The following is a 141,723-nucleotide window of genomic DNA, read 5'->3' as shown; positions in this document are numbered from 1 at the left end:
ACAGGCACACCACCCTTCCCTTCCTCCTTTTATCGATTGGGGGGGGGGGGGGGAACCCACAACATAGCGGAACCGGAGATTAATTAATTCACTCAAGAGGAGGGGAAAGCAATCAGGGTGAAATCAGATCGAATGTGGGACTCAGGGGTGAGCAGGAGGATGTGCTGAGTGACACGTAAATAAATGAGAGGTGCCCCAGCCCAGGTTGGGTCTGGAGGGACACAGCAAATGGGAGCACTTTCAGCAGACAGGAGGTAGGCGTGAAGGTGAGAAGAGCGGTGTAGCATGTTGTAGGTCCAAGCCAGACCCCTTATGTCGCATCATTCGCTTTGCCACCCTCAGAGAACGGCACAATATTTAACACATCATTTTCTCCCCTGTTTTGAGGAAAGGGCAGAGCGAGCTCAGCCCCTGAGCCAGATGCTGCTCTCCAGTCCCCAGCCTGGCTCCGGGGGATGCTCAGGGGCAGTGAACGACGGAGGATTGCCACAGCATCCCTGCCCTGCTCACTGCTGGCACGACTGGCATCTCCCGTGATGGGCTGAGGAGGGAACAGAGGGGAGGGTGGAATGAAGCTGGGCAGGTGGAGAGAAGGAAGGCAGGACCGTCCCTGGTTCTTGCCTGACAGCCAAGCCTCAGGCTGAGGGATGGATGTCACTGGAGTCATGGTGCAAAACCAAGAGTCCTCCTGCTTGCCTCCTGCATCCCTGGCCCGGTTAGAGGCAATGCATACCTTGGCAAGGCTAGCAAGGGGGAATGTGTCTGACTCTGCTTGAAACCCACCTCCAAGAGCCAGTCTAAACCCAGCTGAGACCAGTGAAGCTCCCTGAGCCGGACCAGCTCCTCCCCGGGCAGCCTGCACTGCTTTCTCTGCCCGCAGCATCCGTTTCAGCACACTGCTCTGAGCCTGTGGAAGCAGGGCTGCCTTCCACCCCAGGCTCAGGACAGGAATAGCAATGAGCTGTCCCCGGCACCCGCAGCGCAGCCCCTGCCTGCAAGAGCTGCCAGCACAGTGGGGTGCAGGCAGGGCTGAGCAGCAGCTTCCCAGCTCCCATCAGGAGCGAGCGCTGCCCATCCAAGCAGCCCAGATGCTCTCTTCTCAGGGTTCAGTTCCCTGGGGGCTTGGCACGGGAGCCTTGGCCCTGCTCGGAAGGAGGAGGATGTGTGCCTCGTTTATTATTGATGGTCAGGAGTGGGGAGCACCCGGCACGACATGGAGGGCACACACAGCCTCTCCCAGGGCTTCTGCAGCGCTGCTGCCTTGTGATAAAAGTTTAATAAATAGAAAGACAGTTTCCATTTCATTGGTAATTAACTTCTGTTGCTGTGTTCCCTCCTAATTGTCTCTATTACTCCAGATAAAACCGAGATCAATAGAAACCAAAGTCTGGAGGCTGGGAAAGTCACAATTAATTAATTATCTCTCTCTTGCGTGCATCCTCCATCTGCCGGTAACCAAAGGAGACTGGCTGGTCCTCACCCAGGTCCTGGGCTCTCCGCGGGTGCTGGTGTGCTATGGGGATTTTGCAGTGGGCTGAGCAGTGCATCTGGGAGCAGAGGAGGGGAAGGGACAGCCCTTATTGCACCACTGCCTCCCTCCCAGGTGCTTTGCTTCTCCAGAATGGTCCAGGATGGATTCCGTGATGGACCACTTCTCCCCGAGTGGTGACTGCATGTCCATCCCTTCGGCTCGGCAGTTTGTGTTGGGACACAAGCACAAGGAAACACCTGGGAGGCAAAAATGCTGACGTGTCTCCTGTCAAGACCCATCACTGCCCCTTGGCTGTGGCTGTGAACAAGGCTGAGAAGAGCCAGAAAGTCTGCATGCAGCTTCTGTGAGCCTCCGTTGGTCTCCAGCATGCTCCATCACACACGGACTAAACCCCAACGTCCCATCTGTATTCCCCTTGCAGAGCTGCTCTCTTGGGGTTGATATCATTTGCTAGGATGTGGGTGCTGCTAAATTGAGAATTTACAAAGAAACACTCAGGTGTGCTGTGCTGAATTTCAACACATCCTTCCCCTTCCATCGGGTGCCAAGGACGTGCCTCAGCCCCCGCTCAGGCATTCTCCATCAGAGGCCTTAGCAGGATGTGGCTGGCACAAAGCTGCCCTATGGGACCCTTCCCAGCCCAGCAGCTCCGTGCCTGACCATACCCATGTGTGAGGAGAAAGGTAATCCCTGGCTTCCAGCAGTCTTCATGGACACAGTCTGTGGCCTTGTCCCATGTTTGATGAAGATGCTTTTAGACAAAGCAAGTCTTTGGGTCACCCCAACAATACCTTTTTCCCTTGGCAAGGCTTCCCCAGCAGTATCAAGGTGATCTTTTGTGCCTGTTTTGGTGTCGTGAAGATGTGGGACTGGACCACATGAGTCAAGGCCATCTCTCCACGCTCATGGTAATCACAGATGTTTGCTCCAAAACCGCATACGCTGCACATTCCCAAGACTTGTGAAAGATTAAGGCAAAGGCAGGATGCTTTTTGCAATGCTAGACAGGTATCAAAGAAGAGAACTGACAGCAGGCAATCTCGCTGCGAAGATTCCAGTTAATCCTAAGAGAAAGCTCACAAAACCTACAGTGGGGGGAAAATAACAGCATCTCCACCTGTCTGGCTGGGGGAGCTTCCTTTCTGACCTCGGTTATGGTGACAGATGTGTCAGGCTGGTCTTATCCTGTACATTATTCCAGCTGTTTCAGTGCTCCAGCAGGGAAGAGAACCAAGAGGCTGAGTTATGGAGAAAGAAAAAATGACTAAGGAGCAAAATGTTTTCTGGCCCTGCAGGTGGTCAGCAGGACCTGACAAAGAGATGCTCGCAGGCAACGATGGACCATCCTTTTCAGCCTCGCTGGGGGATGCTGTTATTCTTGCTGCAGGAATACTCCTGGTGCAGACCAGGCTCACTCCTCCCTTGACCCTTTTGCTCCAGTATTAATCCCAAGCCTCTTTTTTGTCCCCTTTCTCCCTGCTTGGGAAATCCTTCCCCTTTGTGTGTTTATGAATCTCTTGATTTTCCGCGTCAGCGTGGTCACAGGCAGTTTATGCAGATTTTATGTGCTAACAGAATTGTCACTGAAATCGCATAATCCCTTTCCATATTTAAAAGACCACGATCCCCTTTCTTGACCCCAGTTGCGTCAGGCCAAGGTCTCTATGCTCCTCTGCTCCCCAGATCCTCCCAGCACTGCTGGCAGCAGCCGTAGCTGTAGATAATACCGTAAGTAAGATCTTAACACCGCCTTGTACGTTCCTGTCTCTGCTGCAAATGCTCTGTCTGGTGCATTGTGTGCCCGCATTAGCCACAGACTGTTGGGAATCAAATTAGATTAGAGGGAAAAAGAGATATCAACTACCCTTGATCTCTGAGGTTTGAGACCAATTGTTTGCGACTCAGATCTTCACTAAGCTTGAATTGAGAGGCACATATAATTTGCCTGGAGTGAAACAAATTAATGGAAAAGCCTCTCAAATGAGGTAAATCCATTTTGGGGTCTTGGTCATGCTTGTTAGTCCATAACTGCCTCTCCTATCTTCCAGTGTGATAAGCCATACTTTTAGGGCAGTACTAGACCCACTGTGCAGAAACCTAAAACTGTAAGTAAGTAGTGTTTAAAAATAAGTAAAGCTTCTGCATTGCCATCAGCTGTGTATTGAGCTGGAGAAATGCTCTCTTAAGAACTGGGCAACAACACTGTTAGTGTTTAAAAGCTTACTACGGTTAAACTGATCCAGCTCCTTAGAAACAAAAATAGAGCAGTGTCCAAATACAGGAAACAGAAATGCGCCCAGATTTGGTGAATGAAGAGCCAAACCATAAAGGTTAAATAGTTTTAAGCACTACTTGCTAGCAGTTTAAAAGCAAAGAGTGCAGCTTTTTGCCACTGAATCATCAGGAGGCTGTCACCTCTCATAGACTGGAGCGGGACAGGAGGAGCACACAGCTCCACGGTTAAAACAGAGCTAAACCTTTGCAGTGGCATTTTGCACGTGTAAAATCAAGAAGGTTGCCACAGCAGAAGGGCTTTTCCAGGGGATAAATAACCCTGAGGAACTGCCTCAAAGAGAGCTGTCAGAGGAGGCGATGGAGCAAAGTGAGTGCCTGAAGAGTCGCAGCCAGGCTCCACTGTGGGTAATGTTGGGGGTTCCTTGGCATCTCACCCTGGACCGGCAAGTGATTGGAGCTGCCAATGGTCTGTACAAACCTGCCCTCATCCTGTCCCTGGCTCTGGCGCAGCCACGTGGAGGGCAGCTCCAGCTAAGAAATAGCAATCACACATTTAAAACACAGTGGCTTATTTTCTTTCCTAACTTGAAAGCTTCTAGCTTTTGTCCTCCTCATTTCCATCACTTCTACCAACTGGACCACATCATCACTGCCTTTCTGCCCTCCCAAATATGACACAGGTGATATTATGTATGCTTGTGTCCATGTCCTTGGTTTACATTATCCAGCACCCTATATCACCCTTCTCCATCCTTCTCCACCTTCTCCAAGGAAGACAGTCACAGCCATTTGCAAGCCTTCCATACCTTCTATACCTTTGCTCATGCTTTAGCTCTTCTGTCCCTGCATTTGCACTGAACCCCTCCTGCCCGTCTGCTACCAGACTGAATTCCTCCTTGTTCTCCATCTCCTCTACCCCTATGATGCTCCCATCCTTTAGCCTCACACCTGCATCATGACACCCTAATTGCTCCCACTGTGCTCCTGGCCTCTGATGTCTCTGTCAACCCCCCTACCCATGTCTTCTCTTTCTTCCTAACACTTTTCCCCTCACTTCTCATATCTTTTCTCCCCAGTGCCCCTGAAGAATATTCCCTTCAGACCCTGCAGGTTTTGAAGGCTTTGCTTGGCCTTGACTCTGCCATCCTCCCCAGCTCCTGGCTGTGTGCATCTCTTTGGGGCCATCCTCCCGCCCAGCTGCCCCATCAGTAATGGGGCTGTTGCTCATTAAAGATGCAGAGACACAGCCCTGTCAAGAAATACCATGTAAAGAACAGGCCAAACTCTAGGCAATTGATCTGCTGGCAAATGCACAGTGGATTTTGGAAACAGCAAAGTCCTTTGTTTCATTTCTATGCCATAAATTGATTCCAGACAGGAACCTCCTGCACTGTTCCCACTTCTCCACCACCCAGCCAGCATCTCCCACAGTGCTTGTGGCACTGGTACATGGAGTCCTGTAGCATAACGTGGCCACTGATGTGCAAGGGGAATGCCGCATCCCCCCATGAGGACCCTACGCCACAGGGCTTGGTGCTAGCTTAAAATGAAGTGATTCATTTTCACAGCTGAAAACCCTCCACATTTCATCTCATTTTGCAGGAAAACGCTGATGAAGCCACAAATCCATAAGGAAAAGGGTTATCTTGACAGTCAGCCTCATTCCCTCCCCTCCCAAGCAAACCCTGCAGGTCTCTGGCAGGGCAGAGCTGCATCTCCCCTGGCACAGACATTCCCAGCCCAGAAGATGCTGGGGATGCTTCCATGGGAAGTGGGTGCCTGGTCCCGCTGTACCCTGACAATGGGGTGACCCCAGTGCTGGGCAAGGCTGGAGCCCTGCGACTGCACCCTCCTGTGCTGGCAGGGAAAAGGAAAACCTCTGCAGCAGGAGCGGGGTTGTTTGTTCACAAATATCCTCTTTTGCAAAGGAGCTGAGAGGAGGGTGGGGGTGGGAGTACTTGAAAAGCAAATGAACTTGTGTTTTATGCTTTTTAAGATGTCTAACAGAGTACAAAAGTTCATCTTTAATAGGAGGGCAGCACAGAGCGCTTAGAGCTGCGGTTTGACACAGATACAGAGCTCAAATGCCTTTGAAGTTATCTTCTGATTCCCCATTCTGCCTGAAGTAACTTCAGATTTATGCAGCAGATGGGAAATAGTCCCTCGTTACGTGGCTCTACTTCAGCGCTGACTCCAAGATAAGGCAGCCTCATTGCATCTGCACTGCTTAGAAGAGCTCTTAGCGCTTCAGTCTTCAGGGGCCTGAGCCTGTAGTTTGCATATTTTCCCCCGTTTTCCTCTAAAATTACTCTTGATAAGTCCAGCGTGTTGCGAGCATCTTCAAAGGAGAGCGAGGGGGAGAGAAGTTTGTCTGTGGAGTAGAGGTGCTTCGTTTCCATGCGTTTGAAAACAGCTTCATGTGTTTGTGGAGGGAGGGAGGGAGGGAAAGGGGGGGAAGAACTCATGGAGAAGCGACAGGGAACGGCCTCGTGCTGACCCCAGCCTCAAAAGCGATGGTGGCTTTGAAGAAGCTGCTGAAAAAGCTTCATTGAGGCTGCAATCCCCACCCTGAGCTGCAGCGGGGTCCCTCCGAGGGGGAACGCTCCCCGAGGGGGCTGCAGGGAGAGGCCAGCATGTGCTGCACGTGATGGGGATGGAGATGGGTCGGGCAAGCGGAGGAGATGATGTTTGCAGCTTCCATCAGCTGCACGCTCAGCTGCCGGCAGGCAGAGCCACGCTGCCTGCACGCAGGGGCTGCTGGCACGGAGCTGTGAGCACCGCAGGGCCAAAATCATCGTCCCTCTCCTCTGCAAGGGCAGGTGAGGAGAAGCTGATATTGAGTCATAGAATCCCAGCCTGGTTTGGGCTGGAAGGGACCTTAAGATGATCCAGCTCCAACCCCTGCCACGGGCAGGGACCCCTTCCACTAGAGCAGCTTGCTCCAAGCCCCTGTGTCCAACCTGGCCTTGAACACTGCCAGGGATGGGGCAGCCACAGCTTCTCTGGGCACCCTGGGCCAGTGCCTCAGCACCCTCACAGGGAAGAGCTTCTGCCTTATCTCCAACCTGAACTTCTCCTGTTTAAGCATAAACCCCTTTCCCCTGGTCCTATCTCTACAGTCCCTGATGAAGAGCCCCTCTCCAGCATCCTTGTAGGCCCCCTTCAGATACTGGAAGGCTGCTCTGAGGTCTCCGAGTGCTTACCAGCCTTTCCTCTGTGGACTTCCACTCTCCCAGCTCCACATCTCTTCCTTGCAAGGTGAGATCATAGAATCATAGAATCGTTTGGGTTGAAGGGACCTTCAAAGCTCATTTAGTCCTACCCACTGCAACGGGCAGGGACATCTTCAATGAGAACATGTTGCTCAGAACCACATACAACCTGGCCTTGAACACCTCCAGGGATGGAGCATCCATCACTTCTCTGTGCAACCTGTGCCGGTGTTTTACCACCCTCACGGTAAAAATTCTTCCTCAGACCCAGCCTGAATTTCCCTGTTTCAGTTTAAAACCATCACCCGTCGTCTGGATGTGTTTCTGAGCAATCTCATCTAAAAGGATGACAAAAGATGAAGCCTTGAATCCCCATGGCACACTGCACATGCTTGTCCCAGCAAAGCACAAGCTCCCAGGGATGGTCTGAGCCACCCCTGGGCTTGGATCGGATCATGGCTGATGGGTGCTGGATGGGGCAGAGCGACGGTGCCATGGCAGTTGTCACCAGGAGACGTTGTACGTTATATCACAAGTCAACTGACGTGATTGAGGTAGTGCAAACACAATTTATCCTAGCAGGATCCACAGCTGTGACTGAACTGGCTTTGGTTTCAGCTTTGAAGTTTTCCCCGCTGACCAGATGCTAAGGGTTGTGTTGTTCACCCTCCTGCAGGAAGGCATCGTTTTGCAGACAGCTTAGCATTCCTTTTCCTTGCAAGCTCCTCTGGAATATGCCATGCTGAGCATCACCCTCCTCAGGTCCTGCCCCAGCCTCCTCTAGGCCCCTTACCCTTGTAGGCTCACATCCATCCAGGTACATAAGTCCTGCTCCTGGGATGGTGCTGATGAAGCAACTCAGCCTTGTCAGACAAAGGTGTCTCACCTTTAGGCTGCTATCACTGCAGAAGGCAACTGGTGATGTCTGGGAGGTACCACTGCTCTGGGGCATCCACTGGGGCATCTGCCTTGCAAAAGCTCCCCTATATTTGACATGACATGATATAGCATTCATTGAGCATTCGTTGCTGCCCTGTTGGTGCCTTCTTGCTATGGAGCTGCTCAGACCACAGGTATCCCACAGGCATCCCTGAAATTACTTCTGTGGGGAGGAAAGGATAGGGGCTCACATAATTGAAACAATCCTCCCCTCAATCCATCCATCTTCTGTGCTGTTTGTGCCTTGTGCTTTATCTCTGATGTTCAGAGCAAGCCGATAGCCACAGTATTTACAAGTTGCTTGTACCATAACTGCTGCTTAAGATAAATGATTCATAAAGTCCTACCGCAGCCTTGGAAATGCTGCAAACAGGGAAAGCAGCTGGAGGACAGCAGTGGGATGCTAATGAGGGACCACCCTAGGGGAGTAAGTGTATGAAGACTGGGGAGGAGGGGGATTAATCCAGCCCTTGAGGCTGGGAAGCATCCTGCTTCCAGTGCTCACCTGCAGCCCAGGCACAGACCTGTCCAGCCAAGCAGAGCATCAGTCCTGAAACAGGCAGTCTCGAGAGTCACTATAAATCATGAGGGGCAGGAAGAACACGAATACTAGAGCCAGGAGACAGCATGAGCAGCTCTGAAATCTCAGGGTAAGGAAGGAGACAGAGGGGACAGGGTTGGACATCCAGGTCCCTGGTGAGTGGCAGCTCTAACGCAGATGGCACTCCATAGAAAGGCAATGGGCTGCTTCTGCTCACTGCTCTCCAGGTGCTGTAAGGTCCCCTCCGACCCAAACCAGCCTGTGATGCTGTGATTCTGTGATTCCATGACAATAAGTGGCAGCAGCCCTCACCACTGCCAGCATCCCTGTGGAAAAACCAGGCATCCCAGCCCCATCCAGACTAAGGTAAATGTGGGTGCCTGTGGAGAGGGGATTTGATGCTGGGGGAGGCACTGTTGGCACTGGTGCAGCTTCGTGTCCCTGTGCCTAGTGCAGGGTCTCCTTTGAAGGACTGGACCTAGAGGAGCATCCATTATCCTGGAGCAGTACTGGCCTTGTGCAAGCCTGGGATCTAACTGAGCCTAGGGGACCTGGAAAGCCAAGTGCCCAGCCAGCCATGGGGATTTGGGCTGAGGAGAAGGGACTGAGCACTGTGCCCAGCGCTGGCTCTGCTGCACCCCAGGAGCCTTGGCACAAATGAAGAAAATGAGAGACTAGAGGGAAATTAATAGAGCAGAAAATCTGAAATGATGTGGAAATAATTCCCGTAGCTTAAGGAGAGCTCCTTGTATGCTTAATTTCAGAACACAACTGGGTTTGGGTTGCTAAATTACAGTATCAAAACGAAGGGCTCGGACTGGAGCTTATGGGACATGGGGACGTTTCCATGCATGCAATGAGCTGTCCCATCTGGAGCAAGGCAAGGGCTGGTGTGACATTAATTTGCCACAGGGTTGGTGGTGGCTTGGAGAACCAAAGTGTTGCTTGTTCCCTTCATGAACATTTGGCCCTAAAGGGCTTTCATCCCTAATTGGGGCCTGCCATAAGCAGCTGGGGGAAAGACAAAGGGATGGAGGGGGATCTGTGAGGTGTCTTCTGGCCCCTCAACTCTTCTCCCCCTTTCTCATGGGGGCTTCTGTCCTTTCTGCTGTGCCAAGCAAAGAAGCTGAGGCACAATGAGGCTTGGGAAATGGGTGATCCTGGAGGGAGGAAAGGAGCAGCCACAATGGGAAGGCCTTTAAGGGACACTCCCATTTCATGGGAACCTCCTGCATCCAAGCACTGCGCAGGACCTGGCCCCAGCTGCAGGGATGCCACTGGTGTCCTGACTTGGTCCTCAGCCCTGACATTTCCTCTGCTGACAGCAAGGGCTGAGCTGACCCTGCAGGGTGTCCCATTGTTGCAGCCAAAGAATTATGGAACCATGGAATGGTCTGGCTTGGAAGGGATCTTGAGGCTCATCCAGCTCCAAGCCCCTTCCATTAGAGCAGGTTTTGGGGCTTCTCTTCTCCAGGCTGCCCCAGCCCAGCTCTCCCACCCTGACTCCAGAGCAGAGCTGCTCCAGCCCTCGCAGCATCTCCATGGCCTCCTCTGGACTGGCTCCAACAGCTGTAGGGAGTGAGCACTGGAGACACAACTCTGTCCCTGTGCCAGGATGTGTAGGACTGGAATAGAATATCTCTCCTCCTGCACGTTCTTCCTCATGGGGTTTGAGCCTCTTGGGCAGATGCCCCAGAGGGCAGAGACTGCAGTGAGCCTGGGGAGAAACATGCAGCTATGAAATGGGGCCCCTGCATCCCATCTCATTCCAGGATCCCCTGCTCTGGGCTCATTTGCAGCCTGTGGGCATGCTGTGCCGATGGGTGTCAGAGAAGTAGGCAAAGGGAGGATGCTCTCTCAGATGCTGGAAATCTGTTGGGAAGCCCCCAAGGAGTTGCGGGGACAGAGAAATTATCTTCTTTCCTGACAAAAGACGTTTTCAAGGTGTCCTTTAGGCTTCACAGCGCACAGTGAGATTGATCTGTGCTCAGCCCCCCCGAGGACATCACCAGTCTGTGTTCTCTCTTTCCTCACACATAAATGGACAGGAGCTGCCCACATGTCCCTGCCCACAGAGCCAGGAGCAGGCACCCCGGGGAGGGGAGGCAGCAGGGCCAGCATGGGTCCCATCCATGGAGCTGCCTCCAGCCCTTCCCTGAAATGAGGGCTTGGTTTCCCTCTCTCTATAGCAAAAAGCCTGGCTGCTGACTGCTGATGTGCAGGGTGTGAGGGGAGAGGCACAGCCTGGGTTGTGGGAGGGTTGTCCCGTTGGAGACATGGCCCCAGACTGCTCCAGGAGAGAGCAAGGAAGAAGGAAAGCAGCTTTTTGCTTCTAGAGCACTGCAGACCTGTCCCGTGCAGGCTGCACTGCTCCCATGCAGACCTGCATCCCTGATGGGACAGTCCCAGTTAGGAATCTGGGCCGGCAGCTCCTCTGCTCCACAGCACTGGGCATAGGAACAGAAACCTCCATGTACCACAGGGATGCTGCCAGAGCCCTGACTCACGTGAGCAGTGCTGGGGTGGCTTCTGTCCTCTTTCTGCTGAGCTAGACTGCTCCTGGTGCTTTTGTTAATGAAGCTGAAAGGAGGTTTCAGCCTTCCTGGGAAATAACCGGGCTTCCCAAGGCTGCATCCACAGCCCGGTTCATCCCTGCCTGTCCTAGTTTCCTGCTCGCTGCTGAGCACCGACAGTGCTGCAAGCAGGGGAAATTCCACTTTTGTTACAGCAGATGGAGTCCGAAGCCTGACGTCCAGGAGAAGAGGAGCACAAGAACCATTCTCTGCAGCCACAGCCTGCACGGGGCTTGCCATCCACCCCACCGGCTCACACCAGCACACAGAGCACCTCTGGGCAGGGACTGTCCTTCTGTGTGCATCCAGGGTCAGCATCTCTGCTCTGATAAGCTTGACCCAGAGGTCTGCCCTAATCGTCCAGCTTTGGTACCCAAATCTCACAGCACAGAATAGCCCTTCCTGTTTGGTTAGGAACATTCCCACTTCTAGAAACTCTGAATTTCCCACATGAACTAGACCCTATGGGGCATCTCCTGTGCTTGGTGGCCACCGATGGCATTGCCTCAGCAATGTGTCTACCGTCCTTCCCTTCCAGTGCTTGTAGTGATGGTCTGCTAGCAGAGTCATTTGCTTTGCCCCCACGGCCCCCACCCCTCTTTCCTGGAGCTTTTCCATGAGCACCAGATTAAGCTTCTTGGGGTGACCTGGCTGAGTGGGATGCAAGGCCGAAGCAACAGCAGATTAACTGCACCACAGGCAGATGCATGGAGAAAAACACATACCGAACCCTCTGTGCATGTAAATGGCTCCAAACTGAAGTGCAAGAAATGGAGAAATGGCCCAGGATTTAGGCACGTCTGGAGGTGTTATCACCCCGTGGTAGACACAGAGTCTTGTCACCCCTCTGAACATGTGTGGGATGGAGAGGAGCAGAGACCTTCCAGGGCAGGACCACTGTAACCAGCACGGGTTTGAACCACTAAGTTTGGTCAACCAGTGTCAGGTGGAGCTGGGAGAAAACTCAGACTGTGAAACCCATCTGAAAGAGGCAAGAATGACAAATTCAAATTGAAATATAATCTATCAACCATACTGAATTGCAGGGGTGGCTAATTGCTTGCTATGGCTGGCGTGGCTATCTCCCACCATGACTCCAGTTGGGTGGATGCAGCAGGGAGAAAGCCATCTCCATCCCCATCAAAGCTTCACGGATGGCCTGGGGCAGCCAGGCAGTGAGGAGTGGAGGGGCAGAGGAAGGCAGAGCAAAGGGAGCGGAGGCAGAATAACGAGCCCGTGTTTCCCCCGGGCTCTGATGAGCAGAGACCGCTCCCGCTGGCCAAGCAGCACCCGGTGGCTTTGGTGTGATGGCTGAGAGCAAGGCGAGCCCGGGAGGCTGCGGAGGGGAGCGTGTGTGTCAGAGGCACCGCTGGCCGCTCGCTGTTGTGCCAGCAATAGCGTGTAAAGCGCTGTCTGTGAGAGAGGAATCGCGTGTCAAGTGCTCCCCAGGGCTGCGGGATCGCTGCCTGCCTCCATCCCTGCCCTCCCCGTGCGGGAGCCAAGGGCAGAGCAGCGGGAAGCGTCTGGAAGCGGCATCCCAGCAGGCAGCTCCCCCGCCGGGCAGGGAGGCAGCGCAGGCTGCATCCCTCGGCACAACCCAGGCTCTCCTCAACTGGGGATGTGCTTCCCAAACCAGCCACCCCAGGAGAGGTGGGACTGGGGGCAAGAACTGGGTCAGTCCTTTGGAGGGTGAAAAGCCGCAGTCAGTGCGTTTAGGATGCTTTACAGCATCTCAGCTCAGGGCTTTGAGCAAGCTGGTGTAGCGGAAGATGGTTGGAAGTGGATGAGCTTTAAGGTCCCTTCCAACCCAAACCAGTCTGGGATTCTATAACTTCTTTCAGCAGACTGACTTACAGCTGGAGTCTCTGCTCCATCACTTTGCCTCCCCTCGGAACACAGGCAGGAGAGCATGAAAACCCCTGTGCCTTGGCTAAGGGGCAGCACAGGGGAGGCACAGGGAGCTGTGTGCCATCCACCCGCATTAACGGTGCCTCTACCAGCTCTCAAACTGCACCCATGAAGTCACACCACATGTGGGCAGCCAGAAAAATGAGCTCTGGATCTCATTGCACCGTCTCCTGCACTGCTCCTGTTGAAGGTCAGTGAGTCTCTGCCTGGGAGATTTTATGCATGGCCGTGATTAACAGCACAGGTACAATTCAGGGATGCAGAAAGGCAAAGGGAAAGTTTCTTTACCCGGCCCTTTTCAGACACTAAAGCATTCAGTTCTGTGCAAAGTTCCGGTGCCTTTGATGCCTCCTGCAGCTGGTTGTGTGGGAAAGAGACAACCAAGATCCTGCCGGGCATAAGCCACGTGCTCGTGTGTGCGGATGGAGCCGGGGAGGAATGGCTTTTCTTGAACAAAGAAAGATGAGGCAAGTTGGGATGCACAAAGTCTTAAAGCCGATATCAGCTTCAAGGTTACCTTACAAAAGCACAGGGACAGAGGGAGAGGTAGGTGCACCACGATCTTTGCCGTGTCCCCTTCTCCCTGCCCCACGGAGCAGCTCTGGGGAAGCCCGTTAGCGCTCACGTTGTCCCAGATAACTGAAGAATTTGAACAGCAGGAACGTCCTTGCTAGGTACAATTAGCTGCCTGAAATAACTCAGCTGAATTCTCAGGAGCCAAGCTATTTTGCAGGTCTGGTCATCAGGAAAATCATCAGGATCTTGCTGAAGAGTGAGCGTTTATCAGCCTCTTCAGGAGCCCACCCTGTGCAGAAGCAGGAGCTGTGTCCTTCTTGCAGGAGGTACCCGGTCACACACCTTGAACTGTAGCTTCCACACCGAGCAGGTCTGACCACGTCTTCCCTTAGCAGCGCTGCTCCATGTCCGGCTGTACCCAGCCCCATCACATCATGAAAACAGCCCCGTGTTTGCCATAGGAAAGACCCATCCTTCCATGTGCTCTCCAGACAACGTCCATAGAAAGGATCCCAACACAAGAGGGACAACGGACCTGCTGGAGTGAGTCCAGAGCAGGCCATGGAGATGCTGCGAGGGCTGGAGCAGCTCTGCTCTGGAGCCAGGCTGAGAGAGCTGGGCTGGGGCAGCCTGGACAAGAGAAGGCTCCTGAAGGGGAGACCTGAGAGCAGCTCCAGTGCCTGAAGGGGCTGCAGGAAAGCTGGAGAGGGGCTTGGGACAAGGGATGTAGGGACAGGCCAAGGGGAATGGCTTTAACCTGCCAGAGGGGAGACTGAGATGAGCTCTTAGGCAGAAGCTCTTCCCTGTGAGGGTGCTGAGGCGCTGGCACAGGGTGCCCAGAGAAGCTGTGGCTGCCCCATCCCTGGCAGTGTTCAAGGCCAGGTTGGACACAGGGGCTTGGAGCAAGCTGCTCTAGTGGAAGGGGTCCCTGCCCGTGGCAGGGGTTGGAGCTGGATGAGCTTTAAGGTCCCTTCCAACAGAAACCAGGCTGGGATTCTGTGATTCTATGAATGCCAGCCGAGCAAGAGGGAGAAAGCCAGACGCTGGCAGCAGCATCAGCAAGAGCAGCCTTGCTCCAGAGCCGCAGGAGGTGGTAGGGGACAGCAGTGGACAGGCACGGGGACAGGAGGCAGGGAGTGGAGGGCCAGCAGGCAGGCAGGAGCAGCAGGCAGGAGCAGCGGCAGGCAGCGGGTGGTTAATCAGCCGTCTGCTTCCGTGACTGAGCTCGGCGTTCGGAGCGAGGAGCTCCGGAGAGGAGAAAGCCTCTCGCTCATGAAAGAAACATCAGTGCTAATCGAATCAGGGTCCGGCCCAGCAGCACGCGACAGGCCACGGCGCCTCATTCATATTTCATGCGTTGCTCTACTTGAGCAAGATAAAGGCCAGTGCGGAAGATGGGGGACCCCTGCCTGGCATGGGGAGGACCCTGGACCACAGAGGGAGGCCAGGAGGAGAGAAGGACCCAAGGGTTGAGATTGCACATGGGCTGGGGGTGGGTGGCACTTGCCAGTGAGTCAGTGATGTCCCAGGTAGCTCAAGTCAGTGCTTTCAGGTTGGGGCCTCTGGTCAGCAAAGGAAGTGGGGTGCATGGAGCTTTGCTCCATCTCTTCCATTGCTGCTCGAGGCTTTTCTTAAGCCCTGGCTGTGGGGCAGCTCTTCCTCAGTGCTGCTGGTGGTGGTGACACCCCAGAGAAGCCCAAGCTGGTCATGACCATCGGGACAGAACGTATGGCAGACAGTGACCAGGCTCTGGTTGCACCCCAAAAGCTGCCCTACCCCAGGAAGATGTGAGTGCAGGAGTGTGGCTAATCCAGGCTCTGGGGTAAACAAGCCATGCAGAAGAGGAGCAATGCCATCATGGATGAAGAGGGAATGAGGAGCAGGCTGCCTCATCCATGGGTATGTTCAAGGCCAGGTTGGACACAGAGGCTTGGAGCAAGCTGCTCTAGTGAAAGGGGTCCCTGCCCGTGGCAGGGGTTGGAACTGGGTGAGCTTTAAGGTCCCTTCCAACCTAAACCCTTCTGTGATTCCATGATTCTGTAGCAGGCTGCAAGGCTGGGATGTGATGCACATCCTGCACCTCTTAGGTGGTGGCTGGACCTGAGGACCACATCCCCGCACCTAGCTTACCACAGCAAGGGGCTCACTGAGGACAAACCCAGCCTCCAGGGCAGGATGTACCTGTCCTGTCCCTCAAAAGCAGCAGGTTTGCATCCCCACCTCTAATCCACAAGGGAAGAAGCTGAAACAGCAACAGAGAAAAGAAGGGCTTGGGGTACACAAGCAGAAACGCTATCCATTTCCTGCACAGCATCTCCAGATGGAGCCTGGCCTATCTCCTGTTTCCATCAAGCTCACAACATATCTGCCTGCATCTGCTCTCTTGTCCTACGCTCTAGCTCCAAACACCTACAGAGACTCAGTGGGGGACAGCTACCGGGCAGAAGCAAGAGCTATGGGCAGTCATCACAAGTGCCTCCCACAGAAGAAATGGGGAATCTCACCCCAGGTGTAATGGTGGCCCTTGAAAAGCAGTCCCAGTACCTCTAGCAGCATGTGCTGTTGAATCCCTTTTATTGGGTGCTCTTGAATTCCCCACTTGGGTTTTTAGAGAGGCTTGAAAAGTGAATGTGAATATAGGCATGATACAGGCTTGGAAAACCAAGTGAGAACAAGAGGGTGCAGAACATGGGAGAGAAGCAGCTGGCACCGACCCACTCAGCTTGAGAACGTTTCACCAGGCTGGTGGGGAGCTGGGGGTGGACCATGAGGCCCAGCTCATCCTTGAGCTGCTTCATTCATCAGCCCCAGCCCTTCTCCCACAGTTACAGGCTGTGAAAGTCAAGGTTTTGCCAGGCTGCACCGGAGCCCTGAGAGGGAGCAGGGGCAGCAGCCTGGGGATGCTCAACAAGAGCAGGGTGGGCAAGGAGGGCTGAGTTCCCCTGCCAAAGGAAGGGGTTTGGCTGCTGAAATGAGGATGTGTGAAAGCTGAGGGAGAGATTTTGTCCGTGGTGGGAGCAGTCCTAGGAGAGGATCAAACCGAAGGCGCTGCTTTGTGAGGGCAGAGAGTGACTGCGGCTGTCAGCGCGGATGCTGGAGGGCTTGTCAAAGCACGGGGAGCTCCCAGCAGCCCTCCGCGAGCATTGCTCAGCCCAGCCACGTCCATCTGTCCATCCTGCCCTCCCAGAGGTGGGCAGCTCTGACAGGCACTCCGCAGAGAGAAAACAAAAGCCCAGGCTCCCCCCAGCTCCGAGACCCCCCCCCCCGACTCCCAGGAATGTGTGTGCAGGGAATCTCAAAGAGGCTGCAACTCTGCTCTTAGAATCACAGAACCATGGAATCAGCCAGGTTAGAAAACACCTTTAAGCTCACCCAGTCCAACCATTCCCAGCACTGCCAAGGGCACCACTGCCCCATGGCACTGAGGGTGTGTGAACACTTGCAGGGACGGTGACTGCAGCCCTGCCCTGGGCAGCCTGTTCCAATGCCTGAGCACCCTCTGGGGCAGGAATTGTTCCTCAGCTCCATCTAAACCTGCCCTGGTGCAACTTGAGGCCGGTTCCTCTTGTCCCATCCCTTGTTCCTTGGGAGCAGAGCCCAGCCCCTCCTGGCTCCATCCTCCTCTCAGGCAGTTGTAGGGAGCCATCAGGTCCCCCCTGAGCCTTCTCTTCTCCAGACTGAACCCCCCAGGTCCCTCAGCCCTTCCCCATCACACTTGTGCTCCAGGCCCTGCTCCAGCTCCATTCCCTTCTCTGGCCCCACTCAGCACCTCAATGTCTCTCTTGTAGTGAGGGGCCCAGAGCTGAACACAGGATTTGAGGTGTGGAGCTCTCTTGCAGACAATGCACCATCCCCATTGCAGATGTCCCCCTCGGGCACTGCCCTGCTCAAAGGACAGGCAGGGAGGTGAAACCTGGGGTAATCCCTGGTTATGAGAACCACAAGACCACCAAGGATGCTTCACCCTGCCCTATTGCCCTCAGCAGGAGGAAGGAAACCTGTTAGAGTGCTCTTTGGGAGCAGCTGAAGACACTGTGAGGAGAGCAGAGGACAAGGGTAAAATGTGGAAACCCAGAGCTCCTGAGCTACAAGCAATCCTGAGAGCAGCTTCCTTAAAGACAATGTCTCAGGGCTCATTGCAAGCTTGAAGCAAAGCTTTACCTACAGGGAGCTCCCATAGGTCCCTCTTTCATGGACACTTGTAGGCAGAAACTGAGGCTGGCAGTGTCTTGTGTGCAGGGGCACTGCTGCATCACACACTCCTCTTGCTGCCATCTATTTCCATAAAGCCTGTACAAACATGAGCTCCTCTGTGCTGCTGACCTCTGCCACATTTGGCTGAAGCCCGCTGCTGCTCCAGGACAGGGAGAGAGATGCAGGACAGGGGGGATGCTGCCTATGACTGCAATGTCAAGCCTTTGGTAAAAAAAAGGTGAAAGCCTTGGAAATGTCTTGGGAAGTTGTATCATAGCATTTGGGAGCTTTATGTAGAGCACTTATTGATGAGGAGTGCTGCTTAGAGGTATTTCAGCACCTGGAAATTTCCCAGGACCCAGCAGGGCTGCTGAAAGGGACCTCTGGGTTCTCCTGTCCAGCATCATAGAATCACAGAATGGTTTGGGTTGGAAAGGACCTTAAGCTCATCCAGTTCCAAACCCCTGCCATGGGCAGGGACATCTCACACTAGATCAGGTTGTCCAAGGCTCTGTCCGGCCTGGCCTTGAACCCTGCCAGGGATGGAGCATTCACAGCTTCTTTGGGCAACCCATTCCAGTGCCACACCACCCTCACAGGGAAGAGCTTCTGCCTTATCTCCAACCTGAACTTCCCCTGTTTAAGTTTGAACCCGTTACCCCTTGTCCTGTCACTACAGTCCCTGTTGAAGGGTCCCTCCCCAGCAACCCTATAGCCCCCTTCAGACACTGGAAGCTGCTCTGAGGTCTCCATGCAGCTTCTCTTCTCCAGGCTGAACAGCCCCAACTTTCTCAGCCTGGCTCCATACAGGAGGTGCTCCAGCCCCTGAGCATCCTCGTGGCCTCCTCTGGGCTTGCTCCAACAGCTCCATGTCCTTTTTATGCTGAGCACACCAGAACTGCACACAGTGCTGCAAGAGGGCTCTTATGAGAGCAGAGCAGAGGGGCAGGAGAAGTGAACTCAAATCAAAGTGCCTGGAAAAGTGAGGACACAGGAAACAAGGTCAAATACCTATAGGGGTAAGGGATGGGGCTTTGTTTTTGCATGCTATATGGCCAAGAAGTGGTCATATACCAGCAAGTCCCATCCTGTTTTCATCTCTCTGAGCAGATGAGCCAAAGATTTTGTTAGAGCTTTTTTTCCTTTGCAAAGCTTATACTCAATAATCATTGCCTCTAGTTATGAAAACCCCTTGTTCACACCAGGCTTGCCCTGGCCTCTTATTTCAGCTCCTGCCCCACTCAGACTTACCTTGACTCCCCAGTGCTTTTCAGCTCATCCCAGTTCCTCCTCCCCTTTCCAAGCCTCTCAGCCACATCCTGGTTCACCCGACTCTGTCCTAGTGACCCTCCTTTTCCTACCACCCATCCCTCCATTCTCTCTTGAAGGGCCACATCACTTGCACAGGATGCTTTTGTACAATGCTAGAGCCTCTCAGCAGGGCTCAGCAACGGAAAAGCATCGATGGAGCCGTCAGGACTCCATGTGGAGCATCTGGAGTCAAGGAGGCTGTTGCTCCACTCCCGAGACCCTGCAGAGCCCAGGGATCTCCAGCTCCTCCCCGCACTCCAGCAGTCACATCAAAGAGCACAGCCTTTTGTTTCAGCCCTGTTTGAAGTTTGCTGCTCATTTTTGGTATGCATGCAGCGGTGCTTGGCTCGTGCTTGCTCCTGGACTAAAGGCTCGTTGCATTGCTCCTAAATGATTGGAGAATTCCAATTTTAATCTTTTATTCATCGTCTCCTTCCAGCTCAGACGCAGGAAGAAAATCCACGTAAACTCAAAACCTGTGAGAATTGAAAATTTCATAAGAACTGCTGACCCTTCGCTGGCAGCTCGGAATGTGAAAGCAATCAACAACTGTAATGAGGAGCCTCGTCTTCTGACAACAGGTTCAGAGCAGCCCAGCACCAAATGGGGTTTCATCCCTCCCTGCCTTGTGTCCATGCAGGATGGGGTCAGTCGCACCGTGCAGGGAGGCTCCTGCTGCTCCATCACCTCCTGTATCCCCGTCTCCTGCATCTCTGCACTGAGAGCTCTAAGCTCACCCGGTGCCTTTGGAGCATGCCCTGCAGCACCAAGGTCTTGCCCCATCGATCCACCAAAACACATCCACCCAAACTGCCTCTGTCACCCCACACTCCCTCAGCTCCAGGCACGAAGACCACTGCTCACCGTAGTCTGCGTCACGTACACTCACCTCTCCTTCTTGGTGCACCCAGGTTATTTGCACCCTTCTCTGTGTTTGGAAAGGACGCTGCATCTGCTGAACGCCACCCCACCGCTTCCTACAAGAGCCACTTTTCAGGACAACTTTGTGAGGGGGAAGATAAGCAGTCTTAAAAGGATGAGTGATAATCAATCTACATGAACGAAAGAGTCGGGGGTACAGAAAACATCAGCGAGTGCCTGGGAACAGCTTCACCTTTTTTCAGCATCATCAGAATGAAAATCTGTGGCTGGGAGTCTAGGTCAACAGGTTTCTATCTTACATCAGGTTATCCTGAGTAATTTCCTTGGACACAACGCTAAGTGACTGTGCTAAAAGCAGAGAGGGAAGGTGCCTTGCGAATACAGCCTTCTTGGCAGACTAAGCTGGTATGTGATCAGACAGGAGTCACATCAGTAAATAGGAAGCAGGGTTCACCATCTGTTAGCACCATCCACAGAGTGCATCTGAACCCTTGCAAACCTGCATCTCTTCGGCACGGGCGGAGCACGGGTGCAGAGCTAAGACGGGTGGCTCCACGCAGGGCTCTGCGGGTGCTCTGCAAGTCCAGACTGCCACCTCCAGGCGCACACAGCTCACGGAGCCAAGCTTGCTAACGGCACAGACAAATCTGGCCTGGGCAGCTGTAAACGGGATGCTTCGGAGATGACTTATTGATAGCTCGGGGTGATGCTGGGTGTGATTAGGGAAGAAAAGCTGCTTTACTCAGGGAAGTGCAATTAAAGTCTCTTGGGGGACATTCAAGAAGATGTGAAAATCCTGAGGGCTCTTTTGATGCATGAAGGGGTTTATTTGCTGTCATACGTAAGCCAGAGTTCCCATCGCCTCCCCTCGAATGGAAGAGTTTGCCTCTTGACCAGCTCCTTCCTTGGAGAGGTCCCTGAAATCCTCTCCACAAGGGGTTTGCTGCTGAGCTGGTTCCCCTTTCAGCCATCAGATCCCCTTGTGCCAGCCTCGTCCCCAGCCTGGCTGGACCGGATACCCACTGCTGGCAGTGCTTTGGGAACATGTAGCTCTGTGTCCTGGAGAGGAGCCCCCAGTGACTGGGCCTTGCCAGGAATGCAATTCCATGGCAGTTGCTTCCAGAAGGGGAAGAAATGACGTGTTAAAAATGACACAACAGTGCCTTGCATTCCTGAGGGTTGTGAGTGGGGTGATTCCCTGGGCATGGTCATCACCATCAAAGTGATGCTGGCGTGGTCCTCACCACCAAAGTGATGCTGTAATAGCTGAGTGTACCTATCCCTTCCCACACCTGAGGGGAGGAATCAGGCGCCAGCATCATCCATGGATCAAGTATTTGCTCTGGGTCTGAGAAATGTAAGAAAACTTTGTACACCTTGCACAATGTTGATACTGGCTTTATTCACAACTGAAATGTGGGTCCTTGGTGAGCACTGACCTGTCCCAGCATTCCCAGGGTGCCCCGTTGTGCCCAGTGCCAGCAGTGTGCTGTGAGCAAGGTGTGACACGGTGGCTGTCCCTGTCTGTGTGAGGGGTGAGGGTCTGAGCAGGACTTGCACAGCTTTGAGCACTGAACATGCACATGGACCAGTGGGATGAGGTGACCTTCAGAGGTCCCTGCAAGTGATGGAGCCGCTCTGTGCAGCACAGTGACAATAACAGGCAAGGGGATGGCCCATGGGAAGAAGGAATTTTATTGTTCAGGAGGAGGTGCACACTCTGAACACAAAAGGCAAACCCTGCCCCACCATCCCTGCAGCCCAGAGCAGCCCAACGACCCCAGGCTGCAGGATCTGACTCATGGACTACCTTGGAAAGGGGCATCCGGCAGCTCCCAACCTCAGATCCTGCAGCCACGTCACTGGGGTTGCCCAGCAAACCCCAAATTTACAGGCCTGTGGCACTGGCCTCCCCTCTGCTCTCCCCTGTTCACCCATGGTGGACTCACCCTCCGGGGAGTCCCAGATGTTGGGAAGAGAGGACATGGCCAGTACCTAGCATCTTGTGCCGCAGGACACGGACTACCCTCCGTCATGATGCTGACTGCAGGGTGGGTGTGAAGGTCTGAGTGCAGGACACAGGGTGCAATACAAATTAAACAACACATTGCATCTGTCCCCCATTACAAAAAGCTTCCATAGGAAGAAGTAAAGTGCCCGCCACAGTCAGAGAATCCATCAGGACGTAACCACCCTGGATGGAAAGCTAAATGAGCCCCAGAAAGGCCAGTTTAGCCAGGATTATTGCAGCTGAGAAATGGCTTTAACCCTCCCCCCCAAACCCCGTTGTGCCCAAACAGCACTGGGAGGAGCAGACCTCAGGCCACGTCCTACCAGTACCTGCATTCGAGTGGTGCTGGATTCACTGTGCCAGAGCTAAGGACACGATGCTGTGGGCCAGGCTGGCCCCTGGCAGTCACTGTCAGTCCCCTCCAGCACTCCCCCCCTCCCCAGCCATGCTCCCAGTAGGTATTTTTTGCAGTGAGTTCAGCCCCGGGACCGAGGCTTCTGTGCTTTGAGACCATTCTTGTGTACTTAACATCGTGTTTCAGTAAAACAGTTCCCAAACCCTTAGAAAATTGTATTTACACCCAAGAGAAACCTTCTCAGACCACAGCCTGCCCCCCATCTGCATCTGCAGCCGGCTCAGCCTCTTAGACCAGCTCTTTGGAGGCCACTGCTCCGCCAGAAGAGATGCTCCTGTGGAAGAGAGGAGAGCTGGGGAGGGAAGTCCAAGCTCCCAGCCACCAGGCTCACCAGCTGGGTCGTGCTGAAGACCCTCTTTTCCCAGACCTGCTGTCCTCAGCCACGTGGGGTTGCATCTGGAAGCATTGCTCAGAACCCTCCTTTGCAGCTGACATGGCAGGCAGGAGGTGGAGAGCCTCCCGCAGCATCCTGGAGCTTCTTGAAGGTCCAGATAGCAGACCCTGGCCCACGCTGGGGAAGTTTCCTCTGCTTTTCCTGGTGCTGCCACCAGGTTCCCCGTCCTCCTGGGCTCGGTAGAAGTGGACCATGAAGGCACCTGCAGGCTGGTGCAGTTCAGGAGGTCCAGGCTGGAGTGCGCTGGAACTGGGAGGTAGTGGGAGCAGGGTTGTCTCTGATGGGTGGCAGCCCGTGGAGCCCCCCTCAATTCAGAGAGCCAAGAAACTCCCCACTTGTCAGGTCCAAAGGAGCTGGGTGCCATGACAAGCATAGTCCCACTGCTCCTGGTATTGCTGTTGTGTCTGATACCCCTCCATCTGCTGGGGCCATTCTGCTGTGTTGAAAGGGTTACCCCCTGTCCTGCATAGTTGTGTGGGAACCCCCAGTGCCAGAGAGACACAGTAGAAGATGGGGAGAGGCATGGCATGTCCCTTGCCTGCTTGGAAGTCTGCTCCCCCCTTCAGATGGGGGAAGGAGGCAGCAGGACCATCGAGGTATCTGGAAAGCACATTTCCACTGATGCTGAAATCGAAGAGATGCTGGTGGGGTTCCAGGTCCTGATCTGGTGCCCCTTTTCCTGCTCACCACCCTGCTGCCCCTTTGCCAGGGTAAGTGTTAAGGAATGCCCATTGCAGGTCTGCAAATCTGGTGATCAGAGATGCCTCCTGGGGCCGTTTGTGTTCAGCAGCTGGGATCTCATGGCCTGGATGCTGCTCAAGATCTTCTTCTGGTGGCCCATCATGGTGATGCCCAGACTCCGAATGTCCCTGGAGAACAAAGACACTGTCAGACACCCCAAGGGCTGGACCTGGACAGAGGCACTGCTCCTCCCCATGCATGCACCCCATGGACCAGCCCAGGACCTCGCGTCTGGCTCCTCTCCACTTGCCCGTTAGCACAAGTCTGCTACTGCTGAGGGTCCATGAGCATCCTCCCAGGGACACAAAGGCTGCCATTCCCTTGGCCGTATCCTCCTGACAGGAGTGCTGTGACAGCTCCAGGGGGAGCAGGAGAGGGATCACTCCTGACAAGCTAGCAGGTGACAAGATCAATGGTCTGAAATTGGATTCAGTTTTAGTGCGATGCCCTCAGATAACCCAGTCAGAAAGACAGATGGATGATGAGCCTTCCCCACTGTAGAGCTTCCCTGATGTGCATGAGAAACAAGGATCAGTATCAGCTCAATCCCACAGCAAAGGCCCCAAGTACAGCCTCCAATCAATGCATGACAACCCTCTGTCTGTGCCTCTCCATCTTCCCTTTCACTGGCTCCTTCCCAACCTGCTGCACCTCGACCGAGGTGTGCACTGTCACATCCTTCCCGAGCCACAGGAACTGTCTGGCAGCTCCATGCCTTTTGGGAGTGAAAAAGTCTTCTCAGAGGCAGGAGAGGCTGTTGTCAGCCCTGGCACTAATGCTAATACCAAGGGATAGGGAATGTAAGCCCAGGATAGGAGCAAGTATAGTCACTACCTTTTCCAGTACTGCTTGGAGCACAAGCAAACTTGGAGACCCCTGTACAGGTGGCAGCTCCTTACAGCAAGAGGAGGATGGGACAGACACATCTTCCCCAGCTCTCCTCACTAAACCCAGCCTTGGTCACTTGGCTGTGACCCTGCACTCACACCAAGGTGCTATATGGTTCCTCCCTGCCCAGCTGTGCTGAGCAAGGAGCCAGTCCAGTGCTCTGGGGTCTGAAGAAGCTCTGAGGTGCCCCCAGCTCTGTTTGTTTGCAGTGATCCCAGAGAAGCTGTGCAGTATGGCACAGCCATGCTCTGGTCCAGACAAACCTTTTGCCAGGGAAACAAAGGTGAGAAGAGCAAGGAGACAGCAATCTGGTATCTATCATATAATCTGGATTGTACGACCTCATGAGGCACTTTACAACCCAAATTACCAATGAATCTATGATGACATTGGAGAGAAATCACAGAGGTGACCTGGTGTTCACACCCTTTCAAGAACAACTCCCAGACCTTCTCCAAAAGGTCAGCACTGCCTTGGACATCATCCCAGATCCCAACACCTTTTCCTTAGGGTTGTATCTCTGGCATCAACGACCGACTAGATGGAGCAAACCAAGGCAGGACGGTCACTGTTAGAGGGCAGTGGGAAGGTGCAGGGCAACCCAACCAGTGCTGTTTGTTCTCTGGTACTCACTCGATGTTCATGCGCATCACCATGCCCAGGGAGGAGTACCCTGCCATGGCAAAGTTGTCCCGGTAGTGCCCCAGTCGGATGGAGTCCAGCCAGTCCTCCACAGTCAGGCAGGTGGCCAGGTCCAGGAGGCCCCTGTCAAAGGGTGTTTGGGTGAACCTGGGAGCAGGAGAAAAACGGGTTAGACCGGGAGGTGCTGGTCCTCGCTGGCCAGGCTGTGAGGTCCAGCTTGAAGAGCCTGAGGTGAGCTGAGGGCAGGAATCACTGCTCTACGGGCACCACTACCCCAGACCACGGAGCAAGGCAGTGATGCGCCCACCCTAATCCGTGCCCATGAGCCCTGTGCATGACCGTGGTCACAAGGGAACACACTGCTGCTAGAGCTGGACAGAAACACCCCTCATTCGCTGCAACCCACATGCTCTGCCCAGCACCAGCCCATCACGCAGCCCTTACCGGTTCACGGTGGCCGTGCACTTCAAGTTGTCCGGGTTGCGGATCAGCTTGTCCAGGATGCCAACGATCTGGGAGAAGCGTGGCCTCTCGCTGCGGTCCTTCTGCCAGCAATCCAGCATAAGCTGGTGCAGGGTCGTGGGGCAGCCCATGGGGGCAGGCAGGCGGTAGCCTTCCTCCACCGAGTTAATGACCTGGGAGGAAGGCAGGAGTTAGGAGCTGGACCCTAAGGGAGTCCCAGCAGCCTGGATAATGGCACACAAGGGTGATCCCTGGTGTGTGAGCTGCTGGTACCATCAGATGGGGAAGCAGGGGTGAGGTGTACACAAGATTCATGCTAAACAAAAGGATTTCCAGCAGGCCACGAGAAGCCTCTGGAGAGCTGGGAGCAGGCTGGATACCAAACACATACAGAAATCACTGCTATGAGAGCGGATTTATTATGGGGTCCAATAGGCCTAAAATATTGCAGCTTCCCTCCAGCAGACAAGCCATGAGACCCTCACTCACATTCAGTCATTCTGGGCTTACTGCCGCTCAGAGGAAACCCTGCTTGAAGGGTGCAAGCACTGCATCCATTCCTTGTTGTCACCAAGGCCACTTTGAAGGGATGCAAGCGCTGCATCCATTCCTTGTTGTCACCAAGGCCACTTTGAAGGGATGCAAGCACTGCACCCATTCCTTGTTGTCACCAAGGCCACTTTGAAGGGTGCAAGCACTGCACCCATTCCTTGTTGTCACCAAGGCCACTTTGAAGGGATGCAAGCACTGCATCCATTCCTTGTTGTCACCAAGGCCACTTTCTAAAACACTAAAACCACTTGGGAGAGGGTATTCTCAGGACTCCCACAGCAGGGAGAAGGCAAATGGGTTTATAGTCCCTGTAGGTGAAAGTAAAAAGGAAGTTCTGTGGTTCTGTAGTCAAAATACTCATTTTATCACCTCCTTTTGGAGCTGTTTCTCCCAGGTTATAATCAGGAACACAACCTACGTTTGCCTATAGTTTTTATGCCACTCGAGGTAAGAGCAGCTCCACATAATTCTGACAAGCCCAAAGCCAGGTGATGCAAGCCTGGTGCTCTCAGCAGCCTCCCATGGGCAGTAGAAATGATGGAGCCCCAGCCCTGGGTGCAGAATGGAACAATCAGGCTAATACAGTGGGGCTGCCGTGCTCCTAGGGAAGCTCTGACCCCTTCCAGGGAATGGGAAAGGTGGCACATGCGCTGAAGCACTCCAAGCAGCACAAAGTCTTGTACAGAGCAACAGATGGGGATGGGGAGACCCACAGTGCACACAACCAGGCACAGCTAGGAGCCATGGTGCTGCAAAGGGAAATCAGTGCAGTGCAGTGACGGGCATCACACCGATGCCCCCACTGAGGGGATAAGCACAGTGTGCGCAGCCCCATGGGGAGGTGGGGAGAGGCAAGGGCTGCTCTTTGGGTCCCTTCTCCCCATCCCTCCATGGGAGGGAGCCGGGGGAGACGCAAGGGCTGCACCGTGCTGCCCCATGCCCCCCATGCACTCACATCCCGGTTGGTCATGTTCCAGTACGGGCGCTCGCCGTAGGCCAGCACCTCCCACATGACGATGCCGTAGCTCCACACGTCGCTGGCCGAGGAGAACTTGCGGAATGCGATGGCCTCCGGAGCCGTCCAGCGAATGGGGATCTTCCCCCCCTGAAAATGGGAGGAACAGTGGAGGAAAAGGTCAAAGACCGGCTTAATGGGGGGGAGGCCAGGCTGTGTGTGTCTGCATGCCACAGAGCACGGGGGCTGCTCTGACACCGGGGAGCCCTAGCTGATCTTGTGCCTCTTCTGACCCTTCCTCTGGGAGTCCCAACGCCAAGATGCAGAGGATGCTGTACTTGAACCAAGCAGCAGGAGCTTTCCCCAGGATTAAAGGATCTGCAATGTCACAAAAAGTATCTGCTTCTGAGATACCAAAGGGAGCAGCTGAATACAAAGACACACAGAGGACACATTCCGGCTCAATTCTTCTCTTGGCTGAAGCCAAGTGAAAAGCATGAAGGCCATGGTTTCCGGGATAGGCCACTGTGCACTCATCCCTCAGAGCTGCAACTGCTTTGGGCATTGCCATCAGCTAACCCAAAGCAACTTGAAGCTCTTTCTGCTTCTTTAGTCTTCGTCCTTCTGAAAAAGGATGCTCAGACTCCTCAGCTGCAGCTCCAACCTGGCCTCCATCAGGAGCTGTCTATCCACATTTTCCCAGCCAGAGGCGTGCCTGGGGAGCACACTAATTCCTCTTTTCATGGCCAGAGAAGAACTAAAAGAGCACATTGCCTCAATATACTTTATTTCACCTCTGGTGACCTCCAGTGGAGCAGCACATCAAACTCCAGAGCTGTCAGGTTGGCCAGAAAAGTCTTAAAATGGCTTCACAGACAGAAGTGTCTTCATCAAACCAAAATTACCTGGGCTGCAAAGCCAATTCCCACCCTTTCCACACCCCTGAATAAGGCAGAGTCACATGGAAAAACTATTGTGTGGCCACGCTGCTGCTGAGTCTACCGTAACACCCACTGACCCATGGCTCTGGAGCAACTGAGGAAGTGGATGGAGCTACAGTGGATGGAAAGACTCCAGCAGGGACATGGGACTGTCCCTGTGCAATGAGCCATGTGCACCCACAGGAGCTGTTCCTTTGGAGAGGTTTGATCATCTCCCTGCTCTGTTCACTGCACACCTCAGTTCTGGGATGTCCCTGTATGAAGGAAAATACTCAAAAGCTCTTTGGGTTCATGTTCTTGGTCCAGATACCGGCAGTGAGGCGACTGCCTCCAGTCCTACCCTGCCTATCTTCACTTGAGAGCATCCGACTTCTCCATCTGTCAGTGGCCTGGGCGATGACCACTGGTAAGGCTCAGTAAGACATTACAGCTCTAGGAGCCACGCACCGTGGTGGTGTAGGCAGCATCGGGGTCATCCTCCAGGATGCGAGAGAGCCCAAAGTCAGACACTTTGCAGACCAGGTTGCTGTTCACCAGGATGTTGCGGGCAGCCAGGTCCCGGTGCACGTAGCCCAGGTCAGACAGGTACCTCATGCCCGCTCCGATGCCACGCAGCATGCCCACCAGCTGGATGATGGTGAACTGCCCATCGTGTTTCTGGAAAGGAAATATCCCAGAGTTAATCCGTGGGTTCTGCTAGCATCCTATTGATGCTGCTTTCATTACACTAACCCCCTAGGACCTCTTGTATTTGACTTAGTACCTCTTCTAGCCCCAGTGCCTCTGTCATGTCCCAGGGCCTGCTTCCTGCCCTCCCAGCACCTCTGACATGCAGCTCAGGCTGTTGTCCCTGCCTTTCCCCATGGAGCTGGGCACAATGCCCTGGTGCTGATGTCTGTTGTAGAGCTGAGAGCCCAGAGCACACCCCTCTCTTGCAGGGGTTGCAGTGGCCATGAGGCTGAGGAGCAGGAGCCAGCTTCCTCCAGTCACTCAGCCCAGGGGGATGTGCAATGAATGAAAATACAGAAGAGCTCCTTACCCTGAGGAAGGTGTCTAGCGAGCCATTCTCCATGTACTCTGTAACAATCATTACCAATTTGCCTGCAGAAGACAAGGGAGGTCAAGTTAGCAGAGAAGTCACCTTCCTCTGGGAAGCCCAATGCCAGGCTTTTACTGGAAGAGACGTGAATCCATCCTCCTGCATCCCGCAGAGCGGTCTCACCCCTGCACCACACAGAACGGGCACAGCACTGGGGATGTGGCTGTAACCCAGACACTTACCCCTCCCTCCCGGTGCTATTGATGTGTCTAGGTCAGCTTCCTTATCCTGCTGAAATCTACATGCCATTAGCATAACGCTTTGCATCAGAATGTGCTTTTTGAAGGAAGACTTCAAATTATGATGCAACAGAGGCAGCCTTTAAAGTAAACACTAATGGGCAGAACATCTCCTAAACCAATAACCCTGACCTGGGGCCGCTGCAGAGCAAGGTGAAGAACTGCCACATAGGAAGTCTGTCCTGCAAGAGAAGGCAAGGGGGTGCGATGGAAGGGACCCCAGTAAATGGATATCTGAGAAGTGGGCATCTGGGGCAGCCAGAGGAATGAATACACCCAAAGTGAGCCCTGACCCCCATCTCCCAGGGTGCCCAGAGGGAGATACATCCCAGTTCTGCCCACCAGCATCCCGTCCCCACCAGCAACATACTCCTGGTCACCACCCCCTCCAGGTGGATGATGTTGGGGTGGTCAAACTGTGCCATGATGCTGGCCTCGCTCAGGAAGTCCCGTCTCTGCTTCTCCGTGTAGCCGGCTTTCAGGGCCTTGATGGCCACAGGAATCTCCCTCTTCCCTGGCAGCTTCAGGCGGCCATAGCACACCTCTCCAGACTCCCCTGCAAGGCAAGGGAAGGGCATGGGAAGCTCCTGAGCGTGTTGCAGTGACCCACCAGCACCATGGATCACCCCGTCTGCTGTGATCAATCCCCTCGGGACTCCCGGGCTCTTTGTGCATCGCTGCCTCTGAGCACAGGGAGGATTTCCCATCTCCAGCAACCGGTGCCACCTCTGGCAACCAGGCAGGAATCTCAGGTACCACCTCCCTCTGATGCCTTACGCTGAAAGTGATGGGCCAGTAATAGTGATTACAGTGGCACTTGCTTTACTGCTTTTAATGAACAAATTTGGATATCTCTTAGAGCAGCAGGATGTCTTTCAGCCAGGCTTCCCAATGCTGTTTTGGGGTAAGCTGCTGCTGAAGCTCCATTGCCATCGCTGCCCTGTGCTTCCCTGCAAAAAAAAAAAACCCTTTCTGTGTTGAAAACGTGCCATTTTGCTACGATTTCATTTGCATTTTGTCACTGTAGATGCTTGCTCCGAGGTTTCAAAGCAGGGTGGCCACGTTGGGGCACCCACACAAGACAGGCTGAGCCATCTGCTGTGTCAGCCTGAGCTGTCGGTGCCACACCAGCAGCCTCCTGCACTGGGCTGCCTCCAAGGAGCTTATTTCATGCATCAGAAAAGCTCCCACTCTCCCCCTGATTTTGGTCTCTAACAGGATATGGAGCAGATGAAGCCCTGGGTGAGCACCGTGCTGGTGCTGTGCAGCTGCTGCGGTCCCAGCGCAACCTCAGGCTGAATTTCCCTCATCAGATGTGATGCTAAGAGGCAGCCTGGCCCAGGGACTCACCAGACCCAATGACCTTCTCGATCTTGATCCGGGAGGCCTCAATTTCACGGGTGAGCTCATGCACAGCTTGGCAGGGGTCCTCATACGTGTGAGGGTCCACATAGAACTTGGACTCGGGGAACTTCACTGCCAGGTTTCAAAGGGGAGAAAGGAGATAAGCTCTTTCAGGCAGCTCTGCTAAGAAGTAGGGGCACCCAGAAGCTGGGTAGGGGATGTGCAAGGGCAGGACTCTTGGGTTGACATGCTGAGGAGCCACAGAGGTTGCAGCCACAAGGGAACTTAAGGCACTCTTTGGCACAGCAGTGTCCTCAGAGCAGTGCAGAACCCAGCTGCCCAGGTCTCCTCAATGTGATTGTCCCCCTCCATCAAGCCACCACTCTTCTGGCCTGCTGCTATTTGGGATGAGCCACCACAGTCCCATCTCACGCTGTGCAACCCCTCAAACCCCATCACCAGGGTGTCCCTGGGATCAGAGCCCCTGTTTAGCTCTCTTAGACACATCCCCAGAAGCAGTCAGTGGTCAAAACCCTTCCCCCTGGGAACCACAGCAGTTCCAGGGGGTATGGTCCAGACCACTGCCCATCCACAGGGTCCTTCACGCCCCAGAGGCAGCAGCGGGGAGGGTCCTACCTTGCCCATTCTGATAATGCATCTTCTCCTCATCGGAGTCCTGGAAAGCCTTGCTGTACCCGCAGTGCCTGCCATGGGGACACACAGGTCAGAAGAGGTGCTCTTGTCCCTTGCTCCCACCAGCAGCCCAAAGGCAGGGTGGAAGGCAGTGTGGGCCAGGATTGTAGGCAGCCTGGGAGGATCTACCCTAAGCCCATCCAGTCAGCCCTCGTACTGGCAGTGGTACTGGTTCTGCTATTGCTGTGGTTATTGCTGTCACTACTGCTACTCAGTCTGCTGACATGGAATCATAGAATCAACCAGGTTGGAAAAGATCTTTATCCCAGGATTGCCAATGAGGGGAAGGTCTGGAGACTGGCTCTGCCTCAGGGAACGTGGAGGCAGGGTGACCCCTAAATGAAGTCTCTTGGTTGCTTATTAACTCCTGAGCTATGGATGCTCTGGACAAGTTGAGAAGAGAAAAGCTGTGCTCAAGATCCCCCACAGCTCCAGCCCTGCTTGGTGACAAGCCACACTGACCTCCAGAAAACACTTACCTCTTCTTGCAGATTAAGACCACCAGCAATGCGACAAGGCCAGTGATGAGCGTGAGGCAGATCCAGACAATTGTCATCGTGTCGTACCGGAGAGAAACTGGAAGAAGCAGGGTGGGAAGGAGGTGAGCTAGAGTGTGAAGACTCTACTGGGCTCAGGAACCTACTTAACCCAACGGGGTTCTAGTCTTCATCATCCATGCAACCCCAGCTTTGGGGCTGTCTCAGTGTACAGGGACCATTTACACATGGGAAAACCAAGCATAGACGTGGGGAAGCCATGGTGATACAGCAAACCAGCACAGAGTGGGGTCTGGAGCCTCAGGACCTCACCATGTCTTCCTTGCCTTAATTGCTATGTCCTTCTTTCTTATATATAAGCACATCTCAGCAGGGCAACCTCAAGCGAGCCCTGCAAGCTCCAACCACAGATGTGCATCCTGCCTTCCTCCCTATGCGGCAGAGGCACAGTGGCCATGGAGAAGGTCATCGCCGTTCCCCAAGCTCCCTGCCCCACATTTCCCACACCCCACAAGCGCAGTCGCTCACCTGGCTTCCCCGTCTCCACCTCCACGGTCTGACTGAACCTCCCGCAGCCCGCGGACGTGCGAGCCCGAACCTGGAAGATGTAGCGGGTTGCAGGCTTGAGCCCAGAGATGGTGGCAGTGGTACCCTTGGATTTCAGAGTCGAGTAGCTCTGCATTTCCTTGTCCTGGTGAAAAACAACCCCCCAAAACCTTACTGCATCAACACAGCAACCACAAAGCCTTCCAAAACAGTCCTTTGCGCAAGGCTGGCTGACAGCAGCAATCGCTATCAGGATTTAAACCAAGCCCCTGTCTGAACCGTGATGGAACGGGTTTGTGGCAGCAAGTTCTGCGTTACCTTCTCATAGTACTTGATCTCATACTCCAGGATGATGCCGTTGGGCTGGTCTGGCTCTTGCCACAGCAGCGTGACGCTGTTCTGGCCTGTGCTCTCCTGGTGGACCACCATGACCTGGGATGGGGCTGGGGATGCAGATGGCAGGGTGTTAGGTGCCTACTGGCTGGGCATGGTGGGGGCGGCCAGACACAACTGCAGGAGCCCCATGCAGGACCCCTGGTTTAAGCCATATTTCTGTTTTAATTAAAGCCATAGAATGATAAATTGCAGAATCAAGCAGATTGGAAAAGACCTTTAAGATCATCAAGTCCAACATCACCCCAGGGCTGCCAAGACCACCAAAAGACCAAAAGAGGCCACAGGGTCTGCAGTGGGGTACTCAGGGACTGAAAGGCAGCAGCTGTAGCCCTTTGGGCTGCCTCCTGTGAAGAGCAGAAATCACCATTGGGACACAAGACCCCAGGGAGCTGGGACAGGGTGGGATGATGGGAATCTGCCCCAGAGCATCACTGCTGCACCCACTCCTGTCCTGCTCAGGGGCTGGGTGACAAGGGTGCTCAGCACCAGCATGGGCAGGGCGCCCCATGCAGCATGGCTGGGTCCCTCACCCCCTCAAGGTGGGCAGGATGCTCTGTGGTGTGGAGCTGGAGCAGGCACAAACCTCAACTTCAATCACTACCAAATTCCCAACCCCGCTGCTTTTGCAGTGTCTGCTCAGCATCCACTTCCCAGCAGAGAGGCTGAAATCATAGAACCACAGAACCATAGAATGGTTTGGATGGGAAGGGACCTTCAAAGCTCATCTAGTTCCAACCCCCCTGCAATGACAGGGACATCTAGATCAGGTTGTCCAGAACCACATCCACCCTGGCCTCAAATGTCTGCAGGGGTGGAGCATCATCACCTCTCTGGGCATCCTGTGCCCGTTTTTTACCACCCTCACTGTAAAGAATTTCTTCCCCACATCCAACCTGAATCTCTCTTTTTCAGTCTAAAACCAACACCCCTCATTCTATTACAACAGGCCTCTCTCTCTTCTTTGAAGACCTCGGAATGTGCCTTCCACCTCAAACTATTCTATGATTTCCTGGGGAAAAAGCAATTCAAATCAAGGGCTTTGCAAAGATGAGACAGGCATGAGAGAGACTTTCCCCAGCCGCTGTCACCTGCCAAGGCCTGGCGCTGGTGTGAGCTAAGAGCAGAGCATGAACTGCTGCTTGGCCCTTTGGGAAGGGACAGAAGGCTGGAGGAACAGCCTGAAAGATTCATGCTCCACTTAATGTTCCTGTCAACAAACAAGTGTTCTCCGTGCCCCCTGTCTCCTGCAGAAAAGGAGCCTCTACCAGCAGCCGCAGGCTGAAGTGGAGGGAAAGGAGGATGAAAAGGGATCCTGTGAAGCAGAGAACCACTGCTGCCTTGGGCAGCAGCTTGTCTCCAGCCCATCCTGGCTCCCTGAATCCACCTCCTGCAGCAGAAAGGATAGGACGCTCATCTCTAGGGTGTCCCTTGCCCATCACCAAACCAGCCCTTGGCAGGTACCGGTGGGAGCAGCATCAGAGCAACATCATCAGCATCACCCACAAAGGTGGAGGCGAAGCCTCGGCTCCTCCTACCTGCCTGGTTTGTCGTGATGTTGGCAACTGCAGCTCTCCTGGACTCCAGGCTGAGGTCAGAGACGCCGTTGACGGCCTCCACCCAAAAGGAGTAGTTGGTGTGGGCCAGGAGGTTGGTCACGGTCAGCGCGCCCTTCACCAGGCTCATCTGCTGGGGCACGAAGCGGATCCCGCTGCCGCACGCCTCGCACTGCCCGGCATGGCCCGCGCAGCGCCTGCAGACCACGTTGTACACGATGTCAGCGCGGCCCCCCTTGTCCAGGGGGGGCCCCCACTCCAGTGTCACCGAGGTGCCGTTGACGCTGGAGATCAGGTTCACGGGAGCAGAGGGGGGGCCTGGGGAAGAAGCGGAGGTTCAGGCGGAGTGGGGGCTGCAAAGCATGGGACCAATGGAGGGATGCGCCTTGGGCGTGATGCTGCTGTCGTGGGCACGTTGCAAAGGTGCTGGCGTTTGGACCAAATGATGCTGCAGGGGAGTGCTGCCCAGAGTGGGGAATGCTCCACAGACAGGTCTCAGGTTAAAGTGCCATGGAAGTGAGATGCTCTGGATCATGATGCCAAATGACAGGCAGGAAAGAGCTGATGTTTGTCTGGGGGGAAGCAGGAAGCAGTGGGGATGCATGAAGCCTTTTGGGGGGAGAGCCAAGGTGTGGATGGGCTGAACAGTGGAGAGCAGGACCTGCTCATCTAAAGGGAAGGGTAAACTGGTATTTCCTGGGGAGTTTAACAACCTTGGGCGGGTATTCCCTAGGGAAACACAAGTGAGATGTCGCTGACATGTCTTTCACCCTGGCATCAGCTAGTAGCCATCCACCCTTCTTCCCTCCTGGACCAGCTACAGAGAGGAGGAGGGCTCCTGGGATGTTCTTGTCCCTTTTTAACAGTACTGAACCCCTTAAAGCAGCCCATTGCAGAGACTTGAGCTGAAACCATACAACACACCTTAGTGCCAGTGTCCAGGAGAGCACAGCAACAATTGTGCTGTCCTTTGGGTCTGATCGCCCTCACCATTTGTGCAAAGGAGAGCAGCCAGCAAGTGGCTGGTGTGTGAGCAGGGCCAGCTTGCTGGCGGAGCCATGGTCTCACCCTACTCCATCACAGGGGAGACCCTTGGGAAAGGAGCAGGGGTGTTTGGAGAGCAGCAGGATGAGGATGAGACACAGGGCACTGAGGGAGTGTAGCAAAGGGGGTCTCAGCTCACGTGTCAAGGGGAGACCCAGTGCTGAGTGGCTGCCACAGTGCCTTGTGCGGCACGCACAGGGGCAGGGGGGCATCATCTGCAGGGTCTGCGCCTCCCCATGGGTGGTTCATGTTGGGGTACTCACGTGTGCAGGCAGCCGAGGGGGGGTCCTGCAGGGCCCGGTAGAAGCTGCTGTCGCAGCGGCACACGCGGGCGGCCCTGCTCTCCGAGTGGCTGTGCAAGGGGCACTTGGCACAGAGCTGGTCCCCGGGGGATGACTTGTAGAACCCCAGCTGGCAGGCTGCGGAGGAGGGAAGGGTCAGGGGGATGCGCCTGCACGAGGAGCATCCCCCAGCTCAGCACATCCCAGCAGCACGAACCTGGACCGGGCTCTCACCCCCATCCAGTGCATGGGAAACCAGCCCTGTGAAGACTGCTCTTGTCTCTCTCCCAGGCTGTGCTACTGCCATCCTGGTACCGGTTCCCCACTGTTTCACAGGCAGACCCGGGTGTCTTTGCTTTGGTTGACCTGCCTGTAAAGCTGGAGGTGCTTCCCTCCTGCCTGCTGCCCAGAACCCTCCCTGATGCAGCTCAGGGCCATTGCCTGGCCTCGGGACAGGGAGTGCTGCAAAGAACAAACCAGGGAGCACTGGAAATCACCTCGCTGTTATAAGAGCCATAATCTGTGCGGTGCAGTGTTCCTTAACAGGAGCTGCCCCACTGCTTGTTCTGGGTGTGCCCAGCAGCATCCATGGCAAGGGTTTCATGAAGTGAAAGCTCCACTCCTGGGACATGGTGGGTCTTGTCCTCTGACCCTGGTGCGCTGCTACACAGAGCAATAAGTTTCCGTCATAGACTCCCAGCCTGGTTTGGGTTGAAGGGACCTTAAAGCCCATCCAGCTCCAACCCCTGCCACGGGCAGGGACCCCTTCCACTAGAGCAGCTTGCTCCAAGACCCTGTGTCCAACCTGGCCTTGAACACTGCCAGGGATGGGGCAGCCGCATCTCCTCTGGACAAATGTCTTCCTTGCACAAAACAAAGGGAAAACGCCCTCTTTTGTTTCACCTTGCAGCAAGCTCTCAGCGCACACTGAGGTCTGTGGAGGGACAGCAAAGCCAAACGAGCCAGGCTGAGTTTCTTCTGACAACACCTCCCATCTCCGGTGGCTCTGCCTCATGCTGGTGCTGGGGCTGCGAGGCAGGAGCACACGCTCATCCCACACCCGCGATGGCATCAGCCCGCTCCATCCCAACCCCAGCTCTCGCAGCAGCCCCCCGGGTGAATCATTTGTCACACAAACAAACAGCTCGTCTCTCGTTAGGAAAATCGATTAGTTCCATAGTGACATGCGGCGCGTCAAGTGCCTGCCTAGGCGTGGAAGGATCTGCCCTCTTCCGCACATTTCCATTCCAAGTAAAGAAAAACCAGGCTCTGCCTGGGTCCCTGTTTTCATCAAGCATTTCTAGGACCAGTTCCAGTGACTCAAGCGCTATTCCTGGCTCTGACTCATCTCAGTTTTCCCTCCCGAGGTGGTAATACCTTCAACCCCCGTCGCCAACTCTGCATTCAGCCTCAATTTTTGCTTCCAAACATGTAGAAGGGTTTTGTTTGTGATCCAGCATCCTTGGTGGTCTTGGCCCCTCCGTGCTGTCTGTTTGTTCTGCTTCTAGGTGCTGATTTGTTTTCTTATTAACAACACTCCTTCCCCTGCCACAGATCTCCCTGTGCTATCAGCATATTTCACAGATCACACGCTGCACAGTCATACAGCAGACTCTATAACTGAGCTACTTCGAGCTATAGCAGCTGAAGGCAGAGCTTCATCCACATGCATCCCTGGTGCCTTGCTGGTCTCTCGTTACTGTCATCAGTTTCTGTGGCACTGGGCACTGAATGCTACCTTATAGACAGGGGAGCAAGAGCAGCAGCAGGATGTACACACGCTGCATGTGCCAGAGATGTTGGTGTCACAGGTTGGTGTCATGTCTTGGTACAGCAGGCTGGAAAAGCGAAGCCCAGCCATTGCAGAGTTTGCTCCTAAATTCCTGCTCCTCCGTTTCCTAAAGGGCTTAACGGCAAGGAACAGAAATGCCCAAACTGGGGATGCAAGGGAAGGCAGATGTGACTTAGGGGGAAAATCGATGCAGCTCAGGGCTGGCTTTGCTCCCCGGCCTTCCTGACACGTTTCATCTCCCCAGGAGCATCCATCAGAAGAGCAGAGGACACAGGGCAGGCAGACCTGGAGAGGAGCTTTGCTGTCCCCAGCCACTGCACCAAGGACAGCCCAAGACATTTGCCACGCTCTGGTGCTGACTGGTTCTCCTGATGCCACACACTGACAGGGCCAGGGACTCCTTGCCTGTGATGGCACAGCCCCACTGCCCATGCTTGGCAGTGTAAATGTCAGGATTCGCTGCCTTCAACCTGTGTGAATCCTCCTTGGTCCTGCAAACCCTTGTCATCTCTACCCATGCAGCAACCAGCAACCAGAGACTCTTGATTCAATTCCCCCTTCCCAAATAGTTAATTAAGGGCAGAGAAATCAGTGCTACATCAAGTATGGAGAGACGGGGGAAGGATGGGAACATGAAGCACAGCAGATCTGTACCAAGCAGTTGTAAAGCAGATCTGTACCAAGCAGTTGTAATCACTTATCATTCAATGCTGTAAAAATAAACCCTGTTAATTACCCGTAGCAATGATTCACAATTATTTTGGATTCACTCAAGGGGAAAATGATCCTAAATGACAAATTACAGGTGAATTCGTGCACCAGGGCAGAGCCTCTGGGAGCCTGGACAGCATGAGAACATGGGGAGGCCTCGAGAGCAACTGGGGCTGGGGCAGGCACTGCTCTGGATGGGGTCATGCACCAATGTGTGCCTCAATGCTCGCTTTAGATGGGAGCAGGACACACGTGCTAAGCCCTTCATAAGCACAGGAGAGGACACCAGCTTGGAACCTGCACAAGATATGAAATCCCTACAGGGTGACAGGAATGTCCTGCTCTGGATTGAGCTCTCTCATGCCAGGCCAGTGCCATGTGGAAAACCAGGATCTCCTGGCTTAGCTCCGATAAAAGCAAACCAGCAGAGAAGTGGCCAGTGAGACAAATTCAATCAAACACCCCAGGTCTAAAATCACAGTGCTCCACAGTTACGGTTGCAGCACGCACTGAAACCACCAAAACCTGAAGCCACTACGGAAGGGTTGTCCTGCTGTCTGCACTGCACCCAGCTCGTCCCGCCTGCCCTCCCAGGAGCCCTGCACAAGGTGGAGATTTCTCATTTTTAATTATTTCATGCGATTTATACCCTAAATCTGTGCCTAAGGGCCCTGCCGCTTTGCGGACCACCAGAAGTCCTGCTACCAGCATCTTCCTTCTGTCCCCAGTGCCACCTTCCTGTAAAACCCAGCCAAGGCTCTGTCTGCCCTCGCAGTTTCATCTCACGATGTGCTTTCACAGTGCACACGGGACAGCAGCGACCTCCACCTGCAGCCCAGCTCAAGACTGGCACATCCACCCTGCCGGTCCCAGTGTCACAGGCAGAGCCTACAAAACCCAGCACAAACCTGTGCTTGGCAGAGCACACCTCCAGCTCTCTGTCACCTGAGTGGGTCCTCAGTTATCACCCCAGCCTGTTGGGGTCAATACCACTGATCCCCCCCACCCTGTGCAGCACATCCTGCCTGTTTTTACCAGCCCAACAGGCTCACTCCCCCGTGCATTGCCTGCCCAAGGCAGCCTGAAGCTGCGAGCACGGGGAGGGCTCTGCCAGCCATCTGTACTTCAGTCCATTTGCTTCCCTCCCTCCCCATCCTCTGGGGACAGGACAACATCTGTTAATAAGCTGGCAGAGCTCGGGAGATGATGGATGAACCTGTCGAGGATGCGCTATCTGGGAACGAGCCGCTCTTCTCATGCTGAAGTCACCGTCTGGGACTAGCGCTCTGCAGGTGGCCCTGGTGGGACCACCGAGGGCTGCTGCTGTGGGGCTCTGCATCACTCCCTCCCAGCTCCATCCTCAGCCTGGGAGGTTTGGGCAGGGTGAGGGCACGCTTGAGAGGGTGCCATGTGGGACTGATGGTACCAATTGCCCCCTTCTCTGACCCTGCAACGAAGCTCAGCATCAGCAACCACCAGAAGAGCAGCCAGGTACCTCCCTTTGGCAGTGATGGGAAGAGATAGAGAGAGAAGTAAGCGTATCATAGCCACTGTGACAGCCAGACAGGCACCAGTCCTGGAGGCCTCCAGGTTGCAGGAGAAGCTAGCACAGAAAATCCCAGCTCCTTTCAATCCAGTTTCAGCATGATGCCACCAATCTCAGCTCCCACATGACACAGACACTGAAAGAGCAGCGTGTTATTCACAGTCATGTCTTAAAAAGAGGCATCTGCCTCATTGCGCCAAGCCTTGTATTTCTGCAAGGCTGTACTCTCCCCTTTCTCTGCAGTCCCAGGTCAGCTCAGGGTCTCTCACCACCTTGGTGGTCTTGGAGGGGTGTTTTGGGGCTGTTTGTGTCAGGCAGACTCTTGGTCCTGATATCATGCATCGCCCCACAGCCCTGTGATGCTCTGTGCATCCTTTGTGTGCTGCTTGCCTCTGTCTCACCCGCCTGCAGTCACTGCCTTGTCTCCAGCCCCTGAGCACCACCTTACAGCCCTTCACACATCCCAGTTCCCACCATGTGGCCCCTTTGTACAGCTCACAACCCTTCCCACACCCAGTACTACCTTGCAACCCGTCACACCACTAGTACATACCAGCACTTGTCTGACATCACCTCCTCGCTGCTTGGTCCTTCTTCCCACAGTCCAATCCATCTCACGCTCCTTTGAAGCACTAAGCATTGCAGAAGAGCTAATGAGGGCAGTTTTCACCCACAAAGTGGAGTAATTCCACTTGTAGCACTGGGCAAACTGGAACCATTGATGGTGCAGACTGGCTGCATCCCAAACCAGACATCTACACAGCATTGCTATATTGAAATCAGCAGTTCTTGCCACATGCCTTGAATTCAGTCCTGTTGAAATCACCGCTGACTCCATCCTGATCCTCTTCCCTACACCTGCATCCAAATCCCAGTTTGCTATGGGCGCTGCTTTGCTGCCTGGTGCAGACACCCTTCTGGAGTCAGGGGGATGCTGTGCAGGGTCATGTAGGTGAGACAGCCCAGCATGCTCTCAGAGCAAAGGCACTTCATAAAGCTTCCGTGGGAGATGCTACAGCTTGAAGGAGTCAGCCAGAAACAAGCAGCCTAATGCTAGAATTAGAAAAAGAGCTGTTTCCAAACTCAGCCTTCTCAGAGGGTTTTAGACAGGATTATCCAAGGCTTCGGAAAAACCCCACAGTTTTCACCAGACTGAAACCAAACACAGAAAATGCTGGATTCAGAAAGGAGCAGGGCTGAACGGGAGCCACCCCTGTAGAAGAGGGTGTTGGAGGTAACCCTGTACCCCTGCTGCAAGGCCTCAGGAAGCAAAGATGCATAAATGAAGAAAGGTCACACAGAACACCAAGAACCGAACCCCAGCCCCTGCAGGAACCATTATGCAGCTTTAGAGGCTATGTGAGCCCTCTCACCACATGCATACAGCTCCGGATACCCACAGGGGCTGAGCTTTAAGATGAGAGTGCCCACAGCAGGAGCAAGTGAAGGGCATCACACGATGCTGGATGGATGCAAACCATCCAGGTTTTGGGCCCTTTTATTCTTCATAGGGAAGTGTCAGCAGCAGCATCTTGTCTTCAGGAAGGGGAAGAAGCGGTCACACAAGAAGCACTGTTGTGTGTGGGATCTCATGCCAAGTACGGAGCAAACTTTTGTCGCTGAGTGGGACGAGGAGCCAGACTCCCTGGAAGTGTTCAAACCACAAAGAAACCCCACATTTCCAAACTGGTGAAGGTCTTTGAATGCTGCCAAACCCATCCATCACAGCCCAGCTGCTCTTCGGCACCTCTTGTAGGGGCTACAGAGACCACTAAGCACAAATGGAATTTGTTTCATCCCCATCGATGCCCTGACCTCCAGTCTAGCATCACTCTCACCCTTCATCTACATCAGCTGTGAAACACAGCAAACTCAGAGGAAAAGTGGCAAGCAATAAAATACGGGATAAACCTCATTTTGTTCTGTTGGTGGGGAAAGGGCAGCTGTGAAGTCATCTCTGTCCTTTTTGTTTGTGCCTAACCAGTAAAAATACAGGATTGTTTTAAGTGTTGGGGCTGCTTCATTTTGTTTTCCTTGTACGTACAATTGGCCACTTGCTTGAGGGACTGAAGGTGCTGGAGATGCTGAGACTACCTTGCCCTGCTCCAGCACGCTCACTGAGCTCAACTAGCCATGCATACACAGCCCAGCAGCCCTGGGATCCAAACAGATCAACTAACATCCAAGTTTGGGGCTACAAACTGATACGAGGCAAGTGCGAATCCAAGGATCCCATCCCAGAGCTGGATATAATCCCACAAGGAAAGATTTCCCAACACCCAGCCCAAACTGTGCAAGCAGTTTGTGTATCTGACACATCTTCTTTGCAGTCTGTTCCCATCTGGTCTAACACCAGGATCTTGGATAGTCCTGGCTTATGTGGTCTGGAAAACAAACTGGTTTTGGCTCTTATTGGTTTTTGGGGGTTGTTTTTAGGGATGCAGGGCTTTGCATGGGATAAGCAGAGGCGATTTAATCTCACCAGCTGATATTGCCTGTATTTGACAAAGCAGCTGACTGGCTTGCAAGCCAGCAATGAAAATCTTGTGAATCACTGCGTTTCTTTGATTTTCCTGCCTGGCATCTCAGAGAGGATATGTGCAGAGCTCCCATAGCTCCTCTTTGGAGCTATCACTGCTCACGCCCTTGAAAGGTTTGTTTTGGGAGGCTCACAGCAGAATCCCTCTGTGGTGGGCACTCAGGGCAATGGTGCAGTCTGGCTCTTGGCGTGACAGGCTGGTACCCTGCCAATGGGCAGAGGAGAGTCTGAGCAGGTATCACTGAGCCTGCGGTTCGGGGCTGGCATATGAGCACTGGGACTTGCATGGAAAATCTCCATGAAATCCACACCCATTTTGCAAGGAAATGAGGAAAGTATTCCAACATGTTTGTCTGGGTTTACAACTGGAAGGTATATTGACATACATTTATCTGTCACATAAACTTCCAGGCAGGACCTAAGGGTGATGGAGCCCAGCCTGGTGATGGGTGCATTGAAATCTCAGGTTTGCTGGTTGACACAGGTACGTGTGACCCCCAGGCATGCTCCTGGGAGCTCTCTGTAGCTCAAAGCCAGGAAAAACGGGGTTTGCTTGGAGTCAGCACAGCAAGAGCAGTCTCCTGTTTCCAGCCAAGCAGCCTGTAGGAGCTGTTTCACATGAAGACACCACACGACAAGCTCGAGGTTCCTCTGTGATGTTCTTGCCCAGGAGGGGAAATAAAGTCACTGTTATCAGGAAAGGAAGAGAGAAGCCTGAGGCTTCTCTGGCTTAGAAAGGGATCTGGAGTTCGGGGAAAGAAGAGAATGGAGCAAGGCTCTGATGGGCTCCCTTACCCCCTAGCACATTATTCTTCCCCCCTGCGATCTTCTCCACCCCTTCTGCACTGAGGGAAGGGAGCACAGGCTGTGGTCTCCCTGGGTAGGTACCCAGGGGCAATCAGTGCACTGGGCAAAGGGTTCTGTCCCCTCATGGCCAAGCCCAAGGGGAACAGGTCGTATGCCTCCACCGTTCCTCCCCTTCCAACACCAGCATCTGGACCACATCTGTTCACACAGCTGCAAAGGTTTGCTGCTGTGGCTGCAGGCCATTGCCCAGCACAGCTGGAGTCCATGTGTCAGACCTGGCTTCGCCTGCCAATGCCTTCACCTGTGTCATCTTGTCCCCTGGGGTGTTTAGGGCTTGCCCTGTCCCTGTGTTGTGTCCAGCCAGCACAGTACATCAGTGACATGGTGCACATAGATGGAGCCTTCCCTCCTCTCACACCGTACAGCTCCGCTCCCCCAATGCCCCACCAGCTGGAAAGTCAGCCCCCACTGACTTCCTTCATAAAGGTCCATGGAGACAAAACTGTACTCACAAACACATAATTACCAAGCTGGGTATTTTCTCCTCTTAATTAGCAATGCCGTGGTGCTTTAATTGCTCGATTAAAGTTGCCCACAAGGAAGGTTTAAGGTACATTAAATTTGCTGATTGGTTCGTCAGCATGAATCCCACCAACTGGAGAAAATTATCTGCCTCCCAGATTGCTAACCAGACTCTCCAGATCCATTTCCACCAGCTATGTGCCACAGAAGACACAAGGAGGCCAGCAGCAGAGGGGTTTGTCCATGAGGAGCCAGCAGATCTTCTCCTATTCCCACCTCTCCCTCAGTTTGGGAAGGGTCCCAGTAGTGACAATCTCCCTCTCTTCTCCTTGTTTAGAGGACACGACCATTTCTTCCGCTCAAGCAGAGCTGGGTGAAGTCTACCCCAGGGCCAAATCCTCATTCGGGGCTCCCCTGTTTGGAAGCTGGGCTCACTCAGCCCTGGCAGGCTATAAACACCCTCCTCAGCTGCAAATGGGCTGATGGAACAGCAATCACTTACCTGTTGCTCCCTCATCACTGCTTTCCAGCCAAGCTGAAGCGCCAGAGTACAGCAGAGGGAAAGCAGCCAGCAGGTTAAGATGCCTGCTCCCGGCCTCCTGAAACCCATGGATATATCACAGAGACACTCTTTGGGAATCGATGCAAAGGGTTAACCAATGTACAGGGGGGTTAGGGTTAAGCCACTTGCCTGACAATGTTACTGCTCGTTCCTGCTTATCGTACTCTCTGTGTATGCTAAAACAAGATGGAAGGACATGGCTCTTGTTAGGAGGTAGGGTCCATGACATGGTTCCCGTCATTTGGATGCCCAGGCCTGCTGAAATTGGCTCTGTGGTTTGGACAATGACCAAGCCTCCAGGGAGCATGCGGAATGAGCAGGGGTAAAAAGTTCAGGCTCGAGGAAGACTCGTTTACTTCACCTTGAGACCCTCACCCACGACCACCAGGAGGCACTGCGCAAGCGCAAAGGACCTTTTAGCTCATTATAATACGAAGGGGGGATAGGACATGAATATGTATAGGCGGGTTGTGTAACCTCATGCATATGTATAACTTTAGAGGATAAATGTAGAGGAAAACAACGCTGAGGTGCGCATGCCTTTGGAGGAGCAATCCCACATGCGCCTCAGCGCTGACTAAAGCATACCTACTTTACAACTTTAACAAGTTGTGGAATCTATCTGCGTGTCAGAATGGCATTTCTGCCAAAGGCTCATCCCCTCCACTCTGACAACAAGGAAGAGTCTGTCCATGGAATGACGCAGGTCTGCCCCAGAATGCTGACCCTGATGCAAGGATCATGGACTTAAAGGGTAGCCCTCCCCAGAGAGGGTCTGGCCAGGGCAGGCAGGAGGGGTGTGGATGCAGGGATACTGTCCTCACCTGCCAGAGCCTCCCTCCACCTCTCCATCCAACCCCAGGATGTGGAACACTTGTTCTGGGTCTCAGCCTCATGGATCCTTGAGGAGGTGGCTTATGGCTGTCTTTCATTCCCACAGAAGCAGAACCAGGGTTAAAGTGCTTCCCTCGCTCATTACTTTAATTGCACTGACCTTATTGAGATGGGTCTCTATTTGTCCTGTACAGCAGCTGCATACAAATAAGGTGGATTATGCTGATTGTCTTCTTATCTGATAAAATGCGAGGACAGATCCCCTTTACTTATGCTATCGCTTATTCTGCTATTTAGGCAGAGCAGTTGCTATTTGCTGTGGTTAAGCGATACTAATGTGTCTTGCTGTGGAGTGATGCGTTTCAAGGAGGAAAGAGCTGTCTCTGTATGATGGGGGTGAGGGAACCAAAGTCCTTCAGACCCTTGACTAAGGTGGGGAAGAGTGAGTGGGGCAGCAGGGCTGAGCTGCCCTGGGACAGAGACCCTGAGGGGTTTCATTCTTGGGGTGGCTGTGGCAGAAGATTCCATGGGACTGGAAGTGGGAATTGTAGGGGTTGGCAGACTCCAGGACCCCAATGGCAGTTGTGGCCACTCATGTGCAGCACTGGTGCAGTCGAAAAGGGGGTCCTGTGCATCTGTAGATCAATCAGGCAGAGGCATGAGGCACACACAGGGGGGACAAATGCCTTGTGTGATACAGAGCTGTGACACATCTGATGCCAGGCGAGCTGGCAGCCTTAGCGTGGTCCTCTCTCCAGTCCCATGGAAACTGCCCCTCACATCCTTACTGCATACACCAGGACATCCCAATAAGGTGAAACGTGTGGATCCTGCTGGAGTAAAAGAAAGGAGTCAGAGATCCCAGCAACCGCCCTCCTGCCTAGCCTTTGCTTAGGCATCCGAGGTGCTGGCTGACAGTAAAGGGGACGAGAGGCAGAGAAGTTCCCCAAGTCCTTCCTCATCCTCCACCATGTCCCACCTCACCCCATCCTTCCCAGCTCTGTGGCGCAGCCTTCCTTATCCTCTGAAGGGCTGGGAACAGCTCGGGCCATGATCTGGTTTCCAGAGCTCTCTTCCTTCACTCTGGCAGGTCCTTAGAAAAATGAGCATTGAAGAGGAGGGGGAGAAACCTCCACAGTTCAAACATCTTTAGCTCTGCCAAATAAGGCGTCTGGCTGTGAAAGGCGGAAGGAAATTAACTTGAAATCACATTTTAAACACTGCCATGGAGGCAAAGCATCTTCTCTCTAATTTCACACACACCACACCCCCCCAAGCAAAAAAATGAATTTCCTTGATATTTATAGAAAAATTATTAGGGCCACAAGGAGTGATTTATATCAGCTCATCGCTGTGATGGAGAATGAAAATTGCCAGCCACTGGAATCCTGCTTTTTGTCCACCTGACAATTAAAACGGCTAATTTCCAACCCCGGCAGATCCGCTGGGGTTATAAATCACCCTGGAAAGGCACTTTTCACCATGAAAAATGCACTTTGCCCCAGTCAAGCACGAGAAGCTTAGATTGAAGATTTGCATCTGCTTGCTTTTGTGTGTGAATACATGTACTCCTGCTCCAAAGGAGATGCCAAGGAAGAGGTGTTGAGCTATCCAACTCATTGTGCTGGATGAACGGGAAAGGGAAAGCAGGAGTGTGAGACAACACCGAGGTCAGAGAAAGTCCAGTGCCATTTCTGTCCTGTTTCTGATGCCACAAGCCCTGGAGATTTTCACCAGAGAGCACTCCTGGTTGAGCAGCATGAGCTGACACTGGCACAGGGTGCCCAGAGAAGCTGTGGCTGCTCTGTCCCTGGCAGTGTTCAGGGCAAGGGTGGACAGCGCTTGGAGCAAGATGCTCTAGTGGAAGGTGTCCCTGTCCCTGCCTTTAAAGATGACCTTTAAGGTGCCTTCCAGCTGCAACCATTCTATGATTCTATGAACTCACAGCTCCTTGCAGTCAGGCTGGGTCCCACACCAGTGCCCCTTTCATGCACACTCTTGAACATGGGACAAGATAGAATCATAGAACAGTCAGGGTTGGAAAGGACTTTAAGCTCATCCAGTTCCAACCCCCTGCCATGGGCACGGACACCTCACACTAAACCATCTCACCCAAGGCTCTGTCCAACCTGGCCTTGAACACCGCCAGGGATGGAGCATTCACAGCTTCCTTGGGCAGCCCATTCCAGTGCCTCACCACCCTCACAGGAAAGAATCCTTTATAAATTATCAGAGCTATCGCAGGATGACTTCCAAACCAACGGTTGCAGGCAGGAGTTTCGTATAGAAGCATTTATTCTGCCTGTCCTTTCCTCTCTCATAGCTGGGGACCCTCTGGGGCTGGTGTGGGTCCCAGCAGCCCCTGGATCCATTCCCATCCAGCATCGGACATCCCGACCTTGCGTCAAGTCTCCCTAAGACAAATGTTCCATTTGGCGTTTCCATGAAAGGCAAACAAAGGCCCCGCACTCTTATTTGTGCTGCTCCCCTAAAGGCATCCCATAAAGAAACCGAGAGCAAACAGATCCGTGCAGAGGGCTCTCACAGGGAGCCCGTGCTCTGTACACACACATCCCTGTGCCTGATGCACGGCTGCCGCTGGTCACCCCGCTTCCTTATCACAGTTTGCACAGTCGGCAGCTTGAAGTCTGCCCAGCGGCACAGGGGGCCCCCAGGAAGGCTCCCGGCACCCCCAGGCTGAGGAGCTCTGAGCGGCCCCGGGGAGCCGTGATGGATGGAGGCAATAACCTTGTCTCATGAAAGCTCCATGGTTTTCTGTTTGCTTTCCTCTCGTTCAAACCCTCTGCCAAAGGGAAGCGAGTGGTGGGGCAGTTTGGAGAAGTCAAGTGATGCTTTGCTGGTGTGCTGAGGGCACTGGGATGGGAGCTCTGGACCACCGTGCTCCGTGGTAGGAAAAGATGGAGCCAGGGCAGTCCCTGTCCCGATGCCAGCTCCCACTGCAAAACCAGTCCTCATCCCAAAGCCCTGTGCACCGGGATGTGTTATGGTCAGGCTCACAGGAGCTCCCAAGGAGCTTCCTGGTGGTACCCGCAACACATTTGGGAAGCATGAAGATGGTCAGCAAAGGCTTGGGCAGCCCTTCGTCTCCACAGAGGATGGCTGTCCAAGTTTGTGTGAGCAGGTTTCTGCCCTCAACCCATCCCCAAGGAGGTGAAAGCCCCTTGCAGCCATCCCTCCCCTCGCAGGCATTGCTAGCAAGAAGCAGAGACTCACCCATGCAGGAATCCCTCTGCTCCTCATAGCCAGCGCTGCAGACGCACTTCCCAATGGGCACCAACCATTCTCCCTCGGCGCTGCAGTACATTTTGGGGGTGTCCCTCTCCTCCGAATGGCCCACACACTCTCCCCGCACTTCCACCAAGGAGGACGAGTCCGCCCCAGTCACAGCCTCGGAGAAGGACGCCAAGTTCCTCACTGTTGCCGGGCACTTCTTGTAGTACACCCGCACTGAAACGATGGCGATGCAAGCGCCTATGTCCTGGAATGCCAAGTAGAAACCCCTCTTGCTCAGTGGCCCCACGCCCCGCACCTCCGTGTTCAACTTCAGGCGCCTCACCCCCAGGTCCACGTTGGTGAAGCTCTCATCGGCTGCGATGGTGTCGATCTTCATGAACTGGCTCTCGCGGGTGCTGGTACCCAAGTCCCGGTCGGACTCCAGGTAGTAGAGGTTGAAGGTCTCCTTGCAGGTGCCCAGCACGCCTGGCATGCTGTTACAGTCCCGCAGTGTGAATTTAATCTCTGCATAGACCCGCCGCGCTCCGTCCCGTTGAACCCAGTTGGTCCGTAGCCAGTTGTTCTGGTTGGGGGTCATGACATTGCAGACCTGGTAGGTGTGGATGGGGCTAAAAAACTCATCCATTTCATTGATCGAATCCCACTGTGGGACAGAGAGAGAACACGTCATTCCAGGTGTCCTCCAACACCGGGAGAGCACAGGGCATGCAGGAGTCTGTGCCATCACCCACTCTGCGATGAGCTCCCTCTGCTCCTGCAGCTGCCTCTGGACAAGCGGTCACTACTGTCACAGGCCAAAAGACAATGAGGATGAGCAGGCTGTACCCAGCACTAATCTGAGCAGGAACTTTCCCAGCCCACACTGATGAAGAGCTAAGTACACAGTGCACCCCTGAACGCACAAGTCTGATCTGATGGCACAAACGGATGGCAGTGTGTGCTTGGGAGAGCTCCAAACCCTCCAGACCATGCCTGCAGGTCTCTTGGTGCTCAACCTGTCATTCACAGCAGCAGCAGGAAGGCACGTGGATCTCTTCTGGCTTATGCAACCTCCATGCACAAACTAAAGAGGCTGCTTTCCAGCTGGAGAGTGAGTTTTAGGTGCTTACCATGAGGAGAAGGGGAAGCATGTGGTGAACACAAGGCTTCCAGCAAGAAGCTCAGCTTCCCCAGCCATGGAGAGGAGCCCACAGAAGGTGCTGTGACACACAGGATACACTCCTGCCGCTTGGCTGAAGGGTACAGGGATGCTCTGAAGGGTGGCAGCAGGGATGCTCTTTGCCATGCCCTGCTCATGGGAGGGGAGCTGGACCAGGTGACCTTCAAAGGTCCCTTCCAACCCAAACTCTTCTATGATTCTATGTACTTACAGCTTCCCTCTGCAACAAATGTAGGGACTGGAGCTCTCCAGGTGTGCCCAACAAGAGAAATACAAGGCTATCGTATGAACCAAAATGCCTTGGCCTCCAGCTAGAGTGGATGCTTTGGGTCTCCAGACATTCACTTCTCTCCCAAATCTGGCAGAGGAGATGGTTTTCCTGCCTCTGGTGTCTGCACACCCCTGTGGCACTGCCAGAGCTGGCAGCATCCTCATGGCTGGCAGAGAGCAGGGAGCTAAATGCCCATCTCCAAGTACTGTCAATGGTCGGCATCAGCCACAGGGAAGAACTTGGAGGATTTGCTTTTCATAGAATCCCAGACTGGTTTGTGCTGGAAGGGACCTTAAGATGATCCAGTTCCAACCCCTGCCACGGGCAGGGACACCTTCCACTAGAGCAGCTTGCTCCAAGCCCCTGTGTCCAACCTGCCCTTGAACACTGCCAGGGATGGGGCAGCCACAGCTTCTCTGGGCATCCTGTGCCAGAGCCTCAGCACCCTCACAGGGAAGAACTTCTGCCTTATCTCCAACCTGAACTTCCCCTGTTTCAGTTTGAACCCCTCAACCCTTGTCCTATCACTACATTCCCTGATGAAGAGCCCCTCTCCGACATCCTTGTACCCCCCTTCAGATACTGGAAGCTTCTCTGAGGTCTCCACGCAGCTTCACTTCTCCAGGCTGAGCAGCCCCAATGTTCTCAGCCTGTCTTCATCCTGGAGGTGCTGTAGCATAACTCTTTCAAACCGAGTGCTTTTTTGCACAGTGCCTGGACCGTCAGCTCTTTCCCAGGGTTGTATGCAGCACCTTGGGATCCCAAAAGGCCTGCCTGTACCACCAGCCTACAGGGCAAGTGCTCTGCCATCGGTGGAAACACGTGGAGGGGGACAGGCCACCCAAACTGGTGGCTCAGATGCCACAGGAGCATCTTCCCAGCGTGCCATAAGGCAACACAGATCCCGCAAGCAGTGACATCCCTAGAGCAGCTGGGATGGAGGTGTTCTGCTTCAGGCATCCCTTGTTTCACCCTAATGACAAGCTCTTATAGGTGGGGAGAGGAGTCTCTGACGCTGGGTGCCATCGGTCCGGGAGCACGGGCTCTGTGCACACCCCCAGCCTCCCGCATCGCCTCCTCTCAGCCCACAGTTTGAAGTGGCTTTTGTTAGAGGAAGCTCAGCCTGGCCCCCGTCAGTGCAATAAGATCCCCCAGCGAGACGGAAATGAGGACACCATAATTACTGTGGTGAGCGCACGGGCTGGGGGGGGGACACGGGACATGATTGCATCTGTATGCAGGGGTTTGCCTAATGGCTTAAATTAAAGTCAACACCAGCTATATAATATTTGCCAGATATATGGAAGGCGAAAGATGCAAACACCAGATATCTGGGCAGCTGAGCAAGGTCTTACAAGTCTCCCAGGGCTGGTGTGGTGCAGCAGAATGGGGAGGAGGAGGAGTGGAAGAGGTGAACACACAAGGAGAGAACACATCCAGCAGCTGCTCAGCATCCCACCACCCTTTGGTGACCACAGAGGGAACCAAGGGACGGGGTCTTCCCCACCCTGGGATGGCTTCCTTGAGGGATGCCTGGCACAGCAAAGCTGCTGCCCCTGAGATATCCAGCACCGTCCTTCCTCCCGTGAGCAAGCACTGAGCTGCAGCACCTCCCTGGGAGCTGCCTGGTCCCTCGCTCTGTCACTGGGAGAGAAAAAGAGAAGGATGTTATTGCACCTATAAATCAGTAGTGGGAGGCCTTAATGGAGATAATCCTCATGAAATCAGTCACTGCTGTGGCTAAGGAGGGATTTGTCAGGCCGTTAACTACCCTGAGCTTCACTGCAGGTGATTAACTCCTGGTAGTGACCAGTGTCTGGGGAATTAGCAATAACCCAGCATTTACAGAATGAGCTCTGGGAGATGAGCTTTTAACTCAATTACTAATCTAAATCTTTATTTTTCCAATGTTCCATTCCTACCCCTCTCTTTCTTTCAGAGAAGAGGAGTTTCATCACTGCTTGCCCTGTAACCTGCTGGTGTTCCTGGATCCAAGCAGAGGCTCTGGATGGGAAGAGAAACCCCTTTCCCAGAAGCAGAAGGGCAGAGGTGGGGATGCACAAACCACCTCTGAAGGTCTTTCCTGGTGCTCCCACCAACATAGCCAACATGGAGCATGCCAGGCACTGGGGCAGGTCCCTGGGGGGCAGATGCCCAGCAGCTCTTTGGGCTGACCCCAGCCCATGCAGTGAGAGGGATGCTATGGGGCCAGGCCACAGAGGTGCTGGTGGGGAGGTCACGGGCAGCATGGGGAGCCTTCCTTCAGAACTCAAGGTGCTCCTATTGTAATTAGCTCTTGCAAGGCATCAACCAAGCTCTTTAGATACCCTGAGTCTGAACAAAATCATTTCCTGTTTGACTTTGTAAATCAAAGTAGACGATACAATAATTATTAATAATATGTTGACTTATCTCATCAGCGTTTTAATTAGTCAGTAGAAAAGCAATTTGCAAAGGGGCCGATCAGGCTCCCTCTGATCCAGCGGGTCACGTGCCAAGCAAGGAGAGGGGAGAGAAGGGCACTGGGGTGTTTTACTGGGGAGAGCTGGGAAACCGGCGGCACAGAAGGGGAAGGGGCAGCCTCTTTGACAGCACTGATAAGAGTTTAATTTTCAGCGCAAAGGGAATTGTTCTGGGGATGGAGCGAGCTGCAAAGCTCCCGGGAGCCCTTTGAAGTTATAATTGAGAGGAGCCGCAGCCTGCGGGACAGGGATGCTGCTGGTGACCCTTCCACTTCCTGCACGTGTCTCCGTGGTGGAGGTGAGGGGGGGATGCAATTAAACCCCTGAGCAGCAATTACAGCCAATTACCCCTCAGTTAATCGTCTGGCAAGAGGAAATGTCAAAACAGACCACACATGCCTCCCTGATGGCTTGACACTCCCTAGGGTCCATGGTGCTGCTGACCCCCACTGAGCCCGCTGCTCCCTGCCCTTTGCTCCTCTGCTCTTGGTGGCCACAGCAAACCCAGAGAGGGGCAAGTTCACTTTTCCCATCGATGAGATGAAAGCATCAGGACTTTGTAAGTGCCTCTCTTCCAGCTTTGTGCTGCTGCTGCTTTGAACTGTTGGCTTGCTGCACAGGCAGCAAACAGCCCAGAAGAGGAAAGCTCTGAGGCTGCCACCTTTCCACTGGCATCCCCAGCAGCCCCAGAGAGGTGGGGCAGAACCATAGGGCAGGCTATAGGGCACTAAAGACTGAGCTAGAGGACACAAGCTCCTCAGAATGGGGACCGGGGCTCTGTGTTGTTTAGTGCCATTAAAGACCCATGCAGAGCTACCCACCTCCCCACTGTCACCCGTGTCATGGCCCCAGGCTCAGGCAGGGCAGCGGAATGGAGATGTGGGTGAAGCAAAAACGAGCATGACTTTAGCTGAGGAACAGGGTCAGCAACGCCGACCTCTGAACGTGCATCAGGCCACTCCAGGACACCAGGATTTGGCAGCAGGTTTGGGATGAGATGGCAGCAGTGGTGTGACAGGATAGGGATGGACACAACCGAGCACAACCTGTGAAGAGGACAGTGTCTCCCTCATCCAGCAATGGCAGAAGAAGGAAATCAAAGCCAAGCAAACCCACATAGCGATGGGTTTTTAACAGCGACCTGTTAACAGCATCACTACAGGACCTGAAGGATTTACCACCACTGGCAGTTTTGCAGCCAAAGGTTTCTATTTGATAGAAGCCGGGCTTTTCTGAGGTGCGAGTGAATTGGCAGCTCCGAAGGCCTGTATTTCTGCAGGAGATCACATCATATTAGTTCTGCGGTCCCCACTGACCTTGTACCTCTGAATCTGTTACACTTCCAGGATAGTCACTGCAAGAGCTAACTGCTAAAATTAGAGCTAGTAATTTAATATATTTACATATATAATAATGCCTGATATAAACCCAATCGCCGTCATTAGTATGAATTCACCGTGCCGATCACTCCTGCTCGAACAGCGTGGGGACTGAACGTCTCAAGCAGCAGATCAATGAAAATGATTAGAGGCCTGGGAAGATTTCCGTAGGAGGTGGAATTGGAAAGATTAGGACCATTTAGTTCAGAGAGGGGATGAAAAAGAGTGGGCATGAAAAAGCAGCACAGCAGCGAAAGCCAGGTAGGCACCCCAATTTTGCCCTCTTTGTGCATTGCGGCAAGCCCCACTGTGCCTCGCAGTTGGTCCTCTGTGTGTTTATTATGGGATTGTTTCTGTTCCCTTCAATGAATGAGCAAACTCCTTGCAGCCAGGTCACTGCTGCCATCTGAAACTCACCATTTCCAGAGAGCTGCTGTGGCAGGGAAATGCGGACATGGAAATGCAGGCATGGAAATGCAGGTGAAGGGAGCATGCAGAAAGGACCCAGCCAGTAGAGATGGCAGGTTCAGATGGGGGTCACCACCCCTACATCACTCCTGGCCACGCTGCAGGGCTGTGTATTTACATCCCCATTCCCTTTAAGAAACCATCCACATCCCTGCCCCTCTTCCCCATTTCCCACAGCAAACTCCTCTGATTATAGGTTGCTGAGGATTTCCCAGGCATTTTGGGCTGCTCATCCTGATGCTCCCCTTGGTGCAGTGAGGACTGAGACGCTTCTCAGTGTGAGAGCCCATGGGGTGACCCCACTCTTGAGCTCCCTCTTTGCTCAGGACTTGGTGACAACCTAGTCACTACCAGGGGACATGGACACTTAAATGGCATTTCCAAACCAGCCGCATCCCACTGGTCTTTCAGGCTGACATTTTCCCATTGGATGTGGCCTCTTTGCCCCATCAGCACTGACCTAGGTACCAGGGAGACCTGTGGTGACCCATTCCCCACACGCCAACAGCCGCTTCATACTTACCCCATGCGAGGGATAAGTCATCCAGCCCCAGTCCCCCGGGATTGTTGATGTGTCTAGCAAGTTCACTGGAAAACAAAATGCTGCATTAGAAAGCTTTCTCCCCATCCCTGAGGGGCGAGGAACTGAGGCACCACAAGCAACCCCTCCTTGCATCCCACTCGCCTGATTCCTCCCTGCGCCCGTCAATCCATGGGGCTGCTGCCAGGGACCTGTTTGGCTGCAGCTGAGGGAGATGTGGAGCGAGGAGATGGCAATAAATGGTGCTCCCCAAAGCTGTTGGTTTGGGGTATAATTGAGGTGAGGCTGTATCAGACCTGGCCATAGGACTGAGAGCAATGCGTTCTGTTGGAGGAGAGGGGAGTGCAAACAACAGATTGGAGGGGGTGCAGAGCAGGGCAGAGGGGATAGGGAAGCTGGGAACACAAACTGCAAGCATTAGGTTGTCCACCAGTCCCACCCTGGGCCAACACTGATGCAACCAGAGCATCATTCCTCCTTGGACACTTCTCCAGAGACTCAGTCAAGTCTTTTACATTCCCATCCCTCCCAGCATCACTGGTTTGAAGTCTGCACTCCAGCAGCCACTGTAATTATGCACCTCAGTGCCCGGCTCCAGCACAAAGTGACTCCCCATGGTCCTGGCTGACACCCCAGTGGAGAGGCCAGGCAGCGGGGGACAGGCTCCATCAAAGCCAATCCTTCACAAGCCCTGCCACCACCAGGAGCCCAGCTTAACGAGGAGGCACAGGCAAATCTGCAAGGGAAGGGGAGCAGCTTCTGCAGGGGGAGAGGTGAGGATGCCTTTGAATGTGCTCAGGAGCTTCCTGTGCAAAGCCGAGCAGTGTCAGCAGCAGGATGCCCCAGCACTGCTGCATGCACAGGGGGACCTGCTGCTGAGTGTCATCTGCTGCCCATGATCCCCAAACCCAAATCCTACAGCACAAGGCAGAGCAGAGCCTTGCCACTGCCTGATAACCCCCGACTTGCTCAACACCAGGGGAAAGAGCCCAAGCCCAAGGTACGGATCCAGAGGGATGGAGGCTTGGGAGAGGGTGGCAGCAAGGTGCCCGGACCCTTGGGAGTGAGCACAGCAGGCACCAACACCAGCATGCCCCTGTCTTGTCACCCCTCATCAGAGCCAGGCTTCCTCCAAGACCTCCAGTGCCTCCAGTCTTCCCCAGCAAAAGCCCTGCAGCCACCCAGTAAGTTCAAGCCCGCTTTGGATGCTGCCTCCATGCTCACTGCCCTTCCTCACCCTCCAGCAGCATCACACTAGACCTTGATGCAGCTTGCCTGCATCCCCGCTGCTGCATCAGGTCTTGGCTGGTCTCCGGGCTCCGGTGGTCTTGGAGCAAGGCAGTGGCTTGCCATGCTGGGGATGGGGCACAGTGGGACAGTGGCTCCAGCCCTTGCAGAGGCTGGGCTCAGCGTGGTGCTAGTCCCAGAATCCAGAGGAACGGGTGCCACTTTCATTTACTATTACCAGGCAGGGAAGGAGAGGTAGAGGGAGAGAGGAGCAGAGACGTGAGCTGGCTGTGAAACACCCGGACGTCATGCTCCTGACAGAGCAGATTAGGAGCTTTTGAGGCATTTATTAATGTTAGCAGAACAATTTGAAAGAATTTCCAGGGTTTCTTGTGTGACTCCATTGGCCCGACAGCAGGACGAGCCCCTCCACTCCCTGCATGGCGCTGCTCCCACTGCTAAAGAGGCCCCTTGCCCTCAGCACGGAGTAATTACCTCGGAGATCTCAAATCCATTTTTATTTGTTATTGTTAATCTGAAGATTTTCTGCCTATTTTCCCTGGGTAATTCACCCAGCAGGAGCTCGGGCTCGGGAGTTCCCTGCTCACAGAGCGGGAGCACGGTCCCAGTGACCCTCAGCAGGCAGGCTGCAGGGAGCAGACCGCTTTTGCAGACCCCCTCTCCCCCCCTGCTGTGGTCCCTGCACCCTCTTTCCCACGCCAAGATGCTCTGCAATGGATGCAGCTCCTCTCCAGGCAGCACAAGGAGCTGGGATCCATGGTGGGACGTACCCTAGGCTTGCCTGCACTGCCCTGTGTGGGACCTGGAGCCAGCTTGGAACACCCCATCCCACCACACGGACCACATGGTTGCTACCCAACCTCATAGAGATGATGGAGCCGGCTCCTTGCAGATGCTTTGGTGCACAAGCTTGCACCTCCTGCAGGAAGCCTTGCGGAGCAGATTGCTCGTGCCTTGTTGCAGGAAGAGGGTGAAGTTGTTTCCTTTATTCCTCAATGTTTCAGCCATTAAGACCACTGCAGTGGGCATTGCACAAATACAAAGGCATTGCGTGCCCAAGAGCGTGTGTGTTAACTCGTGGTGTAGCACACGCTTCTGTGGACCTGAGCATCCAGCCAGCAGCACTATTGCACACTGTGTTCGGGTACGGGGAGACCGACACTGTTCCAAAACCCAACCATCCATTGCAGGGAAAGGCTACCGAAGGGAACACACCACATCACATACAACAAGGGCCCTGTCCAGCCCCTCGCAGGTGATGTCCCATCTCAGGAGGTGATGCTCAGAAAGAGCTGGAGGACAAGGAGGCTGCCACAAAAAGACCCCTTTCAGCTGGAACGTGTCTCAGAAAATGTGGTTTGGGAGACCTGTGTCCTACAGCTGGGCGATTCTGTTTGATGTCATGGACTGTCTGCATGGATCAGGCTCAAACTGCGAGCTCCATTTTGTGTTCCTGAGCACCATTTTGTACCTCCCCTATTCTGTGCCTTGGCCTTGACTTGTTGTATTGAGCCAAAACACCAGGAGGTGTCAGGGGAAATGCTCGCACTGGTTCAGGAGCTGTCAAACCCAATTGCCCGTTCAAATGGAAGCACCTAGGAGAGAGCAGGTCGCTCCCCCAGCACCAACTGGGGTCTTAAGATGGTGTGCCATGCAAGGCAGACCTACCTGCTCCTTTATAAAGCTGCATCATGTAATGTTGCATTACACTGAGATGTTGCATTACACCTATGAGCCATCATAGATGCAGATTACACAGGAGTTGAAGACCAGGTGTATGCATATGTATATGAGGTATATGTATAATTTATTTATAGCTACGTGGTTTTATATATATCTCTATATATCTCTGTCTATATATCATCTAACCTGTCTCTACTTCTATAGCTACATCTATATCTAAATCTATCTATATCATCTATATGTGTATCTATATATCTGTATCATCTATATCTCGATATTAGATATCTATATCTATAGACATAGATATAGATATATAGCTATAGATATAGATATTAGATATCTATATCTATTAGATATTAGATATCTAATTAGATATCTATAGATATCTAATATCGAGATAGAGGTAGATGATACAGATATATAGATATACACATATAGCTATAGCTATATCTATCTATATCTATAATCTCCATATCCTTACCCCTATCCGTACCCATATCTACCAAATTCAGACACTGCTTGGGATAAGTGAGGAAGCCAAGGCAGGGACTAGCATGCAGAAGATAGATGTTTTGTCTGGGTCCATGTGTCTCTTGCCACCTACCTATGAAATGGAACAGTCAGACACCTCTCCCAACACTTGCTCCAGTGGCCACAGCTCCTGCGGGGATGTATGACATCCCTACAAACAGGAACCTCGGGGTCCCTCATCCAAGCATCCTGAGCTCAGGAACAGACCTGTGGGATCAAGAGCTGCCCAGCCCAGTGGAGCCTATGGACCCTCAGCCTGGCTGGGGGTGCGTGGTGGGGTGGTGGGACAAGCCCAGGGTGACATGGGGGGGGGGATGCGCTGAGCCCCATCCTCCATAGAGCAGTGGGAGACCAAAGAGGGCTCTGAGCACCCTCACTAATTGTTAACCCACTGCGGTCCTCACTCTAATTACTCTGTTGTCTCCCTCCCAGGCAGGGGCTTTGTAGCTCAGGCATGGGGAGGAAGGGTCAGTGGGAGCAGCCCTGTTCCCTTGGGCTTCAGTTCCTCTCCATCACAACTTCAAAGGCCTCCCAAGATTCACAGCAAGGCTCCCCCCGTGCAACAACGCTTTTTGCATCGATAATTAAACTCTTATCAGCACAGTTAGGCACTCCTGCTCCCTGCAACTCAAAGACTGTCAGGCTCAGCCCCTGCAGCCTCACGCAGGGTCCGCACACCCCACACTGGCCCCACAACCCCAGCCCCATTCAGTGGGAGAATAACACGGCATGGGGAAGGGGGGTTTATCTGCAGCAGGAAGAGTCTGGTTATGGGAAAGGGGCAGGGAAAGGCTCCCTGAGAGGAGGGGAACAAGAACCATTGGCGTTCGTTTCCCATAAGCTCAGACAGGACTTTGAAGGGGCAGGTGGGGCCGGGGTGGGTCAGCCATTTGTGTCCTACCCTTTAATCCAGGGGTAGGATTAAGCCACGACCTTTCCAACTCGGGAGGCAAAGCCGAGCAACAAAGCTGTGTCTTACTGGCCTCGGAGCATCACAGGGGACGGGATGGGATGTTCTGCTTTTAGCTTTCCCCCTTCCCAGGACGAGTATTTATCCTTAAAGAAAGAAAAGCAGTGATTTATTCACCAGCACACAGGGCTTCGAGGTAAGAGCAGCGAGCCTGGAGGGCAGGTCAGCGCTTCCCATTCGGGATCTGTGTGCAGGGGATGTGCCCCATGGATGCAGGTCGGCACCATGGCAGCGGGGTGCTGCACCCCAGCGCTCAGCCGGATCCAGGCAGGCTTTGTCGGGCTGCACGTACTGAGGACACAGCGGGGATGGTGCCGCGGCTGCCCAGAGAGGGATTTAGTAAAGCATTGCGGGTAGATAGAAAAGATGTCACCAAATCCGGTAGGAACGGGGGGTTTCCACATTTCTGGAATGCTAGAATCAGACTGGAAAAAAAAGAAATACACTCAAAAGAAATGTTTTCAAACAATCGCCGTGGCAATAACAGTGCTGCTTTTTGGACGTGCCCTAATTCCCACTCCAGGATTTCTCCTCGGACCTCCGGATTGTTGCTGTGAACTTTCTGTATTTAATTTCATATCGTTTTGTAGTGCATCAGGAGCGGTAATGCCCATAAGGACTGCCCAGAGGGTCACCCCTTTTCAGTATACCAGGAGCAGAAGACACTTTGATGTAGGAAGAAAGCTTGTTTGTTCAATCAGTGCTAACAGAAAAAATAGCAGTTCAGGTTTTAAAAACGAATTTACCAACCCGATCCTTCCAGACCCTGCATGATCTGGTGTGAGATAATGTGCAGCACAAGAGCATAACCTGTGGTAGGACCGAGGTGCCATGAAATACTGTAAAAAAAGAAAAAGAAACAAAACAAACCACTCCGCACAAAGCGTTTCCAAGGGTAAAAACCTTGAAATTACAGGGCAGCATTTTTTCTCCCACACATCAAAACCCAAACAACAGAAAAATGTTCCCTCACAGAAATATAGGCGGGAAAATAGAGATGGAAAACGCTCCTGTTTCCTACTCTGTTTGAGACTCCTGATGCTCTTGTGCAGTGAGACAGGCAAGGCGAATTGGGCACGCTGGCTTGGGCACCCCAAATGGAAGCAGAGACAGCACCAGTGCTGGGCAGGGTGTTACGGTACTGGTGTGCATCCCGCATGGTGGCACACAGAGGTTGCGGTGCAGACAGTGCGTGGTGAGAGCTGGGCATGAATAACTGACTGGGAACGTGAAAAGAATCCACAGGCTGTCCCAGGGCTCAGGGATGGGGTGTTTGGAGCCAGGCTGGAGGCTTGGAGCGAGGGGTGAGCACACGCTTCGCTTCCACATCCCTAGTCCAGGAGCTTGCGCTGGTGTGGAAGCAGATATTTTGGGCTCAAGGGGCAGCTGGGCTCGTTGTAATTCAGGGCAGAAACCAGTGGAGGAAGTGGGAAGGCTCCGGGGATGGGGGGGTGAGAAAGGTCGGCGAGGCAAGGAATTCCATGGAAACATCCAATGTGAGCAGGGGAAGGAGCAGGACCACACGAGGCTAGGGAGGGGGGCACTGGGGCAGCTGAAAGGTCCCTGGAGCCCTGTAAGAGGGATTTGCAGACCTGGTGTGCTCAGGTCTGGATTTGGCCTTAAGGGAGTCATGCATGTCCCTTCCAGTGCAGTGTCCCCAGCATAAGGGATGAGACAACAGGGACACATCCATCAGCAGAGAGGAGCCTGTGCTTTGCACAGCTACCCCTTGGCATCGTGTTAGGCTAAAGCCCTGCAAGAGCTAATCCGTCATCCCACACACCATCAAAGGATGGCTTTTTGCATCCCTGACCAGTGTCCCCTAACCCAGAAGCTCAAAGAACACATAATGGATGTGCACCTGCACCAGGACTTCCCACTGAGCCGCAGCCCCAGGTTCAGGGACAGGCTGAACATCTCATGCCACCAATATAGTGACAGTCCTTAAGAATCACACCAAATACGCCTCTTCTGCTTGTGGTAAGCAAAGAGAAATGGGACCCCTCTTCAGAGGGGTTTGTGATGGTGTCCTCGCACCAGTCCTGACTCCCTCATCTCTTTGCTCACGTCTGATACAGCAGAATAGACACAAATGCATTTTCAGCTTTAGACACTGATGTTTCTGACTTCTGATGAGCTTTCTGGGAGCCAAGCAAGCCCCTAACACCATCCCAGGAGTTTATCCCAGAGCATCCCAGTGCTTTCACTCCCCACCTGTAAACTGCCTGCTCAGTTTATCGCCAGCCTGTTTGGGATTTGCAGATTTCTCACCCAAAATCAGACTCCCCAGTGTCACCTGGAGCTGGAAACCTGCACCTATAGAAAAACTCGTGAGTCCATTAGCTGGATTAACCGTAAAGACACCCTGCCCTTCCCACGGACCCCTGCATCCCAGCAGTCCTGGCAAAGATTTGGGGTTTATCCTCTCCAGAGGATTCAGCAGTGAAACGTGGATGTTTGCAAACGTCCCCACTGATCTGGATTATCCGAAGGGGTTTTGGATGGCAGTTTTCCTGCCATCAGGCTGTCGGATGCTTTTTCCCCCTGATTTCATCTTTTGATCTCATAGCAGTCAGCCACCCTAAACCACGCTCCACTCTTTGTGCCACGGGGACATTATCCAAGCAAGTTAATTTTTTTTCCTTTTTAAAGGCTTTTGCTTTACTTTGCTCTCTTAAAAAAAAATAGCTTTTTCTAAAACGGAACGTTTTCACAGACAAAAATACCAATACTGAAAACGTTTGAAGGGAAGGGCCGGATGTCTCACGCCACCAGTAATGAAATGAAACGAGAGCCCTTAAAAATCGTATGGGAAGTACCTAACACAAAAGGTATTTCAACCAAGGAAGGATCAGGGACTTGTGTGTGCCCTTGGTGCTGGGATTGAGATGGTCTATCCACTCACTTGCATGTTTAAGGCACTTAAAATAGGAGAAACTGGAGATAGGGCAGAAGGTACCACAGGCACAGCCATGATACCAGGGATGGAACTAAAAACGTGTGAGAAGGGTAACTGCAAAGCCCAATTTTGCACCCGCTTGCACCCAGCATGCTTTCACAGCATTAGAATACGGGGTCTTTAATCTAGCAAGAAATGCCTAACAAGAACAAATGGCTGGAAGGTGAACCAGGGAAATTTATATCAGGGAAAAGAGGGGTCCAATTTTTTAAGGCTGAGGCTGATGAGCCATTGGAACGGATTAGGGAAGGCAGGGATGGGTCTGCCTTTGCCCGTGTCTTCAGATAAATATTGAATAGCTTTCTCGACGGTATCCCTGGGCCAAGCACCGTTCATTAGGCTTTATTGGTGTGGCTGGACCTGATCCGTAAAGGACTTAGGTCCTTTATGCTGTTATTTATGACCACACACCTACCCAGGCAGGACATGGGGATTTTTGTTTCTTGATGAAGGAAACACGGCTGCGTGATCCCTCCGCTCAGGGGTTAACCATTTCTGGGTGACAAAGGGATAATTTTGAGTGTTGCTCAAGCAAACACGCTGGGGTGAGGACACCGAACTATCAAAACCTGTCAGGGTACGAATGGAGTTATCACATGAACGGATTTACCCCTGGAGATAAAGGCAGCACCGTAGGCTGCCAGGGAGGCGAGCGGGGAGGCACAGAACACAGGACCCGGCCGAAACAATGAGCCGAGGTGTCAGGGTGTCTTGATGAAATCAGCACTCACAGAGCATCACCCACCAGGACCCACAAGTGCCGACCGCAGAGAAATGCATGGGACGAGCAGCTCAACCTCCCTCCCTAATTGAGCCTCTTTTAGGGCTGGGGTTTGTGATTTTTTGTTGGGTTTGGGTTTTGTGCTTTTCTTTTAGGTAAAATATTTTTTTCCTAACTATTTCTCAGCAGTTTAAAAAACAAACGATAAATAGGGAATTCCTTTGTCCCTGTAGTAATTCATTGGGTTTTCAGTTATACTTAAATTTGGATCCGTCAGATCGGCTTCCACCGTCACCAAAATGGTGCCCATTTCTTTTCACTGGAAATAAATCCCTCACTATTTCTGAAAACAAGAATCCAAGGAGAGCGAATAAAAAGCCCACAGAGTGAGTGCAATTTGTGCCCTGTTCTGTTATTTGTCTGAGATCTTTTGGGTTAGATTTTCCAGAAGTTTTACTATAAGAAGCTGTTAATATGAGGCAGATGGAAATGAAGATGAGAAAGAAAGACCAGAAATATTCCCCCATGATCCTAAAATCCTGCAAGTGTTTGTTTTATAGCAGCATTTGGGGAGTAATAAAGATATTACACACCCCAAAATGATTTTATTTTGTTTTCCTGCAAACACAGCCCAAATCAGCTCTGGTTTAAACTAACACTTCCCCATGCCCCCATCACTAAAAGTCTGTGTACCTAAAACCTCTTGTTTCCTATTCTTACGGAGGAACACGGCATCCTCACAGCCTTTTTACAATGGAAAAAGCTATTTCCTCTCCCTTTCAGAGCTTTCCTTCTCTGGCAGCCCCGACTTCGGCATTGAAGGGGTACAAAAGTAGCGCTGAATAAATGCGGAGATGAGCTTTTACCTCTTTTTCTGTTTGAGCAGAGGGGCAATTAATGAGATTACAGTCGAGAGATTAGCAGGGGAGATCGCCACAAACCCTTCCTCTGGCTCCTGTTTCAGCTGCTGGGTTTTCCCAAGGATCCTGGTGCTCTCCCACATACCATCCCTGCTGTAGGGAGGAACAAAACGTCTCCATCACTGACCCATGGCGCAGGGAAAGGACGAGCATCCCTGTGTCATCAGCACTGCATCCTTCCCGGTGGAGTCCCTGTACACCATCCTATCCCCATCACCTGCTGTCTGCCTCGGCCGTCCTGATGAGCCCTGAAATGCTGCAGGAGATGTCCCCTGGTCCCCCTTCCCTGCCGCACCATGATCCCTACCGAGGTACCACCAAGCCCACCCGCAGGCCATGGGGTCTGTGCTGCGATGGGGAGAAGGGTCACCCACCTCACTGATGGTGGACAGAGCCGAGCCAGAGCCATCGCTTGGGAGCAAGCAGACCCCAGCAGCGGCATTCCAAGTGCCATTTTCGGGCAGAAAATCCGATTTTGTCACCCCTTGGCCAAGCCTCAAATGTGGCAATTTCTGCTCGTGCGATTTTCTTTCCATAAAGCAGAGATATTTCATATTTTATTATTTAACTTCAGCTGCTGGTGTCATATAAAATACCTGCTCTGATATTTTTCACCAATGCAACACAGCGTGTAATAGTGTAAATATTTTAGTCTATCACACTATCTCCATATTATTGAAAATAACTTTTCTGCTGCCCTGCTCTGAAGCAATTTAACAATTTCGGACTTCTTTTTTTTCTTCAGTGTTCCAAATGGAAATCTCCCATATCCTGCAAATTTCTGCCCATCTATAAAGAATCTGAGCTTTGGCTTTCAAAGCGCTTTGCAGTGGCTGCCACGCCAAAATGTGGGGATTTACCATGGAATGGAGATTCCCTTTTCCTCCCATTTCCAGGGCACATACTGTTAGAAAGACTGAAACGAATGAAAACTATATAACAATATATAGAATATATTATTTATAATAATTATAATTATTATAATAATATTAATTATATATAAAGATATATTATATATAGTTATATAATTATATATAAAGATATTTATAATAATTATAATAAAATATCTTTATATATAATTGTATAATAAAAAATATAAGCTTGAAACTTCTTGGAACCAATCTTTCAGCAAAGAGAAAGGCACTGGGAGCTCTTGGAAGGGGAATAAAATCAGACTGAAGCCGTTCCTTCAGGTTAATACAAGTCTTTATACACCAATTGCCTCCCAATACGCGCACACAGAGTGCAGCGCGCACCAGTCTCAAATCTGCTTTGTGGCTGCAATTTCCTACCCTACAACCCTCAAATGAGCACCAGGGGTGCTGGGTGGCACGGGCAGAGGTGCACTGTGGCTGTGCAGCGGGCAGAGGTTATGGTTGGCAGCGTTGGGCACCTTTGTGCACTATGGATACCCCCTGTGCTGAGGCACAGGCTGCAGAGATGGGATAGCAAAGCCCAGCACAACCGGGGCGCGGGAGGCACGAGGGTTGTGCTGCACTTTGCAGCATCTCTCTATGCTTCTAGACCCATCCTTGTACCAGGGTGCTCAACAACTGGCACAGCATGGGCAGTGCCATGAGCACAGCGCAGCACCCTGGGGTGCTGGATGCTCACAGGAGCCTGCAGCCGCATCCCCACTCCACTGCCCAGATTGCAGCGCATGGCTGGCACTGATCAGCCCCAGTACCCTTGGAGACACAACCAACCTTGTGAGCGGACGGGGCCACCACCATCATCCTGCAGGATCCCATACTTTGTCCTGATGCCACCCAGCACCTTCTACCTGGTCTAACCTAGGTCTTGTCTGCTTGATCTTCACCAGGGCCCAGCTTATCCCCAGCCCCACGTATCCCCCTGACCGAGGCTGTTACTGAGACCAGCTTTCCTTTCCAAAAAGTCTTGCAGGAAACCCAGGTCTTTCCCAGCTGGGAAGAGGCAGGCAGCAGTCCGGGCCTGGATCTCCATACACACACTATAAAACCCAATGCAGCAGCCAGCAATCTCCTTCACAGAGGAAAGCAAAGGCGCCTCTGCATCACTTGTCCATGCCCAGGGTTACCCAAGTTCAGGCAGAGCTGCTTGGCTTTGTAGGGCTGCAGCACCTAGAGCCACCAGCAACACAGGCAGCATCTTGCACTGCACCCTGCCCTGGGCACAGGGCGGCAAGGGCTGGGGTATCAGGATGCTGGGGTCCTATCCGGCACCCACACAGCCCATCCTCAGCAGAGAGACACCAGTGAATCCCCGTCAAGGACAGGAAAGCAGTGAGGAAAGGAACAGGAGCAGTGCCAGGAAGCGGACAGCAGGCAGAAAACAGGGTTAGGACCAGAATAGCTGGAAATGGCTGATACTGGAGAGGAAGATAGGCTGGTGGGAGGGGAGGTATGGTGGGTAATGCGAGATGGCAGCAGGCACAACGACCCGGCACAGTGGGTGCTGCAAAGTGTGTGAGGCATCACAGTGCCAGTCCGTGGGCCTCGGCATGCCGAAAGGATGGCAGGGATGCAGAGGCAGGAGAAGGGGAGAGATGCCACTGCCACCACCGGGCAGGGACAGCAGCACGGGGGCTCACTGCAGAGGGATGTGCTGCGCTGGCTGTGGCTCTCAGGTGTAGCAGAAGGGAGGAAGGAAGGATGCTACTGCCGGTGCCAAGGACACGCTTGGGAGCAGGAACGGCAGATCTCCGGGTGATGATGATCAGCAGACCCGGGAAGCAGCCGTGCTGCCACTGCCAGTGTAGGAGGAGGCAGGCGAGCGGGTGGGTGTCAGCAGCACTCCCGATGCCAAGGGGGGACACCGGAGCAGGGTGGCACTGCCGAGGAGGTTGAGCGCAGCTGCAGCAGCGTGGCCAGGCAGAGGGAGCAGGCCTAACACTGCTGACACCGAGCTGTCAGGAGAGGGTCCCTGGCTGCATCCCTGCTTTCCACTTCGGAAGTTTCCAGCCCCTTCCCTCGTGACAAGTTTCCCACCGAATTGCCCTCCCAGCTCCCCACATCCCACCCGTTTGCTCCGTCCAGCAAGCACAGCCCCGTGCTGCTGCCAGCTCTGGTGATGGGGATTGCCGTGTGTGTCCCCTCTGCAGCCACCCTCGCATGCTGCAGCAGAGCCCTTGAAGGGAGGCCAGAGCTGGCAGCGCTGCTGCAGGAATCAAGTCCTCCTGCCCAGCTCCGAAGTTTAGCCTCTGGTGCAAAAGCTCCAGGATCAGCAAACTCAAGCAGGCAGGAACCTGGAGCCGTGCCCCCCCGGGAATACAGAGAAGTGAAGCCCATGCGGACACATCCAACCAACCGCAATGATCCTGCGGGTCCCCCCAACCACTGCCCTGTCGCTCCAGGGCCGCCCCGGGTTCCTACCTTCGCTGGTGGTGGCGGAGAGGCAGGCAGCCAAAGCGATGACGATGGAGAGTGAGGACGTCAGGTCCCCCTGTGCCCATGCCATGGTCCGGCAGTGCCACCAGGCACGGGACAGGGCCACCTCGGTTGTGCCAGCACCTCTGCGAGCGAGCGCCCGGCGCTACGGCACTCAACGGGGCTAATGCGAAGGCACTTTGCGCACATTGCTCACATCCACACAGGCAGCGCTGGCGGGGAGGGAGCTGCCTGCCTGTCACGGCTCGCAAGCCAATGGGCTGGGTGGGCTCTGCAGCGAGCCCCCCTTCCCGCAACACACGCGTTCGCTGTACCCAGCCTCAGCATCCGGACGGCGGGCTCCTGCTCCCCGCTGCCACCCATCCATCCGTCCGTCCGTCCTCCCGGCCCGTGATGGCCCCCACCGCTTCTTGTGCTCCCCACTGCTCTTCGCTGTTCCCGTCTGCAAGAGACAAACTCGCAGCCTGAGCCGTGGCCCGGCGGGGAGTTTGCACTCAGTCGGGGTCAGGAGTGAAGGGGATGGGGTTACCCCCCAGTCCCGCTGTGCACAGGGAGGAAAATCCCCTGCACGTGCTCCTCTTGTATGTCTGGGGCAAGAAGAGGTAGGCAGACACCCCACACACCCCATCATGCCGCACCGTCCTGGGACAGACACTCCCTGCTCACCCCTGAGCTGGGGCAGTGGGAGCAGGGGACAGCACGGCCAGGGCTGGTAACATCCAAGCCATTTACAGCCACGTTGGCTGCCTGAAAGAGGGCCAAAGCCTTCAAAAGCAGAGCTTAGGAGGATGCAGCGGCTGTCCCAGGCTGGGCAAGGCCACGCACGGGGCAGGGTGCACTGCAATAGGTACACTCGGCTGCCTGGGGAGCACAGAGCATCCTCCCCACAGCCCTTCCAAGGAAACCCCTGCATCCCACTTGCTCAGAGCTGCCACAGTTGTTGAGTCAGGTGAGTACCTTGTTCGGCATTAAACACTCAGCATCTGTCAACAGACCCCCTGCAGTGGCCGTGACCGTTTCCCCATTTAAATGCTGAACAACCGCTAATACCTGCCCGCGGTAATCACAGATGCTGACTCTTGCAGTGGGGTTATTCGCTCTTCCGTGTGCTCCTGGCCAAAGGACCCATGTGTGATCGCAGCCCTCCCCTGCCCTCAGCAATCACCCCAGGAAAAGGCATGTGAGGAAGGACAGGCATCCTGCTCTGTTGACTGTTCATCCCTTGAATGAAGCTCACCCCAGGCTTGCTCAGTGGGCTTGGGAAGGAGGGGAGTGTCTCACACCCTCCATCCTGCCCTGGATCCCAGTGTGCTCCCTGGAGATGCTGGACCCCGTGTTGGAGTATCTCACAGTGCTGTCAGCAGCTTCCTACGTGCTGGAGTGAGAGGGGCTCCCTGCCTGTCTCGCAACAATTCCCCATTCAGAACGGATGAGGGCTGTGCCTGCAGGGATGTGTCTGCACCACTCATCACCAGGACCTGGGAACAGCTCAGGGTAGCAGATCCCTCCAGGTTTTTTGCTCTGCCTGCCTGGGAAGCCGTCTATCAGAGACAGCGCTGGAGAGATCCTGTCATCAGTGGTATCATGGGATGGGCTTCCAGAGCAGTGACACAGCCGTGGTTTGGGGGGGGGAATCCAACAGTTCCCAAGGCATCTGGCAGAGGGTGAGTGGTGCTGTCAGGCCAAGGGTGATGCCATGATGGGATCTCCCACCTGCACCCGGTGGGAGAGCTGATGTTCTGCCAGCTATTGCATTGCTACTCCAACCCCACAATCTCCTTGTGCTCAAAGGACTTGTCACAGCTCAGTGCTGGATCCCTCAGCTCTTTGCCACCCAATGCCCAAGCATGCCAGAGGGACACCATCCACACTGCCACAACCTCAGTCCCAAGCTCTGGAAATGAATCTCTGGGGAAGCAGAAGCCAGCTTTGGCTTTGCAGTGGTAAATGATGCCTGCTGCGTGTGATGCTCTAATACAAGGGGTTAACCTTGCAGACCTCCAACACAGTCCCAGGACCATGGGTCCTCCAAGCCTTGCAAAGGTGCCCAGGGCTACCAGATATTGCACCTCCCCACAGCTTTTGGCTTTGCAGCCCAGAGAAGCTGCAGTGGTTGGGCACTGTTAGAATGTAAAGGGGGCTATGCAGGAGCAAGGACACAGTGACACCAGACTAGTGTTCCCCAAATCCCTCCCAGGGAATGGGAGGCCTCTCAGATACAGTTGGTTTTGGCGTGAGAGGATGATATGTACTGGGCTCCCTGCATGCAGTGGTGAGTGCAGCAGGGTGCTGAGCCTTGATGGAGGACTTTGGTGACTCAGTGAGAGCTGCGTGTTGTAGTGCAGAGCACGCACGCTGGGCAGGTGGTTTCACTGGACACTTGATTTTGTGGTCAGGATGTGCCTCGTGTGGATGATGGGTGCAGGTGCCTGGAGGCTGGGCACTGTCAGTGTGCACGCTGGTACAGGGTATGAACACTTACTGAGAAGCCTGGGATGCTCCTGTCTGGAAATGTGGATCTTTTCCATACCAGGATCCAGCCGTGGACGCCGTCACAGGGTATCGCAGGAGCCACAAACGGAGATGGGGAGGATATTTATAGATGCTGCAGGGAAAGGAAAGCACAGCGAGGATCAGCAAAGGAAGGGAGCCAAGCCTCTCTATACCCCCTTTTAGCACGGCCCAGCTCAATGTGCATTTACCTCCTCACTAACTCAGCAGCTCAGACCTAAGTGGCTGTTGCCCTTCTCACCCACCTTTGCACCCAGGATCACTCATCGCAGCCTTGCAAAGAGCAAATCTGTGCCTGGGCTAGCAAGAAAGGAAGCTCTGCTCGCTTCCGCTGTCCCTGCTCCTCCTGGAGCCAGCAAAGCAATGTCCAGGCACTTCTGCTCTCCTGTAGTATTTGCAGGGCCGAGCATCCCCGGGTCAGGGCTGGTGGCAGTCATTAAGGGAATGTCACCATCTCCAGGACCCCCCTCCAATCCCTGCAGAAGGGGGTGCCCAGGGCAGGGAGCAGAGCCATGCTGCCAGTCGCTGTAGCCCCCCGATGCCTGTCCATCCATCTGTCTGCTGCTGTACATCCCTTTCCCAGAAGGAGGAGTGAAGAGACATGATGGGGTGTGGATGCTCTCTTCCAAGCCCAATGTGCATCCCACTCACAAGGTATCTGTGGGAGGATGAGGATGAAGATGGATGAGGATGAGGATGAGGATGAGGATGAGGATGAAGATGGATGAGGATGAGGAGGATGAGGATGAGGATGAGGATGAGGATGAGGATGAGGATGAGGATGAGGATGAGGCCAACGTTGCAAAGAGATTCAGAATCCTCCTGGCAAAGCAGTGCCCCCCTGAAGGTGGGGGATAGGGGTCCCAGTGGGGCTTCCCTCCCCACAGATGGCCATGCACAATACCCCCTCCATGTCTTGCACAGATAACAGCCCTGAATCCAAGGACCTTTTAAAACTGTGATTAAACAAACCAGGTACCTGTTGGCTTCCCCCCATGCCCTGGGCTCCCCAGCAAAGCTCTGGGGGTAGCAGGATAGGATGGGGATCCAGGACCCATTCAGGGGTACATCCTCCCCTGCACTTTCCCATGGCTGTGGCATCCACCAGCAAAACTTGCATTTGGTGCCCCAGCCTGACCTGTTGGAGGTAATTCTGGGGTGAACTCCAGTGTACCCCATGTAACAATGCAAGGGGACAGCCCCTTGAACTGGCATCTAATATATAACCATGCCAGCAAGTTATCTACGTCAATATAACAGTTCATCTGGTACATCAGAGTTCCTCATGCTGCACCGGTGCCAGTGGGGAGGGTGAGCCCTTGGCATCACTTGTGACGAGGTAGGACTGTGTGTGGCTCTTGGCCAGCCAAGCAATCAGCACCCGATTGATTCAGGTCAAGGCTGGGAGGCCTGGCATGCCTCTCCTCCTTGTCATTATCAGAAACGCTGTGTATTAATATCCTTTATATTAAAAAATAGAACCTTATCATAATTTTTCCTTGTTGAAGGAGATGGTTTGGAGCTGGAATCGAGACAAACACAAACCAGGAGCACCGGCTGCAGAAGGGGAGAGTTTAAGAAAGGCCTTTTGGTAATATCCATCGTTCCCTTATCAGTGAGGATATTAAATGTATTGAAATGCTAAGCAGCTCTTTAATGGCTGTCTCTGATTTTCATTAAACAAGCAGGGGACGAGCAGGAGGGAAGGGATGCAGCACTGTTCTCTCTCTAAGAAATTCTGATTGCTGGGTATTAATGGCATTAATGTTCTTTTATCCAAGAGCACTGGGGTTCTGCTTGCCTTCTTGCCTATTTTCTGTCTTGCTGAAGTGGAACTAAGTCTCTGCTCCCTAAGGTGGGTGCACAGTTGCAATGAAGCTGTTAGGGACCAGAGTTATATACAAAGCAGGAGTCTCCAGGGAACACTTTTTTGGTACCAGCATCTCCAAGCCCCACCATGGCCATGCTGCCATAAGGAGATACAAGCTCATGCCTTGACAGGGCAGTCTGGATCTGATTAGAAGGGGCAATGGGCAGTCAGAAGAAGTTTAGACTAAGTGAAATCACCACAATAGTCCCAGGCCTAGGCTGGAAGCATCACCTGCAAGCCTGGCAATAGTGCAGCCCTTATCCCAATGGATGGTGAGGGATGGGCTGCCCCTTTGAAATGGATATGGCAGCAGGTCCTAGGGATCCCCAGGCATCTCCAGGCATGGAGAATAATGCTTCCTGTGCCCTGCCTGAAGTGAGGTCTGGGGCGTATCTCTGCCCCTCTCTGCATCCAGTGCTGTAATGACCTCAGGGACCATCCCTCTGCTTCCCAAATGGGAACATTGCTATGGGGAGCATCGGAGGAAAGCTGCCATAGGAGGCAGTACCACAGCACGAGCCAGCAGCAGGGCTGGGGTCACAGCAGAGGCTTTGGGGTGCTCTGCAGAGGGTGTCAAGCCTGTCTGCAGTGCTGAAACCTTGCACGAGCTCCAGCCCACAGTAGCAGCTCTGACACCCACAGAGGCTGTGACAGCCTCCGCCTTTCTCTTCAGGCAGCCCAAGCAACGATGCTTTGCTGGCTGAAGAAGCAGAGATGCCACGCAGTCAAGCTCCAGCACTTCAAAGACTCATCCGGAAAGAAACCCCATGAAGCAGGCACTAAAATGGTGTGAGAGCCACCAATACACTTCGTCTCCCCTTTGCCTTCCAGTTTCTAACCTTGCCATGAGTGTGGCTCCGTTCTGCACAGTCACAGAGGCCAAAGGCTTTGCTGTCACAACCATATGCCTCCAGGAGCAAGGCTGCCCACAGTCTGTGTGTCAGGAGCCGTGGAGGAAGGCAGCCGAGCCTCATCCAGCATGTGTGCATTTGGAAAAGAAAGGGATGCAGGGGCAGGCACAGTTATTTTGGGCTCTCTTAGGAAAGGCTGGTACAAACAAACAGAAACCAGTTGGAGCTAATAAAAGAGGGGCTGCCACCAGCCCAGGCAGCACCGTGTGTACCTAACCCCAATCTCCAGCACACAGCAGCTCCGAGCATCCCTCACATTTCTTGAACCCAGCTTGCGCTTCTTTCCTCCCACTTTACGTCTTCTTCTTCGGTCCCCTCTGTCCCTGCTCTTTCCTTTCTCATACATGGCTTGTTCTCTCCTGTCTCCAGGGCTTTATTCCACATGGACAGATGAACTGCTTTGTGTCTGTCAGACGGCAGTGGCACCTCGGTCCCCATTCCCTGCCACCCAGGGCCACCTCCTCTGTTTGCACAGCCAACCATCACTATGCTCCCTGATACTTCACCTTTAGGCTCCTTGCACTACCAGGCTTCTCCAGTAGCCATGAGCTGAGTGCTGTTCAAGGCACCCCAAACTCCTGTTAGTTGTGTTGTGGGGTACAAATGCTCCATAGGATCAAAGGGGGCACTTCCATGGTTGTTTCTCCTTGGGGTTCCTGGACCATAAGTCAAGCCTGCCTCTAGACACTGGCAGTGAGATGGAAAGTAAAGCAGAACCACCCACATCAGCCACCTCCAGAGTCCTGCAGCCTGCCTTGGAAGTACATTACAGCAAGTGCTAACACCCTGCAGCATCCCCAGCTTCTGCTATCCCAAGCCACTGCTGCTAACAGCATAGCCACAAGACAGGCAGGAAATACCTCCAGCCCCAACTCAGGCATCCTTTACCCTGCTGACAAAATGCACCAGTACCTGCCTGAACCGTTGGCTTTATTTCAAGTGCATTGTTTCTGCTGGAAGTGGAAATCTCAGAGAGACTTAATTACAGAGCTGGGCGGACACGGGTGTAATCCTTTGGAAAGCTTACAATGAGGCACTTCCCAAAACTAATTTGGACGCTGCAAAAATAACCAAACCGAGCTCCATTAAAAATGAACGGATTGGGGAACAACAGTGAAACAAACTGGGACACCCACAGCCACTTCAGAGCTCATCCAGGGCTGCCCCTGAGCAGAGAGGGGCACCCGTCAGGCACGAGCTGCCAGCACATCAGCTCCCTGGGTACCTCGGGGTGATGCTTTCGGAAGCTGGGCTCTGCCTTTATCATTTGGGAACAGGCCACCAGCATGCAAGGTAATGGCAAAGGAAGGTCCTAAGCCAAAATCTTCCCCTCTAGTTTTGGTTCTAGATTTGGATTTGGTTCTAGATCCGCGCATCCCCAAACCCCAGCTGAAGTTCAGGTTTAGTATTTGCTTTTCCTGCTTATGAAGTCCAGCTGTATCAGGGGCCATGCCACCAGCTAGGACTATTTATTACCTAGCATAGGTCCCTGTGGATGCAGTTTGGAGTGTACTTCCCTGCTCAGGAGCTGGATTCATTTGTGTGGGGTGTTGGATGCAGGACTATTCAGGAAGAACTGGAGCTACCCACCCAACCCTGTCTATTATACAAAGTAATAAAGAACGTGTTTACCTTGGGTAATCTTGTCGAATTGCTCTTCAAGCAGCCACTTCTCTGCCTTATTTCACTGAGATTTAACTGCCTGTAGGGTGTGAGAGGTCAATGGAAAGCCCTTCATTAGTTCAAGGGTCAGCTGAAGAGGAACAAACAAACTGAAGTTTTGTTAAAAAGCGTGTATTTAATTAATGCTGTCTCGGGAGTTCATTAAGTGACTCACTTGGGATTGTCAGGAAAGGTGAGGGAGGACATGTTATGTATTTCACATGGAGAGAAGGACTCGGACGTTGACAAAACCCAGCCTTTGATCGGGAGCTGAAGCATCACTGCAGGAAGGACCACGGCCAAAGGCAGAGGAGAAGCCTCAGCTCTCTTCCAGAGCATCACTTACTCGGGGTCAGCAGAAGGTTGTTTGCTGCTCCCAAAGGTCCAAGCTGCACCCCAAGAGGAGCAAGGAGCTGTTTAGCACAGTCTCTGTGGTTTAGAGAAGCCGAGGCTGGCAGCACTCAGCGTCACTGGGTGGCTCTGGCTGCCTCTTTACACCCACACCAGACACAGTGCTGCTGTGTCATCTCACAGCCACAGGTTCACATCTCAGTTTTGCCCCTGGATAGTCTTCAGGGCTTGACCAAAATGCGCTGTGCTGCTGCCTACACCCCTGAAGGCAGTGGCATCGGCAGCAAGTCAGGAGCAAGAGGTTGCTTTGCCAGATTGTAGCATAATTTTTCCCCACGTCACATTTTCGAACAGCATGAGATGTACCTAGCCCCCAGCATGGGTGAAGTCTGTTTTGCCTTTGGCTTGGGGAATTTGGGCTAAATTGAAGTCAAGCAGCTTCAGAAGGGAGCTCCATCAAACCCCAGATATTATGGGCCTGAGACAAGTGCTCAGGAAGTATCAGGATGTACACTCAGTGGTCACCTTCCTCTTGCTCTGACTGACAGCAAGCTGCCTCTAGTTTTAAAATAGATGGGTTTTCCCATTCTGTCCTTGGAAACCATCTCTCCATAAGGCAAACCAAGAGCTGATTTAATCACTCCAGCTTCCCCATGGGTTGTTCTGCTCTCCAGTGCCCCATCCTGAGGACACAAAGCTCATCACCCACAGCTAGCAGTCCCTGCATGGGTTCTGTTGTGTTGGCTGAGGTCCGGCAGGACACCAGGCAAGACACCATCCAAGGCTTTAGTCTGACTACAAGGCAAGACACTGTCTCCTGCTTGGGCATCTCAGCCCACCAAGGCCTGTATCTTCTTTCCAAGCTATCTTTAGAAATACTCTCAACAAAGCTGGTCATTCTCCTTTACAACAGTGTGGCTGGAATCTCAAGGTGCCCTAAGAGAGTATTTAGGCATTCAGCAACCTCTGAAGGCATCTCTGCTGCTAGTTGCACTTATCCTAACAATGACATGCAATAAGGGTCTCTCATCCCAGCCTAATCACTGAGAGCTTTACAGTAGACTCCATGCCCCTTGTTCCTCTCATGTAGGCCATGCAGGAGGACTTTAAACTCCACTTGTATCCTGGGACACTTGACTGGGTGATGATGCTAGCAGAAAGAGGTTCTTACGCGGTCGGTGGCCACATGCAGCAGAAAGAAGTCTCTTCATCTTTATCAGAGGCAACTTCTTTTGTAGAGATGCTTTCAGGCTTGCTCTTCAATATCTGTATTCAAAGCAACAAGTTGCCTCAGCCTGGAAATTTAAAGTCCATTTGCCTTCAGCTGCAGCACTGTCCTTTCCTCCTTTGAAGAAATCCCCTGAGCTAATAGCATGGCCACTTTCTTCTTTATCCTTCCTGCGCATCTGTCGGTGCCTGCAGACTCCTGCATTTGCTGCCTCACCCCAGTAAGGGCGCTTTGCTTTCACCTCTTATCGCAGCACACGCAGCATCCAGGTGCTGCGCTGGCTTCCTTCCTGCCCTCAGATCCGCTCTCATCTCTGCCGCCGGTCGCTCCGGTGGTGTCAAGTGTTTCCAACCGTGTCTATGAAGGCTGGGCGCTGCTCACCCTTCAAAGCTGTCTCTCTGGACAGGGTGACTTCTGCCGCCTGGCAAATTCTAATTGCAGTGCCTGGAGTCAGCTCTGCAACCAGACCTCTCCTGCTGCCACTGCCTCTCTCTCTGTTTCCTGTTCTACAGCCGCACATCAGTCGCTCGCCCTTCTGAGGCTTCTCTTTATTTCGGTCCTCTCTGATTTAACTGTGTCTTTTATAGGTCCCATTTCTTTTCCCATGGTGCTCCCGCATGCCTCCTGTTTCCGTGCCGCATGCCCATAACGAGCTTCCTCAGCCTCAGTCAACTGAAAGCTACCAGAGGAATCTAATGCTTCAGAAGCGGCAAGCGTCAAAAGTAAGGATACTGCCCTCACATCCTCCTTGTCCCTGCACCCTAGGGCTCACAGTGGATGTGAGGAAAGCTGCTTCAACATCCCTCGCCACACCAAGGAAGTCCAGCTCCAGAGGAGCTCCAGCATCTTTCCAGGAGAGGAGAAACACTCCCGTTACACAGCAGCACTCAAGTATGGGGCAGAAGCACCACAGCTCCCTCTTCCCAAGCGGATTAGACCCCACCTTTTGCCTCTCCAGAAGTGCCCCAACCTTTGGCAAGAAGGTGTTTCTCTCAGGGTGCATGGGAGAGCCAGCTTTTCCCAAGCTCCACAAGACTCCAGTCTGTCTCAGGTGCCTTGGACTGGGAAGATGGGTTCTACCACAGGGATGGTGCTGTGGTGCCAAAATCCCACTAAAGACATTGCCTACATGCCTGAGACGCTTCGAAGCAAAGGGTAATCAGCTGCTACCAGACAAGTAGAAGTTACAACTTCCTGCTTAGTCTCTCACAGCAGAGCATCCGTAGGCTGAGGACTTCCAGATCATTCTTCTCCTTTACCCAGAAGGAAATGCTGCTGCTCCAGAAGGTATTAAGTAAAGGGGTAAGGTAAGCGCACGGAAGAGGAGGGAACACAGAGAGGACAGCACTGCCTTTGCACAGCAGATGGAGACCTGGCTCCTGTTCTCTCCTCTATTGCAGGTTTAGGCCCCAAGTCTTTCCTTGCCTTCAAGCCCAGGCAGGCAGATGTCCTGGCCACGCTATCATCTCTCAGGTTCTTTCACATGCACATTAAATAAATGACCTTTTAAATAAAAGGTCTGACCCATGGGGTTGGAAAATCATCCTATATGCTCCTAAGGACTCTGCAAGTACTTTACCTGCAGCAGAAGAGAGGAGCTGAGAACAACCCACGTTCAGGGGTGGTAAATGTCCTAAAGCCTGGGCTCCAGGGGAATTGCACCAAGGTCTCCCACACGGAGGACAACCTCCTGAATGGCCATGCTGGAGGACATAGGTCCTAAACCTAAGCAAGAACAATTCTCCTGTCTAAACCATTTAGTAAATGTAGATAAGATGTAAGCATCATCAAGGAAAAGGCTCACTAATCAATGGGTGAAGTCAAGGACCGGGCCAGGAATGATCTGCATATGCCTGATGGATCCACTAATCGCATCTCCTTCCCTCCAGCAGAGCTGATGCCAGCATCCCCCCACACACACCATTATCATCCTGGGGCAGCATGAGGGCACTGCAGCGGGTGTTACTGTGCGAGGGAACAGCAACAATAAGCAAACAGCTTTAGGCTGAAGTCAGAATTATGATTTGGAATCACTGCGAGTATCCCTGGAGCTCTGGGATTATCTGCAGCCTGTCCCACTTTGGCACAAACCCGTTGACCCCCCCACAAAGGCATTTCCTGCTGCCATAGGCAGTGGGGAGCAAAGACAGGGGTTGATGAGGTCCTTCGGAGACACCCCCCAAGGTTTTCTGAGCCCCATGGTTCACAGCAAGGTGCTTCCAGAGCCCTGAGGTCCCTGGTGAGCGGAGGACGTGATGCTGGGAAGAGAAAGCAGCGCACCAGGCAAGGCTGGCCTTGCTGAGGGTTTGCTTGGGGTCATAGAATCATAGAATGGTTTGGGCTGGAAAGGACCTTAAGATCATCCGGTTCCAACCCCCAGGCCACAGGCGCTGAGCTCAGATCACAGCACCCCCATGAACTCAGCAAGGAGGCCCAAGTGGGATGCAGACAAGTGTCTCAAGCACCGCAGGGAGATGCCCCCTTCCCCTGGAACAAGCTGTCAGGCCTCCACTGGAGAGACTTGTCAAAGGCAGAAAGCTCCGGTGGTGGGTTGGGGCAGCAAAGCCCCCCGGGGATGGCTTGATGGACAGCACTGGTGTGGATGCAGGGGGCAGACCTCCAGGGTGTGAGCCTGCCCTTGCCTGGGGAATGCCTGCCCAGGGCTGTCAGCAGCACATCAAGCCGAAGCATGGGCTGGGGGTGCTGCCAACAGCTCTGTCCGAACATGCCTGCACTCACTGATGTACAAGTTCTGGTCCTACAGAGGGGATGAAGGTGCCTTGCACAGGGGATGCTCCCAACCCCATCTGTGGTGCAATGGCAGCTGCACCCGCTTGCCCTTTCACACACGTGCTGAAGGTCCAGCTCAGCATCACTTACCCATGGCTTTGCCCCGGAGTGTTGCTGGCTGCCCACTCCAGGGCAGCCCAGGAGGTGGAAGGTCTTCATGGGATGCTCCCTCGAAGATGACAGGCCTCCAGCTCAGGTTTGGAAGTTATCCCTTGTGTTCTTTGCTGCTTCAGCAGCAACCAAGATAGTTATAAGCAATAATTTATTCATTACCAGTTAACCCATTTCGTCTCTCTAAGCCTGCTTCCCCCGAAAGACAGGGATGGGGAGCAGAATGAAGCCCCCATAATCCAAGGGGAAAAGGTTAGTGACCAGCTACACCACTTAGACACACACAGGTCTATGGGCCTGAATAGGATCCAGCCATGGGTCCTGAGGGAGGTGGCAGAGGGCTTTCTAAGCCGCTTTCCATCCTTTAGTCCTCACTAACTGGGGAGGTCCCAGTTGACTGGGGATTAGCAAATGTGATGCCCACTGTAAGGAGGGCTGGAAGGAGGACTTGGGGAACTATGCTTAAACCACAACAGGCCTGTCAGCTTGACCTGAGTACCAAGGGAAGGTTATGGAGCAGGTCATGTTGTATGCCATAGAACCATAGAATCGTTAGGGTTGGAAAGGACCTTAAGATCATCTAGTTCCAACCCATCATGTAGCACGTACAGGATAACCAGGAGGTCGATGCCAATCAGCATGGGTTTATGAAAGGTAGGACCTGCTTGACTGACCTGGTCTCCTATGACAAGGTGACACGTTTAGTGGATGAGGGAATGGCTGTGGATGTTGTCTACCTAGGCTTTAGCAAAGCCTTTGACACCGTTTCCCACAGCATGCTCCTGGAGAAACTCATGGTTCAGATGGGTGTACTGCTTGATGGGTGAAAATCTGGATGGCTGGGCTCAAAGACTGGTGATGAAAGGAGCAAGGGCTCAGGATTGGGGCTGATTCTGGTTAATATACTGATGATCTGGAGGAGGGGATCGAGTGCATCCTCAGTGAGTTTGCAGATGACACCAGGTTGGGTGGGAGTGTTGATCTGCTGGAGGGCAGGAGGCTCTGCAGAGGCATCTGGACAGGCTGGATCCATGGGATGTGCCAAAGGGATGAAGTTCAACAAGGCAAAGAGCAGGATCCTGCACTTCTGGGCACCCTGTGCCAGCGCCTCAGCACCCTCCCAGGGAAGAGCTTCTGCCTGAGAGCTCATCTCAGTCTCCCCTCTGGCAGGTTAAAGCCATTCCCCTTGGCCTGTCCCCACAGGCCCTTGTCCAAAGCCCCTCTCCAAGGGGTCCCAAGAGCAGTGATGCCTGGGGGCAATGCCAAGACTCCCCTCTCCTCCTCATCCGCCTGCCCCAGACGACACTGTGCGCAGCGGGAATGCCGACTGGATGCAGCAGAGCTCCAAGGGGCAGGGGATGAGGGATGAGGGCAAATGCCTGTGCAGGCAGCCCCCAGCTTCGCGTGAGGCCACTGCAGTGCAGCCTGGCCCCGAGCACGCTGCACAGGGCTGCTCACGACTGCCGGCCTCCCGCTGGGCACCAATCTTCATCTCTTTGAAATGCACATTAAAATACATGAGCCACACTCTCTGGCCAGGGCTCCCAGCACTGGATAATTGCTTCTTAAGTGCTTTCTAAATGCAAACTGCATGTCATTCTTACCACCACAGCCACCTCCCCTGCACCCAGCCTTTGATCTTCTACGTGTCATGACAATATTGCAATTACCCCGTCAGTGTCGGGATGCGGAGGCACTCCTGGATGAAAAGTGCAGGGATGCACTGGGCTGTGGAGTCCTGCCCTCCCAATCCGCACATATGAAGGACCAGCAAGAGTCCTTCAAGCCATATGCTGGCCAAGCCCCAGCCTGTTGGTGGATACAGAAGAGCACCTGGGAGTCACCAGAGAGGAGCTCCAAAGCCTAAAAGTCAGCCTCTTTTCATCCCCGAACCAACTTCTTTCTGACTTTTTGATCTGGGGATAATGCTGGAAGGAAGAAAGAAAAAGGAAGGAAGAAAATACAAACCTGTATTTTTCTGGCTTAGTCCCACAATATTGGTTTAAAAGCTGTGCTTTCAGATGTGGCAGAAAAGGTGAACTCTGATCCATCTGCCTCATCCAGGGGAGACACAGCTTTGGAAGCAGCAGGCAATGAGGCTGCCCCACAGCTTGCCCTGAGCTCTCTATGAGCATTGCTCCTCAGTACTGATGGGAGGACCTTTCCCAGCCACTTGGCCCTGCTGCCCAGGCCCCAGCCAGGCCATGGGGCAGGGAAGATGCTTTGCAGTGAGGTGAGACAACAAGGCAGTGTTGTTAGCGGAGGGTGGCTAGGAGAACCTTAGTGGATGCAGTGAGAAGGGAGCAGCCCTCAGGTCTTCTCTGTTCCATCTGGCCCAAACTGGGATGCTGAAATTGGGGTCCAGGCAGGGACACCACTTAAATCATAGAATCCCAGACTGGTTTGGGTTAGAAAAGACCTTAAGATCATTGACTTCCAACCCCTGCCATGGGCAGGGACACCTCACACCAGACTATGTCACCCAAAGCCCTGCCCAACCTGGCCTTGAACACTGCCAATTTGGCACGGGAATGCTGTGCAGAGCACCTCCCTGTGCCTTTTGCCATGCCACACCAGCAGCACTAGGGAAAAGAACCCAAAATGATGTGAATGAAGCTCTGCAGGAGCAGCGTGCGTCGCATGCACCACAGCACTGTCCACAGCATCACCATCCACTGTCACTGTCACTGTGTGAGTTCAGGGGTGCAGAGAGGTGGAATGGCTCCCCCACCAGCCTGATACCAGCCCCCAGTATGCCCAGTGTGCCCAGCAGAGCAGCACACTGGGTAGACACTCAGAGACCTGGTGACTGGCTTCACCCTGCAGTGGAAGGACATCCCACCGTGAAGTCCCACATTGCTTTGTGCCACTGGGGAAAGGTGACAGAAGAGACATGCAAAAAGATGGTATCAGCACTGCTTTCCTTCCCTGTTCACTCTGGGTGGTACCTCCCTTCTGAGCACTCCTGAATCCCATGGACAGATCACTTGAACTCTGCCAGAAAGCAGTTTCTTGCATGCGTTTGCAAGGAGGGCTCTTGCAGATCCCCAGGCACCTCTTGCTTTGTCGAGGGTGACTGGTGGATGCATCTCCCCTATCCCATTCATTATTCTCTTCCATCTCACCGTGTTCTCTCTCATTCATCCCCTCTCAAACTAAATAGCTCCTTTCTTCTCTCTTCTCATGTGGAAATCGTTCTCCACCCATTATCATTTTCATGATTTCACTTTCTGCTCTATCCTCTGTGATGAGAGACGAGGATGCAGCCGTTCCCTGTTCATTTCTGCGCACGTGGAGCATCTCCCTTCATGCTGGCGTGTCTCGTCTTAATGCATGTGGAAAAACTCATTTCCTCCTTTTTAGTGGTGATACCATCCCCCAGTGAGAGCTCACTGCTGCAGTCCCCAGACCCCGTGTCAATGCAGGGCATTGGAAATACATTGTGAGGGTCCTGTTCCCAGCTTCAGGTGATGCTCTTCTTAAGCTGTTGCATTGCCCTCTTTAATGTCCTTCTTTCCATCCTCTCATGCCACCACACGTCTCCCATTGGTTCCCCATCAATTTGCTCCTCGGTACCAAGCACCTCAGAGGCATTTCCACCATGGTGTGGTCCCATCTCAGCCATCAGAGAGCTGCCAGCACCGTGCCAATAGCACTTCCACCAGGCCAGGCTCACGCTGCCTGGATCAGCCTCTCCATTACACCCAACAGGGCAGTGCTGGGACCCATCTCTGCTTCAGGGCAGCATCTCTCCCATCCACGATGGAGCCACAGCCAACCTCACCCCTTGCAGAGTCAGCTGCTTGCAGAGCTGAACAGACACCGGGGCTGGCATATCCCTGATAAGGTTCTTTTTCATTCTGCAAAACAATGTCACACTTCTTATCTGACACAAATCTGAAGTGTTGCTCCAGTAGTTCTCCAAAGCAGTAATTTAACCCCCAGACACGTCGGTGTGAACTTGGGTAATTATATCCAGAGCTGCCTCCAGCTCTGTGATGTCTGTAGGTGTTACAGGTCCTCTGTCTCTGCAAGGTTAGTGGGATTAGATACATCATCCTCTCATGAGATGGTGGCTCAGACCTGGAATATAAATCAGCCTCTTCTCCAGGCTGATATGTCACCCTTCTCATATGACCCTCAGAGCACAGCGCGATGCTTCACACCACGTTTCCCCTGTGACAAACCGAAGCATCTGCAGTTGCAGCTGGTCTTTGGTGTCTTCCAGTTCATGGCCAAATGATTACTGAGTGTGGAGCCTGCATTATGACCATGTGGCACACCAAGCCTGACCAGCACCAGCAGCAGAGCCTGGTGGGGCTCATGGAGGTTCCCCCTGCCAATGCCCTGCCATAGCAAAACTGAGCAATGGAAGCACAGGATTAACCCTTTCCACCCTGTCCTTTTCCTATAGAACCAGGTCGGGTGATGAAAGGAAAACTGCAGAGAGAAAGTGCCAGCCTTGAGGACAGTGCAGGGAGATGCTGCTCTGCCAGGACACTTGCTGTGCTCAGGGAGAACTTGTGCCTAAGAGCTCATCTCAGTCTCCCCTCTGTCAGGTTAAAGCCATTCCCCTTGGCCTGTCCCTACAGGCCCTTGCCCTCTTCAGGTTTCTGGTAGTTTGTCCCCACCAGTCCCCCCATTCCTAAACCTGCAGCATCATGAGCATGTACCCGGTCCGGGCACAGCAGGGAAGGTGGAGAAGGTGAACAGATTCACACCATGACCCTTGGGGGGAGTGTAAGGGGCAGTGACATCCTGGCTGCCCAGCTGAGGGCCATGGGGAACAGAGGGAAACATGCCCAGGTTGGAGGAAAGGAGGAGAGGATGAGCATGGAACCATGGTGAACATTTGCAGGCTGATCCCAGGACCCTCCTCCAATCCTCACACACCCCATAACCACTCTCTGGTGGCAAACCCTGCCGCCGGAGGGAAAACCCACTCATCCCCCAGGCTATGGTAGAGGAATTGGAACTTCCCAGGGTGGAGGACAAAAGGATGGATGAGGAACCCCCAACACCAGCCTTGTGCAGAGTGCCTGGGCAAATTTCAGGTCTGATCTCTGCGTGCCTAATGGGAAGAGATGCCTTCCCACACAGGCTGTTCCCCTGCAGCAGGGACAAACTGGAATGCACGCCGAGGGAGGCACACAGATGCCGGCATAATTAGCCACAAAATAGACTTTTCAGCATCACACAATGACAAAGGAAAACACAAAAAGGCCTGCGTGCTGATAATGCCTCAGCGCCTCGGTGACAAGGAACTGGGACAGGGCTGAGCTTCCACTGAGCCGGAGGAAAAGGTATATTTAAAAAGCAGATTATCTGGTTAAACAGAGGGCAGGGGGCTGAGCCGAGGGATAACGGGGGTGTCTGTGACAGCTTTATTAGGCAGCGCCTAACGTCGGAGCGATTTCATGGTGGGGCTCAGGGCAGGAGGATGACTCCAGGAGCCGTGGTCTCCGCTGCAGAGCCTCAGCAGCGTGGTCAGACCGGCTTAGATTGCCACTGACCCCAGCAAAGATGCTGCAGGAGACAATGGATGCAGTAGGGATGCGTGCAGGTGGTCGCCAGGCTGCTCATACCCCTGGGGTACCACCGCTACTGTCGGTACTGGCAGTCCTGGTGCCAGTAGCTCCTGGATACAACCCTGCCTTGCCTCACAGATGCCTTCCAGGATGCACTCACCTGCCTGCTCTCCGTGTCTTTTTGCAGGGTTTCCTCAATGCTCCTTGTTTCTTGTTGTGTCTTCTGCTCACACGGTACAAAGACCCCTGCCAAGCTGGTAGGGCATCCGTGCAGCCGATCCCAGCCAAGGATGGTCTTCATCACATCTCCAGCACTGTCTGCATCCAGAGAGATGCCACCTCCAGCTCTCAGGGTCCTGCTAGCTGCTCTGGCAGTGTGCCTTGCCCCCACATGAGCACCTTCTCACCCTGACCCCTGCATCCCTTGGCTCCCAGAGATTTGGGGGTGCATGGGCAGTGCTTTGATGGGACGGGAGCATGTTCATGGAGCACATACTTTCCTTCTCCAGGTTATTCTGCCGTGCCTGGGCAGCGACCCAGCCTGGCATCAGTGTGGAATGGAGCACTAGCAGGATACTCACCACTAAGAAACCTGAACTAGGAGCATCCCATTCCCAGGGACTGGGTACCAGGCAGCATGCACGAAACACAGCTTTGCCAGCGTGACTCCTGGCCTAGGTCTTCGGGAACAGCTATAATCAGGAATGGGGGCACTTGAACCAGTCTCTAATCCCAGATTTTACATGAGCTGAACAGGTCCTGATCAGCTTGCTGGGGGCTTACAGTGGGATTGACAGCTGCTCCCACGCCACCCAGATGCCCCAGCCGGCCGGAGCAGCCCTTAGTGGCTCCCAACATCCGGACCAAGGCTTTCCTGTGGGAGAAGGGCAAGTTCGGATGCTGGGACCAGTGCTTAAACATGTCCGGCCATGGCTCTGTCCACAGGCATCAGACAGAGGATGCAAATCCAGGTCTCTGGGAACAAAAGGCTGCAGCGCCTCTGCCCCCAAAGCTGCCAGCTCAGCGTGAGAGGACTCCCCAAGGCGCAATGGAGCCAGTGATGAAGCTGTCTCTGACAAGGGAAACTAAAGATGTAAGAGGGAGCATGAAATCCCGGGTGACAACCATAACAGGGGCAGCTCCAGACATGAGAGGGGGAGCAGGAGCTGTGCCGCATCCACCCGGGAGGCTCTGCTGTCTTTGTAGAGAGCGGTGCATGCGGTGATGGGGCGCAGAACCAGTGTGTGAGAAGGAGGCAGAGCCGCTGCCTGGTGCTGCTGGTCCCATCTTTCACATTGCCCCAGCCCTGGCCATGCCACAGCTTGCAGCCTCCATCGTTTGGAGCTCACCATCTATTGCTAGGACCCCAATGGAATGCGTTGAAGCACCGAGGGGATGGCAGCGCACAGGGTGCAGGATTGAAGGCACACAGAGGAGCCCACAACCTGCCTGCCATTTTCACCCTCTACAAGAGCTCATCTGCTGGCCTGGGTGACCAACTGGGCCAGGAGATGTGTGCTCATTTCCCTGTGAAAGCATTCTCTCTCCCGTTATCAGTTTAACACAGATTGCCTGAGCCATTACATCGCAGTGCCGAACCCCCGGCGCTGCCGAGGGTGCTGCCCAGAGCCCCCCATCACCCCCCATCTCCCAGCCCCACACTTCCCCATTGTGTGGCTCTGCACCACGGCGCCACAATTTCACCACCCTCTCTTTCAACTTTTCCCCTCTTTCTTTCCCCCCCCCTCTGTAACAAATCAGTGAAAAGAGGGACGAGGAGAGGCTCCAATGACAGATGGAGCTGGCGCTATCATCTCTCTTAACTGTCACCGAGAAAATCACACGGCAGCCACTGAAATTCAAATTAGAGTTTTGCTGAAGCTGCTAAAACTCATCAAAAGATATCTTTGAAGTCCACTGGCAGGCTGGTCATTTCTTTTAAATTAGTCCCTGTTGAAAATGAAATTGCAGGGAGTTGGTGTATTAGCATATTGGAGTGCGAGAGACAGCATAATACTGCCTTTCCAGGGAGCAGAGACAGTTTGTTCCTGCACAAAGACCGCACTCAAGCCAGGCTCTTATTGCATTAGGTTAAATGAATGAGTCGTTTCAAAGCTCTCCATTAAGGGGGACGGGCTGGCACTCGGAGACAAGATGGCAAAGACAGGTCAGTGCTGTCCCTGCATTGGTGCCCTCGGAGCCAAGCTCTGGCCGCAGCATCACAAGCCCATGTAAATGAGGCACTGCCTCTTTAGCAGAACCAGCTTGGTGACAGGGAAGTGGGTCCTCTCCAGTCCCAGTCTAGGGACCAGCAGTTTCCAGGGCTGATGTGATGTTCACAGCCCTCTGAGCGGGATGCAGGGCCAGGATCAGTGCTATACAAGCAGGTCCGGTCCCCCGAACACTGGCTTTTTCCATGCTGTGCTTCCTTCCAGCACCTCCCAGACAGATTGGAGTCAGCATTCTGCTGCCTCAGAGGTAGCTGAGCCCCAAGGAAGGGCCCTGGAGACCCATGGACCGTCCCTAGGAATCTGCATCAGAGCCAGCAGGATTCCAGGGCACACGGAGCCTTCCATCTCAAAGGTGCCTGTCTGAGATGAGGCCCCTATGGTGCTCCCAAGCATGTTGGGACTAAGGGAAGCACACTGAGACACTGGAAACCAATGACTGGCCACAGTGGGGTGGTGACCAGTGGCCCTGAGCTCAGCTGCAGCATCTCCCATTAGTGAATGCATCTCAACACAGACAAAGCTGGGTTGACATCCTCCCCTCTCCCAGGAGGCTGAGCACAGCATTGCCCAGGAGGCAGCCGGCTCTGCTAGCCCAGGGCATCCAGTTTCCTCTGCCTGCCCTGAACGTCTAAGCAGAGGCTTCCCTGTCAGCCCCACACCTTGAGCTGTCCACTGCTTTCCAAGAGAGCTGTTTCTTTCATTACCAAGCTCCTGCGATGGGATTTTGAGTGGCACCGAGTTCCACTCCTGCATCCTTCCACATCACATCTTTGAGCCAAGAGCTATCGGCTGCAGATTTCACCCCTCGGAGAGGGGCTGGGAGCAGGTCAGAGGCAGGAAGTGTGGCCAATCCCCCCCTTGAGCTGCAGGAGAAGGCAGAACTCACGCCAGCACATGTAACCTGTGACATTGTCCTGGGTTAACGCAAATCGCACCGACACAGATGGAGAGACGAGCTCCTGCCATGACGAGCACACACAGCACTTGCTGAGCAAAGGCTTTTGCTGCAGGTTTTTGGTAGGCAGGTCGCTGCACTCTGGGACTGAATGACTCCTCCGAATCGTTAGCTGCTTACTGTGGGTTTGCCCTGGATTTCTGACAAAGGGGCACAAAGAGGCTCAGCTCCAATGTCACAAACACACCGTCAGGATGCAGAGCGAGAAGCTTTTTCTGCGCTTATCTTGGTTAGTTCGTGGCGTTCAGCTGCATTTGCCAGCACTGCTTGGGTCCATCACCAAAATGGGACTCTGGGGGTCGTGCAGACTGTGCTGCGTATGGTGCCCACCCCAGTATCCAAGGCAGGATCAGCAAGCAGGGAAGACAGCACCAGGGTTATGAGAATGTGTTTCTGCCATGGAAACCAAAAGCCACTGGGCAGGAGGAGGGCTTGAAGCAGCAGCTGCAGTTTGCTGAGGGTCATCATCCTCTGACTTGGAAGGTGAAGCAGTGCCCAGGGATCACTGGGCATCACTTGCACCACTGTTGCTTTTGGCAAGTGGGTCTGCAAGCAGTGGCAGGAGGGCAGTAGGATGGCCAGAAAGCCATGCCAGAAACAAATCTCTTGCAGCTCTGCGGGTTGGAACTGGATGATCTTAAGGCCCTTTCCAACCCGAACCATTCTATGATCCTGTGATGCCAGAGGCTGAGGTGCTGCAGCTCCAACTACTTTGCTTTCCCCGCAGCAGCAGAGCTAGTGCAGCAGCATCCTGCCCCAACTGGGGCAGACATCTCCATCACTCACCCTGAGCACCAAAACCCACCAGGCATCAATAACAGCAGCTACCAAACTCGTTATTAGTGCCCCTGTAGTGCTCGGCTCCCAAGACACCAGACACAGGAGAGCAGGAGGCAGTACAGGGGCCTCTGTTCCCACATCAAACACACAGAGGATCGCTCTGCGCAATGAGAGGAGCATCCGGTGCTTCCTCCCATCCATCCCTTGCTCCTCTGCCTCCTGCCTTAGCAAACACGCCCTGGCCTGGCCACGCAGCCAGGGCGTGAATTGGAGATGGAGAGGATGGCAGGGACAGGAGAGCCTGGGCTCGGCGGGGCACAGCCACCGTCATTAGCTCTGCATTGCATCGGCCACTTCCTCTCAGGGAGAAAGGCTTTAAAATGTCATCATTTAATGCTTTTGTGACCCAAGAGTCAGCCACGTGCTGAGCGCTGCTTGCATTGCAAGCTCAAGCATGGGGAGGTTTCCAGCTCAGACCTTGCTTGTGGGGATTGCAGGAGCAGGATCATGTAATTCCAATACCCTGCCACAGGCAGGGACCCCTTCCACCAGAGCAGCTTGCTCCAAGCCCCTGTGTCCAACCTGCCCTTGAACACTGCCAGGGATGGGGCAGCCACAGCTTCTCTGGGCACCCTGGGCCAGCGCCTCAGCACCCTCACAGGGAAGAGCTTCTGCCTAAGAGCTCATCTCAGTCTCCCCTCTGGCAGGTTAAAGCCATTCCCCTTGGCCTGTCCCTACATCCCTTGTCCCAAGCCCCTCTCCAGCTTTCCTGCAGCCCCTTCAGGCACTGGAGCTGCTCTCAGGTCTCCCCTTCAGGAGCCTTCTCTTCTCCAGGCTGCCCCAGCCCAGCTCTCTCAGCCTGGCTCCAGAGCAGAGCTGCTCCAGCCCTCGCAGCATCTCCATGGCCTGCTCTGGCCTCGCTCCAACAGCTCCACGTCCCTCTTGTACCGGGGACCCTGGAGTTGCCTCAGCCCTCCTCATGGCCTGGCTTTCTGGGCAGAAGCTGCTGAGTGCAGCCACAAGCCCTGGCCCTGCTGGGGATGGAGACCTCGGTGGCCCTTGGTGCAAGCAAACATGCAAGCAGACTGCTAATGCTAGAGGATGCTGCAAGAACACATCCCTCGAGCAGTGATGGGGCCAGTCAACACAGTGGCTGCTCTTTAGCAGCCCCTGGCAGGGAGCAGCAGCTCTCCCAGTGCTATGTGCCAGGCAGGCAGCCCCTCATCTGCAGGACGGGTTAGGGGACAGACAGACAGGGTACCCCCCGCTGCCACCCCTGCATACCGATGGCAGCTCTGCTGCACAGCTGCAGCAGGGAAATAGATGGGGATGAGGCACAGGGACCAGGTCGCACATCCCACGCGTGCGGTTTAAACCCATTGTGCTGCTCAGGGGTGTGCTGGACGACAGCGTTGGCTTCCATAGGACCCCCCAGTTCCAAGGCCCCACAGGGCTCCACGTGCTCGCTGGACACTGCACAGCACAGTGGGACAACCCGCAGCTGGACCAGGGAGCAGCCCTGGGCACATGGCAGTGGGCTCATGGCATGATGCCACCAGCATCCATCCACACCAGTCATGTGCAATCCCACTGTCAGCAGGAGGCAGATGGACACCAGGGTGTAGGCATTGTGGTCAGGAGCAAGAAAAGGTTTCAGCTCAGCACCCTGGGTTTAAAGTTAATCTGTCTGGATGCAAAGCCCAAACCAACAAACCAAAGCTACCCAAATGGACCAGGGATTGCTCCCAGAAAGTCCCATGTCCATCCCATTGCACAGTGGATCAGGGTAACTCCAGCACTGGCTGCACCATAGTTCTTCAAAAAGCCCTTTGGGATGGTACCACCTCTCCACAGCATTTGCTCTTTGTCTACACACATCCCTCTTTGCAGCACCAATGCTTGGTACCCAGCTCTTCTCCACACAAAACCCCTGCATGGCACTGAGATGTGCTGGTCCAGGGATGTGGCCAGCAGCAGGGTCCTTAGGGACCACGCATGGGGAAGGGGAGCCCAAGCAGCCCAATAATGCTCCCATGGGCAAGATCTTCAAAGGGACCAAGGAAGACAGGGAAGAGGGACAGCAACATTTGTTAAGCAGATTAACTTTGTGCCAGAGTAGGAAGGCAGCTGCTGTGCCACAGCTGGAGCTGGGAGCCTGCCCTGAGCAACACAGACCTTGCTGCCATACAGCAGGTATCATTTGACCCTCACTGTCTGGGTACCATGTCTCCCCCCATCCTTTCAAAGAGACAAAGAGAGGAGACCTGTCTCTTCTTCCTGAAAGATAAATGCCTCCAGATTGTAGCCACTCGACAGGTCCACTGAAATTCATCAGTTCTGACTTGAAATGAAAGCTGTAATAAATCTCCCCGTTGAATAGGAGATCAAAGGCAGATCATTAGAGCTCTTGGATTACCCAGTGAGAGCGCACTTCCATCAGCTGCTGTGCTGCTGGTTCCCCCGTGTCCAGAGCGACCCCTTCCACGGTGGAGCTTTGAATCTAAAGAACAGGACAATTTCCCCTTGAGGAGGTGTGCGTTGTGCCCTTCTCTGCCCTCCTCTTCCCTGACTGCCCCCACAGAGCTGCATGGCTCATGGCCACATCCTTGGCAACCACACTGGTACGAGCACAGCATGGAAGGGGACATTGCTCAACCAGAGAAGACCAAGCAGAAGAGCTTGGTGTTGGCCCAGCCCCCTGGGGAAGCTCTTCCCCACATTATAAACTTCCTGCATCTTCTTCCTAGAGAAGGAAAATCCACCCCAGGCTCTGGGAACGATCCCAGCTTGGTTGCCCTCCTTTAATTAAAGACAGACCTGAAGCTGCAAGGTAGAGCCCGGCAGCACTTCAGTGGGACCAAGCATCCACATCACCCCGGCTCTGAAGAGACCTGTAAGGATGCTGTGTTCACTTCCCACTACACTCTATGGCGAGTCTCAATGATAAGTTGGCTGATCTGTGCCCACCAGGGATCAGAAGCCAACTCTATCTCAGACCCAGTGGTTGGTAGTAGCCTATAGCATGACCATGGTCTTCATGGGCTGCACAGGGAAAGCTGTCCTTTCCTAAATCTGTGTGGGCTAACCCATTCGCTCTTCTTGGACCACGAGGTCAAACTCAGCCATGGCTTCTTACTCCCCTCATTTCAACCTCAGCAGCCACCTCCTCCATGACACATCCAAGTTGGCATCTGCTTGTGGGTGCAGGGGAAGGCTGGGTAGCAGGAGCAGAAGGTGAAGGAGGCTTTAAACTGCAGGTGGTGACATCCATAAAGCTGCTGGTCCACCCTTCCTGGCTCCTTGGTCCTGCTGGCGATGATCTCCCAGCCTAATGCTCATCTGGTGAGACAGGTGCCCCTGTGCCAGCTGGAGGGATGCTGGAGAGCAGACACCCCAGGGTCAAGCCTGATTCTCTAAAGTGCTTTATTTCTCTAACAGTGTAAGGCAAGTTGCTCTTTCCCAGTGCTCTGCCCTTTGGGATGTCAGGTTTTCACCAGAACAAGGTGGCAAACACCATCTGAACCCCTCACTCCAACAGTGCCTGGGGAGCCGAGGAGGACACTGGTGAGGGACAGGTCCATGCTCCATGCAGAAGCCAGCCAGAGGAGGGAGGTTTATCTCCGTGCAAAACTTGCCACACATGACAGAGTGAAATTCATTCCTGGAGAGATATTTCCCCTTGCTCTCCCCCCGCCCTGAGACCAGGTTTGCTGAGCTTAGCTCTGAAATGAGGGACCATAATAAGTCCATTAGCTTCAGAGGAGTTATCCTGAGCACACAGTTTGACCTGTGATCCTTCATTTTACAAAGGGCTAAAAGCAGAGAGGATGGAGCAGTGGAAGTAAGTGAGAGACCCTCGGCCGTACTGCACACAGGAGGACACGGCTGTGATGTGAAAATCAGTGCTGGGGTGAAAGCAAGGTTATGTGGGGCTTATTTCACCGTCTGAAACGTGTGGTCCTGGCAATCGAGCTTCTCATGTTATAGCTGCCTCTGTGCTGCGGGATGGGGCATGGGGCATCTCACACTGAAGGGTGTCTGCAGACAGGGGGTACATGAGTCAGGGAGTCCCGCAGTTGGGTGCCTCTTATCTTCAAGGTGTCCTCAGCCGCAGGGCAGATTGGAGGGTCCACCCCCACAGCACGGGGTGTCCTGAGGATGTGGGCGTTACAGCATCCCAAAAAGAGCCCCTTTGGCTTCATTTTCACTAGGAACAAGCCTGGCTGGATGCAGGGAGAGGTCTGCAGGGGAGAAGAAAGCAATAACAAGGGTCCCAGCGCTGTGGCTCGGACGATGAAGAAACGACCCTGCAATTTGCAGCTGAGCCCACAGTTTTGGAAGCCCATCTCATGGCTTTTGAAGTGCAAACCAGCACAGCACCCTCCCCACTCACCGCGGACACAGCCCTTTGTGTCACCCCCATGGCAGGAGGTGTCCGGGACCCCCTGAGCAAAGCCCCCCACTCCTGCAGCCCAAGCTGCTGGGCAAGATCAAACACAACCCATTCCCCAGGCTCCCCCCGCCTCCTCCAGCTGCCCGGATAATCCCTTGGGCTGAAAGGGAACCTGAACCCTGAGTGGTTTCCTGCGATGGGAAACGGAGCTGAGCCCCCGAACCCCTCTTTGTGCCGGGATAATGGTCACGGTGCCTCACCACGTCCCGCGGCGCTTGGCTGGGAAGATGAGCTCCGGAGCATCCATCCAGCAGAACCCAAACTTTTGTGTTTAAGGTAAAAACCGAACCAAACCAAACCAAAAACCAAACCCCAAAAGCAGCAAAAGGCAGCGCCACGTCTTTGATCTTGAATAAAGCTTTTATCCCGGAGCCTTCAGTCCCGGTGAGCAAAGGGGGATTATCTTTCTCTCACACAAAAGTTCACCTCCCCATGCAGGTCACAGGAGGAAGATTTCACTGGAGTTGGAGGCGTTTTCTCCGGGGCCTTCACCCCCAGCCCTGCAGGCAGCAGCTCCCAGGGAAAGCTCGCTATGAGCTCACCTATGGCTTCGCATCCTTTCAGCTGCAAAGGGAGGAGAGGGAAAAGCTTCCACAAGGAAGAAGTGGGTGCGAACAACCTGACAATCACCGCCGGCCTCACTTAGCAGGACCCCAGCCCAGCATCCTGCCGGCTATCCCACCGCCCAGAGAACAGCTGGGATTCGAAGGAGTCACTTGAGGCCATGTCCTGACCCAAACCCCAGCCTGGCTGAGGTTAGTATGGATAGGAATATGGTCCGGACCTGGCTGGGGCTGTCCCCGTGAAGCGGCTCCTCACACAGGGCAGGCTGGAGCCACAGGGTCATCCCTTTCCCCATTGATAGGGGAAAAGGTGCTCGCTGCCTGCACTGAGGGTAACTGCTTTCATTACCGGGCTCCCTGCCTTCATCTCCCTTGCCCACACATCACGCAGGCAAGTTATCCCCTGATGCCAGGATCCAGCAGGAGCAGGAGGCAGCATCACCACAACCTGTCCCAGGAGGGCACACAGGCGCCTGCAGCACCCATCTCCACACCCCTGTGACAGTGGGGAGCCGCAAGGAGCAGAGCTCCATCCCTGCCATGGCCGCAGCTAGGAAGGAAGGATGCGGGGAGGCCACATTCCCTCCCCGCTCTCGGGACATTAATCGAAGTGACAAATACGCCTTGACATCAATTACGTTGCTTTCTTGTTCAGCCAAGAAGTAATTAACTTAAGTGAAGCAATTAGGTAAACTTATCAAGTGAGGTTTGCCGTACCTTAAGCAAACAGCTAATTGGGCTGAGGGATAAAAGGGGATGGGGACAACACACACCCAAAGGGGATGAGGGAGTCCCCAGGGACTGAGGGTGCCACAGGCACCCGCTCAAGGGGTAGATCCTGCTGCAGGATCGTCTGGAGTGGAATATCTTTGTACACCCAGAGCAGGTCACATCCCCATCGCTGTCCCTCCTGCTTGTCTCAGGACATAGGCGAGAGGAAAAGACACAGGGATCGATGGGGACCCCCACCATGTACAAGGGATTCAGACAAATGGGTCTCAAAGTGTTTGCTGATAATAGGTGAGGCAGAGGATGGAGACTGATGCTCAGTGATGCTGGATTCCTGCAGGGACAGCAAAGACACGGCTGTGTCTCACTCCCAGCCTCCCACACCAGAGGAGGAAGAGAAAGGGTTGGGATGCTCTGCTGGGACAGACATGTGTGCAGTGGCAGTGTCCCAACAGGGCAGTGACATGGAGAGAGATGCTGGGCTTGGAGCCCCCATGGCCCAGAAACACTGCTGGAAGCTCCCAGGACCCATCCCACTATAAAGAGACTTGAAACTCTGCAAAAGCTGACTCAAGAAGAACCACCAAGGGTCAAAGCAGTCCCCCATGCACCAGCCTCCTGTCACGAGTGGACATGGATCCTGTGCTGCTGCTGTGGGTGCATCTGTGCCATGGTCTTGACTACGGTCACTTTTCAAAGACCCATTAAGGTTTTCTTCTCCATGGTGCATCCAGCCCCTTTCCCCACCTTTCAAGCCAGTGAACTACCACATGTTCAGGCTCAATTCCCAGACTTCAGCAGAACCCCCGGCACGAGTCGCTTTTACAGCTTGCTAAAGGTGTCGAATCAAAACGCAACCCTATAAATCATTAATGCACCCCCGTGTCGCAATGAGGCTGGAATATTTTAATCACTGAGTAATGAAGTCAATACTCACAAATCCCAGCTGTCATTAAAGGAGCTGCTTGCCTCTGTGCGCCCAGCACGAGAAGGAATTCTGCAAATGGACTGGATTTGCCCACTGGAAGGGCAGCCGGGAGTAGTGCAGGAGCAGTGGGACACAAGGGGATGGGGTTTGCATCCTTTGTGGCTCCTGATGCTGTGGGAGCAGCACGGTTCCTGAAAGAAATAAAGTTAAGCTTCACTGCTGCATGGTTCCTGGGTAGGAATAACGGTGACCTGAGCGCATTATGGCTTGGGTGAGCAATGGGTTCTCAGTGTGACCACCACCAGGCTGCTTGCCTTGGTACCACGAGAGATATCTCCAGCCCCAGTGAGGACAGACTGAAGCATGCCTAGAGTGAGAATGTTCCATTTAGAGCTGGAGAGGCCCTGGAGGCCAGGCCAGGTACCAACCTAGAGCTGGACTGACCCTGGAGACTGCAGCATGGAGAGTATCAGCAAGGGCAGAGCTGGAAGGTGGTGAACAGAAGGCAAAAGGGCAAAGTTAAAACAACTCTGCAAACGCTGGGACGTGCCTGCAGGCAGCAAGAGCCACCGTGTCCCCGGCACAGATGGAGCATGTGGATTAGAGCCACAGCAACGGTGCGGGGGGGAGCACCACAGGGTTCCATCAGTACGGTTGGCTCTGCCAGAGGAAAGGGGGACGGCTTCCCCAAAGAGAGGAAACCCCTGGAAGGGCAGCATCAGGCTGGAAAACAGCCACAGCCAGCACGGATGCTGGACACAAAGAGAAGCAACTGTATGTCTGCCCGCCCCCAGTTAGGATGCTCAATGGGATGCACTGCTCAGGTGCAGCACACAGAGGCACAGCAGGACATCCAGCCAGTACTCTTCTATGGGTGATCATCAACAGGTCTCAACAGATGTGACTTCTGGTTCACTGTGTTTGAGGCCATGAGGGGCTCAAATTTAAACAGGGGAGATTTAGGTTAAATACAAGGCAGAAGCTCTTCACTGTGAGGGTGCTGAGGCACTGGCACAGGGTGCCCAGAGAAGCTGTGGCTGCCCCATCCCTGGCAGTGCTCAAGGCCAGGTTGGACACAGGGGCTTGGAGCAAGCTGCTCTAGTGGAAGGGGTCCCTGCTCGTGGCAGGGGTTGGAGCTGGATGGGCTTTAAGGTCCCTTCCAACCCCAACCAGGCTGGGACCCTGTGACTGTATTTCACAGGTGGAGCATCCTGTATGTCCAGAACTGGTCCCCTGAACACAAGGGGCCTGGACAACTGACCCCTAAATTCATTTCAACCTGGACAACACCCATAGGCTGCGCTGCACTGTGACAGTTCTGCCCTCCAGAAGGGATGACCAAACCACTCATTTAAAAGCTCAAGGGGGTACAACAATGTTCCAAAGGGATTTCTTTCCCCATCAGGCTGCTGCAGAAGTGTTTGCACGGGTGGCAGAAGATTTTCACCTTTGGGGCATGAGACTGGGCGCTTCTGAAGTGAGGACCCCGAGCGAGCTGGCCCAGCGTGGCAAATCCCATTTCCTCATCGATTTTCTTGAAGGATGCTCTGGAGGAAGCTGGGTGTATGCACTCATGTGAGCAAGGGATATTAGAGACTCATGCAGTGAGATTATAACCGACACCGAAGGTCGTTCTCTCCTAAACCCCTCGTTTCAGGCATTAACAACTTAAAAAATAATGGGAAAGGATTCTTTGTGCTGGAGCTGTCTCCGGCTTCATCACAGATGAAGGTTTTTGGGGGGAGAAAACCGAGATGAAATCTCCACGGATGTGTTCTGCATTATTTGAGCTTGGAAAAAAAAAAGGAAAGGGAGGGGAAGTGCTCCCTGGTAATTCTGTTTGTCGTAATCCTCTTCCTCCATCATCCTGCCCAGCAACAGCCTCTCTGTCCTGCCACTGCTCCAGCCATCGATGAGTAGAGCCAGGAGAATATGGATCAACCTATTGATGAGCAGAGACCTGCCCCAAACAAGACCAGAGGATGGGGACAGCTCCCCCCTACCCCAGCCCTCATCACAAAGACCCCAAGACAAACAATGTCTGCAGGTTAAACTGCCAGGCTCCAGCCCCCAAAGGCCTGCCTGGGGTCGCCAGAGCACCAGCATCATGTTTCCTCCTCCCAAGACACTTCCCATCAGTCCCACGACACAGTGCACTGGTTCATGGTGGTCTTGGCAGTGATGGGGTAATGGTTGGACTTGATGATCTGAAAGGTCTTGTCCAACCTGGTTGTGTCCATGATCCTCTGGGGGCACAAAGGGCCAGGGCAGCAGAGGAGCTCTTGGAAAGCAGAGGGCTCTGGAAGTTCCAATGTCTGAGCCCTAAGGGCCTGGGCAGTGTCCCCAAGGGTCAGGCAGACCCTACTGCCCCTGCTGCAGCCCATCATGAGCAAGGAGCTGCCTCCATCCCCCTGACTTGCAGCCACTGATCCCAGCTTCCTTCAGATTCTTTCCGCTTCCCATGGGGGAAACAGCTCAGCTCCTTTCACATTTAAACCAGCAGCAGTTAATTCCCCCAAAGGTTACAGGTCCCCAGCCCAGGGAAAGGGATTGTTCCCAACAGGACACCTCTCCTTCAAAGCACCAGGTTTGAGCACAGCCCCAGGAACAGGCTTGGGACAGGGACAGAAGGAAACTGTGTTCGACGGCTTTGCCACAGTGAGCTGCAGCTCCCAGAGGGAAAGGGATGCTCCGGGTCCCTGTGGGCTGTGGAGCTTTGGCAGGGGGAAGCAGCCAGGCAAGGCTGCAGAGGAGCGCATGGAGGAGCACAGGGACCCTGATCCCTGCCCCAAGCAGCTCCAAGATGCTCAAAATAATCTCTTGGGCATTTGCAGTTCTCTGCCAAGTGCTGAATCATCCTCCTGCAGTGTTTGCATTAGGCATGCAGGAGCAGTAGAGCCTTTTGCAGCGAGAAACAGGGAGGGGGAACAGGTACCAACACACAAGTAGTAATGCTCTTTCAGTGCTACCTGCTCCATCAACCCCAGGCTGAGCAGAGGATGGCATCGCCTGTGCCTGTCCCATAGGGACATAGGCAAAGAGAGCAGGGCTGATGGTTTGCTCAGCCACTGTGAACCCCCAAAGCACGTCCTACCCATCCTCATCCTCCACCATGGCTGCAGGCAGCCCCAGCACCAACTGGGCAAAGCTCCTGGGATCCCCCATCACATCACCTACCACAGGGTCCCATCAGCTGCATCACCAGTACTCTCACTGAGTGCACCAGGTGAACAGCAATGCCTCACCTCTAAGAAAGAAAAGCCCTCTCCAGCCACTGAGTAAAAGGGGGTTATTTATTTAGGCTTTCAATAGAGGTTTGACAGTACCCTGCACTGGGGGATTGAAAATCTCACAACCTACCCTGGTTACGCACAAGGACACCAGAACTTTTGTGTGTTTAATAGATCTACAGAGATGTGGCAGATAGCTGAGGATTATCTGGGTTAGTCGATGAGAGAGGCTGTAGGGAGCTGCAGAGGGAATTCACTGCTAACAGAGACCAGATCTGCTGCGAGGGAAACGTACTGTTGATAAATGGAAGTTCACACACGCCACAGGGATCATCTGACCTACTCCTGTGTATCACCAAATTCACTGTCATCTACACCCTGCTGGAAGAAGCCCTGTGTGTCACCGGACAGCTCAATACCAACCGCTCAGAGTCAAAAGAAACAAGGTTTGCAGTGCAATGAGCTAAAACCAATGGCATTATTATGGCATTAAGTATCAGCTGACAGGGCAGCCCTGCTGTAGATACTGCCTCAGTTGTAGCCTCTGAGCTGGAAGGAATTAATACAAGTCGGATAAAGGGAACGACTCACACGGTTGTAATTGCCAAGGGGTCCTTCCATCCATCCCACCCAACTCAGAGCCCTCCTCACAACTCCTGCAGGAGGCCAGAATGGGAGTTATCTACCAGCAATTGGAGACTTCCCAGATGTGCATCCGCACGTAGTCCCTACAGAGAGCAAAGCCCTGTGTGGGGCTCATGGCAAGTGTACTTTGAGATGCACCATGTCCGTGGAATGGGCCTTGAGGAAGATGCTCTGAGTGATGACAGACCAGGTGAAGATGGTGGAGGGCTGGGGAGAACCTGCAGGGAGACCTTGTCCAGGTGAAGCACAGCAAAGGGCAGGGATGAAGGCAGCTGACAAGGACTGGAGCTCAACTCTTCCCTACCAAAGTGCTGGCCAAGGCAGCCAACACCATGAAGCTGGTGGCATATGGCCTTGGCCTCCTTGGGCAGAGAAAGCCAGATTCACATGTCAGGGAAAGCCATCATCATACCCAATAGCAGGCTCGGCACAGCTGGAGCGGCACGGATTATCTCCACAGGCAGTTTGAAATCTAAGGCAGGGCTCTGCTCACCTCCTTACAGCCAAGAGGAGGAGAGCAACCTCCATCAGCGGCAGGAAGCCTCCAGTGGCTGAAGACCTGTGGGCTGAGATGATTTTGCACAGCACGTAACTAGATCTAATCTATCTGCACAGACCCATTTGTTGGCAGCTGCTTTGTGCTCCGAGTGAGAATGTGTGCAGCAGACCCACCCTGGCCAGCCCTCCCCATCTGCAAGAGGCTCTGGGGCCAGTGGGAGAAGGTCTGGGTAGCACAAAGAAGAACACAAGCAGACAGCCTGCCCAGACCAGGCTGCCCATATGCTGCAGGGCTCTAAGGATCCCTGATCCAGGGGATGAAGGAAATACCAGCCAACAATTTGACCCTGAGCTCTCCAGGAAGAAGACAGGGACCGACTGCTCCTGTTAGAAGTGAAAAGGTCACTGCTTGAAAAGGACTGCCCTCAAAGCTGGGCACCTCCAAGGCATCCAAGAGGGGAAGGGACATAAGGCAAACCTAAGCATTTGTGCTGTGCACAGATGGACCCTTGCTAGCATTGATGCCCTTCAGCACTTTGCCTTTGCTGGAGTCCAGAGACAGGAATGAACACAGTCCCCAGTACAGGGGGTAAAGACTGCCCCAGGTCACTCCTTACCCACACCAAGCAATTACTGCTGCTTCGCTCTCATGCAATAAGGCAGATTTTCCAGCTCCTGACTCGTGCTGTCAGTTGTTTCCTCCACAGCCTCCAGTTTGTCATTCACTTGTCTTACACTGCTGTGGGTGAGCAGCTGTATGGGACTGGCATCGAGCCGCAGCGGTGCTCAGAGCAGGGGCAGCAGTAAACACTTCCTGACTCCTGCCAAAAGCAACTACTAAAGCCCCCAAACGTCACTTACAGCTCCAGTTACCTTGAGCACACCTAAGGATGCCTTCAGACGTGCTGGCCCTGATCCCCTCCCTCTTTCCATGCACCAGCATCACCTCTTCCCAGATACACAGCCTGACATGTAGTGATGGTAAGACACACACAGCTTGGCTGCGCCCGCGTGCCTGGCAGTTTGGATCCCCACTGCTCCTTATCACTCCTCCAGCCCCTGTCTCCTCAACACGCTTTGCCAACAAGGACTTTCTGTTTCCTTGCAGGTCACAGAAACAGGTGCCATGGTCTAACCCACGGGTGCTTCCCAACCCCATCCCATTTGTAGATGAAGGCTATATACAGCAATTTAACAGCAGGCACCATGCAGCATCCGTGTGCCTCATATTAAACAAACTAAGAGCTACACTTTATCAGGTTTGCTTAATATGATTAGAAACCTGGGCAGATTTCCTGCTTTCAGTGATCATACATGGTGCAGGGAAGGCAAAGTGAGAGCTTCTGCTTTTGCTCTCTGTGCGAAACACCGGCTGGAGACCTGATAAAAGGAATTGCTGCTTTAACACAGGAAATTAGGAATCGTGGCAACTGACTGCAAGGAAGCATCATACAGCTGACTGTGCCGGGGGATCAGACACATTAACTGATGCTGGAGAGACAGCCGAGCCCCTCCATCAGCAGCCTGCTCCTCCCCACTGCAAAGGTTACTGAGCCCAGCTCTCAGGGCAGCTCCTCGGCTCTCCCTGTGTGCAGCAAACCGCTGGGTTCAGGAGAGGGAATTGCCTCTGGCTGCTGAAGCATCTCATCCCTGCCCTGTGGAACACCGCATGGCGCTCACCGAGCTGGAGCCCATCGAAAACATTATTTCCTTCCTCCAGTGCTTGAATCCGCTGGGCATGTGCCAGCAGCCTGACAGATCCATCATGAAATCTGCCAGGAGCAGCATCAGTCAAGGGCTTGCCCTACTCACAGAGGGTTTCAGGCTGTTGGTACCTGCTCTCCTCCTCTTATCCCTCAGGAGGGGCCTTCAAGCACTGTGTCCCCCCCCATGCTCCTGCCACCTCCATCCCTTGCTCAGGGGCAAGGCAGCAGCACTGAGCTTGCACACACTGTGTTCAAATAACACCCTGCAAAAGTACATTTTGCATTGGGAAATGCCAAGGGAGGGCTGCTCACAGCCTGCTTTTTTCCAGAGGATCCTCCCATGAACAGGGCAGATGCCAGGTCAAAGTTGGGCATAGAAACAGACATTTCCTAACAGCCACAAGCTTAGTCCTGCACCCTAAACACTACCAATTAATGCATGGAGATAGAGAAATCATTAACTGATCTAATGTCCTCATGGATGTTACTCCCAAGGCTTCTGTTCCCAAAAGCATGTGGAGGGCAGGATGGTCCCATGCTTCAGTCTGAGAAGACATTAGCTCCTCTGCTCCCTTACAAGGGATGGCACCAAGGTCAAGAGGGCCACAGGACCTCACAAACCCCAGTGGGTCACTCAGCACCTAGGATCACATTCTCAGAAACAAGCCCTTTACCTTCCAACCAACTGCTTCACATGACAACCTGTAACCACATCTTCCCTTCCCCATCTTTTATTTTTACAGAGGAAAAAAAGAGAGGCAGCACAACCAGAAATCTCTAGTGATCAGCATCTTCAGTGTTACGCACATCAGACCAGGATGTGCCCTAGGAAACGCATCTTCCTCCCAGGTAGGACATAGGTGTTGCTAACACTGCAATTTGCTCTGATGTGCACATTTCATCCATCAAAAAGAAACTGGAATGGGGGAATCTGAGTTGTTATCTCCTCATAATGATATGGGAGATGCTTGATGGTGTCTGTACAGCTGCGGAGCGCTCACTGGGTGTTTACTGCTGGCAGGACTCTGCCAAGGACATGTCATCAGGGCAGGAGAAATGGCCCTAAATGAGACACATGAGCCTGAACTGTGCCTGATGTGCAGTTGACACAGTTCCCCTTCACCTGTGACAATGCTTGGTCAACAGGGACCAAATGGATCAAAGCCAAAATGCATCCCTAGCCAAGCTCCCTCTGCCTTATGAGAGGTCTATATATAAGGCAGCTTCTCCACAAGCCCTGCTAAACCTTTCCACTTCCTTCAGATTTTTTCAGGAACAAAGGCAAATCATCCTCCACCGTGCAGATACTGGCTCTCAAACGAAGGCCAGGACATCTGCAAAGCACTGCCTGGACAACTCATCCCTGCTTCAGAGCACTCATGCAGCCTGTGCAGGATTCCCACAGCTCCCAGCCCTAGGGTGACAGAAAAGGGGGAGCAGCTTCCACCTCCATCAGCCCACAGGACAAAATCCACTGTCAACATCCCAACACATCTGCTCTGAGACCATCAAGATGTACTTGCTCACCCTGTCATTACTCCCATGCTCATCCTAAGCACCACACAGAGCTCATCCGTGCTCAGGCATTAGATGGTCTTCAGCAGTTCCACCTCTGTTCTTCTCCTGGCCAAGGAGGGTCCCAGCCTTTAGCACTGCTTTGCCTCAGTAACAGATGTATTTCCCCCCCTCCACAGGTGGCCACAGCCCAGTTGCAGCCTCTCATTTAAACAGCAATATCCAGGGCTTGTAGGTGTCCTGCCCAGGGCTTGGAGCTGTCCTTCAGCTTTGCACTAGCTTAAGGACTCTCCCTGCCAGTCCAAGGAGCTGGGGAAGGCCTGGGAAGGCCAAGAGGAGCTTCAGCAAAGGTGCAGAGGCACCTGCCCATCAGCACTAATCCTCAAGACCTTGAGCACCATCTCCTGGTCATCCCTGGATTCAGTGGCAACTTAACCTCATGCTTCCTCCATTTCATTTCACCATCACTGCAAAGTCTGGGGGACAAACCGTGCATGCAACTGAGGAGGAGAAAGGTGGGAGCCCTTCAAGGCAAACGCAACACTTCACCAGTCATTTGCTGCCACGCACACACCCCAAATCGGCTCCACCAAGCCCTTCTCCTGGGAGCACCCCTTGCTGTTCACCTCTCCCCAGACTGTAACAGGAACAAACTCTCTCATAGCACAGCCAGCTCAGCAACCATCTCTGCCTGGTGCCTGTGAGCAGCCAGCACGAGAAGCTGCTGGAAAACTCCAATCTGTTCCTCTCCTGTGCTCCCGTGGCTCTGGGCAGTGCAATGGAACAGGGCTGCTCAGGGATCACTGCTCAGTATGTAAATACCACAGTGGCAGAGTTCAACCTTTTGGCATGAGGGAAAGGAAGATAAATGCTACCAGTCCCCTCAGAGCCACAGGAACCCTGCATCTATCTAATTGCACTTCATAATGGATTCAGCAAACCATTAATTATCAGATTATATTTTAGGAAACTGAAGATAAAAAAGCTTTATGAAATTTAGCCTTAAAGGGGCCAGTGTGCTACAATGAAGCTGTTGCATCGGGCTGGCACCAGAGAAGCAAACTTTACAGTAGGTATCTGAATGCATTTTACAAAGCACTGCCCTGCGTGCCAGGGGAACATCTGTGTGCAGTCACTGCAGCTACTGCACACTCAGACATAAATACCTTCACTAGTAGCAATCTATTGATAGCAGCAGCAAGGGGCCCTGCTCCTTTCTCAGATGTGGCAGCTTCAGCATGTCCTGGTGAATCAGAGGGGGTGGGAGGTCTCAGGGATGTTTGCCCTGAGAGGACATGGATGCCCAGACATGCCTGTGACCCTTCCTAACAGACAAATGCAAAACATGGATGGGATAAGACTTGTGCTACACAAGGTATTACCTGAACAGCTCCAGAGCCATTTAGCACAACTCAAAAGAAGTCTTTGCTTCAGCAGAGAGTCCCAAATGTCAGCTCTGCATGGTAGGGCTTCTCTAGCTGGCACAACAGATAGCACAGTGGCACAGGGGAGAGCAAGAGAAGAAACAAAGCAGCCCTTACACACCCTGCAGAGCAGCAGATACCTGCAGAGCACATCACTGCTTCAGCCATAAAAATCTCCACCCCAAATTCTCAGGACAGCTTTTTCTTCGGTTTCACATACTCACACCACCCCAACTTTGTCCTCATTAGTCTCCTCCTTCCACTCTTGTCCCCAGCAGTGCAGGAACACAGGTGAACACCCTCAATTTCCATCTTTTCCTCTGCTGCTTTATTTCTCTTGAGCTGGGAGAGATGAGTGGTCCAGCTCACCTGAGCTGCCAGGTGCTGACTGCAGAGAGACATCCCAAGCCCATGTGAATGTCTACAAACCTCTCCTGTCCTTGGCCATGCTGTACTTCCTGCATGCCATTTCTTTGCAATGTCACATCCCCAGGGAAACCCTGAATCTCCCTGCTGGAGCAGCACGTTGAGGCACAGCTCCTGAACGAGGCCGGTGGATACCAGGGGCCCTGCATGGGCACCCGCTGCTCACTCTCACTTGGTTTCTTCACAAATCAGCATGATTTTGTCATCAAACAAGTCCTCCATAGTCACTGCCACCAGCTCAGAGCCAGTTTGGCTCACTTGAGATTCAGGCAATGTCACAAAGACTTGGGAGCCAGCGAGCTGGGCGTCATCGAAAGAGATGATGTGCTGTGCTGCTCCTTGCTCCGACGTCTGAATCACCTGCGTGGAGGATGACCAGAGAGTCAGCCACTTCCAGCACCACTTCCCCCCATGCCCACTCTGCTGCTCACATCCTTCCCAGCCCCAGCTCTGGTAAGAACGTTTAGCTTCACACCAGAGGTCTGCAATTACAGTAGGTGTGAGACTAGTGGGAAACACTAAACCACACACACCGAGGATGCAAAAGAGAAGACAGGAGAGCAATTTAAATATTTCTCTCCATAAAATCGCTATTATTTAGCTCCATAAGCAATGGCTGACAATAAACACTCTGTGATTATCTGCTGGAGGAATGCCAGCCCAGGGAATCACTGGGCTCCCTCATCCAAGGAGCTACTCTTCACTGAAGGCTGAGACACAAAAGAATCTGGTTCAAGCCCAGCATTTGGCCTCCAACAAAACAGCTATAATGTCACAGGGTACGTCACTTGGATTTTAATAGCCTCTCAGTGACCAAGCACCTCTGCACACACTGGTGGTCCCTCTTCCTACGCTCCTGAAAACCAGGACTAAGCTCCTTCTCCTTCAGTGAGCCCACCTCACACTAGCACAGAAATCCTAGAGCACTGTGGGCTGGAGAGTTCACACCCTGGACTCCTCCAGGAAGGGGGAATCAGGGAGCAGAAGGGGTGGATCTGGGAATGGATCTGGGAAGAAGAAGCAGGTTGGAGGTGGAGGATGGATAATAACTGTGGGGGCTGAGGCACACAGCAGTCTTTACCTGTACAATCTGGGCTGTGGTGGCATGGGAGAAGAGCACCTTGGGATGCTCAGCACTGCAGTGCTCTTCCAGCTCGCCCTGGGACGGGAAGAGCTCCCCACAGAGCTCGCAGGGGAAGGTGCTCTCCTTCTGCTTGAAGTGCTCGCTGGTGACGTGGTTCTGCAGGGCCCCTGGGAGGTGGAAGGATGCAGAGCAGTACAGACAACGGAAGGGCTGTGAGCCTGGGAGGAGAAGCAGCATCCTGAGCCTAGGATGGGAAGACCAGGACCAGCCCAAGGGCACAGGGAGCTGCAGATGCACAGCCAGGACATGCAGGGCTGAAACCCACCAGGGACTCAGGCACAGCATCTGCCAGCATCCCTTCTCCTGCTGCACACAGCTTGTGGCTGTTCAGGTCCACTTTAGCTCTAGCTCCCTGCAACACCATGTGCAGAAAAACAAGGCTGGTGTATCTGGCTGTAGCTGTGGCTGTCCCTTCTCACAGTAGTCTCTTCTTCCTATTTCCTGCACCACTCAGCACTGCTCTTTATCGGCCTAGCTTGCACCTCCTGATGCAGCTATTGCAAATCCACTATCCACCCCAGGGGCTTTCTCCTCTCAGAGAGAGCTAGGGGCAAGTCTCCTTCTTCCCCACTCTCCTGGCTGCTGTTGGCTGCCTCCTCCAATGTCTCCTGATCCTGCTATTCCACGCACAGCCCTGGAGACCCACCTTTCATAGTGGTCTGGTCTGCCAGTTTACTGCCCTCACAGCCCAGGTCCCTCTCTGATCTTTCTGGTGCTCAAATCCCTTTTTCTTCAGTCCCTCACTACCTCCATCCTCTGCAAACTCCAATGCTCAGGGCTCAGGTCCTTGTTTCTCTGTGCTGCTGTCTCCTCACCTATACTTAGCTTTCTTCTATGCTGTAACAAGCAAACCCAGAACCCTCCTTGACTCCAGTGGCTCCAGAAGATTAACAAACATGCCAGCCTCACCAAAAGCGGTGCTTTTCCAGTTCATCCATGTTTTCTGTTTCCTCACACCCTGTTTCCTTACCATGTCCATCTTCACTCTTCTACTTAGAGCTTAGACATCACCTACTCAGTGAGAGGAGCAGTCATTGCCCACAAGATAACATGAACAACAGCAAATGCAACAGACCTGAGTGCCTGCACTTCACATGGACCTGCAGGAGGGCCAAGGTAGGGAACTGCTCCTTGCATGTCTCACACTCATGGAACTTCACATCTGCAAACGAAGCGAAGAGCAGAAATGTGTGCTCCCAAGGTCTTCAACAAGAGACCTTCTGGACCAGAGCTCTGTTAATACTTCAGCAACACCACAAGCACATACAGAGAAGCATCTTTGGAGAGAAGGGAGGAAAAGGAGAGGCCAAGAGCAAGTGAGCTGCAAGGTGCCGAGGTGAGACTTGCCAGAAGAGACTGCTACAGTATACAAAGAATCTATTGTGATTTGCAAGGTAAAGGGGGGTGTGCAGCCTCGTCCTGTCACAGTTATTACTACACCTCTCCCAGCAGTCCCCATGTGGTTGTGTTTGCTGACGAATGGGTTGTTACCTGTGTGCTCTGCCTTGACGTGCTTTCGGTGAGCAGCAGTGCTGGAGAAAGTTTTGTCACAGGAGCTGCACTGCAGGGAGGAGAACTTGGAGGAGCGATGGTTCTGAGCTGCAAAGACATCAGGGTGGTGGGTCCGGTTGTGGTACCATAACCCTGACAATTGCTGCAATGATAAGGATCAAATCATGGTTACAAACCAAAGCTGCTCCAGGGGCATCATGACAGCAAGAAATTGCATGGGAAGCAACAGAATCAGTGGGGTTGTGTTCAGCAGCTACAAGACCTGCTCATCCTCCCACAGGAACAGACCCAACGCCTCACTTACGTTCTCCATTGCCCCTGAAGAGATGAACACAGCCCTTCAGTGAACAATCTCTCATCCTGATCTCACTTGCTGCAGATCTCCTTTTGGTGTGAATTTTTGTTCCCTACTAGGAACACGCTCCCACACTTACTCCCACTGAGGCATGCCATTTGCAAAACAAGCATTTTATTCCTACACTTCCTGGCAGCTAGAACCTTGGGTGAAAGAGATTCCTGAGGGTCCAGGTGGGCAGGGATGTAGCCCTTGGCAGCCACAGCCTATCTGTCATCATTGACTTGGCAGTCCTGGGGCAAAGGCTGGACTTGTATAATCCTTGAAGGTCTTTTCCAACCTAGTTGAGTCTACGACTCTATGGACCTACCTTTTCCCTATGGACTCTGCCTCCTCTGTGCAATCTTTCCCTCTGCTAACCCCAAACTGCTGCATGTAGCGTGCATGGAAGCAGCCTGGTGCACGAACAGGCAATGACAACCTCCAGCACACGAGACCAAACCCTCGCTGTCCCAGCTCACCTGGTAAGCTTTGTCACAGATCTCACAGCTAAAGGGCTTTCCCCCAACGTGGGTCACCATGTGGCGCTCCAGGAGTGATGGGGCACTGAAAACTTTGGAGCAGGTCGGGCAGGGGTGGTATTCCCGAGAGTGAGCTTCATGGACGTGCTTGCGGTGCTTCTGCAGGGTGTCAAAGCTCATCCGGCACTTCTTGCAGTCATAGGGATCTTCGATGTCTGCCGCCCAGAGACACAACAGAAAACACAGGGGGCAAAGAAATAAAGACAAAAAGAATTAAGAGAGGAATTCACAGAGGGAGGAAAGAAAAAGGGAAGAAACCCTTGTTACTTCCCAAATGAACGCTAACACTTTGCATACAGATGATGCTGCTCCCGCTCACCTACAGCTTCCTACGGTGGGTTGGCAGCAGCTTGCTGGAAGCCATTCCTCCCATTTTCTTTGGGATAACCCTACTCACAGCAACAAAACACTAAATTTTCCTGCTTTTCTTGGGTGGAAAAAAAATCCCATCACAAGACATGCAGCCAGCCTGCAGGCACCGTAACACTCACGTAAGCCTCCACTGGCACAGATGAGTGTGCCATGACTTGGTTTGCCCAAGCCAGGAAGGCCGCTGGCCACACTCACTGTGGAAGCTCCGGAGGTGGATAGAGAGCCCGTTGGCCTGGCGGAAGCCTTTCCCACATTCCCGGCAGACGTAGGGCTTGTCCCCGGTGTGCGTGCGGACGTGGCGGGACAGCTCGATGGACTGGGCGAACACGGCGTCGCAGTACTGGCAGGCGTACATCTTCCCTGCAGTGACACCAGGGTGAGAGCCTGCACCTAACGGGACAGGAGCTCTCTCTGGACTACGCCTAATTTCAAAGGGAGAGGGAAGAGATGATAAAGTGGACAATGTGGCTCTCCTGAGGCAGCCAGAGCATCTCAGTGCAGGGTCAAAAAGGTCCTAGAGGTGCTGGGGAAGACCACACCTGCACAGACAGTGTTAAATTACCACAGACCTTAAGTATCTGGAGGTATTACACACTTCCTGAGGTAGTACATGCTGGTGCGTCTCATAGAATCATAGAGTCAATAAGACCTTTAAGATCATCAAGTCCAATTGTTTCCCCCAGGACTGCCAAGTCCACCACTAAACCATGTCACTAAGGGCCTCATGTTCAAAACTGCCCAGCTGCATCACACTTGAGCAACAGTGGGAAAGACACCCAAGTGTATTTATCACAAACATAGCAATGCACCCTCTGTGCCCATGAGCTGGAAGAGGCAAGACTAAGCACCAGTAGTGCATGGGGCTGAGTGTGGGGGCAGGAGAAGCACTGGCCTGAAGAACTGTGTGAAATTCAGCCAAAGGGAGGGACAGGAGAAAGAAAGTTAACCAGAGGGGAGGAGGAGGCATTGCAGGAGTAAGGGAACAGAGAGGAGCTACTGAGGAGAAAAACAAGGAAGAGAAGGACAAAGATCCTCTTAATGAAGAGTATACTGGGTAGCTATTTGGATGATACAGAGAAGGGGATGGGGGAAAGGCAGAGTGGGGAACTGCAAGCAAAATCATGCAGGTGAAGGAGATCTGGAAGCAACCTGCTGCCCAGGGCTGCCCAAAGGATGGAGAAGCAGCCTGGAGACAGATGGAGCAACAGGGCACAAGGGCATGGATGGAGCAAGCTAAGCCCATGGCTGGGTTCCATGGGGAAGGCTCACCTTCAGCATGTTTCTTCTTGGTGTGGTAGGCAAGGGCTGAGGCCTGCATGAAGGTCATCAGGCAGTGCTTGCACACGAAGGGCCGGTCCCCGGTGTGTAGCCGCAGGTGGTTCTTCAGCGTGGAGTTGGCTGCAAACTTGGCCCCGCACTCCTTGCAGGAGAAGGGCTTCTCATCGAAGTGCTCTGTCAGCTTGTGGTACTGCATCCCTGTGGAGGCAGGCAGGACACTGAGATGGCACTGGTGGGACACACAGGGCCAGCCCTGCCTGCCCCTGTGCAAAGGCACAGCTCCACCCAGCCTGGCGGCCCATCAGCCCACCCGTGACACCAGGGGTCCACCAGGATATCATGAGCTGCCACAGGGAGGGATAGAGACTCAACTCCTCTTACTCATCCAGCTAAACCAGTCACAGAGCTGGAACAGCTTGATTATTTTTGGAGGCTTTTAAATGTGCCAGTAGCCCCACTTTTCCTTGATGAGCCATGTGGAAAACCAATTAAGGAAGAGCTAATCGGAAAGCAGTTGTGCTCAGTGGGGCAGGAGAAATGAGCCAAGCTGCATTTCTCACACATGACGCTCACAGAGCCCAGGAAGGAGGAGATTTCCAGCTATCTCTTTACTATGTTGCCCAGGCTTCTGTCCAAATGCCCCTGCTTCCACCAACCCTACCTGAGGCGTGAGCAAACTCTCGGCCACAGATGTCACACGTCACAGGGAGCCGCTTCTTCTTCTTCTTGACCATCCCCACCACACCATGGACCTCCAGCTGATGCTTCTCCAGCTCCTTCTTTGTCGATTTGACTTCGCTGCACTCCTTACACTGGATCTGCTTCCCTCTGGCCACCCGACAACGTTTCATGTGCACCTTCAGGCGGCAGTAGAAATGGAAGGTCTTATCACAGGCTTTGCAGACAAAACTCTTCTTGGAAGAAGGTTTTTCATGGGGTTCCTTCGGTTCCTTGGCACCAGCACCTCCTGCCTTGTCCTCATCTTTGTCCAGAGCTTCAACTTGGGATTTACTGTTCACCTTCCACTTCCTAATCCCAGGCTTCTCCCCACTTCCCTCAGTCAAGAGACCTACAGGAATAGCAAGTCCTGTTTTGGTGGTGACCAGCAGGACTGGGCACCAGCCCCTTGGTCTCCTATCTCCTGAATGCTCTTACACTGACAGTTGTGCCTGCACAGCAATAACAGACACATATCAGACACACTGTCCCCATCACAGCAGTGGTGCATGCCTCTGCCCAAAAGCGGCCATGGCCATGCATGGTACAATGCATGAAATCACATCCTCGGTCCTTGAATTTCTTCATCCACAATACCAGGGGCCGGATGAGGTGGCAAGAGCCAGATTTTCCAAAGAGCTTGCTCCTCAAACACCAACAACTCTTGTTTCCAAGCATCTGCCTGCTAACATGAAGTTACAGAGGTGCTTAAAAGTCTGAAGGTCTGAGCCTCAGGGGTGATACTAAGTCTGCCACAGAGATTGGATACCTAGCCATTAATCACAAGAACTCTCAGGAACACTTCCCAAACACAAACTCTTGGAAAGAGAACAGATAATCTTGCTACAACCCGTTTGAATCTTCTGGTTAGGGCCCTGAGGTATTTTGAATCACTCATTACATTCATTTCTTACAGAGCCTAACACTTTCCTGAGCCCCTGTAACATCATCATCTCAAAAAGCGAAAGCTGGAAAATTCACCTAGGATCTCAATCTACAGAAAAGACCCACAGGGAACGTACGTATGGAAGGAATCAAAATACAAACAGATATATTTGGCTCTTTTGCTCTAATGAGAACCATGCAACTGCGTGGCCATGGAAACCACTGCAGACTTCTCCTTTTGCCAACACACAGGAAATGAAGCCTGTGCCTGCAAAACTTCATTTCTGCCTTCCTCACTATGGGAAGAGCTCAGCAAAGTGTCCTCCCTGCACAGTGTTACTGCCCCGGATCTCCAGCCATGTAAAAACCAGGTTACACAGCCCAACAGACTTGGAAATCTTAATACTTAGGTGGCAGTGACCCACCAACCTGTGAACACATCAAGGGAGAAAAACAGACTGGATGTCAAGTTTCCAGTCTGCCCCGCTCTGTCAAGATAGCAACACACACCTTTCACCTCTGAGGTCTCTTCCCACATTCCCTACAACCAACAGTGCCAGTTTTTCTGACCCAAGTGAAGAAGTATCTTTAAACCTCCCAGAAATGTTAAACATCAGAAAGAGTCATCTTGCTGGGCAGGATGGATGTGGATGAAGAGATGAGCACTAAGGAAACCAACACTGGAAATGTCTAGAAGCAGTGCCATGGCGGCAGGGGTGTAATCTGAGGCAGATGAAACAGTTTTGCCACAGACCCCAGTGCACCAAGAGCCACCTCGAGGTCCTACTGCTCTTATGCATGTGAAAATGTTGTTCAGGATTACAAACCTTTAGCTTGGACACCAGCACAGGACTGTAATGGTATAAAAGCAGGGGCAGCTCTCAACTTGAGTCCACCTTCATGGGTGAAATGCATAAAGGGGCTCCAGGAACAGGTCTCCATCTTCAGGGGGATGCTACTACTCCCAGGGAATCATTTCGAAGGAAAGCTGAAGCAGATCACATGAAGAAAACCTTACTGTTAATTATGGTGTATTTCACACCAAGTTCTCTTTCCCTTTTGTAAGTGGCCTTCAGAGTCTGTAACCCTGGTGGCTGCCCTATCCTTCCTGCAGAACTCCAGAAACAGAAGATCTCTTGGTGTGTGATCATCCCATCTCCCACTTCTTCAGCTTAAGATGGAAGAAAATTCCACCTATCCCTTTACATCTTGAAGGTCATCCAGTGTTTCCTGACCTGTGTGGTGGCTTCTAATGCATAACTTTTACAGTTAATGGCATTTTGCCTGCAGACCCTCCAACTTAACAGTTCCAGAGGCTGACTGTGGCCTAAGTGAGGTGCTAAACACAAGACTATGCAGAGGAAAAGCTTTTCTGCTGGAGTTCTTCACATCTCTGAGATATGAAAGCAAGATGTATCTTGACAAACATGATCTCCCCAGAAGTGACTCTATGGAGACCAGGAAAGCAGATGGCTAGAGAAGAGGTTACAGAGCTGGCTGGAAGAACCAAACCTCGTCCTTACATGCACCAGCTGCCAACAGGGAAGTGCTCTGGCTACTGAAGGAACCCAAGGAGAAGTTAACAGATTTCACATTGTACCTTCACCAAAGAAACCAACCCAGTACTTTGATAATGCTGAGTGTTGCTGGGGATGGGTGTAGGCAGTTTCCTCCACAGGGATGCCTTGTGCTTTCCAAGTGTTTCAGCTCACCCCTTTTTGGGTTTTGCATGGTAGAGATGTAAAAACTGTTGCTTTCAAGTGGAAATGCAAACTCTGAACAGCATGTATGCTCTTCAGAAACGTAAGATCCCTGTTTCAGGTGGAAGCTCACAGCCCTCAAACATGAGGCCCACAGTTATCATTCATATCGCATGCCAAGAGCCACCTGCAACAATTAGGTCTGGTAAGCAGCAATATCTGAGCTAAGGAGACTGACCTAGAAATTAAGATATGGAACCTCACTGTAGGATGCCAAAAAGGGGCCAGTAACTGGCAATTTTGCTCCAGACACTTCACACAGAATGTATCTTTTTGCCAAGTAAATACCATTTTTCCAGGGCTTTTGTTTTTGATATTGCTCCTTGCTTGATTTCATCTCAACCTTGGCTTGAAGCCCTGCAAATACACTTAGTAACAGCAGTCTGCTCTCTTTGATATTGGTGCCAGAGACACAGGCATCTGCCAGAGTGATGCAGCTGACTCCCCTGCTGCTGAGCACTGCAAGGTGTCCAGGAGCTAAGGTGGGCTGCACATTCACAGGCATGTGCAACTCTGCTTGTCTCAGCTCCTCTAGAATCACCAGGGAAACAGCCCTAGCACATCCCATGGCCAGAAAGGGTCAAGGGGAGTGGGACAAGTGCCTGCGGCATCAGAAGGAGACAGAGATGGAATGCAAGATAAGAACGAATCGCCTTTTCTCTGGAATTCCTCATCAGAGTCATGACATGGTGAAAAAGCCAGCTGGAATGGTGGCAGCTCCTGTTGGAGTTAGAAGAGAGGACCTAGATCTAAACTGGCCATGAATACTGGATGTACAGCACAGGACATCTCTCAGGGAGACCACTAAGGCCACTGAGTCAAGAAAGAGGAGCAGAGCATGTGCTATTAGCTTCTGAGACCTACAGCTAGGGCAGTAACACACATCCTTGGTTTCTTCTACACGTGCACTGGTCCCAGTCATCCAGTAGCATCCACCACCCCAAAAACATTCCCTCATTGCTCAAGAGCACAGGCAAGCCAACGAACCTTAAGGGACCTATGGGCAGGTCACCCTCTGTCCCTTCCCAGCACACAGGGAACACTGTCTTTGCCTGTCACTGTGAAACACAAAATGATGGCAAGTGTCAAAGCCACAAGCCTTGTGTTCATTCATACAGACCAGTCATGGACCAGACCCAAACATTCAGGCAAAGCAAATCAAACCCTCAACCCCTGAGAAGAGACATTAACAACAACCTGCTTGCTCTACCTATTTGCCAATCTGCTAGTATTTCTATCAGCTGAGAAGCTCTGGCCCCACAAGTAAATAGGGATGGACTGAAACAGTGCCTGTGCTTTGATAAAAATCCCACCACATACAACCCAGTGGACAATAGCCCAAATAATCTGGATACACTGGGAAATATGATGCCATAAAAATGTCTGTGAACAAACAGAATAAGCAAGTCCCATTTGCATCCTTTTCAAGAGAATGCAAACCTGCACTTAGCTTCCTGGCCCTCTGTTATCTTTTTCATTAAAGTACCAAATTATTCTGTTAAGCATTCTGCATTCAAATGTCAGATGCATAGATACAATCTGGCTCCGCTGAAAGCATCCCACAGCTCAGGGCAGGGTTTCACACATGGTTACTGCCATGCATTTGTTTTCTGAAGCTCACCAAATTGCTCTCGGCTATGTTTTGCTCATCCCTTTGCCAAACTAGTACAGAGTGTAACATTCCCCTACTGCTATGGGACCCTCCCAAGGGATCATTTGCTCTGTAAAGTGTATATATAGCAAGACCAAATTAAGGCACTATAAGAAAGTTAACATAGAAAATAGTCTGGGACTACAAACTGCACCATCATGTTCATCTTTGCACAAGACAAGCATGCCCTGATGTGACCTTTCTGCAATGAGTCTGTGAAGTATCTACACATAACACATATGAAGTCAAGGGACTGTAATACAAGCCCAAACTCACACAGATCCAACAGCACAGGAAGAGCAAAAGAAACCCCGCAGCTTAAGATAGTAATTCTGCAAAATAAGCCAATATAGATACAAATTACATAGGTAAGTGGCTTAAATGCCTCCAGAGCAAGGGCTGAGGTGTAGAAATGTAAACACAGGTAAGGAATACCAGTATGGGCCCAGTCATGGTCTCCACAACCCTTGTAAAGTACAAAACATTAATATGATGCATTTTGTCAGCAGGAGAAAAGCACTTTCCAGTGCTTGCATCCAAAGGGTCACCCCTGTGAATCCTCCTATAATTACAGCCCCAACATCTGGCCAGGGGTAGCTCTGTGAAATGACAGGAAGGCCACTGAGGTCCACTATCAAACTGCCCATGACCCCTATAACCATGTCTAAAAGATCAGAGAAGGACAAAAACTTGTCCTTTACTTACCCACATGCCCCAGCTCCTGCATCACTGGCTGCAGGTCTGGGAAGGACTCGTGGACATTGCACAGCAGCTGACAGATCTTGATGGCCAGGACAGACTTCTCCTGGGCTGTGCTCAGGGCTGCTTTCAAGGAGGCCTCTGAACTTTCCTTCTGAGCAGAAATACTCAGCAGCTGGAGAAGTAAGAAGAAGAAAACATAACATGATAGAGATTTTGAGCTGTAAAAGGTCGGGATGGGGGCACATCCTCTTTGTTTCATCTCTACTGCTGGGAACCTGCTTTGAGAAACCAGAAAAGAAACCCCTTTCCATACAGGTCTTTGCCCCTTCACTGATGCATGTGCATGAGCAGAGGGAATTTCAGGATTAAAAAAGTTACAACACATGAAACTTTCACACTCTGTTTTGTTATTAGCTCACTGAACAAGTCCAGAGGAGGCCACAAAGATGATCAGGGGCTGGAGCACCTCCTGTATGAAGACAGGCTGAGAAAGTTGGGGCTGTTCTAGAGAAGAGAAGCTGCATGGAGACCTCAGAGCAGCTTCCAGTGTCTGAAGGAGACCTATAGTGTTGCTGGGGATGGACTCTTCATTAGGGACTGTACTGATAGGACAAGGGGTAATGGGTTAAAACTGAAACAGGGGAAGTTTAGATTGGATATAAGGAAGAAGTTCTTTACTGTGAGGGTGGTGAGGCACTGGAATGGGTTGTCCAGGGAGGTTGTGAATGCTCCATCCCTGGTGGTGCTCAAGGCCAGGATAGACAGAGCCTTGGGTGCCATGGTTTAGTGTGAGGTGTCCCTGCCCATGGCAGGGGGGTTGGAACTGGATGATCTTAAGGTCCTTACCAACCCTAACTATTCTGTGATTCTGAAACCCACCTCCCTATGGAAAGAGCAGCTCCTCAATGCCTTAAAGCATTACAAGCTTCCCTAACTCATAAACCTGTGCTTCACACACAGCTTTCCTCTCTCTGGGCTTTACCTTCTAAACCCAAGCCTGCTTCAGCCAGGCACTGCAAGGAGACCCAAGGCAAGAATCTGTGCATGCCCATACGTATCTCACCCATCCAGATCTCCAGCAGCAGCTACTGGAGCAGGAATGAGGAACCAGAGACTGCTAGGTGGAAAAGGCTAGCTCCTTACCAACATAGCCCGTTTTCCTTGTCAAAGGGAAAAGAGGCAAAGCACTCTGGGCTGCTACACAATCATGGCATCCTCAGTGCACTTTCTAGGAGCATTTCATTCTCACATATCCTGGAATAGCCAACTGAAATGGACACCCACTCCTTGGCAGCTCTGCCTTCCCTTCGCACCCTTGCAGAGCTGAAACGGTTTTGCTGTGTTTGAACATCCACAATTTCACAAACTGAGAATCTCACTGGCAATTTCTTTTACCCCAAAACTCCCACAGGATTTATATAACACACCCAACACACACTCACTGCAGCAGAAGGGCACCTCCAACATTGGATGGCTTCCCCAACCCAAGTAATGTCCCTTGATTCGAGTGCACATGAGGGCCTGTCCACCCACCCTTTGAGCTCTGAACCACGCCAGCATCTCCTTGTACCTCTTTTACTGCTTCAGTGAGTCCTGCCTCCTCCGGGGCCAAGCCCTCCAGGTCCCCTCTCTTCTGGATGGCCTCTGTGATCAGCTTGCTGTGCTGCAGGATGATCTCAACGGCTGTGCTCCCGCTGTTGGCCACTGAGAATGAAAAGTAAAGGTATTTAAAAACACAAAATGCAAGAACCTGAAAGCCTCAACTTTGCTTAGCTTTGTCCAGCCCACTCCTGAAGCTGAGCTCTTAACAGCAGGAATGACTCCTTTAGGGCACAGGAAACAGCAAATAAAGGCAGGCAAGCTTTGGTTATACTAAATGCAGCACTGACATCCAGCAGTAAACCCTAGCAGGCCTCACTTTTCACTGCTTGTCCAACTTTGGGTGAGAAAATCAGGTTTTCCAAGGCATGTTGCTGAAAGAGACAGTGACAACGTCAAGAAGCAGGCATGGTTCTCCCGAGACTCAGGATTTCTTCTCCCCCCCCTTTCCTCTAGTCATAGAGAACCCACTCTGACTTTTGCAGAATTCAAGAAAGGGGAACAGTGTTTATACAGGATAACAGGAGACACAGGTAAAGTACACCATGTACCAAAAGTAATACACGATTGTACTTGTCACCAGATTATTTGAGAAATAAAACTGGAAATTGCCAAAGAGATGAATATGAAAAGGATTCTTTTCACTGTTGGAGTTACTAAATTGGAGAAGATGCATAGTTACACTTTTATAGAAGAAACCAAACCAAAAACCCGTAGTTCATCCAAGACATCTATGCATGTTTTCTGTGGGTGTTTACGTCTTTTCATCATTTTGGCTCAGTACCAAACAGAACAATCTACTGTTCACACAGCACAGCAGCTAAATACAGAAAGCTTGGTCAAAAGAAAATACAGGCTTGGGACCCAGAAGACACACAGTGCTGGGTAAGAGGACAAAGCTCTCCAGAATGGGGAAGGAGATAGTGGGAGGCTCTGGGACTTTTCAGTGCAAGATTTTAAGCCAATATGGAAAGACTCCCTGAAATCCAAAGATTTCTTGGAGACATGAGTTACTCCCCAGCAGAGCTAAAGGAAACTCATTAAGCACTTGAGCTCCGTAGGGTTTTAGTGTGACTTAGATGTGCCCCACAGGGATCAGAGGGTGGTTTACAAATGAAAACTATTTCCTCTTTTCTCCCATCAGAATGTTTCTGATTTCATTACCTAAATTTCATCTGTGAGGAAAGTGCTCTCAGCTCTGCTACTGTACCAAGGCGAGCTCCGCCAGCAAAGCATGCCCTGCACCGCTGTCAGGACGTCCTCCTTTCTGCTAGCAGGGCAGCACAGGACATCAAAAGATGCCACCAGTGGCTCAAATCATTCCCTCCCTCTTCATTTTCACGGTAAGAAATATTTGTGCTTCTGTTTGCTCAAGCTGCAATTTGAGGAGATTCAGCTCTATGTAATTAAGGAATGCTCCTCCTTGCGTTGGGTATTACCACTGGATAATTAACCATGTTGGGAGTCTGGTGTTTTAAGAAAGCAATCGTGCTTAACAAATGACAAAGCAAACTGCCTGTCGGGACCGTTTGCTACAGAGGAAATTATCAGCATTATGAGCACAGTTTTGCTTTCTATTAAACACTCATTTACATTTCGCTGCATGTTAATTTAGTTTTTAATTTTTATGTGACTTCAGGGCTGGTGAAATTTGTCTCTCACCCAGAATTGCTCAGGGATGTGCCTAAAGCCAGAACTTGGAAAGCTGTCCCACTATGCATCCGAAAGGCCCCTGACCCACCACAGGCAGGCAATGAACAATAAACCCCCACCAAAACAAACAGGAGGGGACTGACTGTCCAAGATAACTATGTCTAATGGAGACAATATGTGTGGGTTTCCCATCAGCACATTCTGCTCCACACAGGAGACCACGAGTCAGCAACCACACTGTGCAGAAATGCGACCTGGATCGAGGACAGGAGCTCAGCCCAACTAATCTCAGCCCCACAATCTCCCTCAATCACAAGGAATTCACAAGGACAGCAGACAGGTAAGACACTGTCTGTATTTAATGTCAAGACTGACTCTGGGGAATTTTTAGGTATTTGCTTTCAAAGCCACCAAGTACCACAAAGTCACCAATGGACCAGAGTTTGGTAAAGATACCTTCAACCTGTGAAGCATTTCTTCTGTGAAAATTGTTCTGTTTAATATGGAGACTCATGCTGCTGCTTTTAAATAACTCAAAACCAAAAATTAGTTTGACACTGGAGGGAACAGTTCTCCTGTTTTCCAGAGATGACATTCTAGTTTCTACCCCATCAGTGTCAAACTAAAAGGAAGGAGCCAACAGGCTCCTGCCCCAAACTGCTCATTACATTGCAAAGCAGGGGCCTTCTTCCTGGCATAGTGCTCCTACCCCAGTGCTCCCAGACCAGTTTTGTTTGAATATAATAGCCAACCCATCCCCTTAGATGAAAACAAGGCTATAAGAGCATGCTGAAGTCCAGACAAGCACGCAACCTTCCTGGCAATTCCCAGAACTGAGTGCCCAGGTTCTGAAACTTAGTATACCCATACCTTTGCCATCAGAGACATTTGCTGTTGCCACTAAATTGTCTAGCAGAGGGTGGAGACCAGGGAATGATGTTTTCACAGCCCCAAGAAGTTTGACCAAACTTTCAACTTTTAGGGTTTTCTCTTCATCCACCTTCCTGAGGAGATTGTCCACGGCTTCCCTCTGAGAGGTGCCTCCACAGCAATCCAAAACCACCTGCAGCAAAGAAACAGCCAAAAACCTGTTCGTGAGAGCTTCCTACAAACTCTTGGGTCTGAACAGAGACCACAGAAACAGGAACAGTATCAACAGTACACGCAACTGCAGTGAATCCATACCTACTGCTTCCCCTAATTTAATTAACTGGGAAGTGTCATGAGGTCCTAGTTACAGGAACACCTAAGCACATCCCAGGTATATCCTGGGATGTGTGTCACCCTGAAAACTACCCTGGTGGGTTCTTCTGCTAAGTCTAGCTATTAGAAGTGGCTGACAAGCCACTCCTGTTTCTTTTCAAAAGGAAACAAAAAGAGACTTAAAGATGGGGTGAAAACAGCATTTCCTTCAATATTTGCAGCAAACACTTGGTCAATTGGCAGTCTTTTCCCTTGTCTCCCCAGTTTTTCTGCAGATGTCTCTGCTTCAACAGGAGTTCACTTTCTTTGAACAAAACTGGACCTGCACACAGAAATTTCTCATGAGGTCTCAATTCTTAGTTCTCATTAACTACACGCAAATACAGACCCTTCAACTTTAGACTACCACAACATTCAATTCTCACTACTTAGTTGTCCAGCCATGTAATTCTTCTCCCTCTTGCAGATCCTCCTCTGTGTGGACAAAAGATGCTGGTTTTGCTCATCAGCAAGTTCTCCTAAGCATACTTGGGTATTTTTGTGTCAATAACATTAGTGTTAATATTAAGTAAGTGTCAAGAATCCCACTAGTAACCTTGCTCCATCCTGTCAGCCTTGCCCTCAGCACAATCTGCACTTTACTCCCAATAAGATTTATCCTTTTCGAGCATCACCACTTCCTCTAGTTGAACAATTTCCTCAGATGAAATTCAAATGCTTTGCTCAAATCTAGACTGAGGCAGAAAAAAAAACCCCAAACATTTTCTCTCATCAAATGAAGATTCCATGTCAGGCAGAAGCAATTTGAGCATTTTTAGCTGCATTTTATCCTATTTTTTTTTTACTTACAAGCAGTGCCCTCCCACCTGTCCCAACACACACTCCTGTGCACACACAGGGCTGACTGCCTAAACAACTGCTTTTACATCTCTGTCCTGGCCATCAACAGTAGGGACCACTCAACTTGGAAAATACAAGAATAAACCTTGCTGTCACTCTCACAGCCATGTGTGTCAGCTCTTCCTGTCTTGAGCTGTGATCTCACTTCAGCTGCAGGAAATGTCTGTGTCTTTCTCCTAGACTGGGCACTAGGCTTAGCTGTGAGTTTACAGGGCATCTCCTCTCATTATCCTTTCTCTTCAGTTGGTCAGACAAATGCCTGTTGCTGTCATGCCTGATATGCCACAAGCCTCTCTTCATATCTCTAAAGTACATTTCTCTGTCTATTGGACATTTCAGCCATTCCTTGTAGGTCCTAATACTCTTCCTCGAGTTATCCATTCGCTCAGGTCTGTGACCCCCCATACAAATTCTCCTCTCTTGTTCAGGATGCAAACTTCAGACAGTTCTCCTACCTTTAACATAAAAGAAACTACTCCAACAGCTCCTCCTGTGCACTCACCACCACCTGATCTCACTAATTAGTTTCTCTCATTTCTAAAGAGCTGTCCTTTTGTAGCCAAAACTCTGTTAGTGAACCTGTTGACATATCCTCCCATCTAATTCTCACTGAGCTGACTCTGGATGACTCAGTCTGAAGTCCTCAACACAAAAACAGGTACAAAAGCAGCATCCTTTGGGGGATGTGCATGCTTTAACTTACCACTGCTCTCAGGCTAGTGTCAACAGATGCAGAAGTGATGGCCATGGAAGTGGGAGATGCAGCGCCAACACTTTAAGACTTAGTTTGACACCAGTAGGTGGGACAGTCAGAAAACATCCCCCCATTCTGCCTGCAGCAGGATTTCCAGATCTTGATCTTTAAGGTCCTTGATATTTGAGATCCCTTCCAACCCAAACCATTCTATGATTCTCTGTCCCAGCTCTGAAGCAGTTTGGCTTAAGCATCAAGCTCCATAGACACTGGAGCCAAAGGGGAGGGGAAAGCACATAGCTCAAAATACCCACATCCCCTCTAGAACAGAGCCTGGACAGAAGGAAAGGATGAAGGTTCCTACCATCTACTCTCTTGCTCCAGGCTCAGGGCTGTCTGAATTCTGCAACAACCTAAGCCATGGGACAACATGTGTGAGAGGCTACCTACTCTTCCTTTGTAACTAAGTTTATTCATTTTAAGTGATAATCTGCATCCAAGCCATCCCCCAAATCCTCCACCCTACCTCCCCCCACTACAGAAACACTGATAAAGCCACAAAGTTAAGCCACAAAACGCTAGGTAAACTCTCCCCCAAAACCCAAGGTTTTACAAAGAGGCTTCACAACTGATCATGTACTGGTTTTCCAGCAAAGAAAATCAGACTTACTCCATGCACAGCTTGGGCCAGGCACAGGAAGAACCCAGGTGCCTAGAAAAAAGGCTGTTACACTTAAAATTCCCTTGTCTTCCTTAATAAATGTGTAGCTAGTGTGAGAAGAAAAAGGAAAGCCTCATCTTTAGGAACCCTTGGAGAACTACATCCTCTCTCTGCCAGCCCAGAGCTCTAGCGCAACGCTGAATCAATCAGGTAAGGTGAAACTTTCAGAGGTGGCTGCTAATTCCATCTTTGTTTTCCCAGTGCTGCAGCTGAGACACCAGAGATCTCAAATGCACATATGCCACAGGCCCACTGCTTTAATCAGTTTAATTTCTAAACTAATTAAGCACTTTTTGCACTTGTCTGGGGGGCAAGAAAACCCCCCAAACCAATAAAGCAAGCCTGCAAAAAAGGACCCCCACCACCCTGAGGTCATTCTACACTTGGCAATTCTCCTGTATCTTCCTGTGCCACAGCAGAGACAGAGCTATGCACCCAGCCCCACTGGAGTGCTCCCGAAATATTATTACCTGGGGGCTAAAACAAGAGCATGAAGGGATCCCGTGGCAAGAAGGATTTTGTATTTGGAGCAGGTTTGAAGGCTCTGCAGCAAACAGAGCACACAGTGACTGAAGAGGCTAAGAAATAGCCAACATCACCCCTTCACCAAACGAGGCTGGAGTCTCTTAGTATACGATGATGCAATCCAAGGCTGTATCCTGTGCCCAAGGAGCACACCTATGGCAACAGAATGGTTTGGTGCATTGGTGGTTGGCATTTTTTGTTTGCTTGATTTCAATGGAAAGGAGATTCAAAATGGCTGCATTTTAACTTCCTAATTTTATGAAGACAAAGAGAAGAGTGCAGGGAAAGGGAACAGGGATATATGAAAAATCATCATCTCCCTGCTGCTGATGCAGCTGTCATGGCTCAGCGCTAGGCTCCAACGTGCAGGTCTCTGCTGATAGCCCCAGCAGACAATGAGCTCTTTCCTGCACACACACCTCACTCCATCCTCTCACATACCCACATTCCAGGCTCAATCATGCTGCTCTGGGAGGAGAAAATTCATCAGCTGCCAGTCACAGCCCAGCCCACCAGGAGAATCATAGAATCCCAGCCTGGTTTGGGTTGGAAGGGACCTTAAAGCTCATCCAGTTCCACAGGTAGGGACACCTTTCACTAGAGCAGGTTGCTTCAAGCTCTGTCCAACCTGGCCAGGTATAAGGCAGCCACAGCTTCTCTGGGCACCCTGTGCCAGCCCCTCACCATGCTCACAGTAAAGAACTTCCTCCTTATATTTAACCTGATCTTCCCCCGTTTCAGTTTGAATCCATTACCCCATATCCTATCACTACAGTCCCTGATGAAGAGCCCCTCTCCAGCATCCTCATAGGCCTCCTTCAGATACTAGAACCTGCTCTGAGGTCTCCATGTGACTTCTCCAGGCTGAACAGCCCCAGCATTCTCACCCTGTTTCCATACAGGAGCTGCTCCAGCCCCTGACCATCCTCGTGGCCTCCTCTGGACTTGTTCCAGCAGCTCCATGTCCTTCTTATGTTGACATGAAAACCAGGACAGGAGGTGTGCAGGCTGCATGCTGAACACAGCATGCCAGGGCACCTGGCAGGTTTTAGCTGCACAGGCAGGGTACAGCCAGCTCCCCACAAAACACAAAGGAAATCTTTTCTTCGTGGCTTCTGCAAATCAGTATCCATAAAGCAACTGCTTGCAGGAAAGCAACAGCTCTCCCACCAACTGCTGCATTCAACACATCAAAAACATATCTTTAAACATGCCAGGCAGTGGACGTGCTGCTCTTGCAGGCAACTGTGTGATAGGAGTTAAAGAGTTAACGCTGGGAGAGTCAGCTGAAAGGTAAGCTGATGACCCCTCTACACAAGGACTTCATTAGCAAGCAGGCAGTACAGAGGTCATTAGTGGTTCTGCTGAAACCAAACCACTACAGAGCCTTCTCTTGGCTCACAAAAAGGCATTTTCAGGGTCTATAGGAGCACCAGGCACATCCCCTACTTGCAGGGCAATCTCACACTGCACCAGGCTGTGATCATCCTGAGGCTGCCTTCACAGCTCAGCTCACCCCCACAGCTCAGGGCAGAAGGGAGATCCATGATGTGCAAAAGGGAGATGAAATTGCCAGGTGAGGCTAGCACATCACTTGGCAAACCGAGCAGTGAGATGCTGCCCCACAGATGCCCCCCCCACCCTCCCATCCACAGCTTTCCTTATTTCAGATTGGTTTACCCGCTTCTCTGAGGCAGTCAGGAATCCCTCTTCTGCTGCCTCCAAGAACTCTAGGATGGGGCTCAGCTGTGTCACGCTCTGGATCAGCTCCTCCCTGCATCCCAGCAAGCGAGCAGTCAGCGTCTCTCCCTCGTCTGTGCTCTCTAGGGGGAAAAAGGATTCAGAAACACAAAGTCAGTCTGAAGGAACTGACAGGCTCCCGAAGCGAGTGAGACTCTGTGAAAGATCTAAGTGAATAGCAAAGCTTATCCCAAGCACAAGCAGCAGAGGAAAAACACTTTACTATTCTCTTTAAACTCTATGAAAGGAAAACGTCTCATTTATCTAACAGAGCACAAAGCCATAAAGCAAGCTGGAGGTTAACACCAGGTTTGCAAGGCCACTGCTTTGTGTCAGACTCAAGTAAAAACGGAGCTTTCAATCCCGAGGCTCAGCTGTGCTCTGACCCGTGCAGCCATGGATCGATCCAGCCCTGCAGGCAGTGATGGGGAGAGCCCTGTGCTGCCCACACCCACTGCTGCAGGATGGAAATGCTCCAGGATCTTGGTCAGCATGAAAGAAACCTCCTGCATCTGAGTGAGGACACAGGGTTTCTGGAGACCCACTTTGCCTGTAAGGTTGCCCACTCACTTTGCCAGTGGCTGCACTCAATTCCCTACCTCCTTGATGCAGGGCTTCTCCATTGCCCTGTTCCCTCTCCAGCAAAGCCGCTCTCAGCTTGGGATTTGTGTCTTGAAACAGCTTCAGTAAAGACACGAGGGTCTGAGCATCCAGGGTCTGAGCATCCTTCACCTTGCTCAGCAGCTTCTTCAACACTGACTGTTCCCCTGCCTCTGCCAGGCAGGAAACCAGAGCCTGCAACAGAACAGGGAAGGTTTTAACAATAGAATCAACTGCCCTGTACAAACTGAGACAAAAAGCAGAATCCTGGGGTTTTGTTCAGGGGACAAAAAATTAAACCAACAAAACAACCACATAGAAACCCACCACTGAACTCAAGCTCCAGTCTGTGGCCACCAGCCATGTGAAGGAAGGCAGCAAGCCCTGCCCTCCAGCCCTTACCTTTACAGCAAGTCCCACAGACTGGAGCAGGTTCCAGCACCAAACATCACTTCATCTCTTCCCTTAATAGCCTAATGCCAATAGGAGACTTAATAAAACATGCTTTAAACACCATTACTTTTGAAGCCCAAAGCCAGGGCAGGGGATACTGGTTTTCACTGCAGAACACTTGCACAGAAGGCATTTTAATTGGGACTTTCAGGAATCTCCATCCTCAAGTCACAGTGGAGCTGCATCTCCCAGAGAGAGCTTTGGAGAGAAGGCAGCAAACCTCGCATTGTGTGCTCTCTGCATGCCTGGCAATCATGCCCAGAGCTCTAAAACCCACTCCAGTGACCCGAAACAGCGACCAGAGGCAAACATGCCTGTGCAGTTATAGAAATAAAAGGAAAAGAAACAAGCTGGAACTCTTGCTCCCATTTCCCTGGAGCCCTTTAACGCCGTAAATATCGCCCCTAAAGACACACACTTCCCAACTCTCCAGGAGAGATGCCAGCCTTTCAGAGCAGGCTCCTTTATCAGAGACTCCAGGGATGCTACAGAAGTACCTTTGAAGTGGAGAGCTTAGCCCAGCTCCAGAGAGAGCGACCATTTTCTGCTGTCATTGTCATTTTCATTTCAGTGATAAAAAGACTGAATGCAACTGCTTGGGGCCGCACCAGGGGGATGGTGGACTTGCTTTTCCTAGCAGGTGTAAATGCTCATGTATTAGGGCAGCATGACAGTGCAATGACCTATTGCAAAGAGTATCCTCAGAGGGGAAGCTGCAGGAGTCCCAGCTCTTTACCTGTTAATGGCATTTTTGCTGCCAAACAGAAACATGGACATGAAGGGCTCTGCTATAAAGGAAGAAAGGAGATGTTGCAGGCATGCTGAAGAACCAGCTGAAAGGTATTTGTTAATGCAAACATGAATTTGTAATGACACTTGATAACCAGATCATGTTTGTTCCCAAGGTTTGCATGCCTAGCCCCTTCCAGATCACAACGAAACACAAACCATTTTGACTCTCACCATCCCAAAGGGGCTCAGCACCCTGCCAAATTCCTGGTTTTACGACAGGGATGAAAAGTAACTTGCATTGTCGCAGTATTTTCTCCTTTGTTTTAATTAGTTTCTAACTCCAGTCAGCTCAGCATTGCTCAGGTACCACCCCTTCCTCAGTGCATGGATTTGCTTAATGGAAATGAGTTTTCAGAAACTGAAAGGCTCTGCTATTTATAGTCTTTTTCCAGAAGACCTTTCCTCAGACACGTTGCTCAGTGGGAACACAAGAGCCTCTTAGCATTGTTTTGAAAGAGCACACAGTGCATTTTAGACTTACTTTGAAGCATTAACAATTCCCAAAGATCCTGGAGAAAATGGAGAGATACTGATATTCACTGGAATCACGGCTTCCACTTAGTCATAACGTGCTCTCACGATACAGTCTGACCCATTAGGCTTTCACTGTCTGGGACACTTGCAAGAGCCTTCCTGGCCAAACTGGTACAAATCAGCACACATCCAGCATCCAGACTGGAGCAAGAGACCGTCTCTCTGAGCAGGGAAACCAAAAGAGACCATTTCCCTATTCATAAACCTCAGCCCAAACTCCCCCACAAGTACACCAGAACGGGGGGGGGAAAGTTCTCCAGCTCTGTGTCCACACCCCCCCCCCCCCCCCCTCAGAAGCCATCACTCCTAATCAGGATGCAGAAGACAACAGGAAACTGTTTTATGCTGCATCCAGAAATGCAAACAAAGGATGACAATAGTTGGACAGGCCCATAGGCAATGGAAATGATCCACAAGAACAGTGACATTTATTCTATGCGGGAGTATCAGCACTCCTCCGCTTCATCTGAACCCGGTAGCAGAGGGAACAAATGAGCTGTGCAATAATTTGAATTGAGTTTCTCTAAGAGAGCACAGGAAGATAAGACTCGACACCAGCAAAGCTCTTCGACGCTTCCCCAAATTACTGCAATTTCAGCCTTGTTCTCATTTCCAAGCAGGTTTCATCCAAGCCAGAACCAAATTAGATAGGAATAGTTTGTGAGATACACAGAGAGACTCTAAAACAAAAACAACCCCCAAAAATCACATCTCCTTAAACAGAAAAGCAACTCACCCACGTTTTTCAGCCCAGAGAGCAGAATGCAACATCAAACTGGGAGAGAAGCAATAATTCTCACAAAAGCAAGGTCTGCACAAACCTCCTTGGGGAAAAAAAACAGGCCCTAAGAAACCCCCTGGAGGTAGCAGGAAAGAAGGCAGCAATGCTGGAGGGGAGCAGGCAGCAGTGCTACAGGGAACAAGGCACCCAGACAGGGATGAGCTCACAAGCAAAGGACCAGAAATACAGGGGCTACGTCCAAGGCAAAATCCCACTGAAACCAGAGGAGCCTGAACACCAGGACAGCCCTGTAAAATCCCCACATTCCCAGGCTTTGCTGTCCATTGCTGCTTGCCTACACAGACCAGCCATCCACAAAAGGCTCCTAAGCTGAGGAAGGATGTGGAGGAGGGGAGTGGGAGATCTTCCCTAGAGCAGGGCAAAGGCACCCAGCAGCTTACTGCAAAGAAATGGCATCTCACCGGCTTCCAGACCTGCTGCTACTCGCCCTGAAGCACCAAAGAGACTGCAAGCAAATGAGCAGCAAAATAACACAGAAAAGTTGGGGGACAGAGAGTGGGGAAGAAAGGAGAGAGGAAAAAAAACCACAAATCCATTGATGTCTACCACTGGCACAAATCTCAGCCTTAATTACACATCCCAAGCTGGCCTCTTTGGAGCTGAACTTGCACTTTAAGCACGACTTTAGAAACACACAAGTGTGTTTCCCCCGAGGAAAACACCAGGCTATTGTGGAAAAAAGCTGCTCTGTCTGCTGAAAACAGAGCCCAGACTGAGTGCTGGTACCCACAGGTCCTGCTTATCCTAGAGGAGAGCTCAGAGAGGGACAGATCTAGCTGAGCCCCTGCTTACAAAAGGTTGCAGTTTGTCCCCCCACCCCGCTGCCCTGGGGCTGACACTTTTCATGCTTGTCACAGCTGAGAAGTGATTTTTCAGGCAGGCTTAAAGAAAATCCATTTCTCATTTATTCAGTGTTTATTTATAGCTGCAGAAAAATTGTCCAGCTGCTGTTCTGCGGTCAGACACCAAACTGCCTCTGAGCTCCACAACCCCTCACTTGGCTTCTGCTGCAACAGCTCATCTGGGAGCACAAAGGGCCGGGTACGGGCATGTGAACTTTACCTGCTGGTTCTTGGAGGTGCTGAAGAAGCAAGAAACAACACTTACTGGAAAGCAATAGGAAATGGGGCTGTTACACGGAGCAGAAGTCAGGCAGCATGGCAGTGAGGTTCTGCACTGCAACCTTGGAGCAGCATGAGCAGGCAGGGGAAGGCATGTGGCACAGGCACTGCCTGCCTGCATAGATGCATGGAGCTGCCAAATCCCTTCTGGCAGTGCCCATCCACATTGTACAGCACATTCCTGCCCTGCTCCAATTGCCAAGGTGCAGAATAAGTAAAACCTTAAACCTGACATATTTGTCTGATCAGGGTGATGAACAAACATAGGAAACCCTAATCCTCCCCAGGGCGTTCAGGCACACTGAGAGCTGAGCTCGCTCAAAGGTGCTTCTCAGTGCTTGGGCTTGCTGTTACAAACACAAATTGGGATCCACATCTTGCTCCTAAAGATGTTCAGTTCAGGACCATCAGGAGGGTCAGCCGCTAAGGGAACACAGGCTTCCCTCCTGCAACACTGAAAGGCTTATCAGAAAAGAAACCTGCACTCCCCAAACCAAGGGAATTCTCCTCCCTGCTGTCATAAGGTTTTTTTTTCCTAATAAACATGTTGCCTTGGGTTTTTAAAAGCAGGATGCCACCACAGCCCAGATGTCCTGTGGTTATACTGGTGTTGAAGGGACTAAGTGACTTAGTGACTTGAATCCAGACACCTTCCCAGCTAGCAAGGGCATGGAAACCTAGAGAGCATCACAGCCCCCCAACCTATGGAACAGCACTTCTTGCCTTCAAAATGTCAGCTAACCACAGAGCCACTGAAGAGCCAGCCATAACACAGTCACACTCCCATTCTTTCACATAAGAAAAGGCACACGGGGCAGTTCATGCAGCCTGGTGTGGAAAAAACTACCAGGGTGAAGAGAGCAAGCATGGTCCCAACCTCGCTCTGTAGTGGCTGCAGTTTTCTGCACAGAGCCTGCAATGACACAGCAGAGTGCAGCCTGCACCAGTGCTCACCAGACACATGCCAGCTCCGAGTCCTCCTGCACCACTGCCACCCCAGCATGGACTCATCTGCTGCTTCTGTGGTGGCTTCAAGCCAGTACAGCGGCTGGTATCATCACTCGGAGCCCAGAGCATCCTCCAGCATGAAGCAAGTACCAGACTCAGATAACCCCCCAGCAGTAACCTGAGCACCATTCATCAGTGATGACAGCTCTAAAGCACCACGGGGCAGCACCCACAGCCCCCCGCAACGCTCCCCATGAGCAGCCTGCCACATGCAGAACAGAGCAGATGCTCCACGGCCAACCCTCACCCAGGGCTCAGGAAGCTTATTTTGGGATCTCATATGTTGACGAGTTGATACAGTTCCCAAAGCAAATGGCTTAAAACAGGAGGAGAGAAATCAGTGGTGAAGCACTCCCACAACACAATGAAGATGTCTTCAGGGCAGGACACACACTTCTTTACCTACGTCCACAAGCAGCTTAATCTTACAGATGCTTCTGCCCAGGGTGTTGCTCAGGTGAGCACGTACTGCCCTTCAAACAACCAGGCACCAGAGCCCCAGTTTGCCATGAAACGATTTACTAAACAGGGCACAAACTACTCTAGCCCTCAGCAGGGGATAGAAAAACTTGCATCATTTACCCAAGTCAACACACCTACCTCCTTCTGAGAGGCATCAATTTCTCTGCACTCTTCTAGCCTGTTCAGCACAGCCTGGGCATCAGAAAGGGCCTCAGAGAAAATGCTTTCATATCGAAGAAAGAAATCCAGTTTACAGCTTTCGCTGTCTGCTGCTGTGTGAGGGAAACAAGATGAGTTATTTGCTAATTGAAGGGATTCACAGAAAGCATGATGTGATTGAAAGGCACTGGTTTGTAACCAGCACATTGGTTATAATAGGGAAACTGTGACTCACAAATCCCTTCTGAAGATATCACACAGCCTGGAGGGAAAACCAACAGTTTATTTAACACCAGTTATAAATGGAACATTTATTTTAAACCCAGTACAGCCTCTGTTTTCCTCCCATGCTGAACAGGAGTTTAAAGGATAAAGTAGCATTAGCAGACAACTCTGTTCACTTACTGTTATACAGACTGCCTTATCAACCTGCACTAATGCAGATCTCTACTCTACATCAGATGCAATCACATGCACGAGTAAGAAAAGTTTTGCTCCCTACAGCTCTGGTAAATTGGTGAGTGTGAGGCAACTGCAAAGACCAAAGGAAAGTATTGCACAGTGCCAAAGGAATAAATCCCTGCAGGAAAGGGATTTGCTCCCAACCTAGGGCAAACTAAAACACAGAAGAAAAGATGCCCCATAACAGGAAAACATCAACATGGCTGCATACAAGAGGCAATGCTATGTCCAGACCTGTAAAGTCTCACCTAAATCCCTCCTCACTCCTCCTTTCTCCTCTGGAGGCTCAGGAAGCTCCTCTTCTGCACAGCCAACCTGCTCAGCACAGGCAGGCTGATCAGGATGAGAGCCTGGACCCTCCTGGAGGGATCTGGTGTCACTCGATATCCCATCCTGGTGAACCCATGTGTGATTCACAGCAAGTTCCTGGCCAGGAGGAGAAACATCTGCTTCCACTTCTGCTTCTTCAGGGCCAAGAAAAGGGGAAAGTCTCTGTGGTATGAGGTTATCTGTTTTTCCTTCATCAGTTTTTTCAGACTGGGGCAGGTTATTAGCTTCAGCATGGTTTTCAGATGAGTCTGCTGCCTGGCTGGAGACTTCATTTACTACCTGGTCCTGAGTGGAACAGCTGATGAGGTCCCTGAGGAGGTTTTTGCAACTGACAGCCACATCACCCATCTGCAGACTATCTGCCACAGAGATAGTTTTGGTGAAATTGTGTTTCCCCAATGGGAGTTTACCACTGTACATCATCTCCAGCAAGAGCGCAAACTCCTCAGGGGTCACCACAGAAGCATCGATGGAGATGGTGTCTGTACTGTCCAACAGGGATTTAAAAAGCAGGCTGGCAGCAGCCAAAACCACTTTGTGTGCCCTAAAGTGAACATTCCCGATGAAGATGGTGCAATCACAGAACTGCTGCTCTTTGCAGAGGGTATAGAGCTGCTGCAGCAGCTGCCTGCTGTAACCAGGAAGCTCCATGGTACCAGGACAGGGTCTACTGGCCTCCTCCTGCCGTGGTCTCCACAAAAGCCTGCTAGTGAAAAAAACAAAGATGCTGTTAGCACATTGCTCAGAGAGGAGCCAGACAGAAAGAGAGGAAGCAAAAATTACCTTTCAGTTTACACTTCCCAAAAGCTCACTACACTGCAGTTCAGTGGTTGCAGCAAGAGGCCCCATGGACTGAACTTGCAGTCCCCAGATTTAGCAACTTACCCTGCTAGAGTGAGTCTAGATACTGTTCAAATAGAAACACTTCAGAAAGAGCTTGGGAATGAATACTGAGCCCCAGGTGGCACAAAAAGGGAGAAGAGACTCCCTGATGTGCCTCCTACCATAGAGCTCAAGGAGGTGCAAGTACTCTTCAAATGAGGCACTGCAGTGCCGGGCTTTGCCTGTATCCAGAAGCTGGACCTGGTTTCTGAAAGGGCAGGTGGGGAAGCAGTGCAGGAAGACCTGTTCAGATCATCTACCAACACAGGAGAATCAGAGGTGTTAGCTTTGACCTGTAAAGCACCAAGTGGTTTGGGATCAGTTAATTTTCCCCCTGCATCACTGCGGAGCTCAGCAGGGGCACACAGGTGTTAGAGATGGAGATCTGCTTTCAGCCCAGAGCCTTCAGCACCTCGCTTCTCAGCACACCCCAGTCCTAACTCTTTGATTTAGAAGTCTTTTACCCCAAACTGTAACTTCTTGCAGAAGTCCACAGCCCTAATCCCATTTACCAGAGCCTCCCTTTTACTTCCCCCATATCACTGCAGGAGAGAGAACAGATAGAACATCTGCCAACAGAATTTTACCAGTGGGATACCTGGAGTTTTTATCTCCGACAGGATAACACTGTTACTGCCTTGTCGACACTCTAGGCTGCCTAACACTGGTGCTGGCAATGATGCTGAAACAAAGCAGCATGAGTGCTGGAGGAAGAGCACCCAGATGGACAGGATTTACATGACCTTCAACTGCTTAACATCTCTGCACTCAGCTTCCTACTGTCTTGTAGAGAACAGGAGTAATGTTGCCTATCATCAGGGCACAAAGTGTGACGATGCTCATACACCATCCTAAGCTCTGCCTCACACAAAAGCAGGCTCGGAGCTACTCCTAGCTTGCAATGAACTGCAAGTTGCAAGCAGACACTGGGTGGAGATTGAGCTGGTGTCTCACAAGGTGCCAAGCCCTCTGGAGCACAGAGGCTGTGGGAAGCAGGACCTCCTGCCCAAAGCCACAGACATCTGAGCTGGTGGATAACACTCATGCATGAGAGCGCTTCTGCTCAGCCAAGAACTCCCCCATGCTTTAAAGATGAAGTACTATAACTTGCTTTTCCACCATCAGGATAAGATCATAGATGGTTCTGGCATCACCTCAAAGCACAGGTGTCATGCTCCCCATCTGAATACCTTTAAAGTGAGAGCACTGGGTAGCTGGGGCCTTTCTGGAAGGCAGGGAACCTAAAGTAGTCCCTGATACCCCACCTCCTGCTTCCCAGGAACCATAGTTTCTCTGGGCACATTGCTACCAAAGACTGTCTGGTCTGCAGCTCATCCCTGCTGCTTTGCAAGTACCAGATCCAGCCCCTCACCCGTGCACAGGGCCGGTCACCTGCACTTCCAGCCCATTAACCACACAGGCCCTGCGATCCTCCCACACCGTTGTAAATCATGACAAACCAAGCTGCCATCAGTGGAGTTGCTGCTGGTCGTGGGAGAAGAAACAGATCTGTTTCTTTTGCCAGGCTCAATGTAATAGCAGATTTAGTCCACCCACTCCTTCTCTGGAACTGAAGAAATTCCAGTATCTAAGAAGAAACTGAATCTGCTGATTAAATAATAAGTTGTGGCTCTTCCTCCAAAAGGACAAGCAGGAAACATCAGTGTCCTGGACAAGATGTCTGCTCACTTTGCCATGAATAGCCTTCGACATAAAACCCATCGCTTCTACCATAGCAAGCTGGAAGAAGCTGCAGCACCATCTGCTCTCTCTATTCCTGGCAAGAACATAGAAGACATATTTGTCCATGACAGCTCAAAACGTGAAAGCTCTAAGCAGCCTAGCAGCACCTCCCCTTCTTCATTATAGGAACTCAGAGCACTAGAAAATGCAATCAGATCAGACATACTTGTTTAAATACGTATCACTTCTTTAATTATAGGGACCCAAAGATCCAGTACTGCCAGAGAGAACAAGTTTTTTTAATGAGGGCCAAGACCATCCTCAAGGCAATTGCCCCATACTTAGAACATGCTTCAGGCTTTTCTGCAAGGAGGAACCACCAACAGCAACCTGACTTCTCCCTCACTGCCTCCTACATCTCCAGACACAGTAAGCTGGGTTTGGCTAAAGCTGCTCTTCCAGCAAGGTCATGGTAAGAACTCTTAGGTTTTTAGGTGGAGGACCTTTCACTGCCATATTTATTCTGTTAAATTACATGCCTTGTTTCTCACCCAAATTTGTCTGGCTTCATCTCCCAGACACCTTCTAGACAGCTCCCAGGAGATCTGGCTGGGAGCCTGGGCTGAACTAGGAATCTCTCCGAGAGTAGGTAACACTTTAGCAGTGATGAGTGCTTTGCAGAACAAGAGCTATCTGCCTCTGCCAGCACCACTGGTCACTTTCCAGCTTGAAGATGCTTCTCAGCATCCTCTTTAGAGCCAGGCTCACTGGGAACTTCTTATGGATTTCAAACTTCAGGTAAAACATTGTTTAAGCTGCTTCTGGGGCTGCTGACACCAGAGCCACACCAGTACTGCCCTCTTCAGCAGTGCTGCCTCACTGGAGTCAGAAAAAGGGACAAAGGAGACAAGATACTCGCTCATCTCACCTGTATGACAAATGGGCCTTGCAAAATGAACCTTCTGAGGAACACTGGGGGACATCTTCAGCCTTGTCCTGCCAACTTCCCAGGGAGAACACCAAGGTGGCTGAGGAATTTTCATTGCACCCATTTCCAGTGAGACTGTGAATCAATTCGAGCCAAATTTTCAGAAGTGCCTAAAATTCCTAAGGCTGTACCTGCCCCACGTGTTGATAAAGGCTCTCCTGTCATCCTTAAGCAGAAGTTATCAGCTGTGACTGCTCTCAGGACATCCATTTCAGCAAAGAAAATCCTTCTTCTGATCCTCCCAGGTACAAGGGGTCCAGAACGGGTCTGCAGCAAACATTATCCTCTGCTGTCCCATTTCAGCTTCCTTTTCCTAGGCGTTTCCACCCTCACATACCTCCAGAGTTTGAGGGGATCATGTCTTTTTCTTTAAGCTACATTAAAATGGGAAAAGGATATGCTGAGAGCACCAACTCTTCTCCATAGAGGAGGGAACAGGAATACCCAATTCCACCTACAGAACTGAAATGGACTTTCCAAATTAAATTACTTCTCTTCATTATTCATACAATTACTCCAACCTAGATTCAATAGATTCCAAAGCCATCCACATCACAAGGTTCATCAAAAGATAGCCTAAATTTAGGACTGAGTACTTTATCAATAAGACACAGCAGAGATGGGTGCTCCACAGATGCACAATGAGACCACCCCTCCCCTGCAGTTGTGAGGCTGCCACAGCACCCTCACACTATCAGAAAGCCCATCATAAAGCACAGAAAGAATTTTAATACCACCACCTTGGCAAAAGGATTCTATGTGCCCCTCACTGGCAAAATTAAGGGCTTTTACAATACAAGGTGCTGGTCTACACACCTGCTGGAGTTAGTGTAATGATGAGCCCAACACTCCTTGCTTCACTGATTAGTACCATCTCAGTGGCCAGCTTGAAGATGGGCTCCGTGCCTGACATTCTTCCTTGGGATGCACACGGAGCAGGTTTATTTTAACTTAAAATAATTAAAAACACCCCAAACCAACCACTATTGCTGCCCTGGCAGGGAATTAAGACCAGCACAGAGCTTTTTAAGGCACAAACCCGCAGCCTTGTGCTCCCTCTTGCTGCCAGCACAGTGCAGTGCAATGCCATGCACTGATGGATACAACCACCTGTGCACCCAGCGCAAAGCAGAAGCAATACCTACGTGAGCAATAAATAGCTAAACAAAGCAAGCAGGAAAAAAAAAAAAAAAAAGTAGTTAAATAAATAAAGAGACAGAAAGAGAAAAGCAAAATGGAAAAATTTAACTTCTCTGCCTTAAGTAAATGTCACTTCTCTTAGAGCTGATCTGAGTGTCTCACAGGAGCAGCCCTCCTGTGCACTGCACTCACAGCTTTCTAAAATCATAGAATCCAGCCTGGTTTCGGTTGGAAGGGACCTTAAAGCTCATCCAGTTCCAACCCCTGCACAGGCAGGGACCCCTTCCACTAGAGCAGCTTGCTCCAAGCCCCTGTGTCCAACCTGCTCTTGAACACTGCCAGGGATGGGGCAGCCACAGCTTCTCTGGGCACCCTGTGCCAGCGCCTCAGCACCCTCACAGGGAAGAGCTTCTGCCTAAGAGCTCATCTCAGTCTCCCCTCTGGCAGGTTAAAGCCATTCCCCTTGGCCTGTCCCTACAGGCCCTTGTCCCAAGCCCCTCTCCAGGTTTCCTGCAGCCCCTTCAGGCACTGGAGCTGCTCTAAGGTCTCCCCTTCCGGAGCCTTCTCTTCTCCTTGGCCCTGCAGCCCCTGGGGTACCACAGCAGCCTCCAAAAACAACAGGCACCTTTCTGGTTTTCTCACTGAGGAGTTAAGGACAGTGACAGCCTTAAATCAGCATCAGAACACTCCATGTGTGTGTTTACCAGTTTCCTGTTTTCTCCTTACTAAAATGATGACCTTACAAAGAGTGGAAAGCCACAAAATCACATACTGCAATTCAATTATCTTACCCCTCTCACCAAAAGTAATTCAGTCTTTGAAGCATTGAAAGATGCTGAGGGGTTATTACCTGCATCTGAGGTGTTCCAAAGGGCCAGAGTAGGCAGCTCTCCCAGAGGATAATGTAAAATCCAGTCCGAGGAGCTAGGGCACGCCAATTTGGTTTTCAATCTATTTTATTTCAGTTCAGAGCATCAGTGCAGACTGGTAACAGAGGAAAACAAGCAACGTTTTGACTCAAGTTCATCACACTGCAGTCTCTAAAGGCAGCAGAACAGCACACAACGCTTAGGTGAGCTCTCTGAATAGAAACATAATAGCTTGGGAAATGAAAAGTTCCACACCTACATTTCAGAGAACTTTCTGGAGCGGTTGACAGCTTCTGACCAGGCAGGGGATGGAGCTCAGACAGACCGAGATTCTATGAAAGACGCCCTGAAGTGCATCTAACGAGAAACACCTTCGGGGACAGGAGAATCCAGCTACAAGCTCAGAGCCAGGGCTCTGGTGGAAGCATCTTTCAGTGCAGTTTACAGAAGGAATACTGCCGTATTTTCCACGGCAATAATACAACCAACCAACTCCCTCCGGCAGAAGGGACACGTCCATTGCTCGAACGAGCAGGACAGGGGCCCTTCAGTTCCCTGGCCACCCATGGAGCACCCACCAAGCACACCTCTATTTAACAAGCCTCTACCACAGGGACCCAGGCCCGGGCCCTCCTGCAAAGGCTCCGCAGGAGTTACTCCTTCCATAAGGGCGAAGCCAGACCCTCCCGTGCCGCTGCGCTGGGACGAGGCAAAACCTCCCCATCCCCGGCGCCGCAGAACCCGGCCCCCAGCGCGGGTTTGATGAGGAAGCGGCCGGAGGTCGGAAGCGGGGACGGAAGGGGAGCCCGCGGCGACAGGAGGAGGCGGACGGGCCCGGCTCTCCCCGCAGCGCAGGCCCAGGCCCGGGCGGCGTCGCCATGGTTACCTTTATTGGTGGCGGCGCGGCGGACACGGAGCGCGCAGGCCGGAGCCGCGGGAACAATAAAGCTTCAACAACAACAACCGCCCCTCCCCTGCGCCCGCCGCCATCTTGAAGCGGCAGCGGACCACGTGACCCGGTGGGGCGGGTGTTATGTGTGGCGCATGCGCAGGGCTCTCTCTTTGCCTTCCCGCCGAGTCGTCAGGGAGCGGGCTGTCATGGCCGCCGGTCGTGGCCGCCCTTCGTCGTGTTCCGCTGTCTCAGGAGCCCTCGGAGCCGCCTCGGGCAGTTCAGCGTTCATTGCAGTGACCCCCACACCTCCTATCGGTGTACCCTGCCCTCCATCCCTCAGCCAGCCTGCGCCTCATGGGCCCTGCAGGCCGAGAAGGTGACTCGGGGATCACTGGCAACCCCAGCGGGGACTCCCGGTGAATGGCTGGGACCAGGAAGCGCAAAGGAGCCCTCAGGTGCTGAAAAGCCCCCACGGTGGTTTGCAAGGGCGTGTGTGCGTGTGGGAGGACGTGGGGTGGAATGGACAGAGGTGGTGAGGCTTCCATGTGGGTCATGCTGAACGTGAGCAGCCTGTGCCTGGGCAGCCAAGAAGCCCCCAGCATCCTGGCCTGGATCAGCACCAGTGGCAGGGATTGTGCCCCTGCACTGGGCACTGGTGAGGCTGCACCTCGAATCCTGTGTTCAGCTCTGGACCCCTCACTACAAGAGGGACATTGAGGTGCTGGAGCGGGGCCAGAGAAGGGCACTGGAGCTGGTGCAGGGCCTGGAGCACAAGTGTGATGGGGAAGGGCTGAGGGACCTGGGGGGTTCAGATGGAGAAGAGAAGGCTCAAGGGGGACCTGATGGCTCCCTACAACTGCCTGAGAGGAGGATGGAGCCAGGAGGGGCTGGGCTCTGCTCCCAAGGAACAAGGGATGGGACAAGAGGAACCGGCCTCAAGCTGCACCAGGGCAGGTTTAGATGGAGCTGAGGAACAATTCCTTCCCCAGCGGGTGCTCAGACATTGGAACAGGCTGCCCAGGGCAGGGCTGCAGTCACCGTGCCCACATCGTGGAGACGAGGCCACAGTGCCATGGGTTAGTGCTGGCCTTGGCAGTGCTGGGAATGGTTGGACTTGACTGTAAAGGTCTTTTCCAACCTGGTCCATTCTGGTATGGCTGGGGTGCTCCATGTTTCTTGCCAAGACCTCGGTGTATTTCTCTTCTGTCTCTGCCAGTAACCTGGCCCAGCCCCAGCTCAGAGCGGGACTCTGGGTGTATTTCACCTCAGCAACTTTGAGAGCTTCCAGATGGCCCCAGCATGGAGCTGCCCCCAGCCATCAGTGTGCAGGGAGCAGCGAGGTGCCAAGTGTCCCTCCTGGCCTCGCCAAACCTCTGCAGGGTAGGAATTGTGCCCCCACAGCAAAGATGTGGTCCCTCTTCTGTGTGTTAACTTGAGCCATGTCCTCTGCCCTCTACACTGTCACGGAAATAACTTGGCTGTATTTTGCATGAAAAAAAAAAGAAAGAATAAAATAAATTGCTAGAATGTGCATTGAGCAGCAGGCTCGGGCATTGCCATTTGTATTCCCAGACCTGGAAGGGGACAATCTGCTGCCATCTCTTGATGGATTGAGGGAGAGACCTAATGAGCCAGCTCATTTGCATAAACAAGTGCTAATTTCGGGATAAGTGCATGGTGGTGGGAAGAGCAATACCCTCGACTAGCTTTGAAACCAGACTCTGTGTGACCTGGCAGAGAGTGGCAGGGTCGGGGCAGTGGGTCCTGGTGATGGTCAGGCCCTTCCCACAGGGATGCAGATAAAATCCTGAGGCTGGCATGTGGTCGGGTAGATCAGCATGCAAACAAATGGGTATTAATTAGAAACCCACAGTGTCATGATGAGACCTGCTCTGCTCTGAGGCCACGGTGCTCTGCCAGGGAAATGCCTTTTGGCTGGGATCCTTGGCCACAATTCTGGCCATTAGAGTAGGAATGCCATCGCAGCAGCAGGTTTCAAGGTCACTTTTGGTGAATGGAAGAAAGCAGGACAGGAGATTTTCTTTTGGAAGTTTGGAGAGATGCTCCTGGGGACCTGCTCACACCATGGTCCTTTGCTGGTCTCCAGCAGCTAGTTGTCTCCGTTAGAGATGCCAGTTCCCACTCCACCAGTTTTCTCCTAAGTGCTCCTATTTATGTGCTGAAGAGACCCCCATGAAAAAGTGTGGGATCCAGATTTGGTTATTTTTATCCCCAGACTGGTAACGATCAAAGCAAGTTGATGCTGGAGCCCTGAGAAGTGACTAGTGATTCTTACTGTGTGGCTGCTGACAGCTCCTGACCTGAAGGTGACAACCAGGCTGCACCAGATGAAAACCGTGCTCCCCATTTGCTGCAGGGAGGGGCTGGCACTGGCCAAAACATCATTGAGAGAAAGGGCAGTGAGTGCTGTCTGTTGCACTAGAAAGACAATCCCCATCACTGCTGGATCTGCTTTTGCTGGCAGGGTTGTGTGATGCTGTCTGAGGCAGGAGCTGTGTGTTACAGTAGGTGCCTTCTCTGGAGCAGCAAAACCTTTCCTACCAAGTCTAGGGTGAGAGAATGACAGAGTCACAGAATGGTTTGGGTTGGAAGGGACCTTAAAGCTCATCCAGTTCCAGCCCCTGCCACAGGCAGGGACACCTTCCACTAGAGCAGGTTGCCAGCTGTAAATCAATGTCATGATCCAGGCTAAGAGCTTCCCCAAATGAGGATGAGGAAACAGGACAAAACCAGTTTCCCAACGCACCATTGTCAATTCCCATAGTAACACACTGTTGTCCCTTAGAAACATCTTAATTTTCATATCGCAAGTACTGGTGAGGGAAGTATACCAAGTGTTTTCTCCCTGAGTGTAGGATTGTAGGATAAAGCTCCACCAAGTGACTCTCCAGGGAACCCACAGGGGAAGATGAGACCAAGGTGAGCTGGTTTTGAGCTCAGCATCCTGCGAGGGGTCACTTGTGTCACAGAAGAGCCCAGAGAAGCGTGTCACAGAAGAGCCCAGAGAAGCATGTCCAGTGTCTCCTGCTCCTGGTGTCTCACTGAGAGCAGGCAGAGGTCCCACATTGGATTCCAAACAGGCCTTCTCTCTTGTTCCCTGAAAGAGCCCCTCTTCCTGAGGCAGAGCTCGCTGAAGGAGCGAGGACTGCTCTGCCTTGTTGTGCCAACATTATCCACACAGCTTGGAAAGCTCACGGCAGGGAGTCAAATGGGGTGAAACACAACCTCCTGTCCGAGCTGGGACACTAAAACTCAGTCCTCTCCTTTCCAGAGGAGGGCCCATCTTCTAAAGGGACATGTCCAGGTCTGGCTGGATGGGATCACGCCAGTGGTCAAGTCCAAACCATGCTGTTTTCACAAGCTTTTGACATGTTCATCTTTTCCAGGAACACAGAGCACAGATCTGCATTGAATGCTCTTGGAGCATCTCTTGGTGACAGCAGGGCTGTCACATGGTGCAGATCTGCCCACGAAGGGAAAAATAAGTTAGTCAGGGGGATGCAGCCATTTCATCTGAGCACAGGCTCGGTGAGCCATGCTCTAGGCCATACAGCCACATCTTTCCTCTCCTAGTTCATAATCTATTCTGCACTGCAGCCTGGGTGGTGACAAGCTCCATCCCTGCCCTGCGGCTTCTCCGTTGAGCACTTGAGGGCACTGTTGGAGTTCAGAAAGAGGCAGATTTGGGTTCTTGTACCGTTCAGAGGCACATCGGTTTGCAAGGACTCTGGTTTCCACTGGAAGCTTTGCTGTTCACATGGGTTTGTAGCTTTGGAATGAACCCCATCTCAGGCAAAAGCTTTCACAGAAAGTAAGTGATGGAGACTTATCTTCCCTTTACTGTAAGCGTTTTCCCTTTCCATCTTTTCAACCCCAAAGCTTCTCTCTTGGGGGTCTGATTTCCGGGAAGAGGGTGGGCTGCACAGTCAGTTCTTGAGAGGAAGCAGTGAGTTGGTTCACATGGAAATACGCCTCACCTGCACAGATACTCTCTATGTTTCCAAAGTGCTGTTGATGCAAGGGACTTGCAGCCTGTCCATGTGCAAACACAGATCTCATTGCTCCTAGTGTCGGCCTCCAAGGGAGCTGGCAGAGCAGGCTGTGCTGCGGGGTCAATGCTACAAGGGCTTAGGAGGACTGCACACAGCACTGGGCTGGGAGGCTGTGCCAGAATAAGTATTTACATGTGCTGGCATAAAGTAATTACTAATGGAGCGGAACACCATGCCCAGCCCCTCCAAGCTGTCCCAGAGGAGACACTGGGAGTTACCAAGCAAAGTGCACTCTCCGTGTACCAAACTGCAGATTTCCTCTCACTTCTTCTCCCAAGGGAGCAGCTATTCCATGGCAGAGGAGTCTCTGTCCCTCCTTTTGCCCCATCCTCTTGCCTTTGCCAGCACAGTCTGAGGTTGTATTCAGACACTGTAAATTGCCTTGTTATTCCAGCTAAAATGCCCTCAAAACTGATTCTGATGAGGTCTTTTTTGGGAAGGGGACATTCGCATTAAGAAGCAGGGATTGGAAATGGGTTTGGAGTATGTCACTGCTGTGTTTCTCCAGCCAAACTGAATTTTCACTTAGGAGGTGACTGACTTCCTTATGCCCTCTTGTCGTTTTTGGTTCACCAGCTTCCTTGCCTCTTGACTTCACTGCTTTCCATTGCAGTGATTCCCAGGGTCCCCCCCTCCAAGGACCCTCTCCTTGGCATTTGCCATTCCTTCTCCCTTCTGTGGGGTATGTGGGGAAAGATCTCTTGTGTCCAGGTTCCCACAGGATGCAGTTTGGGTCCACTGTGTTGCTGAGT

General features: G+C 52.4%; 2 protein-coding genes across 6 annotated transcripts; both read right to left on the bottom strand.

The window, feature by feature from the left end:
• Positions 1–22,741: 22,741 nt before the first annotated feature.
• On the bottom strand, positions 22,742–67,041 carry EPHA8 (EPH receptor A8). The gene is made up of 17 exons (XM_057430807.1): positions 66,730–67,041; positions 54,327–54,391; positions 48,044–48,707; positions 35,479–35,634; positions 34,154–34,489; positions 32,541–32,665; positions 32,205–32,367; positions 31,659–31,755; positions 31,123–31,190; positions 30,493–30,618; positions 29,513–29,698; positions 28,844–28,905; positions 28,252–28,461; positions 26,864–27,013; positions 25,339–25,529; positions 24,886–25,041; positions 22,742–23,492 (listed from the first exon to the last, which is right to left on the bottom strand). The coding sequence occupies exons 1-17, from the start codon at positions 66,812–66,814 to the stop codon at positions 23,378–23,380; spliced, it is 2,955 nt and encodes a 984-aa protein (XP_057286790.1). The 5' UTR covers positions 66,815–67,041; the 3' UTR covers positions 22,742–23,377.
• Positions 67,042–103,538: 36,497 nt separating this feature from the next.
• Positions 103,539–137,009, bottom strand: ZBTB40 (zinc finger and BTB domain containing 40). 5 transcript variants are annotated; one of them, XM_057430802.1, is made up of 16 exons: positions 136,893–137,009; positions 130,363–131,150; positions 129,632–129,765; positions 124,321–124,516; positions 123,662–123,804; positions 118,809–119,001; positions 116,257–116,390; positions 114,690–114,858; positions 109,633–110,040; positions 108,963–109,169; positions 107,889–108,053; positions 107,262–107,476; positions 106,425–106,587; positions 106,009–106,095; positions 104,871–105,091; positions 103,539–104,149 (listed from the first exon to the last, which is right to left on the bottom strand). In XM_057430802.1, exons 2-16 carry the CDS (start codon positions 131,093–131,095, stop codon positions 103,958–103,960), a joined length of 3,360 nt encoding a protein of 1,119 aa, XP_057286785.1. In that variant the 5' UTR covers positions 131,096–131,150; positions 136,893–137,009; the 3' UTR covers positions 103,539–103,957. The 5 variants fall into 5 exon arrangements, 4 of the variants coding, with proteins under 4 accessions (XP_057286785.1, XP_057286787.1, XP_057286786.1 ...); XM_057430804.1 differs by having other exon boundaries at positions 129,632–129,762; XM_057430803.1 differs by having other exon boundaries at positions 130,363–131,147.
• Between the last annotated feature and the right edge of the window lie 4,714 nt (positions 137,010–141,723).

This window comes from Pezoporus wallicus, unplaced genomic scaffold, assembly GCF_028554395.1.
Source record: "Pezoporus wallicus isolate ANWC-B61680 ecotype Strahan unplaced genomic scaffold, APGP_CSIRO_Pwel_v1 contig_11693, whole genome shotgun sequence".
NCBI classification, from domain to species: domain Eukaryota; kingdom Metazoa; phylum Chordata; class Aves; order Psittaciformes; family Psittacidae; genus Pezoporus; species Pezoporus wallicus.
The sequence above is the reverse complement of the archived record's forward strand: the minus strand, read 5'-3'. Positions and strand labels throughout refer to the sequence as shown.

Coding starts and splice junctions, on each gene's coding strand:
- EPHA8 (XM_057430807.1), bottom strand. CDS start 66,814: ATGGCATGGGCACAGGGGGACCTGACGTCCTCACTCTCCATCGTCATC. Junction 35,635..48,043: donor GCAGAGGGATTCCTGCATGG/GTGAGTCTCTGC, acceptor CCTCCTCCGCAG/CCTGCCAGCTGGGGTTCTAC. Junction 30,619..31,122: donor GCATTATCAGAATGGGCAAG/GTAGGACCCTCC, acceptor GAAACCTGGCAG/TGAAGTTCCCCGAGTCCAAG.
- ZBTB40 (XM_057430802.1), bottom strand. CDS start 131,095: ATGGAGCTTCCTGGTTACAGCAGGCAGCTGCTGCAGCAGCTCTATACC. Junction 110,041..114,689: donor GCAGGAGCTGGGGCATGTGG/GTAAGTAAAGGA, acceptor CTATTCCTGTAG/GTCTCTTGACTGAGGGAAGT. Junction 108,054..108,962: donor CAAGAAGAAACATGCTGAAG/GTGAGCCTTCCC, acceptor GTGTCACTGCAG/GGAAGATGTACGCCTGCCAG.